Source organism: Mytilus edulis, chromosome 10, assembly GCF_963676685.1.
Source record: "Mytilus edulis chromosome 10, xbMytEdul2.2, whole genome shotgun sequence".
NCBI classification, from domain to species: Eukaryota; Metazoa; Mollusca; class Bivalvia; order Mytilida; family Mytilidae; genus Mytilus; species Mytilus edulis.
This window is the reverse complement of record NC_092353.1, coordinates 59,809,172-59,953,350: the sequence shown is the minus strand read 5'-3', so window position 1 is coordinate 59,953,350 and position 144,179 is coordinate 59,809,172. Positions and strand designations below refer to the sequence as shown.

General features: G+C 32.3%; 6 protein-coding genes and 2 long non-coding RNA genes across 9 annotated transcripts in view; 4 read left to right on the top strand and 4 right to left on the bottom strand.

Moving 5' to 3' along the window:
• Positions 1 to 528, top strand: part of LOC139492875 (uncharacterized) — a 5,481-nt gene extending 4,953 nt beyond the window's left edge. Inside the window, exon 2 of the mRNA XM_071281027.1 lies at positions 1 to 528. This exon is cut by the window's left edge and continues 107 nt beyond it. Within this exon, the coding sequence (XP_071137128.1) occupies positions 1 to 528 (528 nt within the window).
• Positions 529 to 7,414: 6,886 nt separating this feature from the next.
• On the bottom strand, positions 7,415 to 7,954 carry LOC139492874 (uncharacterized). The gene has a single exon (XM_071281026.1). The coding sequence runs from the start codon at positions 7,952 to 7,954 to the stop codon at positions 7,415 to 7,417; it is 540 nt and encodes a 179-aa protein (XP_071137127.1).
• A 30,622-nt stretch (positions 7,955 to 38,576) lies between these two features.
• On the top strand, positions 38,577 to 48,713 carry LOC139492512 (suppressor of Mek1-like). Its single transcript, XM_071280684.1, has 2 exons — positions 38,577 to 38,742; positions 47,367 to 48,713. Exons 1-2 carry the CDS (start codon positions 38,616 to 38,618, stop codon positions 47,999 to 48,001), a joined length of 762 nt encoding a protein of 253 aa, XP_071136785.1. The 5' UTR covers positions 38,577 to 38,615; the 3' UTR covers positions 48,002 to 48,713.
• On the bottom strand, positions 41,259 to 43,406 carry LOC139491590 (uncharacterized). The gene is made up of 2 exons (XR_011656581.1): positions 43,286 to 43,406; positions 41,259 to 41,730 (listed from the first exon to the last, which is right to left on the bottom strand). It is a non-coding gene; the product is annotated as an uncharacterized lncRNA (long non-coding RNA).
• A 12,613-nt stretch (positions 48,714 to 61,326) lies between the features above and the next one.
• Positions 61,327 to 63,491, bottom strand: LOC139491591 (L-rhamnose-binding lectin ELEL-1-like). Its single transcript, XM_071279350.1, has 3 exons — positions 63,383 to 63,491; positions 62,486 to 62,569; positions 61,327 to 61,669 (listed from the first exon to the last, which is right to left on the bottom strand). The coding sequence occupies exons 1-3, from the start codon at positions 63,444 to 63,446 to the stop codon at positions 61,383 to 61,385; spliced, it is 435 nt and encodes a 144-aa protein (XP_071135451.1). The 5' UTR covers positions 63,447 to 63,491; the 3' UTR covers positions 61,327 to 61,382.
• Positions 63,492 to 64,310: 819 nt separating this feature from the next.
• Positions 64,311 to 90,697, top strand: LOC139491588 (centrosomal protein of 85 kDa-like). Of its 2 annotated transcripts, none has more exons than XM_071279349.1 (14): positions 64,311 to 64,461; positions 72,492 to 72,603; positions 76,829 to 76,870; positions 78,056 to 78,756; positions 79,407 to 79,531; positions 80,176 to 80,290; positions 81,014 to 81,108; positions 82,278 to 82,356; positions 82,959 to 83,111; positions 83,929 to 84,213; positions 84,802 to 84,972; positions 85,889 to 86,108; positions 87,101 to 89,359; positions 89,547 to 90,697. In XM_071279349.1, the coding sequence occupies exons 2-13, from the start codon at positions 72,549 to 72,551 to the stop codon at positions 87,274 to 87,276; spliced, it is 2,217 nt and encodes a 738-aa protein (XP_071135450.1). In that variant the 5' UTR covers positions 64,311 to 64,461; positions 72,492 to 72,548; the 3' UTR covers positions 87,277 to 89,359; positions 89,547 to 90,697. The 2 variants fall into 2 exon arrangements, with proteins under 2 accessions (XP_071135450.1, XP_071135449.1); XM_071279348.1 differs by lacking the exon at positions 64,311 to 64,461 and adding an exon at positions 71,282 to 71,446.
• A 4,759-nt stretch (positions 90,698 to 95,456) lies between these two features.
• Positions 95,457 to 103,389, bottom strand: LOC139491587 (uncharacterized). Its single transcript, XR_011656580.1, has 4 exons — positions 103,233 to 103,389; positions 100,475 to 100,631; positions 99,581 to 99,658; positions 95,457 to 98,258 (listed from the first exon to the last, which is right to left on the bottom strand). It is a non-coding gene; the product is annotated as an uncharacterized lncRNA (long non-coding RNA).
• Positions 103,390 to 123,443: 20,054 nt separating this feature from the next.
• Positions 123,444 to 127,247, top strand: LOC139492873 (uncharacterized). Its single transcript, XM_071281024.1, has one exon. It carries the CDS (start codon positions 123,444 to 123,446, stop codon positions 127,245 to 127,247), a length of 3,804 nt encoding a protein of 1,267 aa, XP_071137125.1.
• The last annotated feature ends 16,932 nt before the right edge of the window (positions 127,248 to 144,179 follow it).

The following is a 144,179-nucleotide window of genomic DNA, read 5'->3' as shown; positions in this document are numbered from 1 at the left end:
GAAAAGGTGAAGAGGCTCAACATCCATGAGCTAATGGATGGATTTTACTACCTTGATGAAGACGATCAAATGAAATCTATTTATGAACTACAATCAGGAATTGATGGAATGGTTTACATGGAGAATGAAGATGATGAAGGGTTTGATGTTTCAGATGAGGATGAAAACAAAGATAAAAGTGTAGATGAAGAAAAAGGGTCAATGGAGAAAAAAAACAGAGAAAAATTGAATACAAAGACTAATAAAGATGTTGAGAAGGAGAAAAGAGAAAACATAGAAAGGAAAAAAGTTGAAGATGAAATGAATATTCAAAAAGAAAATGGAATTGGCAATAAAAAGGAAGATGGGATTAGAAGTAAGAAGGAAAATGAAATTGACAGTAAAAAAGATGTAGATCAGATAGAGGATGAGAAGAATTGTCGTGCAAAAGACACAGGAAAAAGAAGAAATTTAAGAAGTAGAAAAGCATCTTCAAATGTTTGCAGTTGCTGTGATATTGCTCATATTAGTAGTAAGATCAGAAAGTAATGGCAAACAATTGAACAGTTTACATGGATAACCACCATGCAGTCAGGGGTACTAATTGTACAAGATTTTTTTACTTATAAATTGAAAAAGTGAATATAGATGTTCTTCAATAAGTTTGTAAAATACTTAAACAATGTCAAGTGTATTTCTTTACTTGTTCAGGTAAACTATTTCAATTACAAAGTTACATGTATGTCCCTTAGACATTAGATTCTTTTGCTTAAATATACAAGTAAAAAGTCATACTTTCATGTTTTCTTGAATTTCTTATGACTTCTTTGCTCTATTGACTATTGAATTGCCTGTCTTTTGCAGAATTCTTTACTAATCATTAAAGTGTACATAGTTTCATATATAGACAATGAAAATCTCATTCTTCCCTTATTATCTTCAAAACAAATCTTATTTACAACTCTCCAAGGGTAAAATTTTAAAGGCATAAGATATTTTTGAAATTAGTTTCTTTGTTTAAATAATGAAATGAAATGCAAAACTTAAATATGAGCATGATGAGCTCATCATCATAGAATTTTTGTTTCAAGGCATGTTTTTACATTACAAAACTTGAGAATTAGAGGGATTGTTAAATAAATCTATAATTACTTATGCTAATAATACAAGTAACTTATTTGTGTAGATAAAGTTCTTCTTACCATATGTGCCAATTATTTCAGTATTATTGTTTTATTGAGTTAAACAAATTTACCTTATATTTGTATATTATTATAGTTTTTTTAACATGTATAGATTATGTAGATCAATTGCAATATCTCACAATCAGGAATAATTTGAATGCAATTTTTATGCCCTATTTATGGGCATGATGTTATTTGGTTTGTGTGGTCATTCATCCGTCCATCGGTTTTTCATTATGTCCCACTTCAGGGTAAAGTTTTTGGTTAAAGATTTTGGTCAAGGTATGTTTTTGATAAAGTTGGAAGTCCAATAAAACTTTTTGGAAATTTAGAGTTTTTACGCCAATTTCACAGTCCTGTGAACATAGAAAATGATAGTGCAAGTGGGGCATCTGTGTATTATGGGACACATTCTTGTTTTTAACAGATAAAGCTTCTGTACATAAAGTATCCATTTTCTCATATGTTGTATACTTGTAATATTCATTGCTGTGTTAGAAGCCAAAATAAGAGCATTGCTTATAAATTTTTAAGCGCTTTATGCATGTTAAATGTTGTTTTGTTTTTTTAGATATCTAGTCAGTTGTGCTAATTATATTCATTCAAAATATTATCCCCTGTTTATAATTGTTTTGTACATTTTGTGTTTTTTTATTGTCACTAATAGAATTCAATATGCCCATATTTAGTGCTTTAATTTTGGTATCACATATGAATATCTTCAAAATCATTTTAGATTTAGGGATTTCAAAATAAAAAATCAAATGTTTTTATATGACCACAAAAAATGGAAATTTTTTGGTCGTAGATTGGTATCACCTTGGCGTCGTCCGTAGTCGTTGTTGTCGTCCGAAGACATTTGGTTTTCGCACTCTAACTTTAGTAAAAGTAAATAGAAATCTATGAAATTTAAACACAAGGTTTATGACCATAAAAGGAAGGTTGGGATTGGTTTTGGGTGTTTTGGTCCCAACAGTTTAGGAATTAGGGGCCAAAAAGGGCCAAAATAAGCATTTTTCTTGGTTCTTGCACAATAACTTTAGTATAAGTAAACAGAAATCTATGAAATTTTAACATAAGGTCTATGATCACATAAGGCAGGTTGGGATTGATTTTGGGAGTTTTGGTCCCAACAAATTAAGGTCAAAAGGGTCTAAAATTAAACTTTGTTTGATTTCATTAAAAATTGAACTAATGGGATTCTTTGATATACCGAATCTAACTGTGTATTTAGATTCTTAATTTTTGGTCCCATTTTCAAATTGGTCTACATTAAGGTCCAAAGGGTTCAAAATCAAACTTAGTCTGATTTTAACAAAAATTGAATTCTTGGGGTTCTTTGATATGCTGAATCTTAACATGTACTTAGTTATTTTATTATGGGCCCAGTTTTCAAGTTGGTCCAAATTGGGGTCCAAAAAAACTTTGTTTGATTTCAACAAAAATTCAATATATGGGGTTCTTCAATATGCTGAATCTAACCATGTATTTAGATTTTTAACCGGATTTTTGTGACAAAAATGTCGGTTATTGATTTGGGGATGTACAGCGGGCGGGCGGCGGGGCGGTCGGGCAGTTGGGCAGTCGGGCGGGCGGCAATCAAATGGTGTCCGTGCATTAACTCATGAACCGTTCAACCAAAGCTTTTAAAATTTTAATAATTTGTTACTGACAACTAAATGAAGGTCAAGTTCAATAATGGCGATTTTGACTTTTACCGTTCAGGAGTTATGGTTCTTGAAAGATTGAAAAATAGAGTTTCCAGTCGTGTCCGTGCATTTACGCATGAACTGTTCTACCAAAGCTTCCCAAATTTTAATATGTTGTTACTGATGACAAAATGGAGGTCAAGTTCAATAATGACGATTTTGAATTTTACCGTTCAGGAGTTATGGTTCTTGAAAGATTGAAAAATGGAGTTTCCAGTTGTGTCCCTGCATTTACGCATGAACTGTTCTACCAAAGCTTCCCAAATTTTAATATGTTGTTACTGATGACAAAATAGAGGTCAAGTTAAATAATGACGATTTTGTTATTACCGTTCAGGAGTTATGGTTCTTGAAAGATTGAAAAATGGTGTTTCCAGTCGTGTTCGTGCATTTTCTTATGAACCATTCAACCAAAGCTTTTGAAATTTTTATATGTTGTTACTGATGACAAATTAGAGGTCAAGTTCAATAATGACGATTTTGACTTTTACCGTTCAGGCGTTATGGTTCTTGAAAGATTGTAAAATGGCGTTTCCATTCACGTTGTTGCATTTACTCATGAACCATTCAATCTAAGCTTTTCAAATTTTAATATGTTGATACTGATGACAAAATGGAGGTCAAATTTGATATTGACGATTTTCACTTTCACCATTCATCAGTAATGGTTCTTGTGATATTGCCAGGACACAAATAAATATTAATAAATCCGGTTTGCTGTCGTTGTGACAGCCTCTTGTTAATATTTAGGACCGGTTATCAAATTTGTCCACATTGAGGTCTAAAGGGTCCAAAATTGAACTTTATTTGATTTCATCAAAAATTGAATTCTTGGGGTTCTTTGATATGATGAATCTAACCATGTATTTAGATATTGGATATTGGAATACCATAAAGGAATGGTAAGAATTGTCTTTGGGAGTTATGGCTCAAACCGTTAAGGAATAAGGTGCAAAAAAGGGGGAAAAGGGTTTCCAGGTTAATGGACAATTACTTTATATGTACAAAACATAATTTAAAAGCAGTGTAAGGTCGGTAATTGAAACTCATTTTAATAGCTCACCTAAACTGCTCTTAAATTATGTATATTGGAAATTTGCCAAAAACTTTGTTATTAATAAATTCCATTGGAAATTTGCATAAAACTTTAGTTTAATGAACTTCATTGGAAATTTGCCAATATAAAATGTTGCATTGGAGTTATCTTTCTTTGTCCAGAATAGTAGTCAAATCAACTTAAATGATGACTGTATGACATTTTAAATTTTATGATGTATTTAAATGAGTAGTTATTGTTGAAAACTCCATTAGAAATTTGAATTGAGATCATTTTTGGACTACGGGAAAGGGGGAGGTGAAAAAAAATTGGTGGGATTCAATTTTTCTTATTTCACATTTCAGAAATGAAAAAGAAAATTTCTTCAAATATCAAAGATTAATATTTAACAGCATAGTGAATTGCTCAAAAGCAAAAAAAAAACAACATTTTAAGTTCGTTAGACCACATCCATTCTGTGTCAGAAACCTATGCCGTGTCAACTATTTAATAACAATCCAAATTCAGAGCTGTATCCAGTTTGAATGTTGTGTCCATACTAGCTCCAACTGTTCAGGTTCGACCTCTGCGGTCAAATAAAGCTGCACCCTGCGGAGCATCTGGTTGATTTAATACTCATTAATGTCTATATAATGATAGTTTACATGGTCATAATGTGATAGTTTTATGCTTTAAATTGTTAAGTTATATATGCTTTATTATGATAGCTTTTATGCTTTATTTTGATTGTTTGTTTTGATACTTATGTGTAATAGTTAATTATATATTATTCTGTATATTTTTTATACTCATTGCATTAAGTCTCAGAAAGTCAAAGGTTGCACTGAAACATCGATCTATCAGACTGACTGAGGTTGTTTTATAATTGTTTTATTATATATGACAAAATCGTTGTTTATTGCCTTAAAGTTCTTCATCCTTTCTAATATACTGTAAATACAGTCATTATTGTGAGGTTTTTAAATGAGACAACTATCAACCCTATACTACTACAATGCAGTATGATCGCAAATGAAACAACTATCCACCCTATACTACTACAATGCAGTATGATCGCAAATGAAACAATTATCCACCCTTTACCACAACAATGCAAATGAAGCAATTATCTACCCTATATTACTACAATGCAGTGTGATCGCAAATGAAACAATTATCCACCCTATACTACTACAATGTATGATCGCAAATGAAACGATTATCCACCCTATACTCATGATACTACTACAATGTAGTATGGTTACAATTGAGAAAAATTATCCACCAGATGCTTCCAAAATGCATCCAAATGAAACAGTAATCCACATGATACTACTACAATGAGGTTTGTTCTAAAAAGAGGACAATTATCCACCAGATACTACTACAATGAGGTATGATCTCAAATGAGACAATTATCCACCCAAACTACTGCAATGTGTGGGTCTCAAATGAGAACTATCCACCAGATAATACTACAATGTGTGGTCTCAAATGAGACAATTATCCACCCTATACTACAATGAGTGGTCCCAAATGAGACAACTATCCACCAGATACTACTACAATGTATGGTCTCAAATGAGACAATTATCCACCAGATACTACTACAATGAAGTATCTAAAATGAGACAATTGTCCACCCTATACTACTACACTGTGTGGTTCAAGTGAGACAATTATCCACCAGATACTACTACAATATGTGGTCTCAAATGAGAATTATCCACCAGATACTACAATGAGGTATAATCTCGAATGAGACAATTATCCACCCTATACTACTACAAGGTGTGGTCTCAAATGAGACAATTATCCACCAGATACTACTACAATATGTGGTCTCAAATGAGAATTATCCACCAGATACTACAATGAGGTATAATCTCGAATGAGACAATTATCCACCCTATACTACTACAAGGTGTGGTCTCAAATGAGACGACTATCCACCAGATACTACTACAATGTGTGGTCTCAAATGAGACTATTATCCACCAGATTCTACAATGAGTTATGATCTCGAATGAGAATTATCCACCAGATACTACTACAATGTAGCATGAATGCAAATAAGACAACTATCCAAAAGATTCTTCTACAATGTAGTATAAACACAAATGAAACAGTTATCCTCATGTTACTTCTGCAATGAAGCGTGGTCTCAAATGAGACGAGCATCTACCTGATATTACTACACAAAACATTAAAACAAAGTTTAACATATCTGAATTCTTATATATTTGAAAAAAAAGACGTAATATCACTAAATTTATAAGATTAAGTGATCTTAACTTATTAATAGAAAAGGGAAACAACTAAAAATCCCTAGGGGAAACCGGTTGTGTCAGTCCTGCAATACAATTGAGGATCACAAACATTTTCTTTTGTATTGCAGGAAAAACGCTTCCATTGGACCAGTTTTATTGAAAAATTAACAAAGACTAAAAGTATAGAAAATTTTAATAGCCTTAATGAAAATGACAAAATGATAAATATTCTTTACCCATCAACACAAAAACAGGTAGAAAGCATAGGGTTCCTTTATATAAAAAAGTCATTGGCACAAAGGATAGTGGACTCTTAATTGAATTTTGAACTATTTTCATTAGTTTGTTTAATAAGACTATATATGTTTTTCTTGTCCATTTTTTGTCACAAATCGTGTAAGTTGGTTTATATGGCAATTAAAGTTTGATCTGATTAACTTTAAGACGGGTTGGTTTGTAGGAATGTAGGGAAAAAAGTCACAGGAAAAAAAGTCACGGAAAAAAGTCACAGGAAAAAAAGTCACAATTTATATTTTGTATGAAAACTGTCATATGATCTGCACTTATATATTGGTAATGACTTTTGTCTGTGTGTGGGTTTTTTTCTGCTGTTCATGTGCAAGTATGGTTTTGTGTTTTTTGTACCCCATATCCTTTTGTTTTATTATAAAATTTAGAATGTAAATAGGGAATGTGCCAAAGAGACAACAACCCGACCATAGAACAGACAACAGCAGACGTTCACCAACAGGTCTTCAATGTCATTCAAAGGATTTGTTTTGTAATGTTACTGATACATGTTTTGTTGTAATTATTTTTGTTTCATGTGTTTTTACATTAGAAGCAAATTAGACAGCTTAGCATATGTTTCTACAAAAGCAAAAGAAAACCGGTACAAGCTCGTGAACTGATACAATGTTTTGTTGTAATAAGTTTTGTTTCATATCTTTCTTGAATGATGCTAGTTATAGACAGCTAAACGTATTTTTCTACAAGTCTTATGCTCTTTTGCTTTGAAAATTACACTTAAAATCGCAAAGCAAAAGAAAACCTGTACAAGCTCGTGTATTGATATATTAAAAAAGAAGATGTGGTACCCAACTGTCCACAAGAGACCAAAATGACCCAGAAATTAACAAATATAGGTCACCTGTACAAGATCGTGTACTGATACATGTTGAAGTTCTTTTTGTTTCATATCTTTTTTTTTTTTATGTATGACCTGTTGCTATTGTGTTAAAGAAATAAATTAAATCTCCAAGTTGCTTGGGTAAGATGATAGAAACATCCCTGGTTGTTGATATGGCGGCCAAATACTGCCGACACTGCACGTAGAACGCCATCTTCGAAGTCTGTTACCACAGTCTGAACATTTAACTGTAGGTGGCTGGCTTGGCATTTGTCGACCAATGACTGAAATAACTCTCTGTATGTATCTTGATTCTTGTTCGGCAAGAAAGCATACACTGTGGTGACTGTAACATCTTTAAAAGGTACTCGGATGGTGTACAGCTGTTTAAAAGGATGTGGAGCTACAGAGAAAGTACCATCCATAAAAAGGGTATGGGCTTCAGCTAGACGTCTTAAACTGTCAGGACTACAAAAGACCAACATTCTGTTCTCAGCATTCTGTCCATTGTCATACAGTAGGAACTGTTGGTTGTTGGTTGTAATGGTGAATTCTGCTGGCAGTGTGACATCTGCAAAGCTCTGGGGAACAGGTGGTGCTGGACGCTGGTAGCGCATGGTGCGTTTACAATTCTCTTCTCTGGGCATCATTGCTTGCACATCATCTTCACATGTTGAAACAACCTAGGCGGAGATCTGGCTTGGTTTGTCTCTGGTGAGAGCAGCCTGTTCTTTCATTGCGTACCTGGACTTAGTGTACTTTATGCTAAGATCACTTGGATCTTGGTTGTGTGGCTGGCCAGGAGTTGGATTTTCATTCTGCAGAGAAGTTGTAATGGACCCTTTACATGCAGTGCTGGATCGCTTCACACATTTCCACCACTGTACTGTCTTTCTGGTAGTATGCTTGGTGTACATGTACCCCTGGTAGCAAAGTTTGGACCCGCCTTTGTTGCTCTTGATGACTTCCATATTTGATTTAATAACACTTGAAATTATTTTTTTCTTATATAGAAAAGTAAATGAAGTCATACATTTTCTTTAATTTGAGTCAAAGTTAGAAAGTCTATGATATGGTTTGACCACATGTTATTGTGATTTTTGTTTTTCTATAGCTGTGTTTTTACCAATATCATGAGAATCCTTCAATTACATGTTAAACAGACAAAGCATCCCCATACCAGGCAGAAGCTAGCGAACAATAGCTAGCGAACAATAAGCCAGCGAACAATAAGGCGATATATCGAGAAACCAAAAAACAGAATAAGACAACAACGGCCGTTAAATAAAAAAATATTTAAAAAGGCAAAAAATCAGTTAAAATATAGCAATTTAAACTCAATTTTGAAATGGTTTTTATCCAATCTATTGATTTAACAAGTCGCATAACTTTTTAGGCTAATATTCAGTACCACAATAACTATGCATCTATCAACGGATTATTTGTAGATGTAGGGCCACTTATGCACCCTCTTCAATTTAGAACGTATGTAAAAGTAGTCCTACCCTGTAAAATATAGCACCTTTTATGTCATTGTTTAATCTAGAGCTCAAAATTTGAAAAAAAATTTCAAAAAATTAGGAGGGTCGGCCTATTCCAGGGCTTCTAGAGAAAAATAATGAGGGGTGTCACGGAGAATGACTATATAGGTCTTGTAGAGGAGAAACAGGCGCTTCTTTTGCGCTAGGTATCGAAGGGCGCTATGTTCAAAAATCTGAAACTAGAGCTCAAAATTTGAAAAAAATGTCAAAAAATTAGGGGGGTCGGCCTATTCTAGGACTTCTAGAGAAAATAATGAGGGGTGTCACGGGGAATGACTATATAGGTCTTGTAGAGGAGAAACAGGCGCTTCTTTTGCGCTAGGTATCGAAGGGCGCTATGTTCAAAAATTTGAAACTAGAGCTCAAAATTTGAAAAAAATGTCAAAAAATTAGGGGGGGGGTCGGCCTATTCTAGGACTTCTAGAGAAAAATAATGAGGGGTGTCACGGGGAATGACTATATAGGTCTTGTAGAGGAGAAACAGGCGCTTCTTTTGCGCTAGGTATCGAAGGGCGCTATGTTCAAAAATCTGAAACTAGAGCTCAAAATTTGAAAAAAATGTCAAAAAATTAGGGGGGTCGGCCTATTCTAGGAGTTCTAGAGAAAAATAATGAGGGGTGTCACGGGGTATGACTATATAGGTCTTGTAGAGGAGAAACATGCGCTTCTTTTGCACTAGGTATCGAAGGGCGCTATGTTCAAAAATCTGAAACTAAAGATCAAAGTTAGAAAAAAATGTCCAAAAAATGGGGGTAGGGTCGGCCTTTTCCAGGAGTTTTAGAGAAAAATAATGAGGGGTGTCACGGGGTATGACTATATAGGTCTTGTAGAAGAGAAACAGGCGTTTCTTTTGCGCTAGGTATCGAATGGCGCTATGTTCAAAAATCTGAAACTAGAGCTCAAAATTTGAAAAAAATGTCAAAAAATTAGGGGGGTCGGCCTATTCCAGGGCTTCTAGAGAAAAATAATGAGGGGTGTCACGGGGAATGACTATATAGGTCTTGTAGAGGAGAAACAGGCGCTTCTTTTGCGCTAGGTATCGAAGGGCGCTATGTTCAAAAATTTGAAACTAGAGCTCAAAATTTGAAAAAAATGTCAAAAAATTAGGGGGGGGTCGGCCTATTCTAGGACTTCTAGAGAAAAATAATGAGGGGTGTCACGGGGAATGACTATATAGGTCTTGTAGAGGAGAAACAGGCGCTTCTTTTGCGCTAGGTATCGAAGGGCGCTATGTTCAAAAATCTGAAACTAGAGCTCAAAATTTGAAAAAAATGTCAAAAAATTAGGGGGGTCGGCCTATTCTAGGAGTTCTAGAGAAAAATAATGAGGGGTGTCACGGGGTATGACTATATAGGTCTTGTAGAGGAGAAACATGCGCTTCTTTTGCACTAGGTATCGAAGGGCGCTATGTTCAAAAATCTGAAACTAAAGATCAAAGTTAGAAAAAAATGTCCAAAAAATGGGGGTAGGGTCGGCCTTTTCCAGGAGTTTTAGAGAAAAATAATGAGGGGTGTCACGGGGTATGACTATATAGGTCTTGTAGAAGAGAAACAGGCGTTTCTTTTGCGCTAGGTATCGAATGGCGCTATGTTCAAAAATCTGAAACTAGAGCTCAAAATTTGAAAAAAATGTCAAAAAATTAGGGGGGTCGGCCTATTCCAGGGCTTCTAGAGAAAAATAATGAGGGGTGTCACGGAGAATGACTATGTAGGTCTTGTAGAAGAGAAACAGGCGCTTCTTTTGCGCTAGGTATCGAAGGGCGCTATGTTCAAAAATCTGAAACTAGAGCTCAAAATTTGAAAAAAATGTCAAAAAATTAGGGGGGTCGGCCTATTCTAGGAGTTCTAGAGAAAAATAATGAGGGGTGTCACGGGGTATGACTATATAGGTCTTGTAGAGGAGAAACATGCACTTCTTTTGCACTAGGTATCGAAGGGCGCTATGTTCAAAAATCTGAAACTAGAGCTCAAAGTTCGAAAAAAATGTCCAAAAAATGGGGGTAGGGTCGGCCTATTCCAGGAGTTCTAGAGAAAAATAATGAGGGGTGTCACGGGGTATGACTATATAGGTCTTGTAGAGAAGAAACAGGCGCTTCTTTTGCGCTAGGTATCGAAGGGCGCTATGTTCAAAAATCTGAAACTAGAGCTCAAAATTTGAAAAATGTCAAAAAATGAGGGGGGTCGGCCTATTCCAGGGCTTCTAGAGAAAAATAATGAGAGGTGTCACGGAGAATGACTATATAGGTCTTGTAGAAGAGAAACAGGCGCTTCTTTTGCGCTAGGTATCGAAGGGCGCTATGTTCAAAAATCTGAAACTTGAGCTCAAAATTTGAAAAAAATGTCAAAAAATTAGGAGGGTCGGCCTATTCCAGGGCTTCTAGAGAAAAATAATGAGGGGTGTCACGGGGAATGACTATATAGGTCTTGTAGAGGAGAAACAGGCGCTTCTTTTGCGCTAGGTATCGAAGGGCGCTATGTTCAAACATCTGAAACTAGAGCTCAAAATTTGAAAAAAATGTCAAAAAATTAGGGGGGTCGGCCTATTCTAGGAGTTCTAGAGAAAAATAATGAGGGGTGTCACGGGGTATGACTATATAGGTCTTGTAGAGGAGAAACATGCACTTCTTTTGCACTAGGTATCGAAGGGCGCTATGTTCAAAAATCTGAAACTAGAGCTCAAAGTTCGAAAAAAATGTCAAAAAAATGGGGGTAGGGTCGGCCTATTCCAGGAGTTCTAGAGAAAAATAATGAGGGGTGTCACGGGGTATGACTATATAGGTCTTGTAGAGGAGAAACAGGCGCTTCTTTTGCGCTAGGTATCGAAGGGCGCTATGTTCAAAAATCTGAAACTAGAGCTCAAAATTTGAAAAAATGTCAAAAAATTAGGGGGGTCGGCCTATTCCAGGGCTTCTAGAGAAAAATAATGAGGGGTGTCACGGAGAATGACTATATAGGTCTTGTAGAAGAGAAACAGGCGCTTCTTTTGCGCTAGGTATCGAAGGGCGCTATGTTCAAAAATCTGAAACTAGAGCTCAAAATTCGAAAAAAATGTCAAAAAATTAGGAGGGTCGGCCTATTCCAGGGCTTCTAGAGAAAAATAATGAGGGGTGTCACGGGGAATGACTATATAGGTCTTGTAGAGGAGAAACAGGCGCTTCTTTTGCGCTAGGTATCGAAGGGCGCTATGTTCAAAAATCTGAAACTAGAGCTCAAAATTTGAAAAAAATGTCAAAAAATTAGGGGGGTCGGCCTATTCTAGGACTTCTAGAGAAAAATAATGAGGGGTGTCACGGGGAATGACTATATAAGTCCTGTAGAGGTGAAACATGCGCTTCTTTTGCACTAGGTATCGAAGGGCGCTATGTTCAAAAATCTGAAACTAGAGCTCAAAGTTCGAAAAAAATGTCCAAAAAATGGGGGTAGGGTCCAGGAGTTCTAGAAAAAAATAATGAGGGGTGTCACGGGGTATGACTATATAGGTCTTGTAGAAGAGAAACAGGCGCTTCTTTTGCGCTAGGTATCGAAGGGCGCTATGTTCAAAAATCTGAAACTAGAGCTCAAAATTTGAAAAAAATGTCAAAAAATTAGGGGGGTCGGCCAATTCTAGGACTTCTAGAGAAAAATAATGAGGGGTGTCAAGGGGTATGACTATATAAGTCTTGTAGAGGAGAAACATGCGCTTCTTTTGCACTAGGTATCGAAGGAAACTATGTTCAAAAATCTGAAACTAGAGCTCAAAGTTCGAAAAAAATGTCTAAAAAATGCGGGTAGGGTCGGCCTATTCCAGGGCTTCTAGAGAAAAATAATGAGGGGTGTCACGGGGAATGACTATATAGGTCTTGTAGAAGAGAAACAGGCGCTTCTTTTGCGCTAGGTATCGAAGGGCGCTATGTTCAAAAATCTGAAACTAGAGCTCAAAGTTCGAAAAAATATCCAAAAAATGGTGGTAGGGTCGGCCTATTCCAGGAGTTCTAGAGAAAAATAATGAGGGGTGTCACGGGGTATGACTATATAGGTCTTGTAGAAGAGAAACAGGCGTTTCCTTTGCGCTAGGTATCGAAGGGCGCTATGTTCAAAAATCTGAAACTAGAGCTCAAAATTCGAAAAAAAATGTCCAAAAAATGGGGGTATGGTCGGCCTATTCCAGGAGTTCTAGAGAAAAATAATGAGGGGTGTCACGGGGTATGACTATATAGGTCTTGTAGAAGAGAAACAGGCGCTTATTTTGCGCTAGGTATCGAAGGGCGCTATGTTCAAAAATCTGAAACTAGAGCTCAAAATTTGAAAAAAATGTCAAAAAATTAGAGGGGGTCGGCCTATTCCAGGGCTTCTAGAGAAAATTAATGAGGGGTGTCACGGGGTATGACTATATAGGTCTTGTAGAGGAAAAACAGGCGCTTCTTTTGCGCTAGGTATCGAAGGGCGCTATGTTCAAAAATCTGAAACTAGAGCTCAAAATTTGAAAAAAAATGTCAAAAAATTAGGGGGGTCGGCCTATTCTAGGACTTCAATAGAAAAATAATGAGGGGTGTCACGGGGAATGACTAAATAGGTCTTGTAGAGGAGAAACAGGCGCTTCTTTTGCACTAGATATCGAAGGGCGCTATGTTCAAAAAATCTGAAACTAGAGCTCAAATTCGAAAAAAAAAAAAAAAAAAATGGGGGTAGTGTCGGCCTACATGTATTCCAGGACTTCTAGAGATAAATAATGAGGGGTGTCACGGGGTGTGACTATATAGGTCTTGTAGAGGAGAAACAGGCGCTTCTTTTGCGCTAGGTATCGAAGGGCACCTGGTTCAAAAATCTGAAACTAAAGCTCAAACTTTAAAAAAAAGGCAAAAAATTAGGGGGGTCATCCAGTAGCGGCATAACACAAAAAAACTCATCATAAATACCAGACGCGCGTTTCATCTACAAAGACTCATTAGTGACGCTCGAATCAAAATAATGATTGAAAGGCCAAAATAAAGGACGAAGTTGAAGAACATTGAGAACATAACATTCCTAGTATTTTGGCAAAATACAGGTAAGGCAGTCTATTCCTGGTGTAGAAAAACCTTAGTTTTTTCAAAAATTCAAAACGGTGTTAATTTAAAAGATTATATCAATGATAAGCCAAGTCAACACAAGTGCTGACTACTGGGCTGGTGATACCCTCGGGGAAATAAATCTCTACCAGCAATGGCGTCGACTCAGTGGTTGCATTTTAAGTTTTAACTCATCATAGATACCAGTATTTAAATTTTATATTTACGCCAGACGCGCATTTCGTCTACAATATATCAGTGAATGTCCTGTGAAGGGAAAACAGGCGCATCGTTTGCGTACGACTTTAAAGGGTGCTATAGAAAAAGGAAGATGTGGTGTGAGTGCCAATGAGACAACTCTCCATCCAAATAACAATTTAAAAAGTAAACCATTATAGGTTAAAGTACGGCCTTCAACACGGAGCCTTGGCTCACACCGAACAACAAGCTATAAAGAGCCCCAACATTACTAGTGTAAAACCATTCAAACGGGAAAACCAACGGTCTAATCTATATAAGCAAAACGAGAAACGAGAAACACGTATATATTACATAAACAAACGACAACTACTGTACATCAGATTCCTGACTTAGGACAGGTGCAAACATTTGCAGCGGGATTAAGCGTTTTAATGGATCCAAACCTTCTCCCTTTTTCTGAAACAATAGCATAACATCACAACATAGAAAAACACACGATAAAATATCAATTGGTAGACTTAACTCAATCAAAAAACGTATGATTACACAATGAACGAATATATTTGATCTGCAATATCTGAATACAAATGCATAGTTAATTAAATATTAGAGACAAAAATTCATGAACAAAAAGCTAACAAACAAATTTAAACAAAGCTATGGCAGGACATCACTGAGAAATATTTAACCCTTCGAAAATATTGATCAATATTCACTTTAGAAAAAAACCGGTTTTAAAAAAAATAATTATAATCTTGAAGTTTATACAAATGTAGTAAGAATAATGCTATGTTCAATTTTGTCATATAAAGTCATAATTTCCCCATCCGAATAACATGATAAAAGAGTTTGTAAAATGTGTTATGTAAATACTGATAAAAAAATGCTGATTACTGGCTGATTTTCTTTTTCAAGGGTATGTCGAAAAGAAAACGACGAAGATAAAAAGAACTTTAGTGCGAATGGCAGCTGGTATATAACCAAATTGGAATTGAAATTAAAAAACACTCTTTATTTTTTTATGATATAATTTGTTAAAATAGAACTAGTTAAACACTATTTAAATATCACCTGAGTTTGATCAATAATTATCGACTCGATAAGTTCTTATCTGCACATGCAGCTCCTGTACCCGTACACAGCAAAACATGTGTTTCATCCTCATTGTTTTCAACACTTTAAATAACCAAGTTTATAAAGTTATGTGATTGACACCTTGAAATAGGTCCTCCACAACTCATAACAGCAGCAAGATGGCAGATTATCAGCATGAGAGAGGCAGGAATGTCGCTGTGACAATTGCACGTATTGTCGTTCATCACTTTTTCACTATAAGTCGTTGAGAGAATAAAAATTAGGCAATACACGATATAAAAGACTATCCGAGATCAAAAAGACCCCCTATGCCACCTGCTAGGGAAAATCAAGCATGATGAAGCTTAGTCAGAAAGAAACCCATTGCATACAATACAATCCTGAAAAGAGAGAGGTGGGCATACAGGAGCCTTTTAACAATAATTGTTCGAGATTGAATCATCTCTACTGGTTATTGTGCGATAATACCATTTCAGGGACGTTTGCTTACGAACAGACACACAGTTATCCGTATCAAATGTAGTGCAGACCTCGCCAAAATTGGAAATTAGCATCGTGGAGGAAGATCCAATGTTCAAATGGAATTCGGTTCATCTTCCTTGGCCAGATCGTAGCCCGGATTTGAACCATATCGAGCATATTTGGGACACTATTGGGCGGAAAGTGCACAACAGGACACACCAGTTCAAACACATCATGAAATAAACAATGCCCTTCATCAGAAATGGTTGCTGCTACCTTAACAACATATTAGCCGATTCATGGCAGGAATCAAAAGACGTTGAGATGCGGTAATTCGTTTGATTGGAGGCTGCGCACAAAGTACTTATTCTTTGGCGTATAACGATCGACCAACCATGATGCGAACAGTCATCTGAAGATTAATTTTGAAATACCTGACATTGTAAAGTTCGACTACAGTAAAAGTTGAAAAATGCATTTTTTGTACAAAAAACACTACATTTTGTTATTAAAATTGTGGTTGCCAATGTTATCATAAACTATGTTTCAATAATATCCTACACATATTTTATTATATTTCATCCAAAAAAAGAGGCTGATTTTTCAAGTTTAAAAAATCAAGGTGCTGCAATACTTTTTTCCATGTGTATATATAATACAGCCGTGCGTAAGATGGGTCCATTAGGGTTGTTAACTAAGCGTCTTTTTGAAATAAGTCACTCGCCTATTGCAAATAAGCAGTCGATGCTCAACATAAGAATACAACGACTCGCAACTATGTGAGTTAAAGAACATAGGTTGTTAACTATGCACTATATAACCGACTTCATCTAGTCAGCCGTTTAACAAACCTCATCTTCACAAAAGTACAAATCGGTCTAGGTGTCTCTATAGAAAAGTTTGTTAAACGGATAAAATATTTCGACGTAAATTCGAGAAACGATGCTTGATAGTTGTTCGTTTGAGTGAAACTTGGATTACAGTTCTGTTTCAACAGAATAAAGAATTCACGTTTATGCTTCGCATCATTTATGTTTTACTTGCCAATATGACTAAGTGCCGCCCAAGACCAAGAAGTTGTGATGATCCAGGTTGCTTTTCATTCCATATTCAAGTCAAGCATTTTCATAAAACTATGGACGGAAAAGATTACCGAATTCAACAACAAAGAGATCAACGTACTATCGATCCCGTAAGATTTGAGGAAACTCGAGTTTTTCTCGATCACTGAGATCATACCATGATGGGGAAGATGAACTAATACTTTAAAGCCAAATATATTCGCACTTGCGTGATTGGTATTTTAGATGATCTCTTAACCAACAAAAACACCACCAAACAGAGACCGACTTAGGACATGTGGCCGCAACTTATAAGAAATATGAAAGATAATAAGGTGAAGTGTAACTTGTATGCAGACATACTAATTATACAGCAGGGTCAGTTCCGCGTGATTACCAATTCTAGAATTTTAACAATGAGGAAAAACAGGGTTCCCGAACTTCTGAATACCGCGTATCGCATCTATAATCGTATAATTGGGGTGATGTAAATGATCTCTTGGAGGAATGGAAAGGTATTCTCAGTCATTTATTTCTTGGTTCAAACAATAAGACATGGAGTCACAACCTCTATTTTCAAACACAAAGGTTCGTGGTTCCATCTCCGTTTCTGGGAGACAATTTCAGGGACCTAATTTTCGGCTCTTCATTCACACCATTTGCGAGTATTATCTTCTGGAACAACGATAGTCTGTCGGAAGGATACGCGACTGATCACGTGTTAAAAGAGAGCCATACCACTTGTACGTAAAAGACAACGTGTTAGCTTCAAATAAAGAGCAGGCTAATGGCGCTACAAGGCAGCACTCGCACAATAAAAGTAGAAAGGGGTATGATTACTAGTAATTTAACTCATAATAACTTGTTTCCGAAATAACTATGATTAAACTAACATCTCTAGAAGGTCTATATTCTTGATGATTCTCCAAGACTGTAAAGGTTATGAGAATGTAAAGGTTACTACTTGTAACCAATGATTCAGCGGTTTTCTCTGATAAATCAGAGTAACTACTATGAATATATGCTGCATTCTATTAAACAAGAGATGTCGAGGTGCATCAATTTAATTTGCGTGCCGGTGCTATTGAGAGGAGTGACTTGCGGGTACACATTGTCTGTAGGTGAAATTATGATATGTATTGGTGTATATACAGTAAAATGGCTATCTTAAAAAAACGATAGTATTGACGGGTAAGTTATAACTAGATGATTGTGAGGATTGAATAAAAAAAATATAATTTGACGGATTTCTTAATCTTTACGAACATTTACGGATTTGTTTGCTAAATCTCTTCCACCACCTTTTTATAAGAGGAATCTTCTGCAATTTTATCATGATGACCTATATAAATGTCATTTTTTGTGATTATGAATCTAAAATTTCTCAATTTTTATATCGAAACTATCCAGTTATGTATCCAAAATTCTTCTAAAGTCTTGTAAGTGCTCGTTCATTTCCGGAACAAATGGCTTTTAGCTTTGTATTACTTTTCCTTTCTTAAAATAGAAATAAAGGACTTCTTAACTATGTGATAGATGTATTAATCATAGAAAGATGTCAAAGTGACGTGACATTACATTGAGTGCGGAACATAGTAAACGCCATGTGTGTGGTGTTTACGAGAGGTATAAGTATGATGCAACGTATTACCCTCAATTTTTAAGGTTTCAATATCTACTCTAGTTTGTCTCAACACATCTCACTCCGTGAATCTATTCAATTTCTCTTTTTTGTTCTTCTTGTTTTGCTTACCAAACATTCATCACCTGGATCTCAGCTGCCGTTTTATTTTCGTGAAGTTAACAAATCAATGGTTCTGCATGTTTGAATTTGTGGTCATACTTGTCCAGCTTGTTCATTATTTTATTTTCACGTTCTTTTATTGCTGCATCATATTTTATTTGCATCCATTTTATATCCGTTTCATACGTGCTTTTGAATGAACCAACATTTCATTACAGAATCCGAAATGGCCCTCAGAGGTTTCAGGATGGTGATATTGTGGTAATTCATGTTCCAGTATCTGAAGAAACTATTCTTGATCGTCCTTTTTATCAATGACCCTTTCTGTTGTTACTTTCCCTGAAAAACATTATTCAAGTTGGATGACCGTTTCCGATGGATTTGGGCTCTTTTTGGTGAGTCGTCCAAGTTCGTCCCAAAGATGTCCCATTGGCGATAATCTGAAGACAATACTGGCCACGGCAACACTCGAATGCGATTATTCTCCAAAATTCATTAAAATGTGTTTACAACGGGCGTTTTCTGTTTAAAATGTAGTTTAACGATGCCTTCCGAGAAACGGGAGAACTAGTGGAGCCAGAATTTCGTTCCTATACCCTTTTGCATTTAGGTTTCCTTCACTAATTGTCAGATCGGGGCGTTCCTGGTAGGTTATCCATCCCATACCATTAATTCGCCACCCTAAAGCCAATTTGTTTCCTGTACGCACGCATCAAAAATCATGCCTTGTACCTGCGGCAGACCATGTCTCTGCCATCGATAAATGTCAAGTTGAATTTCGATTCAGCGGTAAAAAGGATTAGTCTCCATGTTAGTCTATGTCATCGAATCCGTACCCTCTCCATTCAACTCGCGACATCCTTCGATTCTGCGTAAGGATAGATCACTTCAACGAACGACGAGCTCTTAGGCTGCCCAGATGAAGTCGGTTACAAACTGTTTGCGCATATAGCCTATTTTTGTTTCTTCCATGAGTTTTTCCAAATCGATTACGGAGATAAATAATGCGGATTTGCCAATCTTCACATAACTTCGTTTCACGTGAGTTGCAACCTCGGGGACGTTAAAGTGTTGTACCAGTATCTCTAAGACGAGTCTTTAGCGCCTTTCAAAGTCATTCTAGAGACATTGAATAGTGCTCGATACATTTAATGATCAAAAGGACAACTCAGTTCCATCTCTATAAAGGTAAATGGTTGAAAAAATGCGTATTTGTTTGAAATCGGAAAATGGCGTAAAGTTATCTTCGAATTTAAAAGAAAATACTAAATGATCATGAATAGATTATTCAGGTCATTAGTTTTAATCGTGAAAATATTACAAACTAATATATTAAATATATTTTACTTAAAAAGCAAAGTAAAGTTTCTTTTTTTATATATACACATGGAAAAAAATTGCAAAATATCGATTTTTTAAAACTTGAATAATCAGCCTTTATTTTGGATGGAATATGATAAAATATTTGTAAAATAATATTGAAACATAGTTCATGAAAACATTGGCATTTTAACGAACAAAAAATGTTTGAAAAAAAAAATATTTATCTAACCACAATTCTAAAAACAAAATGAGGTGTTTTTTTGTACAAAAAACTGCATTTGACAACTTTTACTGTAGTCAAACTTTACAATGTCAGACATTTCAAAATTAATCTTAAGATGATTGTTCACATCATGGTTAATCGTTATACGCCAAAGAAATAGCACTTTGTGCGCAGTCTCCATTTAAACGGTCAACCGCCACTTAACGTCTTATGATTTCTGCCATAAATCGACTAATTTGTTGCTTAGGTAGCAGCAACCATTTCTGATGAAGGGCATTGTTTATTTCATCACGTGTTTGGACTGGGGTGTCCTTTTGTGCAAATTACGCCCAATAGTGTCCCATACATCCTTGATATGGTTCAAATCCGGGCTATGATTGGACCAAGGAAGATAAACAGAATTCCATTTGAACAATGGATCTTCCTCCACGATGCTTATTTCCAATTTTGGCGAGCTCTGCACTACATTGGATACGGATAACTGTGTGTCTGTTCGTAAGCAAACGTCCCTGAAATGGTCTTATCGCACAATAACCAGAAGGGATGATTCAATCTCGAACAATTATTGTTAAAAGGCTCCTGTATGCCCACCCCTCTCTTTTCAGGATTGTATTGTATGCAATGGGTTTCTTTCTGACTAAGCTTCATCATGCTTGATATTCCCTAGCAGGTGGCATAGGGGTTTTTTTTGGTCACGGATCGTGTATTGCCTGATTTTTATTCTCTAAACGACTAATATTGGAAAAGTGATGACCGACAATACGTACAGTTGTCACAGCGACATTCCTGCCTCTCTCATGCTGATAATCTACCATCTTGCTGCGGTTAAGAGTTGTGGAGGACCTATTTCAAGGTGTCAATCACATAACTTTATAAACTTGGTTATTTAAAGTGTTGAAAACAATGAGGATAAAAACACATATTTTGCTGTGGACGGGTACAGTAGCTGCATGTGCAGATAAGAACTTATCGAGTCGATAAATATTGATCAAACTCAGGTGATATTTAAATAGTGTTTAACTAGTTCTATTTTAACAAATTATATCATAAAAAAATAAAGAGTGTTTTTTTAATTTCAATTCCAATTTGGTTATATACCAGTTGGCAATCGCACTAAAGTTTTTTTATCTTCGTCGTTTTCTTTTCGACATACCCTTAAAGCTTGAAAAAGAAAATCAGCCAGTAATCAGCATTTTTTTATCAGTATTTACATAACACATTTTACACAATACTTTTTTCCATGTGTATACATGTACATCTATTTTTATCAGACAACACCCGCATGTGGACGAGGGTACTTATACCGACTTTAAGGTTGTGGCGCTTGTATTGTCATTGATAAAGTTAACTGGTCTGTATGTAGTTTTACTATCATACTTTTTTAACAATGCAGTATTCTTTGCTGATTTTGGTTATCTGGTACAAAACCTCCGATATGAAAAAAACTTTTGAAAGAATAAAAAGTAGACTGTCTATTAAGTATGTAAGTGTATATAGAACTTTAGGTTATATACCAGCTGGTATTCGCACTAAAGTTCTTTCATCTTCGTCGTTTTCTTTTCGACATACCCTTGAAAAAGAAAATCAGCCAGTAATCAGCATTCTTTTTATCAGTATTTACATAACACATTTTACAAACTCTTTTATCATGTTATTCGGATGGGGAAATTTTGACTTTATATGACAAGATTTTGAAAATTAGTTTTTACTGACTCTGATATGTTGGGTTTTTTTTTAGGTTTTCGCGTTCTTGTCTGACAGTTGAGTTTTTATTTTTTTTAGTTCCTTTCGACAAAATTGAACATAGCACCTTTTGAAGTCTTACGCAAACGATGCGCCTGTTTTCCCTTCACAGGACATTCACTGATATATTGTAGACGAAACGCGCGTCTGGCGTAAATATAAAATTAAAATACTGGTATCTATGATGAGTTAAAACTTAAAATGCAACCTCTGAGTCGATGCCACTGCTGGTAAAGATTTATTTCCCCGAGGGTATCACCATCCCAGTAGTTGGCACTTGTGTGTTGACTTGGCTTATCATTAATATAATCTTATAAATTAACACCGCTTTGAATTTTTGAAAAAAACTAAGGTTTTTCTACACCAGGAATAAACTGTCTTACCTGTATTTGGCAAAACTGCTAGGAATGTTTGGTTCTCAATGATCTTCAACTTCGTCCTTTATTTTGGCCTTTCAACCATTATTTTGATTCGAGCGTCACTAATGAGTCTTTTGTACAGGAAACGCGCGTCTGGTATTTATGATGAGTTTTTTTTTGTTATGCCGCTGCTGGGTGACCACCCTAATTTTTTGACATTTTGTTCAAATTTTGAGGTCCTCTACAAGACCTTTGTAGTCATACCCCGTGACACCCCTCATTATTTTTCTCTAGAAATCCTGGAATAGGCCGACCCTACCCCCATTTTTTGGACATTTTTTTCGAATTTTGAGCTCTATTTTCAGATTTTTTAACATAGCGCCCTTCGATAACTAGTGCAAAAGAAGCGCCTGTTTCTCCTCTACAAGACCTATATAGGCATTCTCCGTGACACCCCTCATTATTTTTCTCTAGAAGCCCTGGAATAGGCCGACCCCCCTAATTTTTTGACATTTTTTTCAAATTTTGAGCTCTAGTTTCTGATTTTTTAACATAGCGCCCTTTGATACCTAGCGCAAAAGAAGCGCCTGTTTATCTTCTACAAGACCTATATAGTCATACCTCGTGACACCCCTCATTATTTTTCTCTAGAAGTCCTAGAATAGGCCGACCCCCCTAATTTTTTGACATTTTTTTCAAATTTTGAGGTCTGGTTTCATATTTTTGAACAAAGCGCCCTTCGATACCTAGCGCAAAAGAAGCGCCTGTTTTCCTCTACAAAACCTATATAGTAATTCCCCGTGACACCCCTCATTATTTTTCTCTAGAAGTCCTAGAATAGGCCGACCCCCCTAATTTTTTGACATTTTTTTCAAATTTTGAGGTCTAGTTGCATATTTTTGAACATAGCGCCCTTCGATACCTAGCGCAAAAGAAGCGCCTGTTTCTCCTCTACAAAACCTATATAGTCATTCCCCGTGACACCCCTCATTATTTTTCTCTAGAAGTCCTAGAATAGGCCGACCCCCCTAATTTTTTGACATTTTTTTCAAATTTTGAGCTCTAGTTTCAGATTTTTGAACATAGCGCCCTTCGATACCTAGCGCAAAAGAAGTGCCTGTTTCTCCTCTACAAGACATATATAGTCGTTCCCCGTGACATCCCTCATTATTTTTTTCTAGAAGCCCTGGAATAGACCGACCCCCCTAATTTTTTGACATTTTTTTCAAATTTTGAGCTCTAGTTTCAGATTTTTGAACACAGCGCCCTTCGATACCTAGTGCAAAAGAAGCGCCTGTTTCTCTTCTACAAGACCTATATAGTCATACCCCGTGACACCCCTCATTATTTTTCTCTAGAAGTCCTAGAATAGGCCGACCCCCCTAATTATTTGACATTTTTTTCAAATTTTGAGCTCTAGTTTCAGATTTTTGAACATAGCGCCCTTCGATACCGAGCACAAAAGAAGCGCCTGTTTCTCCTCTACAAGACCTTTATAGTCATTTCCCGTGACACCCCTCATTATTTTTCTCTAGAAGTCCTAGAATAGGCCGACCCCCTAATTTTTTGACATTTTTTTCAAATTTTGAGCTCTAGTTTCAGATTTTTGAACATAGCGCCCTTCGATACCTAGCGCAAAATAAGCGCCTGTTTCTCTTCTACAAGACCTATATACTAGTAGTCATTCCCCGTGACACCCCTCATTATTTTTCTCTAGAAGCCCTGGAATAGGCCGACCCCCCTAATTTTTTGACATTTTTTTCAAATTTTGAGCTCTAGTTTCAGATTTTTGAACATAGCGCCCTTCGATACCTAGCGCAAAAGAAACGCCTGTTTCTCTTCTACAAGACCTATATAGTCATACCCCGTGACACCCCTCATTATTTTTCTCTAGAACTCCTGGAATAGGCCGACCCTACCCCCATTTTTTGGACATTTTTTTCGAACTTTGAGCTATAGTTTCAGATTTTTGAACATAGCGCCCTTCGATACCTAGCGCAAAAGAAGCGCATGTTTCTCCTCTACAAGACCTATATAGTCATACCCCGTGACACCCCTCATTATTTTTCTCTAGAACTCCTAGAATAGGCCGACCCCCCTAATTTTTGACATTTTTTTCAAATTTTGAGCTCTAGTTTCAGATTTTTTAACATAGCGCCCTTCGATACCTAGCGCAAAAGAAGCGCCTGTTTCTCCTCTACAAGACCTATATAGTTATTCCCCGTGACACCCCTCATTATTTTTCTCTAGAAGTCCTAGAATAGGCCGACCCCCCTTATTTTTTGACATTTTTTTCAAATTTTGAGCTCTAGTTTCAGATTTTTGAACATAGCGCCCTTTGATACCTAGCGCAAAAGAAGCGCCTGTTTATCTTCTACAAGACCTATATAGTCATACCTCGTGACACCCCTCATTATTTTTCTCTAGAACTCCTGGAATAGGCCGACCCTACCCCCATTTTTTGGACATTTTTTTCGAATTTTGAGCTCTAGTTTCAGATTTTTGAACATAGCACCGTTCGATACCTAGTGCAAAAGAAGCGCCTGTTTCTCCTTTACAAGACCTATATAGTCATACCCCGTGACACCCCTCATTATTTTTCTCTAGAAGTCCTAGAATAGGCCGACCCCCCTAATTTTTGGACATTTTTTTCGAATTTTGAGCTCTAGTTTCAGATTTTTGAACATAGCGCCCTTCGATACCTAGTGCAAAAGAAGCGCCTGTTTCTCCTCTACAAGACCTATATAGTCATACCCCGTGACACCCTTCATTATTTTTCTCTAGAAGTCCTAGAATAGGCCGACCCCCCTAATTTTTTGACATTTTTTTCAAATTTTGAGCTCTAGTTTCAGATTTTTGAACATAGCGCCCTTCGATACCTAGCGCAAAAGAAGTGCCTGTTTCCCCTCTACAAGACCTATATAGTCAATCCCCGTGACACCCCTCATTATTTTTCTCTAGAAGTCCTAGAATAGGCCGACCCCCCTATTTTTTTGACATTTTTTTCAAATTTTGAGCTCTAGTTTCAGATTTTTGAACATAGCGCCCTTCGATACCTAGCGCAAAAAAAGCGCCTGTTTCTCCTCTACAAGACCTATATAGTCATTCCCCGCGACACCCCTCATTATTTTTCTCTAGAAGCCCTTGAATAGGCCGACCCCCCTAATTTTTTGACATTTTTTTCAAATTTTGAGCTCTAGTTTCAGATTTTTGAACATAGCGCCCTTCGATACCTAGCGCAAAAGAAGTGCCTGTTTCTCTTCTACAAGACCTATATAGTCATACCCCGTGACACCCCTAATTATTTTTCTCTAGAACTCCTGGAATAGGCCGACCCTACCCCAATTTTTTTGACATTTTTTTCGAATTTTGAGCTCTAGTTTCAGATTTTTGAACATAGCGCCCTTCGATACCTAGTGCAAAAGAAGCGCCTGTTTCTCTTCTACAAGACCTATATAGTCATACCCCGTGACACCCCTCATTATTTTTCTCTAGAAGTCCTAGAATAGGCCGACCCCCCTAATTTTTTGACATTTTTTTCAAATTTTGAGCTCTAGTTTCAGATTTTTGAACATAGCGCCCTTCGATACCTAGCACAAAAGAAGCGCCTGTTTCTCCTCTACAAGACCTATATAGTCATTCCCCGTGACACCCCTCATTATTTTTCTCTAGAAGTCCTAATATAGGCCGACCCCCCTAATTTTTTGACATTTTTTTCAAATTTTGAGCTCTAGTTTCAGATTTTTGAACATAGCGCCCTTCGATACCTAGCGCAAAAGAAGCGCCTGTTTCTCCTCTACAAGACCTATATAGTCATTCCCCGTGACACCCCTCATTATTTTCTCTAGAAGTCCTAGAATAGGCCGACCCCCCTAATTTTTTGACATTTTTTTCAAATTTTGAGCTCTAGTTTCAGATTTTTGAACATAGCGCCCTTCGATACCTAGCGCAAAAGAAGTGCCTGTTTCTCCTCTACAAGACCTATATAGTCAATCCCCGTGACACCCCTCATTATTTTTCTCTAGAAGTCCTAGAATAGGCCGACCCCCCTATTTTTTTGACATTTTTTTCAAATTTTGAGCTCTAGTTTCAGATTTTTGAACATAGCGCCCTTCGATACCTAGCGCAAAAAAAGCGCCTGTTTCTCCTCTACAAGACCTATATAGTCATTCCCCGCGACACCCCTCATTATTTTTCTCTAGAAGCCCTTGAATAGGCCGACCCCCCTAATTTTTTGACATTTTTTTCAAATTTTGAGCTCTAGTTTCAGATTTTTGAACATAGCGCCCTTCGATACCTAGCGCAAAAGAAGTGCCTGTTTCTCTTCTACAAGACCTATATAGTCATACCCCGTGACACCCCTAATTATTTTTCTCTAGAACTCCTGGAATAGGCCGACCCTACCCCAATTTTTTTGACATTTTTTTCGAATTTTGAGCTCTAGTTTCAGATTTTTGAACATAGCGCCCTTCGATACCTAGTGCAAAAGAAGCGCCTGTTTCTCTTCTACAAGACCTATATAGTCATACCCCGTGACACCCCTCATTATTTTTCTCTAGAAGTCCTAGAATAGGCCGACCCCCCTAATTTTTTGACATTTTTTTCAAATTTTGAGCTCTAGTTTCAGATTTTTGAACATAGCGCCCTTCGATACCTAGCACAAAAGAAGCGCCTGTTTCTCCTCTACAAGACCTATATAGTCATTCCCCGTGACACCCCTCATTATTTTTCTCTAGAAGTCCTAATATAGGCCGACCCCCCTAATTTTTTGACATTTTTTTCAAATTTTGAGCTCTAGTTTCAGATTTTTGAACATAGCGCCCTTCGATACCTAGCGCAAAATAAGCGCCTGTTTCTCTTCTACAAGACCTATATAGTCATTCCCCGTGACACCCCTCATTATTTTTCTCTAGAAGCCCTGGAATAGACCGACCCCCCTAATTTTTTGACATTTTTTTCAAATTTTGAGCTCTAGATTAAACGATGACATAAAAGGTGCTATATTTTACAGGGTAGGACTACTTTTACATACGTTCTAAATTGAAGAGGGTGCATAGGTGGCCCTACACCTACAAATAATCCGTTGATAGATGCATAGTTATTGTGGTACTGAATATTAGCCTAAAAAGTTATGCGACTTGTTAAATCAATAGATTGGATAAAAACCATTTCAAAATTGAGTTTAAATTGCTATATTTTAACTGATTTTCTGCCTTTTTAAATATTTTTTTATTTAAGGCCGTTGTTGTCTTATTCTGTTTTTTGGTTTCTCGATATATCGCCTTATTGTTCGCTGGCTTATTGTTCGCTAGCTATTGTTCGCTAGCTTCTGCCTGGTCATCCCCATTAACAATAATTATGTAATTACAACATTTATTGACAGTGACTGTTGAGATTAATTAGTGGCTTCTTGTGGCACCTTTCCCTTTTTTGTAGACCTTTCACTTCCTCTTTTGGAAGGAAGCCCTACCCATGAAAAACAACTAGGGCTTATCATGAATGAAAAGGAAACAAATGGCTTATCCTGTTTGTTTAAGAGTTTGTTTTGAAAAAGAGAACATAAATTATTACACTTTTACTATTATCATTTTTTTAGTGTATTTTTTTTTTTTAAATGATGAAAAGAATATATTTTTTTATTTTATTAACCCATAAATAAAACGAAATCTGTTAATATCGATGTGCGCTTTACCTATATAAATTTTAAAAGCTTTTATTTAAAAATAATTGATCTGATACACTTTTACAAGAAGTATTATTTTTATTTAACAAAACTGCAATTTTTTTAATTATTTATTTCATACAGCTGATATACAAAATCACTTTTGTCATGTGCATTCCAACATACTTCTTTCAAATAATTTTATTAATTGTGACTTTTTTTCCTGTGACTTTTTTTCTTGAGACTTTTTTTCCTAGAGGTTTTGTGACTTTTTTCCTGTGACTTTTTTCCTGTGACTTTTTTTCCGTTGACCGTTTGTAACAGGGTTATAACACATTGATCACTTTTTCTTTCTCCGTTCAGTTGATTTACATTTTGTCACCTTGAGATATCTATACGACAAGGGTTTTGCTCATTGTTAAAGTCTTAAGTTTGCCAATTTTAAAGTTCCAGCATTACTGATAATAATTATGTAGACAGTTTCGCCGTACACATATATTTTACAGTTCAGCCATTCTTTAATTACTCAGTAAATGTACAAAGTACCATTTGTAAAAGTACAAACGAACCTTCTTTTGATGTTTGTTGGTGTTATTCATTCGCCTTGCTGATATACGTAGGGTAGGCATTTTGTCAGATAGTCTGTTGGATGAAGACCTAGGTGGTGGAGTTGGTAATCTTTGTGATGGGGTTGGTGATGGAGCTGGTGATGGGGTTATTAATCTATTGGCTTCTGAAATCTCTCTGTCAAGATTTTTGCCATCATGTCCATCTCGGTCCCACCAGCTAAAAGAACTGTATGCCGTTGCCAAAGAGGGACGAAAGATACCAAAGGGACAGTCAAACTCATAAATCGAAAATAAACTGACAACGCCTGGCTAAAAATGAAAGAAGACAAACAAACAAACAATAGAACACATGACACAACATAGAAAACAAAACAATATGCAATACGAACCCCACCAAAAACTAGGGGTGATCTCAGATGCTACGGACGGGTAAGCAGATCCTGCTCCACATGTGGCACCCGTCGTCGTGTTGCTTATGTGATAACAAATCCGGTAAATAGTCTAGAAACAGTGTCAATTTCTTTAATTCAAATCAATCATTCTCCAATGTTTTTGTTTCAGGGTTAAAATTTAAGTTTTCAAATCCTACTCCATTATATATCGGAATCATAATTTAAAAAAAAAGTGTTTTACAACGAGTTTAAAAATTCAATAAAACGAAAAAGTTATGCCGTGATTTTATTGCTTATCTGTTTAAGTCATAACGCAGACCAGCTGTAGTTCTATGAGAATATAAGTGTTGTTTAAAGGTAGCAATGCCCTTTACATTTTATTAAAAAAAATAGTTTCTCTAAGAGCGCAAATTAAGCGGTCCCTATTACATGTAATACTCAACAATGGACATCCTTTGTGTACAAATAGGGACCACAAAGGGGCTTAGTTTTCTTGTATAAATTGTATTACATTGTCATTTCGGGGCATTTTATAGCAGACTATGCGGTATGGGCTTTGCTCATTGCCAAAGTCCGTACGGTGACTTACATATTTGTTAAATTCTTTGTCATTTTGGTCACTTGTGGAGAGTTGTCTCATTGGTAAGACAACTGTGCATGTAAGTTTGTAATCATTTTATATGATAAGGAACACTTTTCCTTCATTGCAAAATTAAGTTATATCAGAAATCCCATTATGAATGCTATTAAAATTTATTTGGACATATTAAATGTGTTTCGAAGAAGGAGCTGTGTGCAGTGATTTTTTTTCTTGCAAGTTGAGTAACATATTGCTATTCCAAAAATATTCAGGTTAATATATATTTTGTATTTGTATTTTTTTCTCACATGTATATGTACTATATTTTCTGACATATGTATATAGTGCAATGTGTCTACGTCCCATGTTATATTTTGAACAATTCATTTTTTAGACAATAAACAGGTGTCACTTTCTTTTGTATTACTATGTCCTTCGTTTATTGAAGATCTATATTATGCCATACCTTTATGGCTTCATATCCCTTACCTTTCATAACCTATTGTTTTAAATTTCCTGTGAGTTTGTACATGGGTGACACATTAAAAAAAATTATTTGCTTGGCATGACCTATATATAACGCCAATCATTTTATTTGCCTCATTCATAAAGTTGTCACCATGGACAGACTACAAACAGTAAAGTTTTATGTAAATCAATATACATATGTGATGCACTTTTTAGAGAGGAAGATTAGCAGAAATAGCAATAATTATCGGTACAAGAATCAACTCTTGCATCGTTTACAAGCAGTAAAGGTTCTTCTACAACAGTACAAGACTGAGATGGTTGCTGTACAAGAAGAAGAAATTTACAAGCAAATGGACATGATGTACGAGTATCAAGATTAATAAATTGTCTAAGAGACAACGGCCCTTTTAAGGGCCATCAAAATCATTTCAGAAAGATTCTAATGTTGTTGACTGATATGAATTAACTGGTTTTTTTTCCAAATACTAATTCTGACTGCTTTGATATTTAAATGCAACTGGAGCTAGTTCCATCATTCAAAGATATTATTGGGCCAAGTAAAAAAAAAAAAAAAACACATTTATTTAATTTTAATTATAAACTGGGTATACTGAATTATTGACTTTTTGTCGTGTGACTTTCTGTCCTACATTCTTGTCATACAGGGAGCTACGCGAAAGTCACAGGACAAAAAGTCACAGTTCAGTTTTGCGATTATTTTTCTTTGGACAAGGAAACACTTTTTTTTTTTTTTGATATTTTCTTGAAGTTTAAAATATGAAGAAACTTAATTAAAATCTATTCAATAAATGATCAAATAATTGTTATGAAAACAAAATGTCAAAGTGGCTTGGTACTTAAATGGCTTCATTTTGCCAATAAATATATTCTTTAAATGATTAAAATTTAATTTATTTTCATTTATCAAGGTTAATCACCAATTTCCTAAACTTAAAAGGAATATATGTAATAAAAAGAAATTATTTAAAAATATATTTAAACAATTGTCAAAAAAGTATTTGTGACTTTTTGTCCTGTGACTTTTTCTCCTACCTACGCCAACGCACAGTTTCGTGCACATCGATACGGCATGAAACTAAATAAATGGCAAAATAAAACTTTTTTAATTGATGAAATGTCATTAAATAACGGCATTTGGTTTCAAAACCGGACAGAACCTTGCATCCATTACATGATTTGAATGTGTTATTGCACTTGTAATTTCGGAGCACATTTTAATTATAGAGTACGGTATATTTGTCAAAATACCTGAAAGGTAGCAAATATGATTTATAAATTCATTCTTGTTGTCGAATTTCGACTCGAAATAGCCAGTTGTCGACGGCGTCAACAAATATTTAAAATAATGTTTAATTTTTTTAATTTTTTTTTCGTATTTTACTTGTAAATGGACTTAGTTTTCTGCTGGGGAACATTACATTTACTCGGCGTGATTAAAGTTTTTAAAATTTCAAACTGGGACAGAAGCTTGTTCATGATCTTAAGAAGAGGGACGAAAGATACCAAAGGGACAGTCAAACTCATAAATCTAAAATAAACTGACAACGCAATGGCTAAAAATGAAAAAGACAAACAGACACACAATAGTACACATAACACAACATAGAAAACTAAAGAATAAACAACACGAACCCCACCAAAAACTAGGGGTGATCTTATGTGCTCCGGAAGGGTAAGCAGATCCTGCTCCACAGTATGCAGAAGTAAATTTGTTTTAAAACAAAATCGGCATTAACTTTATCTGAACCCTTCGGTATCGTTGGAAATATGCCAAGGCGATGTGGTCGACAGACTGTCAGAGGTAATCACCCTGCAAACTCACAAAAGCAGTATTGGAAAGTCTTATTATATTTTGCGTTCCTAGACAATTGATTGTTAAAGTGTTTGCTTTAATACTTTAGATTATAAAGTTAATACTAGTAAGTTATAAATTTTAAAGAATAAAAAAAGAATATTGGTTTTAAAGAATTTATTAGTACTTTACATACCCTGCCAAAGGCGAAAGCAAGTCTAGTAACCCCTAGACTTTTTTTCTTATTTTTTGAAAGAAAGAACTTTTTTTTACAGCTTTCTAGAATTTTATGAAAGGAATACTTTAATGTGACTGTCATACAAGTGAGAGGTTTAGTTAGTTTTAAAAACAGGTTAATTCCACCATTATCTATGTATAAGAAAATGTCTGTACCAATTCAGGAATGTGACAGGTGCTGTCTATTCATTTGATGTGTTTGAGCTTATAATTTTGCCATTAGGTTAGGACTTCCGTTTTATATTTTCCTCGGAGTTCAGTATGTTTGTGATTTCACTCTTTAATATGATAACATCTGCAGTTTTATAATTTTGAGTTGTAGCAACAAGGTAATTTTTAAAACTTTCATGTATCCACTTCCTGTTTCCGTTATTTTATTGGTTTGCAGCTTGATGATGCTGAGTTGTAGGGACTCGTAATCATTCTTACTCTCCAATGAAGCCACTTCCTGTTTAATGAAATTTTACAACAATCATTGTCCAAGGAAATTATTTCGTCAAAATTTTCGTGGCATCAGTGAAAGGGAATGATCAGTTATGCATCAGACTAGTATACATATAATCTTAATCAATTCAGTGGCGGATCCAATGGGGAGGGGGGGGGGGGGGGTCCCGGGGGTTAGAACCCCCATTTTTTTTTTACGATCAATGCATTTGAATGGGAGCATAAAGCTGGAACCCCCCTTTACTCTGGGTTGGGAACCCCCTTTTTTAAAATGGCTGGATCCGCCTTGCAATTGCATGTAGCAGTTCCACACCACATATTGGTCGTGTTGCAATTTATTGACCACTGGTTCATGTTTTCAAAGTTTAATTCTGTTTTAAATGGGGTAAGGCTACAATTTTGTGCATTCCCTACTTTCAAAATTGCATAGAGAATCAAAAGATACCACTGTTTCATTTAAAGTCATAAGTTGAAATGAACTGACAACGCAATGGTAAACATAGAAAAAGACAACTGAAAAGACAGACATCTGTACACGCAACAGAAAACTAAAGACTGAGAAAAACTCCATCTAGGGTAGATCTCAGGATGCCCGAAAGAGTAAGCAGACCCTGCTCCTAATCTGGCATCGTAGTTCTCCTAAGTACAAAGCCGGTGTTAAGTCTTCGTGGAAGAGTGGACAACATTGCGGTTACGACGACTGGAAAATATCAGTCGTCATCTGATATAACAGTAAAAAAAACCATGATGGCTTCCGAAATTTACTTGGAACTCTTGGTTTAATAGCGACCCTGTGAGCAGCAACCCTCTATCAATATATTCACGATATGCATGCAGGCGCTGATGGAATGTTGCTACATAGAAGTGGATATTTCACAATTGCATAGCAAACTCATCTTTTGTCGTAAAGTTTTGTTTTCATGTTACACATGATGGTATTTTTTGTTAACAATTTCAAAATATTGTTATTATATATAGGTTATTTTATGATCGAATTTAGATGAGGGGTATATTTCAATGTGGCAGCAACAAAACAATTAACACGAAATTGTTCATTTTGCTGAAAAATGAAAAAGCAAGATTGCAAGATTGTTTGGAGGCCAACTGAACCAGATGAGTGTGCGGGATTTCCTCGTGGCAATAAAGACCCATTGGTGAACTCTTGCTGTTGTCTGATCTCTGGTCGTGTTGGTTGTCTCTTTGACGCATTCCCTGTTGCCATTCTCTATTCTATATTCATTGAACTGTTAATTGATATAATATTTTCGCTTGCTTAACTTCAAGATTTAAGTCAATGACAAGTATTATCATAAGTCTATTGATTCAGTCACAGAGCACCTACAAATTTTAAATCACGAGACTTACGTTAAGTAGATCTAGAGTTAGTCTAATACTACATACCCAACTGTATTCTATTTATTTGCTATTTTTTACTCCTGTCCACGGGAAGTATATGTTCAAACAACACGTGAACCCTTAAATGATTTTGAAATTAAAACTTGAATTCTTTTAAGTACTAGTATATGGTTACATCTAATGATATTTTATATAAAAAAGGAAAAAGGAATTAGTTGATATCAATAGGACCTCTGATTGTACCTAAATTTGATATCAAAGAAATTATAAAAAGGTAATTAATAGATTATGGTAATAGTTAGCTGTGTAATGTTCTGTAGACGTAAAATGCACGTCAAATAAACTCATCATGGATACCAGGAATATCTTTTGAATTAACGCCAGACGCGCGTTTCGTCTACAAAAGACTCATCATTGACGCTCGAATCCAAAAATTGCCAAATAAAGTACGAAGTTCAAAGTGATAAATATGAATGCTGCTTTGTCATGTTTGTGCTAGACCGAATCGGGTGGAAGCAATCTAGTTTACAACAGTGAAAAGAAAATGGCATTATCCTATTTTAATGATTTCCTTTTACTATATATTTTATTGAATATGTTGTCAGTTGAACGCATTTTCCCCAATGAACGTGATCATGAAATAAAGGAAACTTTATAAGATAGGGTTCATTTTACCTAATATCTTTGCTTACATATAGAAATCGGCAATGCAGATCGATTGAGAGCAAAACGTTACGACACAAAGATTATTTAAGCTTCCTAAGTGAATTATCTATTTCTTTGTAGCAAAATTCAAGCAGCATCTGCAATGAAGTATTTATATCTCAGATGAACACTAGTCAAGAGCAAACTTTTCCTATCATGATTTCAAATTCAGTAGCAATCATCCTCGAATGTGATAACCGTATTCGACTAACCACCTGGTTTGAATTTCCAAGAGCAATACGACAAAATTAAATCACAGAAATACAGCACGCTGAGGAAAATTTAAAACGGAAAGTCCCTATTCCAATGGCAAAATCAAAAGCTCCAAGACATCAATCGAATGCATAACTACTGTCATATTCCTGTCTTGGTACAGGTATTTTTTTATGTAGAAAATGGTGGATTAAACCTGGTTTCATAGCTAGCTACACCTCTCACGCTATTACAGTCGCATCAAATTCCATTATATTTACAACGATGTGTGCACAAAACAAACTAACATAATAGGTAAAAATGGCAAAAAATGTACAGCAGTCAACATTGTGTAATAATCTTAATCTGACTATAAAAACAAACAAATATGCAACAAAAAAGTCACGTCATATGTAACATGTGCCACATGTGGAGCATAATCTGCTCAACCTTCCGGAGCACCTGAGATCACCCTCGTATTTTGACTGGGTTCGTGTTGTAAAATCTAGTTTTTGTAAAATCAAAACCATTCAACTACTGGATATCAAATCTGTGAAAAATACTGATTACATACAGTGTACTTATATTAAGCACATATATTTGACAAACAGTACGCTTTTGTTTGTAAGAAATCAAGGAAATCTATCTAACATATTTAAAAGTACTAATAAATCTCATTTTGTGGTGTCATTTCCAAAAAAGAGCAATAACATTACCATTACATATCATACGGTGCACTATGAGGAAGTTTTTATAAGCATTTTGGTTCTTCTTTATTGAGTTAGCGCAAGTCTCTCCAAGGCCGTAGGGCAGGTCTGTTTAAAGTGAGGCAATTCGCCGAGCGGAGTGAGGCAATTCGCCGAGCGGAGCGAGGCGAAAAATTTTTGGGCTTTTTTTTAGGGTGGTTCGGGTGTTTGACATGTACGGGAGAAGCTTTTTCCCGGTCCAACGATTTACAGAAAAGAGCGACGATTTACAGAAAAGAACCGAAAAGAACCGAAAAGGACCAAAAAGAACCGAAAAGGACCGAAAAGAACCGAAAAGAACATTCATATATTTATTATATAAAAGCAATATATATATATATATACACGATTTTTTTTATGTTGTTAACAATACCTCGAAACAAAGGAATGCATTCAAATTTAGATTGTATATTTATAGGGACATGTAGACTTACAGAAAGACTTTTGCAATATAACTAGCCTTTTTAGTAATATTGTTTTTAAGTATACTGATATGTTTGATAAATTTTCATTTATTTTTCATCAAGGATTTTAATCTTATCATTTGAAAATTTGTTTATAATAGATATAAGAAGATGTGACAACTCTCCATCCAACTAACACTTTATAAAAGTAAACCATTATAGGTCAAAGTACGGACTTCAACATAGAGCCATGGCTCACATTAAACAGCAAGCTATAAAGTGCCCTAAAATGACTAGTGTAAAATCATTCACCTTAGGACAGGTGCAAACAAATGCAGCAGGTTTACACAGCTTTTAATAAGCATTTTACATTTTTTAATAGTAATATATAATTCATAGATTTTGCGGTAAAAATCATTGAAATGAAAAGCAATGTTCTCGTACTATAAATGTTAATCCTAACATTTTAAAAAATGTTTCGTTTGTTAATAACAGAGATATATAATACATGTATATGTGTATGGTAACATTAAAAGGTCTTTTTTTCGTGTCATTATATATATGTTTGTGTATTAACTGATTAATGGAATGTACATACACATTCCCAAACATTTGTAAGGAACTGTTGTAATGTTCCAACTAAATTAGCGGTCGAGATTGAACAAAATAATGATACTTATAAATATAATTCACGTAGAACGATTGTTTGACAGTACATATAAATATTAATATTTCTTATATTTTTTTGTCTATTCTATATTTTCTTTAATATAAGATAGGCATCCGACCTACCTGTAAATTTCCAAATTTGAGTTAGGTAGTCCTGTCGCAGTATAATATTTCAAAACCCAAGAAACTTTTGTAAACAAATATCTTTTCATTTATAGACTTATTATAATTTGCAATTTGATAATTTCCTTCGATTACAAAAAAAAGGTCGATTTCCTTTTCGGTTCTTTTCGGTCCTTTTCGGTTCTTTTTGGTCCTTTTCGGTCCTTTTCGGTTCTTTTCTGTAAATCGTCGCTCTTTTCTGTAAGTCGTCGAACCCGCTTTTTCCAGCATTACCATCTATAATAAAAAATAAAAAAATATAACAGAAATGCGTTTTTTTTTATTAACTAGCCTAGTAAGTAACAAATCAAGTTTCAATATTAAAGTTAATCTCTGTTGGTCAACTAAAACTTTCCTTTTCTCCTGTGACCTGTACTGCTTCAACACACGTTCTTGACTTATGTATATATATATATACGTGTGGTCTAGCGGGACGGCTGCAGTGCAGGCGATTTGGTGTCACGATATCACAGTAGCATGGGTTCGAATCCCGGCGAGGGAAGAACCAAAAAAATTTGCGAAAGCAAATTTACAGATCTAACATTGTTGGGTTGATGTTTAGACGAGTTATATATATATATATATATATATATATATATATATATGTATGTCCAACATCAAGTTATAAGCTTCTATAAGACGAGCATCAATAAGAATATATTTATTATACATAATCATTAACCATAAGAATAGGTACAGAGAAAAATAGACCAACATTGTTACTTAACCGGATTTTTGATGTTCCAATGTCACAAGTGATCACAAGTTATCTGTAAACATTCCGCTGGAAGACCTATCTGAACACATTATTCTGATGGAAGACCTTTACTTGGACACATTATTCTATCATTTTTTAAGTCATTGGTTTGACCTACCGGGTTCGAACCCACGACCTACCGCACTAGAATCAATGGAACACGCTTGCATACAACCAGACAATGCTGATCATAAACAGAAAAAGAAACACCAAAAAAATTATTTTCAAACAATACCAAAAATATATCATTCCTACTTTTACAAAAGATAAATAAAAATCAAGAATTGCCTTATACATTTTTAAGACTTCCATAGAAAAGGCGCTTCGTGATTTTGTTTAAATTAATTATGAATAATTATTATATTTTTGGCCAATGAATTATTTTACTGTAAAGATTAATAACTATAATCGATTTAAAAACAAACCAAGGAAAGTATTAAGCCAGCATATTTATAGGGGTGTTTTTATACTCATGAGTTACCTTTTTCATATTTTTTCTCTTTAAAATACCCATCTTCAACTAGTTTTGTAACGACATTAAGATTTGTTTCAATTTTTTTTATTTTGATTTGTATTCGGAACACTTATTTTTTTACCGTCATCGATTCGCTATGGTAAAAGCTGCAATCGCTGCTGCAGATTGAACATATTGGATGTAGTAGTGTGCTGGTAGATAATTTGAAACGCGAAACTTGCATATTGATAATGTAAAATCTATAATTAAAAAAAAATGACACTTTAAAAGTTTGGTCGTCGTTTCAAAAGTGAGGCATTTGCCTCATTTGCCTCCATTACGCTACGGCCCTGCTCTCAAACTGCCCACACAGTGGTCGTCGTGTCAACCCGGCATTGCCTCACCTAGATTTCTCGGCGCCTACTGATGTCTACATCATCTTCTTCGTATTCTATATACGGATGCACTCTACAAACTCCATCACAGCTGTTAACCTGTCTCTCAGTCTCTGTCAGAACTCTTACCACCTTGCCCAAAACTTCAACTGCTTTATTTCTATGTAGATATGTTAAATATATGATTTTACTCGGACCTTCTACTGAATATAACCAAATAAACGGAGAATGTGTCAATGGGACACCCATTATGTCCCAGCTAGCATATATAACATGTATAACATTATAAAGGTCATGTTGGTCGTGAAAATATGGACAATCGGGATCATTGAGTTGATCTGATCGGCAGTGAGTGTGAACCTAGCTTAACACGAAGTCGAACTCGCACAAATCGAACATTTAGTTGAATTCAATTCTGACTTGAACTCGAACTTGATAGTAACTTCAACTATTAGGGGAGATAACAACAGTTCCCGCCAAATCACTTGTGAACATCAACAGCATCCAGTATCGGATGATATAATGTCTGATTATTACTCTTATTTGTTCAGGAATATGTTGAATAGACATCCATATTTGTTGAAAATCGAATATGCCCGATCTAGTAGATCACAGTGCAGATCAATATTTTGTTCCAAGATAGATGAAGGTATAAAACACATTTGGGTATCAGGTCCGTTCGCGCCCAATACACTTTCGCACCCTGCACGTTCGCACCTCGCACATTCGCACCCAAAGTCCGTTCGCACCCTACTCTTTCGCACCCAATTTTAAAGCAAATTCTAGTTTTTACCCACGATCGTTGTTTAAATTGCTTTGATGTAAATACTGCATGAATTCAATTTAGCTTGGTATGATTAAAAAAAAAGATTTTAAATGAAAAACACAATAAATTATAGATAATTGTTTTTACTGTGACAGCTTAAAAAAAAACGTTGTCAGAATTTCACTTTATTTTGACTTAAATAAAGTTATAGCAATACACCATTTTGAACACTAACCAAAACATGATCATGATGATCAGAGTTTATATTCAACCAGAGACATATATACACAGAGATTGGCAACTCCGTGAAATCCCGTGAAAGATCGCGGCCCGGGATGAGATTCTCGTCGATAAATATTAGAACATGTAATCAAGTCAGGGATGAAAAACCTCGATAGATAATCAAGAAAAGCAAAGGGAAAATTATTTCAGATCATCTTATAATTTCTTTTTTTTTTTAAATACTTGAAATCGTTATATTCATTTTTATGTATTTATTGAGAAAAATATTTTTTTCTGCATTTCATATAATTTAAAAATTCAAATCTGGTAATGATCAATTGTTATTACAAGAAACTTTTCTTTACCGCATATCTTTGCAATAGTTTGCTCCTTAATTACACAGTGAAATTATGTGTGTCCGATTTTTCGGTAATTAGTCCCTTAGAGTTGTGACTGTTGATTCACAGGTGTGCGATTACGCAATTTATTGCCCTGCGATCACCTGAATTTTGCCGGAGGTGAAGTTCTATATGGATTATTACTTGGTAATTGTTTTTAAAACTTAACAAATTATGACATATTATTTTAACCATGACCAGAACTTTATTTTAACAGAAGCACTGGCCAATACTTTAGTATTCAATCAGGAAAACAAAAAAGTCTTTTAACATGTCAAAAAAAGAAATGAAGCAACTTTTTCATATATAAAAAATATGTAGCCAGTAGAATTTTGTATCGTGAGAAACTGATTTTATATCTGTTTTAATTTAATTTTAATTTTTAATTGTCAATTTGACCTAGAATAAAATTATTTATGGAACCTTTGCATAAATTTGATTTTCCTAAAGGCACATACATTATAGTGTTGTCGAAATCACTATTTTTGCTGCCATGAAATATTGAATATGAATCTGTCATTATTTGTAGTTTTTTTAAGACTTGATATCACAGACTCTGATTAAAAACAATTTGTATCATAAGTACATAAAAATGCCCTGCTGAACTGTAGAATTTTAATGTTTTGTTTCATAGATCACCGGAGTACTACAACATTCTTATCTTTACTCTTTCCTATCGGGTAGTGAAACTTGAGTTTGAAATTAGAAAGATTTAAAATTGTAAACGATCTTTTGTGAGTTTATGTTGTTCAAGGTAATTTTCGGTGCAGTTATTTTCTTTTCATTTGTTATTTTTTTCCTCTGTGTTACACGACCTTGTACTTTTTGTATTACCCCTTGACATCTCCTGCTTCTGTTTAAACCTTTTCCACCAATATATTTTATTTAAAACATATGTCATCTGTTTTAAATAAAATAGTCTCATTCCCGGAATTTGTTATACAGTTATTCATTTTAATATCAGCTTTTTTATAAGCATATAAACTGCTTGGTCTCTTCACACAACTTATGTTTAGGACGGAATGCACAAATAGGTACATACATGTACCAGGTTATGGATATATAAGTACATGTTATGTGCTTTTGACCTTCACACGAATTCTTAAACATTCATAGATGTGCAAAGAATATTGTTGTCGTTGGGTTGTTGTCTCATTGACATATACCTCACATTTCTGTTTAGTCATAGCATCTGTGCCTTTTCAATTTATTGCAGAAAATATTAGCATAAACATTTTTTTCAAAACAGGAGAGGTGAAATAGTGATCACAGAATGAGAACATGTTATATTATAAAGAAGAAAACTGAAACAGATAAATATAAATAAGCACCATTGACAATTTGTTAAAGGACTGAAACAAACATAGATGGTGACCAATGTGAGCGACTAGTGTACAGTAGTAGAGTGGACATTTCTTGCTTCTTTTTCTACACATTTTGTCATTTCATGTAAACAATTAAATATGTTACTTTCCATGGAGAGGAAGGAATTTGTGAAACGAAATATTTTGCTATCTAGTACTGTCAAGATATATCACAGGGGTGTTGTAAGATAAATGAACAGTTTCTCTTTTTTTACATTATGCTACCTTTATGCTACAAGGGTAGCATTTTCCATTCTCATGATGTACAAAGATATTATAGAGTGGCCTTCCAATGATAGTCATACATGTAAATCATTGTCTCATTAGCAATCATACTACATCATCATATTGTTATACATGTACATGTATGTAAAAACTATGTACAAGTAAACTTTGTAAACATAAAGAAGACAAATGAAGTTGAACACAAGATATTTATTTGCTTTTTTATCCATCTGCACAACTGCCACTGTATCACTTCTGCTTCAAATTCAATAGATTGAATGCAGAGTCTTGTATTTGTTTTTAGTTCAATGGTCTCGCCATCAATTGCACAAAAATCGCATACACATGTACATCAAGTTTGGCATATGAACTACAATAGTATGGTGTTTTTACAGTCAGGATAAGCACATGTAATTTTCTCTCTTACAAAACCATTGTTAAGTATCACATTGATAGTAGTAATCAGTCCACTACATGACAGTGCCGTCACATTCGGATAAAGTCATCACTAATAGTTGTTCCTGTTTGCCAGGGATTCTTAATTTCAATCAGAAAGACTTGGGAGTCCTACATTCAGCACATGTATGATATTTTATCTCTTGTATGCTGCACTGTTAGGTAAATTTGATCAACATCTTTGTTCTTTTATAACGTGCAGGATCCTGTTAAAAAAAAAAAGCTGTCAGATACTGAATGTAAATATATATATAAAATTGTAAATGTCATCAAAGTGGTGGAAATAATGAAAAAAACAATTTTTATACCCAAATCCAGTATTAGTATGTCTTGTGAAATTAAATCATGTGATGGTTACAATTTTTCTCTAAAGATGGACAAGTTTATAACCTGTAGCCATGGACAGGGGTCTGTCTTTATATTGAAGAAAATTAACATGACCGACAGCTTGAGCACTGATTTTTAAATGTAAATTGCATCAAAGTGGTTGAAAATCTGAAAAAAACAACCTATATACACAAATCCAGTATGTCATAGGAAAGTAATGCAAGTACTGGGTACAATAATTCTCTGAAGATGGAAAAGTTTATAAAGTGTAAACAGACAGGGGTCTGTCTTGATATTGAAGCAAAACACCATGGCCTACAGCTTTAATACTGATTTTTAACTGTAAATTGCATCAAAGTGGTTGAAAATATGAAAAAAACAACCTCTATATACCAATCCAGTATGTCATAGGAAAGTAATGCATGTGCTGGGTACAATAATTCTCTGAAGACGAAAAAGTTTATAAAGTGTAAACAGACAGGGGTCTGTCTTGATATTGAAGCAAAAAAAAAAAACATGGCCGCTATAATACTGATTTTTAATTGTAAATTGCATCAAAGTGGTTGAAAATATGAAAAAAACAACCTCTATATACCAATCCAGTATGTCATAGGAAAGTAATGCATGTGCTGGGTACAATAATTCTCTGAAGACGGAAAAGTTTATAAAGTGTCAACAGACAGGGGCCTGTCTTGATATTGAAGCAAAAAAAAAAAACATGGCCGCTATAATACTGATTTTTAATTGTAAATTACATCAAAGTGGTTGAAAATATGAAAAAAACAACCTCTATATACCAATCCAGTATGTCATAGGAAAGTAATGCATGTGCTGGGTACAATAATTCTCTGAAGACGGAAAAGTTTATAAAGTGTAAACAGACAGGGGCCTGTCTTGATATTGAAGCAAAAAAAAAACATGGCCGCTATAATACTGATTTTTAATTGTAAATTGCATCAAAGTGGTTGAAAATATGAAAAAAACAACCTCTATATACCAATCCAGTATGTCATAGGAAAGTAATGCATGTGCTGGGTACAATAATTCTCTGAAGACGGAAAAGTTTATAAAGTGTAAACAGACAGGGGCCTGTCTTGATATTGAAGCAAAAAAAACATGGCCGCTATAATACTGATTTTTAATTGTAAATTGCATCAAAGTGGTTGAAAATATGAATAAAACAACCTATATATACCAATCCAGTTTGTCATAGGAAAGTAATGCATTTGCTGGGTACAATATTTCTCTGAAGACGGAAAAGTTTATAAAGTGTTAACAGACAGGGGTTAAAAAATTTTATAACGTGCATGTCGGCCAAGCTTCCTTTATTATATACTGCAATTAAACGTTAATCGTCGCAATATTTTAACTAATAACTACTACAAACTGAATAAAACAAGGTAATTCATATACGAAATTGAAATATGTACTTACATTATGCTGTTTTGAAATGCTTGATGTAAAATAAAAATCGAAGCGAGGTGGTGTACTTGTCGTGATAGAATAAAAATGGCGATCTCGTTAAAGTCTCGCGTGATGCGATGTTTGGATTAGATTTCGCTGACCACTGTTACAGTTGCCAATCTCTGTGTATATATGTCTCTGATTCAACACAACAACAACAACAAAAAGTTGACAGAATCTCACTTTATTTAGAAACTGATTATTTATTTGTTTTAACAATACACAATCCAAAACATGATTAAGATTTATTCAACAAGGTTTATGAACACAAAAGGAAGGTTGGGATTCATTGATTTTGGGAGTTGAGATCCCAACAGTTTAGGAATCAGGGCAAAAAAGGGGCCCAAATAAGCATTATTCTTGGTTTTCGCACCATAACTTTAGTATAAGTAAATAGAAATCTATGAAATTTAAACACAAAGTTTATGACCATAAAACGAATGTTGGGATTGATTTTGGGAGTTTTGGTCCCAACAGTTTAGGAATAAGGGGCTCAAAGGGTCCAAAATTGAATAATTGGGGTTCTTTGATATGCCAAATCTAACTGTGCATGTAGATTCTTAATTTTTGGTCCCGTTTTCAACATAGCCAGAAATTAGTAGTGCTTTTGCTAATTAATATTCATAATATGTAAATGAGAATTGTACCACGTGATTATAGTTTGAAATAGACTGGCTTGATATCGTTAAAATCTTTAAAACACGGATATTATAAGTTGCCCATCACAGAGTCCTTGTTAATAATCATTCTGATATTTCCGTAAAGTTGCCAGGCGGTCAAAATCAAAACAATGAACGTGAATTAAGTGAATTTTTCGTGTTCTCGTGAGTTTATTCCATATTGGTATTTTAACTTTACATGGGAACCTAGAGTTCAACGACTACACATACAAGGTTTGGACTTGCTTATTCTTTGGACGTCCAAGTTTCAAGTTTCACCCAGGCAACTAGTTTTTCTAATGACTTTGTTAGCCAATTTTCAACACGAAGTTTGCAAATTTGACGTTAAAGCCATTTTAGCCTGTATTTTATACTGCAATGTTAAAAGCCTCTCGCTTCGATTTTCAAAATAGCTCAGGAACCTTGATTTTTGCAACGACAGTCATTATAACAGGCTATTATTTGAACTTGGAATTATTTTTAATTATGGAATTTGCTTGATTTCTTGTTATTGAAAATTTTAATGAATTCCATGCTTTTCTGTACTAAAATGTTCTGTGCTGCGCACAACACTTTCTATTACAAAGAAAATAGTATATTTTCAATAGAATGTACTGTGCCGCGCACAACACTATCTAACCAAAATACATTGTATGGAAAGTGTTATTAACCGCTCAAAAGATCATAATACTAAATAAACATGGAATTTATTAAAAAATTTAAACACAAGAAATTATGCAAATTCCATAATTAAAAATAATTCCAAGTTTAAATAATAGCCTGTTTTATGTTTCGTTTAAATGGTGTATATATATATTGTTGTGTATATTTATTTTCTGTCCCGGCAACCTGCCTATCACTTAAATTAAAGTTAAAATAGACATTTTTTCAAAAATCCCTATCATTTCAATATAATTTCCGTGACCCGTATCCGATTTTATTAGTATAATATTCAAATGAGCAAAGTGGCGTTGATTTCTGGATATGAATTGATCTACATTAAAGTCCAAAGGGTCCAAAATTAAACTAGTTTGATTTTACAAAAATTGAATTCTTAGGCTTCTTTGTTATGCTGAATCTAAACATGTACTTAGATTTTTGATTATGGGCCCAGTTTTCAAGTTAGTCCAAATCAGGATCTAAAATTATTATATTAAGTATTGTGCAATAGCAAGAAATTTTCAATTGCACAGTATTCAGCAATAGCAAGAAATCTTCAATTGTGCAATAGCAAGAAATTTTCAATTGCACAGTATTGTGCAATAGCAAGAAATCTTCAATTGCACAGTATTGTGTAATAGCAAGTATTTTCAATTGCACAGTATTGCACAATAGCAAGAAATATCTAATTGCACAATAGCAAGAAATTTTCAATTGGAGTTATCTTTCTTTGTTCAGAATAGTAGTTGAATCAACTAAAATCATTGTTTTATACAATGTATATTCACTTTAAATACCAACTGATAAATTAAAACAATCTTTACCATTCAGTGATAATAAGCACTTTTTTTATATTTTAATATTTTATGATGTATTTAAATGAGTAGTTATTGTTGCAAACTCCTTTATTAATTGGAATTGAGATCAGTTTTGGCATAAGGGAAAGGGGGATGTGAAAAAAAAATTGTGGGGGGGGTTCAATTTTTCTCATTTCAGATTTCATAAATAAAAAGAAAATTTCTTCAAACATTTTTTTGAGAGGATTAATATTCAACAGCATAGTGAATTGCTCAAAGGCAAAAAAAAAATTTTTAAGTTTATTAGACCACATTCATTCTGTGTCAGAAACCTATGCTGTGTCAACTATTTAATCACAATCCAAATTTAGAGCTGAATCCAGCTTGAATGTTGTGTCCATACTTGCCCCAACCGTTCAGGGTTCAACCTCTGCTGTCGTATAAAGCTGCACTCTGCGGAGCATCTGGATTAGCCATGGAGTTGTCAGTTTATTTTTCGATTTATGAGTTTGTCTGTCCCTTTGGTATCTTTCACCCCTCTTTCTTTTGTGACTCTGGTGGAATCTAATTTAGATTTTAATTGTGTTTACTTGTAAATGATAAACAGCATAATGGTGCTAAATATATATATTTATTACATTGGTTGCAATGAATTACATTGATTTCCCAGTTGAATAAAAACCGATAATTTCACATGTGAAATAAAAGTGGTTATTTCACTCTCTGACGTCATACAACAATAGGCGTTGTCAAGACGTCGATAACGTCGGATCAAAACAAATTGTCAATGCGTAGGAAAAAGATATAGTTCCTAACATTTTCTACATTAATTTCATAAAAAAAGGCCATTTGCCAATGTAATAAAAAGAATAACTAATCGCCGTATTTGAATATCAAAAATAAGACAACTTGTGACCGAATGCCGCTATGGATTAAACTCGTGCTGCGCACTTGTTTAATCCATGCGTCGTTCGGCCACGCCTTGTCTTATTTTTGATATTCAAATACGGCGATTAGTTATACTATAAATATTATAATATATACATGGATAATAGTACAAACAATCTAAAAATAAGGAGATGTGTGGTATGATATTGCCAATGAGACAAATATCCACCAAACAAAGTGGATATAAGCAATTACAGGCACCATACCGTATATACTCAGCTATAAAAGGCCCTGACATGAAAAATATGAACATTTCAATTAGAAAATTTAACAGCCTAATTTATGACAAAACAAATTCATAAAAAATATGAAAGACATGAAAGACATGAACTACAACCACTGAACTACAGGCTCATGGCTTAAAACATGCAGGCACATAAAGAATGTTGCTTTTAAAATGTTTGTAAGCTCTTAACCTTTCCCTAATCTGGGACACTGGTAACATTACAACATAAGAACAAACTATAAAAGTCAATTGAAAAAGGCTTAACTCATCAGATCAATACGAAGCAGGAAAACATCGAACAAAAAATACAGACCGGAGGTGGCCATGGTGGCAGGGTATTTATTAGTCCCTCATCCCTAACAAAAAAAAAAAGACACGAAATACAGATCTGTTACGCTTGAAAAGTATGAACAAAGGGATGTACCTCGTAAATTACTGTCAGAATCGCTTAGTCATGCAGGAACTGTTTCAGTTGTCTGAACAAAAATGCAAAAAAAATTGCCGAAATATGGTAGTCACATGACTCACTGTTTCTTTAGAAATGGAATTAAATTGGGGTCAGCTTTCCTACTAAAAATCACACCCAAAATGTTAGGTCCACTTCTTGGGAAAAAATGCATCATTAGAACTGTGAATTCATATGCAGCACAGACACCATATAATGTACTCTTCAATGGACCCTATTTATACACTCTCAAATATTGTTTGTTTTATCATATTCATGATATGCAACTAGTAATCTAGGTTTTTGATTTTTATAGATGATCTAAGAATTGGTGTAGTTAATGATACCTGGCCTTGGACAGAATGGTACCATTTTGATTGTTTTTGGTATGATCAATTTGAAGATTTTTTTGAAGAATTTAGAGAAAAAGTGGAAGATGTTGATATTGAGGATTTAATGGAGGGCTACAGTCTTCTTAGTGAAGAGGATCAAGAAAAAGCAGAATATTCACTTAGAGAGTGGATAGATAATTGTATTAATGGAGGGGATGAGGATGAGGATGAGGATGAGGATGATGACGATCTCAGTTTTCTTACACCTGAAGTCAGATCTCAAAATGAGACATTGGGAAATGACGGGAATGACAAAAAGAAAGAACATTTGCCAAAGGACCAAAATGGGAATAAAAAATCAGGAAATGATGGGAATGGGAATGACAAGAAGAAAGAACATTTGCCAAACGACCAAAATGGGAATACAATATCTGGAAATGATGGGAATGACAAGAAGAAAGAACGTTTGCCAAAGAACCAAAATGGGAATAAAACTTCTGAAAAGGATGAAAAGAAAATGGTGGAGGTCACCAAAAGAGTTGCTGTAACCAAAAAGAAAGGGTTGAAAAGAGAGATTGGGTCTAGGTCAGAAGTGCCGAAAAAGAAGAGTAGAACCTGAATGCTTTTCTTGGACTCCTCTTGATATATACTTGTCAGTTTAACCGGGATGAGAAATGTTATTTTTAAGCTTGTGTACATACTGGTTTTGTTGTCATGATATGACCCGACTGGACATGGCTTCAACAGCTATATAAATAATCTGTTATTATAAGGAAGAAAGAGAAAATAATGAAACTGTTTAATATAAATTGTCAAGACTACCAGATATTACATTGACATTTCTTGTGATTTTATAAAGAAAAGAATTTACTATTGAAAAATATCATATGAAACATAGAAAAACTTTTCTAAACATTGCTATTATAAACTGTTTGCATTAAACGATTTTGAATTTTTATACTTTTGAAATTATTTTTTTAAAGAAGTAAATTTTTGCAGGATAGAAAAGATGAGATAATTTTTTACATTTAGAAATTTATGTTTAGAGGTTAGAAATATATTTAAGTGTTCTTATTTTACCTGACTTATAATCATGATAATGATTGTTATTCAAAGAATGTAATTTTGTGAAGTGATCATAAATTAAAAAAAATACACAACATGTCATTTTCACACTAATGTTATCCAATTGCATCTTGATGTTATCTGCTATGTATTAATTTTAACTCCAGAATAAGTTAATTTGTTTCGGTATAATTATCAATAATTTTGTATTTATAAAAATCTGGTCTAATATATTTTTTTGCTTGAAAAATACTCAAAGAATGCATCTTATTATTATAGTATTAATGAATGGGTGTTTTTATAATGGCCCTGTTATATGTCCAAGGTCTGTTATAATGGTCAAGGAAGTCTGTAATGGCCTGAGGCAACGCGGAGGGCCATTACAGACATCCGAGGCCATTATTACTGACCGAGGACATATAATAGAGCCATTATAAAAACACCCATTTCTTAATACATTTATTAACCAACTGAATGAAAGTGTATGTGTTAATATACCAAATATCCAAGATATTAAGTTGACAGAAGTTATGTGTTGAAAAAACAGGAGGAACAGTGATCCCTATATGGTTCTTTAATGTTGGTTGCTGGTTACTTAATTAAATAAAATACAAAAAAGTATTATACTCTTTACAACTTAATTTTATTAACTTTATTAAAAACCCTAACTGTGCTTTATACAGACAATCCGGGCCATTACAGAAAAACAGGGCCATTACAGAAAAAAACAGGGCCATTACAGAAAAAAACAGGGCCATTACAGAAAAACAGGGCCATTACAGAAAATATGTTATTTTTAATAACCAGTCATTTTTGGCAATAATGTACTTAGTTGGTTAATAAAATGTCCTATTTTCACTTTTTAAAAGAGCAGTATATAAATATTGGTAAATTTAGCATAATACATAATGAATAGTCTCATTTGAAAGAATGTTTTAGACTACAGAATGGATGATGTTTTAGACTGCAGAATGAATGTTGTTTTATACTTCAAACAGAATGTTGTATTATACTGCAGAAAGGTTGTTGTTTTATATTACAAAATGAATGTTGTTTAATACATTTGTACTACAAAATATAAGTTGTTTTATACTACAGAAAGGATGTTGTTTTATACTGCAGAAAGATGATGTTTTATACTACAAAATGAATGTTGTTTTATATTACAGACTGAATTTTGTTTAATACTGCAGAAAGGCTTTGTTTTATATTACAAAATGAATGTTTTTTTATATTACAAAATGAATGTCGTTTTATACTGCAGAAAGGTTGTTGTTTTATATTTCAAAATGAATGTTGTTTAATACTAGTACAAAATATAAGTTGTTTAATACTACAGAAAGGATGTTGTTTTATTACTACATAAAAGATGTTGTTTTATACTGCAGAAAGATGTTGTTTTATACTACAAAATTAATGTTGTTTTATACTAGTTGCAGAATGAATATTGTTTTATGCTACGAACTGAATGTTGTTTTATACTATAGAATAGATTGTTGTTTTATTTTACAGAATAGACTGGGTTTTTTTTACTATAGAATAGATTGTTTCAACTTGTTGTCACTTATATAGAGCCCAACTTGTTGTCACTTATATAGAGCCCAATAAGTGGATGGGGATATCCCATCAGGATGATTCCTGGCCTTGATAAGTTCATATTTTCTGTTATGGTTTATTTATTGGTATCAGTAAATTTATGTTTTGTTATGAAATATAAAATATCAGGAATCTGATTATCTATATTACCGGTAAAATTAAAAAAGGCCTTCATTACCATAATAACTGTAATCTAACCTTTATTTGGGTTATTTTTATCCCTAGGTGTTGGTTTGTTACTTTATATTCCTTAAAATTGATACTTTATAAATTAAGAAAGTACGATATTTATTAAAAGTAAAACTGTTGATTTATTTATTTTTCATATTTAGGATTTCTTGTTTGTGGGTTTGATATTAATGAGCAATAAATGAAATCACGGTCATATAACTTTCGAGCATGATTTTTGTACTCAGACTCGAAAATCAACCAATCAAATTGCTGGATTTCATGTTTCGAGCATGATTTTTGTGCTCCGAGCACTGAGCAAAGTTTTATGCCTTCAAGGCATGAGTGAAATACATTTTTTTTGTATGGTCAGTAAATAAAGACACCTTTGACATAACATTAGATTACTTTGCAGTATTATTTTTTGTAGTTTCTTTTTTTTTGTAATTTGTTTATTTTTGACATAAAGACAGAAAACAATCAAGCAGGATTACACACATGTACAGTTTCAAGTATGGTCTTAAAGATATTTTCATTATATGACAACTCTAAATAGCAAGACATACAACAAAATATAACTATAATTTTCGAACCAGTTATAAAATATTTAAATCACCTAGGACAGATTGTAATGACAACCATTTTTTATAGATATATATTCTTTTTGTGTAGGCAATAAGAAAGGAGAAGGTCCGGATAGACCCCTTTTTGGCCCCAAAATATAACAGTTTTACAAAATTGTTAAAATGTAAACTTTTAGTTATTTATTGGACAGTTGAATGCTTCTGCTACATAAATATGGGCTGTTTTTGACCATACAATGCACATATATTGGGTTGTAGCACCATTAAGTCATGCTAAATTACTGAAATCTTCAAAATCCTAGCACTTTAGGTAAATTTTAGACGGTTTCTGTGTAAAACGAAAGTGGCCGCATTCGTGTTCATCCTTAATATTGAAATGTAAGTTGTATTTTATGATAATACATAACATATATAAAGGTTGTGGATGAACACGGATGCGGCCACTTTCATTTTTGACAAAAACCATCTGTAAAGTGACATTTTTCAGCATATTTGGTAGATTTTTCATATATGAGCTTGAATCGGATCGTTTTTAATGACTAAATCAGTTAAAATCTTTCACATTAACTAATTGAATCAAGTGAAATAGACACTTAAGTGTTTAAAAAGTGGTCAAAATCTTTCGTCAGATAAAACTGAAATTTGAGGCCAAAATGAGTCCTTACCGGACCTACTCCTTTACTGCATATTGTTCTCTTCTTATACATATTTTAAATCTGCAATACTGCCTTTCACCAAAGGTTTTTCTCCTGAATTTTACAGCTATAAATATAAAATTTTAAAATCGACTTTATGTTGTACTACATTATATGGGTCAAAAGTTTCCCCAATACCAAAAATAACATCTTTTGCCTCTATATGTTTAAGGCTAAATCCACATTCTAATAATAAATCTTGAGGTGCTATCCAAATATTTTTGTTGTATATACATTCCCAAAAAATATGCAAGAAGCTTTCTTTGGTTTCAGTGCAAAAAGTGCACATTTCTGTTTCTATTAATTTTTTTGTAGTTTCACAGTTAAACATTTTATTTGTTAAAGTTTTATGTAGAAAATGATAGAAATAAAATCGTTATGAATTATTTGTTATGGTTTCTTTCAATTATCCACCAGATACTAGTACAATGGAGAATGATCTCAAATTACACAATTATCCAACAAAAACAACTACAACATATTGTGATCTCAAATGAGACATTTATCCACCAGATACTACTACATTGAAACAAGATCTCATATGAGATAGTTATCCGCCAGATACTATGAATATACACAATGTAGTGTGATTTCAAATGAAACATTTATCCACAAGATACCGTTAATTTTATTTATACAATACTGCTTCAAAGAAGTAATATCTGAAATGAAACATTTCTTCACCAGATATTACTACACTGTAGTATGAATGCAAATGAGACAATTATCCACCAGATACTACTACAATGTAGTGTAATCTCAAATGATATAAGTATCCACCAGATAATTATACAAATTAGTATGATGTCAAATGAGACAACAATACACACGATACTACTAAAATGTACTATGCTCTCAAATAAGACTATTATTCGTTAGATACTACTACAATGAAGTATGATGTCAAATGAGAAATTTTTTCACCAGATATAACTACTGTAGTCTAAAATTCACAATATATTACTACAAGGAAGAAAGATCTCAAATGAGACATTCAATCACCTGATACTAGATAATACTACAATTTATTATGATCTCAAATGAGACAGTTATCCGCCAGATATTACTTCAATTTAGTATGATCTCAAATAGACAATTATCGACATGATACTACTATAACGTAGTATGATCTCAAAGAGACAATTATCGACATGATACTACTATAACGTAGTATGATCTCAAAGAGACAATTATCGACATGATACTACTATAACGTAGTATGATCTCAAAGAGACAATTATCGACATGATACTACTATAACGTAGTATGATCTCAAAGAGACAATTATCGACATGATACTACTATAACGTAGTATGATCTCAAATGAAATATGTATGATATCCATCAGATACTATTACAATGAAATAAGATCTCTAATGAGACAATTATCCACCAGATACTACTACAATGAAGTATAATGTCAAATGTGACTATTATTCACCAAATATTAGTATTACTACAATGTACTATGATCTCAAATGAGATAATTACGGACCAGTTTATACTACAATGTACGATGATATCAAATAAGACAATTATCCACCAGATAGTACTGCAATGAAGTATGATTCCAAATGAGACAATTATCCACTGGATAATGCTACAATGTTGTATGAATGAAAATCAGACAATTATCCACCAGATATGCTACAATGAAAATTGATCTCAAACGAGATAATTATCCAAGTGTAATCACAAATGAGACAATTATCCACCGGAGTATACTACATTGTAGTGTGCTCGCAAATGAGACAATTATCCACCATATACTAACACACGATTGACATCATATAAGTTAGCTATTGTTTGACAATTTTACATATTTCCATCAAAATTGTATTCAGTGCTTTATTTTGTTGTTTTAACATTTTAATACAAATTTCTTTTTCTGAGTGTTTTTCTCAAATTTCGCTTAAAAATGAGATAAATTAATAGCTGAAATAGTACGTAGCAAACTTCCAAAATATATTAATCTTGATTTTGTTTACATTGTCCTTTATACTGTGGTTTGGGGATTTCTTTAGGCGTTTGTAATTTAGCGGTATGTTTAGAAATAGCCAAACTATTGTGCGAACATTACACAGCTTCGGTTGCAATATTGTAACTGTATTTTTAGGCTCTACCTCTATCGCATATAATATATAGATTGAAGGAAAAATACGACCATGTCAAATTTGTAAAATAGTAATTTAACTTTTTTAAACTGGACATATACGTTATTAATTTTCTTTTATTGAAGGCCGCACGGTTGCCTATATACATTCATTTACTTCATCATAAGTCGAACACTGGTGCGTATTAGTCTCGGTGATTGCAGCATTTATACCACAGCTACTTTTTTTTTTTTTTTTTTTAAATCTTTCAAAATATTTATTAAAGACCGCAATTTTATTTTTATACTCAGGTTCGGTTTTGGAATTATTTTCAGTTGTATGAACTACCTAATTATTTTTGTTTCTACCATATATTAAAATATTTTGCCCCATATCAATTACTTTTCTTTTCAAAGAAGACTTCAATATGTCATAAAAGGGCCATTATCACAATTTTAGCAGATTTTAGATTTTTTTTCTGACGATCTGAAACCCAAATTTTGCAAATTGCCAAATATAAGATAAAAGTTCTATTCACCCTTTTCCCGCCATTTAGAAAAATCGGATATCTCAAAAAGTAGTTCTATAAATATCAATACTTTTAGTGTAAACATATTTTATTAATTATATTCAGGTACATACATACTCATTTACATAATAATACAAGTGAAATAATTAATAGGATCCAGAAACAAGCTCTTAGCTTATATTAATCCGTTTCCTAATACTTTTAGCTTAGTTTGTTCCTAAACTAACGCTCTTCTAACTGTTGACATGAAGTATCAATTTTAGTTTTAAGACTGATCGCATGTCTCGTACCCTTCTGTGAATTCCTCTTCAAATTTTACGGGAAATTATGAAATAAAAAGGAGAGGGGATGGAATCATAATTGTGACGTACACTGCAGCTCAAAACGTTCATATTATAATCGTTCACGGACAAAGCACAATATGGCCAAGAGGAAGTTTACTGATAAACTGTCTAGGATTTGTTTCTGCTCTACAGAACTACGGACAACCTACAAAAGGTATGTTTGAATGATTTTTATTCATGTATGATCATTTATGCGGTCAATGTGATCTTTTATATCTTTTATATCTGATAAGAAACTTCATACTAGTAACTTTTTAATTTTGTTTTCAAGAACTGTATTATTTGTAAATTTTATAAATTAAAATGTTTGGAAAACAAAATAAATATAGGAAAAAAAAGAAAAGAAGAAAAAATAGCCTGACTCCGTTCTAACGTTGGTAAATAACGTCGAATACCGCGGACGTCACAACTATTGTTCTCCCGTATCTATATAGTTACGCCAAAAGATCGTGCATAAAGTCGCTCCAAATTCTCACTGCTAAATTATTCTTCTAAACCTTGAAAATGTTGCAAAAGCTTGCAGATTTCTGGACTTATAAAGATTGGGAAGTTTTACAAGTAAGTATATATCTTGAAATAAGAAAAAAAAGTTTCAATTTTTCCCCAAATCACTTAAATTTGACTTGACAAATTGTAGACCTGGTTGCGTGATGTCCGCCTGATCACCTTTTTATTATAGCTTTAAGCACCTTGCTTATTTTACCTTAATCATAATGGGTTATCCAAATAAAATATGGTTTCCCTATATGAAGAAATCAAAACAGTTTTTAACACGTTTCCTAAAGTAGTGCAGTTTATGAGGAATGGTTGCTGAACGTCCAGTGGCAAATGAAATGCATGCTTTAAAATCCCGTTTTTTAAAGCCGGATTTTCAACATGAAAGCACAAAAAGTAACAGTCCTCTGGAAGACATGTCATCTTGACACACTTCAATCCGAGGTGTCTTTGCCTTTACTTCTAATGTGTCGTGTTTGGTGGACAATTTTAAAGTCTTTAATTGCTGTGATGTTGTTGGCTTTTTTTCAAAACTACCTCTACCCTTTTTTATTGGGAAATTTATAATAAACCATGAATATGACTGGAACTTTAATTTGCAGACCCACTTTCAAGAGGTAAACCCTCATTTGAAATAAGACCCCTTATTGTCAGTGAAGATACAAAAATAAACCCTCAACGCTGAACATAGTATAGTCATTTTAGGCATGTAAAATGTTAAAATGAGTGTTTTTTAGATTGATTTCATGCACAATTACTACTGAGACTGCACTGTTTGGGAAAAAAGTTGTCTTTTTGGGGAATAATTTTAAGTCATTTTTTTTTCAAATTGGGATTTTTCTCCAGGGAAAAAAACCTTTATTCTCCAGTAATTTAAGGCAACCAATATCACTGAATTGACACGGCAGGATTCGAAACCACGACCTGCCGCACTCGAGTCGAACATGCTTTCAAGCTACGATGAAGCTTCATTATTATGTATATCAACAACACTTACTCGATTTGTATATCGCATAATTCTGCCTTTTTGTTTCAGAACAAAGAAAAAAGACCAAGATTTTGTCCGTTACGAAAAGTCCAAGATTCCTCTTCTGACAAACCAACACCGGTAGAATGGCTGAAAGGGACTAATAAACATCAAGATTCAGTTAGATTCGCCGGTGGGTCGGGAGAGCCTGTGAATGGTATCCGCAAAGTTTTGGTAAGGATCTTTATTTTAAAAAGAAATAATCTGTCAGTACATCGCATATGCACGAGATCGTTTTTATGATAAAGATTTCTGCACTAAAGCAAAGAAATGTCTCTTGTATTGCTGTTCTCAATCCTAGGCCAATTAGAGGTTTTCGAACACCACTATGTAAACATTAAAAAACCGGCACTTCATATTTGTTTTGAAAAGAAACACTTAAATATACAAAAATAATAAAATGTGGTATGTGTTGAAAAACCCACGAACTTCACCTACCAGAGACCAAAATACGAAGATTTAAAAGCATCTAAATAATTATGGTCAATAAAAGTTGAAAAGCATCTAAACATGGTCAATAAAAGACTATCAGTAATTGACAAAATGCTATTGCAATAGATTAGAGAATTATAAGCTAAAACCTTATTTTTTCAAAATTAATCATTAAAATATTAAAAACCAAATTGAGTCATTTTATGTAAATTTGTTAACATTTTGATTGAATGACTCATTTTATTTTTGCAGGATGCTGATTTCAAAAAACTTTCCAATAATTCTCATCTCCAACAATCAAATATTAACGAGGTTAGTAAACTTTGGTTAACTTATTACTAGCTATATATGTTTAGTATTGCGAAAAAAAAAATGTAAAGAACTAGTAAACGTTTAATGAGTTGTTCCTCCTTAATTCTGCTATCCTTTTGTCTACAAAAAGGAGACAATTCGTGTTGTAGTAACTCCGGTACTCTTGGCCAAAATTATGTGTTCCTTATTTTGGATGACCAGTTTCCATTTTAAAATGCCAACCTACCGAATTTCATCTTCTTACTGTGGTTAATAGCATTACAGCAAACAATATATTTGTGTTTCAGACAAGTGACAATGTTGCACCAGGCTTCTTTAATATCCAAAACTGGAGAGAAACTTTTGAAAGGAAAATGCAGGTATTTAGACACAAATGTTATTTTCTTTAATTAAAAACGAAATTAAAAGCAGACTGCATAAATATAAAAAAAGAAGATGTGGTATGATTGTCAATAAGACAACTCTTCACAATGGGGTGGACAAATAACACAGAAATTTACAACTGTAGGTCAGCGTACGACCTTCAGCAATGAGCAAAGTCCGACCTAATTTATTATTTTGAGCCTCAAATTATGTTTTTTTTTCTTTGCTGCTTTGGTGATCTGGCATTGGTGTACCTTCATTTTTTTATTCTATAATTTTACATTATTCTCTCAATTTTTGATTTATTTTGCTCATTAGTTTCTATCCTTTGTAATTTAGCACTGTAATATTCTCTTTTTTATTTTTATTTTGCTTATATTCCCCCCTTTTTTCTGCTTATTTGCCCTCAACCTCTATACACATTAACATCAACCAGACCAGGAACGATTTACGATGTTTTGTGAAACGATAGCCAGACCCTCTTTTAGGCAACTTTGGATATTTGAGGGTTCAAAAAATGGCCTCAGTGATTCAAAAATGAAGTACTTCCCATCCAGAACCTCCTAAAGCACCCAGTCTTATTACGGAGCGTATTCGTAATCTTAATCGAAAACTGAAGATAAAATTATGACCAATCTTGTATATATGTGGTTGTACTTTAAAAGTAAATAAGGCAGCAACCATTTGATTTTCGGGGGGGGGGGGGGGCTATGTTTTTTTTGAGAAAAAAAGTTTGTTTCCAGTTTTTGCAGAAAAAAATAATTTGTTTTTGATTCTGAGAAAAAAAAATGTTTGTTTCACCCCCGAAAATCAAATGGTTGCTGCCTAATGAGAAGGAACCATGCATATATACGTGTACTAAAAAGCCCCAAATAACCTGAAAAAAAGTAAAACAACAGTTCAGAAAATAACAATAGACAAAACGAACTCCAATAGAAAAGCGGTTGACGTCAAGTTCTCCGGAATTGTTCCAATAATGATTGACATCTTTGATTTCAGATACCAATGTTTAATGGCTGCTGTACCTCATACACCGACTATTCAGACCATTTTGCTTCTCACTGCAAGGATGTCCCCCTCGAGGACGACCTATCAAATCAAGAGGACCTTTACTGGAATGAAGATTCATATTACCGGTCTGCACAGGAAATCAGAGAACATAACAGGAAGTCCGATATATCGAAGCTGAATCTCGCTTCCGGAATAGATAGCGATATAGCAGATATTGCTGCTCAGCTGATGCAAGGAGATTCTGTTCTTGATGTCGTAGACAGAATGGCTGCCAAAGACGACTGGAAAAGCAAAATAAGTTTCAGTAAAACTGATTTCCAAAGTCAGCCTGCCAAAACAAGAACCTTGAAATTAAACGACTGCTCTGAGGTTGTCGTCAACCTAATCGAGAAGACCCATCCGATGCTTCACAAGAAACCGATTTCCAACACCAAGACGCCATGTCATACGCCATTTTTACCAGTTCATCGACAGAACGCCTTTAACCAGATTCCGATTTCTACCAACTCGCTATTTCAAAGGTCAAATGCCAAACTGAACTTCTTGTCAACAAAACAGAAAGCAGATCCATCCACTCCACTTGTTCGATCTAAATCAGACTGTGAGGTGAATTTCAGCAACATATGGGACAGTATGCATCAGCGTTTTGTCGTTTGCTCTGCCTACGAAAATAGAAGATTAACAAGGGAAGTACCAGTATTTACTTCCACGTCATTGGCATCTGTACCAACAGCGGTAGTAACTGAAAACCGCAAAAGAAAGGCTTCAACAACATGCACTAACCAACCAACTGCAAAACGTCAGAATGGCGGTAATAAAAAATCTCAAGCGGCATATCGACTGAAGCAGGCTGCATCAACACCATGTACTGACCTTTTTGCTACACCACTTTTTATTCCATCCAAGCATACTAGTAACCCGACCGTTTCTTTTCCTCCTTCACAGAAATTATCAGTGGTATACAGACAACGATAAGGTCAATTGTGGCAATTGAAAGCTCAACTGTGATAAATTAATGACAATACGGGTAGTTTTATAAGATTTTATTTGTATTTTTTACTTTTTTATGATATGTATCATGAATAATTCATAAGGCTTTATGGTAGATTCTAGAAATGAATTTAAGATAAAGGTAAGTATATAAAAGTTAAACTTATTGATCATGATGCAAATTCATTCTATAGCCTTTTAATTTATTTTTAATTTGGCTCCAAACTTCATACATTATACTTTATTTGTGTGCATATGCATGCGTGTATGATTGCGCGATTGTATGTTTGCTTGTGCGAGTAAGTATGATTGTGTGGGCGTGTGTGTGAGGTTCTGGGATGTCTATATGTGTGTGCGGTTGTATGGTTGTTGGCTATGAAGTTATATATGTTAGATGCGTGTGTGTGTGTGTGTGTGTGTGTGTGTGTGTGTGTGTGTGTTTGCATGTATATGCACTTGAATAATTCATGAATGATTGTAAATATGAATCTTGTTTGTATGATTGTTTTTATGAATCTTGTTTGTATGATTGTTTTTTACTTTGAGGGTCTGGATGGGGTAGTTATTTCTGTTTTTTTTTCATGCAATTTTTCTGTACTTTTTTACCCTGTCTATTATCTATTCTTATTAATTCAAGTCACTATCTTTATTTTGTTTGTCTATTTTTCTCTTTTCTTTATATTTCTTGGAATTAGTTCTGGACTTATTTGCTAATTTATCTCTATTCTATAAACAACCACCAGACCCTTTTGTAAGTATTGCATTGATTGTATGTTGTATAAATGCGATTGTATAAAAATATTTTTTTGAAATTATCGATGTTGTTGTTATTTTGCCTTTCATGAATAACAATATCATAATAAGTTTTATATAAAAACAAGAAGATGAGATATGATTGTTAATGAGACAACTCTTCACAGGAGACCAAATAACACCCTAATTGACATGTATACTACCGTACTACCTCCAACAATGAGCAAACCCCATATTGCATTGACAACTATAAACGTCCCCGAAATGACAAATGTAAAAGAATTCTAACGATATTCAGAAAACTAACGACCTAATTTATTTGGAAAATGATGAACGAAAAAAAATTTGTAAAACAGCAACAAACGACTACAACTAAATTACTCTCTCCTGCCGCATGGGGACAGTCACATACAGATTCTGGAAACCGAAGTAGCTTTTTTGATATTTGATAATGGAAAGAACCCATTTATTATTCTTTGGACTTTTTGATTTTTACAATTAATGGATCATTATTTGGAAAATAAGGTCAAGGTCATATTCTATCCAGCAGAAATTTGAAAGGAAAATGCACGTTTGCTTGCTCCCTAAATACACAGTCTGTTTGGCTCTTCAATACATTATTTTTTACTGAACTCAGAGCAAACACGTGTATATCGACCCCATTGAAGGTATTCACTCTACAAAACGTGGCATATAAGAGACAGGAAAGAAAAACTAACAATAAAATCGTTCCTTTTATGGTGTGTGTATGAATACGAAAGAAATCTTTTTAAGATCCAGGTTCATATCTTCAAACAGTTCTCTAAGAACTTCGACAAAGTGATTTGATAAATATAGATTCAACCACTGCATCGAGCGTGATACGATATTTTTCCACTAGAGACAGTTAAATTTTCAAATTTAAAACGCGAGGCTTGCCAAGCGTTTTAAATATTGAAAATTTAACTATCGAGAGTGGATAAATATCGTATTACACGAGATTTGGTTGTAGAATCTGTTTCTCTAATGATTTTCAAACAATACGCAGGCAAACGTATTCCTTCTTTGCGACTGATCTGCAAAAAGATGTGTTCTTTCTATATGACGTCATCAGACATGGTCGCCTTTTTTCATGCCGTCACATTAGAGGTCACAATAGGAAATTCAGAGAAAAACAAGAAAATTCGACGTCATAATCGGATTTTAACCAATGATGAACTGAGATCATACGAACCACGGGTTGATTAATTTTTTTTTTATACAATGTGTGCAGAAAGGGATAAATTGACGAAGAATTAGAGAAATATAAATACAACTTGATAAATGTTCTGCGGAAAATTTCAAGCTAGCCTATCAAGACGAAAAAAACTGACGGAAACGAGGGTATGGGCCGCGTAATTCATCAACTTGGAATAGTGAACAGATACGGGAATGCGAAGTAAATAAAGAAAGAGAAATAATGGACACTGATGTCCTTGATATTTAAGGCTATTTTAAAACACAAAAACTTTTTCGGATTGCAAATACAATTTTATTGTTATTCAACATAACACACTTCATTGTTTTAATAACATCTGTATTTCAGTTCAGTATATTTGTATGTGCCACCACACGGATCGCCATAAAGACTATTGGTGGCTCCAACTTTGCATATTCTTTTCCCGTTGCACTGCTTTTTAATCTTTGCATCGGATGATGATGACTTACATGATGTAGTTTTGATGCTGCTGTGTGGACAAATACGTTTATCTTCTGAACGACCGTATATAGCCTTTACAACTTTTATTTTTGTCGGATATTTGCATCTCACGTAAGCAAATTGACCTTCGCAAATTATAACATTGGTTACATCTGAAAACAAAATTAGTATTCATTATTAATTGTAAACCAACTTGAGAATGTCATCTTAATAAATATTTGAAAATGCGTTTCCACTGTAACTTGAATCAAATCAATGCCCTAAAAAATATTCAATTTTTGATCATTTCAGTTAAGAAAATTTGAACATCAAACCGACTTACATGTAACATAACATATAACGAACCTGCTAATAACATATATATATTATATATATATATATTTCACATTTGAACTGACCAAATTAATCCTATACTATATATATATAGTACGCATACACTAATGTCCTGTGCTTCAAGCTATCAAGACGAAAACAACTGCATGACGGAAAATTAGGGGATGGGTAATGTCCGGTGAAGACCTATTGGTGACCTTCTTTTAGAGGTATAGGGGGAGGGTTGAGATCTCACAAACATGTTTAACCCCGCTGCATTTTTGCGCCTGTCCCAAGTCAGGAGCCTCTGGCCTTTTTTAGTCTTGTATTATTTTAATTTTAGTTTCTTGTGTACAATTTGGAAATTAGTATGGCGTTCATTATCACTGGACTAGTATATATTTGTTTAGGGGCCAGCTGAAGGACGCCTCCGGGTGCGGGAATTTCTCGCTACATTGAAGACCTGTTGGTGACCCTCTGCTGTTGTTTTTTATTTGGTCGGGTTGTTGTCTCTTTGACACATTCCCCATTTCCATTCTCAATTTTATTCTGTTGTTGTCTCTTCTGTAGTCGGGTTGTTGTCTCTTCTGTGGTCGGGTTGTTGTCTCTTTGACACATTCCCCATTTCCATTCTCAATTTTTAAATATGAACTAACCTGATGATATTCTTCTGCCACATGATGGTCTTTTCATGTTTAGCAAGGAATGGAGAATATCTTCTTGTATCTTAACTGTTTTGCCTACAAAAATAATTGAAGAAAACAATTCAAAATCCTTCGTAATTAGCTAGCTATAATTAAAGATGCTTCGCAATAAAAATGCAACTTGAAACAAGTGTATCAAAATTTGAAGCGCAAAAAAGCGTAAACGACCTGTGGCCCTTATATGCTAACTGTTGAGCAATTATCTTTTTTTTTTGGGGGGGGGGGGTAAACAAATTTCAAATAACTACAATTGTATTATGAAAATAAACATAGAATAGAGAGCAATTATTATATAAAATATATTGATTACCAATGAGACAACTATGCATCAAAGTTCAAATGATGTTAGCATGAGAAAACCCATACCGTCTAGTCGGTGATAAAGGCAACGCCATTAAAAGTAAGAAACAATCCAATTTAGAAAAAAACGGCCTAATTCATATCAAAATAATAAACGAAATACAATATTACAAACATGCAGCAACGACAACAAATGAACTGAACTACAAGCTTCTAACTTTAGACAGGCGGTGTTACTCATGTTTGTGGGCGCTCAGCTCTCATCCTAAAATATAGCTAGTATAGCGGTGTAACAGCACAACATAAAACACTGATGTATTAAAACTAGTTGAAAGTGTTTAACTCATCAGAAAGATACAAAGTAGAAAATATATTACAAAAAAAAAAATACGGACCGGGCGTGGCAAGGTATTTATACATCCTAACTTGAAGAGATAAAACGTACAGAACTGAGATCGAGAGTATTCGCAGTTACTGACAACTTATTCAAAGCCAATAACAATTTATAAAAAATCATTTATCTAACGGTTATATATATTATATACTTACCACAATAAGCATCACAAGGTAGCATGGGCAGGAAACAAGAGCAAATCAGAAACCAGATAAGCATGTCTGTTTTAGCAGTCGAAACACCAAACTTGCAACAAGATTGACAGATTTTTTTTCTTTTGTCATTTATATTATAAGCATTTGATGTTTTCTTAATTTGATTTTCATGGGAAAAATGAATCAAATAGCTAGAAACGATATGTGAGAACTTGTTATGCAATCTGCTTCTGATATCATTTTCAATTGCGTGCAGGGATTTGTAATCCAGTACTTTATAACGTGTGTCAATTGTTTGCAATAGTTGGCAAAATAAGAAGTTTACATTATATTAAACTACCACTTTTATCGCTTATTTCAGGATTTTAAAGTTAAAATAATGGTACCGTGATACGCAATCTAATTGGGTTTAGTTATTGGAATCAGTTATCAATAATGTACAAATCAGTCAAGTTATGGTATTTTCATCAATTTAAAACATTTTACAAAAACCTGTAATTTTGCTAAAACTATAATATTGCAACTCGATCAAGCAAAGATGACATGAGCGGACAATTCTGTATACTGGTCTGCTTTGTTCCTTTAGGAGGGGGTCATAAACATTTCATTTTGATGTCTTTCAATACTTTGAATCTCAATTGTACACAATGGAGTTTAATCCAGAAACATATCTCAAGGAAATTACTTGAAAACGCTGGACAGCCAGTGCTACTGTGACTGCTTTTTGTGGACCATCAGTCTCTACTTTTTATATGTTGTATATTAATTTATGAATCGTTCATTGTAATAAGTATGTTCAATCTAGATACATTAATGATCCTTGTGGTGCTGTGATTAGCAAAATAAAAAAATCAATATCTGCTACATCTGTGCTAAAGATAGACAAGCTTTTTTGAAAGCTAAGATTGTTTCATTAGTGCGCTCCCTTACCGGAAGTCCCATCTTTCACCGCCATCTCGTAGTTTGTTTTGGCTTGCTTAGCGATGATTCAGAAAATGATGTGACACTGGTCATGTGTATTCAAATCACAGTCACACTTCGCTTTGAATAAGAAGAAAACAAACAGAAGTCTGCGCATTGTGAGTTCAATTTTTCAAGTTTCAGCAGTAGCATCTTTTTAAATGTTCGGGAGTCGAAGCCACAACTTGTCACTCAAAAACTATCTTTGAAAAATTATCCTGATGAACTATCCATAAAATAAGTAGATATTTTACAGTAAAGATAAATGACAAAATGATTATCACCAAATTTGTCATATTTGCCATACCCCTTCATTGAAAAAACTAGGGTGTAAATTTAATTTACTTATTTAGCATTATTTATAATAAAGTCAATATAATTTGTGCGAATATGTTATGAATGGTTCATTTGTATCCTGACCTGTCCAAAACAAGAGTATGTTTGCATGTTTTGGAACCCTCACAGTCACAGTGACTGACTCACATAATTTGCTGAACACTACATAAACTTGAGATGGGTCAACATCCAGCTGCTAGGTACATGTATGTGTGGTAATGCATAACACCAGTAGTCGTAGCTTTTAATAGACATTATCAGTGGATACACTAAGCTGACCTACCTTTAATACAGTAGCACTGACTTTAAACCTATCAGTCGTCACACTGTTTATATCACTCTGCTCAGCTCTTAATAAAATTGCATATCACAGCTTTGTGACGTCAAACACGTTGCCATGACCTTAATATCTTTTACCCGGACATATCAGCGATGTCACAATGTTTGAACCGCCATTGATAAGTTTGACCGGAACTTATCAAGTCATCTTCCGGTTTGCTGGTGAACTAAAGAAAATGCTTCCAAAAGACGCAAATACAGTCTGATAAATCCATTATCAGGTTATCTGTATATTGACATGATTGAGATTATAAAATATCAGCTGCTTGTCACGTTATGAAGGCTTTTTTATCTTGTTTGCTGCGCTCAGTCGACAAAAAGCTTCATATCAAATTTCTTTTTTTGGTAAAAAAAAAACCTAAAACCGTTTAGCACAGACTGCTGTCATGGCTGTACAGTAATGTAGCAAAATACTTAAATTACTACATGCTTGTACTTTGGTTTTCTTTTGAAAAGTGTTTAGTGTTCTTGTTTGTCTTTTTATCTTCTTCCATTCTTCACCATGAGTTTTGTCAGTTTCTCTCCACTTGTGAGTTTTGAATATTTCCCCTGGGTTCATGTACTTTACAATGTAAATTCCTCCATACATTGCCATATATATTTTAAAAAAAACCCAAAGGTTTCTAATTTTGATTGGTTTTATAATTTCAGCCATAAATTAAATATTTCACAATATTTGAATCAAGCTAGTATATATTGTTTGTTTTATGATAATGAAATTGATGTCAAAACTTAGTGTGTAAAAGATTGTCCAACATCTGTCCAAGCAATATGTCCTAGCTGCCATATGTTGTTTAAGCTAATAATTAATGCATAGGGTTTTAATTGGAATGACAATTGTAGATTAATATATACATGTAGTATGAATAACTGGATATTTTGACAATAAAATTTACAGATTTTGTTAACAAAATATCAAACTTGTGTACAAATACATATACATGTACAGGTATGTAATTATATACATTGTAATTTGTATATATATGTCATTTTTTATAAGTTGACATGAATAATCTGGTTAAATGGTGTATTGCCATTATCCAATTATGTATTTCAAATTGAAATGAATTGAATTGATTATGTTATGAAAAGGATTACTCCTAATCTTGATTTTCAATGTCATTAAAAATAGATTTTTAATAAGATTACAGTTAACTTTTAATTATATAATTGATTTTGTTTAATCTGTTCCAAAGACATTACCTAAGATCTTAAGAAATTAACAATTGAAAATAAAATGTTTAAGCTAGATTTAAAGATTAGTTTCAATTAAACCAGTATATTTAATCCAGGGCAAAACAAAATATTCATGATGAAAATTCAGACATTTTTGCATATCTATCATAGAACTATTGGGTGGGTAGGAAGGTAAGTAAATTCATTTTCCTTTTGAAAATATTTCACATACATGTACATTTAGACTAAACATGCTAAATGTTCTGAAGTAATCAGTGCTTAATTGAAATGTCTTGGGCCACACCAATAGGATAGAGGCATTGGGAAGGTAGACATTTTCTTCTTTTTTTTGGCTAAAGGCAAATTAAAGTAGGACTGAAAAAAATGTTTTTCTTTTCTTTATTTTAAATAAAAAAACTGACTTTTTTTGCTAAACTCATTTCAATTAGGAAAAACAAGGTCATTAAGGTGTGTATGATAAAAATTAAGTCATAAGATTTTGGATAAGTCTTGTAAATAAGATTTGAATACATTTGTAAGTCATAAAAAATAAGATACAATGTAGTACAAAATGTACCCTAATACATGTACTTAAAATTTCCTGAGTACAAGAAATATGCAGACATGTAGTTCTGCTATATATATTTATAGGTTTAATGCAAAGTCAAGGGAAATAACTCTGCTGTCCTTAAAGTTTTAAAAATTTGTTGTTTATAGTAGTAAATATGAAAGAAATGTTATATCTATTTTTTAAAAATATATTGAAGTTCAAAAGAAAAAATTCTACAGTACAAAACAAGCTATACTTTGCAACCTTCATAAGTTTCACAGATGGATACTTGACTACTTTTATGGGGAGGTAACTTAAGAAATGTGTAAGAGGATATCAAAAATAAATGCACATCCTAGAATACTAGAGTTACATACTCCGCATGGCAGATCTGTGTAAGCTTTAAGATCAGCCATGGCAGATTTTGGTGGTCAAATTCCTCGGACCACCACTTTTCAAGAACTCTCCCATGGGTCATTATGCTAGGACTTATTCACTGATTAGTTCTTGCTAAATCTACAACACTTGGTAATGATTTTATGCATATTCAGGAGTGAACAAATTGCAATCTGTTATGACTTAATTTATATCATAATTTGAAATAAAAGGGAAATAACTCTGATGACTTTGTCTTGATCCTTTGATTTATATTTGATAATGTTTGTATGTATTTTAATTGATTATTGTACCAGAAATACATGAACATGTAGGAGATAACTTTATGTCTTTAGTTAACCAAAACTAATTGTTATGAAACTTAAACATTTAAGTAGATACATTTTTGTACATGTACTTGGTGCATTTGATTCACTTGAGAAAGGTACATGTATCTTTTTCAACATTTATCACTGTTAAATATAAGCATATACATAATTGAAGGGTTGCCAGTAAAAGAAAATGTTGTGTTTGATTCATGATTGGACTTAAATTTATGGTTGAATTTCACAAATACAAAAAAGCCATTATTTTGCATTCCTTTGTATCATATTTATAAAGTACATTTTGTGCAATAAAATTAATAAGAAAACACCTACATATGTATTTATATACAGTGTATCTTATGTAAAAACAGGTAATTATAAGTCTCAAACATTTTTGTTGTTGAAAAATAATTAATTTTCTTTTTTTGGCTTTATAAACCTTGCATCAAGTTTAGAAATTAAATTTCAGTTCATCAGAATAAAATAATCTCTTAATTACCTTTTTTGAATTTGATGAGAAATTCATCAAAGGTGATAAAATTGAAATATTTTGTTGAAATTTTATTGCTATTTTTATTTGCAACTTGCGGAAACTTGATACTAAAAAATAGTAATGATATTTACATGTAGCGTTGAATGCAATCTATTCCTACATCATAGTATTTTTATTATTAGGCCAACTAAAATTAATTAGTAGATTTTCATCCAAATTTTTGAAAAAAATGGGGCGGGTGGGAGGATTTTATTTTTTAAATTTTATTTCATATGAAACCTTCTTGTCATATGTTATTCATATATGCAAGTGTAATAATAAGCTTATATCATGTAAATACATCCATAAGGTATCGTGTATAAGACAATAACAATCAAAACCCAGGAGTAATAAAAGACTCATGAAACCAAAAGACATTTACATCAAGTTACAAATAATAAGTAGGAAACAACACAAACTCCACTAAAAACCAGGAGTGAAATCAGATGCTCTGGAAGGGTAAGCATTTCCTGCACTGTATACGGCACCTGTCATGTTATTTCTTTGTTCAGTTCGGTAATCATGACGGAAGGTTGTTATGACTGAGGAAGAATATCACTGAGATATGATTTCTGACACACTTTTGTAATGATGGCCAATCAGCTCATGATGGCGACCATAAAATTGCTGAGTGATGACCTTAATTTGATTGATTCGTAGTCCTGTCTTATCAACTTTTGAGAAAGCAGTATTCCTCGTTCAACATAATCAATGTATGTTGAGCTAGCTCTTAAGTAATGTATCAATTGAGACACATATACTCCATATGCTGGTGCCGCTTTTTCAAATTCGTAAATATATATTTCTGATTAGCAACCACTGTTTTACATGTAATTGCCGCTTTGGAAACCTATTTTTATAGTAAACATCAGAAATGTGGAGAAATCCTCTCTTCAGTTGGACTACCTACATCAAGTGTATTTTGCTTTCTAAGCAATATTTTGTTGTCTTTATAAATTGAAGCAAGTGCATTGGTATGCAACACGAGTACAATAAGTACAGAATAAAATGAAAACTCAAACAGTGTTGAAATGATAGGGTTGGTCCTTAATATGCAAGATGCAAATATAATTACAATGTATAACATAGAGTTGTTTAATGACTCTATCGTGGGTATTGGCACAGAGGATGTTTGCTGTTTTTCTACAAAAAGTCGAAAGGCATGGCTAAAGTTAAATCTAAGAGCTTGCTAGAAATTAATAAATTAAAAATGCGTATGTTTGTTGATTTTCTGAACTCAATATACGGTCTGACACCAATCTAAAAAGTTCATGCTTATGTCAATTTCTTTATTCCAGTCAAATGTGTTCCACGATTCTTACGGTTTTGGGTTTCATTCACAGTCCAAATTTCTTGACACAAAGTCATTGTATAAATAAAATAAATCCAAGGTGTTTTACTCACAAACATTTGTGTCATTTCTGACATACGGCGATTTGCGTTCTTGAACACAGCGTATTACTCGTAACCCGAATATTTCACACCCTTCTCGAAAATCAATCTCTATTCTCGGTAAATGATGTTGTAATCATAGATCAGCAGAATATATCGACTTAATCATTCAGTAAGAATACTCTAGAAGAAATACGAAAACCGAAATTGAAACAGGAAGTTTTAATGAAACGAAATTATCGAGGGTTACCGGTAACGGAAATGAACAAAATCCGGAAATCGTAATTTTTTCAAAAATAATAAAAATCGGGGCGGGAAGATTTCAGAGGGGCGGGCGGGGATGAAAATCTATCAATTAATTTTAATTGGCCTTACGTATACATATATATTACTGAAGAACAGATTCTTTTTTAAAGATGATGAGGTCAATTGATGTAACTTACATGTATTCATAAGAAAATCCAACTTGAAATTGATGCACTTCCAACCTTCTAAGCCTGCATGCAATTTTAGATTTATGTACTGACTGATCTTTTTTTTGTCAAAACAAGAAGAGAAAGCCTGTAATAAGTTTCAAAAACTTTATTTCGATTTACTGACTTCTTAATAAAAGTAAAATGATTTGTAGAGTATGAATATCAATTAGACCAGTGGCAGATCCAGAACTTTTTGTAAAGTGATCTAATTAGGGGGGGGGGGGGCTTTTTTCACACAAAAAGGGGGCCTAGGTCACCCAGGATCCACCTATGGAAACAACAACCAATATTCATCATTCGTTTTTTTTTTTACAAAGATTGCATCAGCCCAGTGTTCCTTAAATGTATAAGCTTATATTTATACAAATTTTCTAAGCCTGAGGGAGATTTTACTTGTTTGTTTCTCTCTTTCTCTCTTCTTGCTTAAAAATGAACAAAAAAGGTTTGCCTGAACAAGTATAAGTTATGGATTGCTATACGACACAAGTTACATTTTATTTCAAGTAGACATACATGTCAACAAAATGTGTAAGAATACTTTTGGTTGAACTTTTAATCTTTGAAACTCCACAAAATGATTCCACACAGTCATATTGTAGTTGTGCACTTGCTATTATAGAATTGTTTGATTAATAGTTTTCTTTGTGCACTGAGAATAGAGAATGAAAACAGGGAATATGTCATAGAGACAAAAACCTGACCAAAAAGCCCAAGGCCACAAAAGGAGAGAAAAATCCTTCACTTGGAGGTGGGCTTGTACAGTCCCTAAACAAAAACGTATACTAGTTTTAGCCAAATGAATGCCACACTAAACTCTAAAACATACAAATGAACTAAAAGAAAGAAGTAATCAAACAGTAATCAAACATTTTGTCAACAATTATTAATTCTAAAGATTGCGGTAGCCAATCTTTCGTTCAATTATATTTTGAGATTGGTCCAGTTTGTTATGAAAACTTTGGATAAATTTCTTCAAATAACTTTGAAGGCGTAATAAATAATTTAGATATTTAAACATTGATATTAAGTAGTATAACAATACATTGTAAGTTACTTTGTATCAAAATATCTAAATTGATTGGTCACAGTTCATTGGAGATATCTTAAAGGAATACAATTGGCTATAAACATTTTTTGACTTGATCAATAATTAAACATCAAACCTGCTCTGTTTAATGTATTTAAACATTATGCCGAATGTAAATATTTTTCCGTCTAATTGATCACAGGTTCATATAAAAGATTGTTAAAATTTAATCCTTATTTAAACAATATGTAACAATTTAATTGCCTCCATCGATGTAGACTCTGAATTTAATGTAATGGATATTGTTTGTTCGACCAAATTTATGCATGTTGCCGCATGACCCAAGATAATAATCGGGACAGAAATCCTTACTTATCTATTTAAAGCGTTTCCCCTTTGCTGGACATTACATTTAATACTGGGTATGGATTAATAACAGGTAGCGAGGATTTACCCCTGTGTGAAATTTTAAATTGTTGTTTCTAAATGCATTCAAATGCGTGGTAGTGGCCATTAATACGAGAGGGATTAAGTGAATACCATCTGAGATAATGGCCCTTAATGAAATTGACAAGGTATATAATTTAACACTTATAATTATCTTATGTAAGTAAAGTATGTTGATAAAAGAGAAATAAAATTGTCTTTCATTAGTTCTTATTATTTGTTTAGTCCTTTGTTCCAAGTCAATTTCCATATAATTTTGAATAGGTCATTTTCAACGTGTTTGTACGGAAAGTTATTTGAAAGTGCGAGCTATCTATTGTAGACATGAAATGAAATACCTCTAGCTATTGTTATCTTTTGAAATAGACATTTGAAAACAATATGTTTGATATGGACATAGATTTGTTTTATTCTTTTGTAATGTAATTATTTGAGTTGGACAAATGAATGTCAGAAAGTTTTTCACAGATTTTTGAAGTGGGAAAAATTAGAAATACATGTATTCATAGGATGTTTATGATTTGAAAGTGAATGTTTTTGACATAAAATAGCTTTTTACACATGATGTTTATTTTTGAAAAATGAATGTTAAAAGGGAATGTAAAAAATAGCTATTTACATTGGATGTTTAAATTTGGAAAGTTATTGTTTATTAACATACTAATTAGCTTTATTCAATGAGCTAATTAAATTAGTACAGGAAAATCATATTTAGTGTTGCAAATTTGAGCAGTTATTCATATGTTACACTTAGATAGGAACAAAATGGATTTATAAATATATGGTCTTGATGTTTTAATTCAATATCAAGTTTCTCCTTTGGGATTTTATGTGCTTGTCAACAAAGGAACATCGGAAAATATTGTTTAGCATGCTCTACCGTGGATATTGACTTTTTTACAGCAGAATCTTGTGTTGATTCAATAACACATAACAATATTGTACTCTGTGTGTGATGTGTGTACATGATTTTATCAATAGTTTTGTGGTTTAGATATTAATAATTATATTTCGTAATAATTGAATATCATAAAACAATATGGCACCCTGTGCTTGATGTGTGTACATGGTTTTATCAATAGTTTTGTGGTTTAAATATTAATATTTATATTTCGTAATAATTAAAATTCATAACAAATATTCATAATGGATTATTATTTGAATGATTTCCAGTGGGACTATAGACCCCGGGACAGATACCTAGACCCAGGGAGTGATAGCGATTCTGACATGTCGTGGAAAGGACCTCACTCTCCAGGTTTTACCATTCAAAGCAATGTACCAGGTATGTATATTTGTTATACATGTAGATGTAAGAAAATGTGGTACTGAGTGCCAATGAGACAACACTCCATCCACGTCACTACAGTACTTGTAAAAGTAAACCATTATAATATAGTTTTAAAAGTTAAATTTGATATATGGAAGCATTTAGTTCAAAATTTATTTATTTAGTGTTATGCATTAATTGAATATGTACTAGTCCTTGTAACTTTTGCTTCAGGTTTATAACGTAGTTTAACAATTCATTTAAAGTTTCAATTGGTTTGTTTTTTAAATTTAATATGCATGGCATTCATTGATGAAAAACCTTGAGATTTTTTCTTCATAATATTTGAACATTGATTTTTATGTTTTGAGTATATTTGAACAAAGTCCATATTTATACATGTACTTGAAATTACACATGAGTTTAAAATTCTTAAAATAATAATGCATTTCTGAATGGATTTATCTGTTCCTTGCCACTAAGCACATGAAGCATGCTTAAAGGAAAGTATAATAGATTAAAAGTCTTGTTTATCAAAAGAGCACCCCCTTTGATATTTGCTTCATTGTTTTGTAATTCATAAAAAGTTTTAATGTGTTGGTTTTTTTGTAAATTTGATATGCATGGTATTCATCTCAGGATTAACCTTGAGGTTTTCTTTTTTTACAAATTGGATCATTAATTTTTATAATTTGAGGATATTTGAATTACATCTTTATGAACATAAATTTTAACATGTACATGTACTTCAAAATTACACATCAAATTCTTAAAAAAAATAAGGCATTTCTGAATGGTTTTATTTCTTCCTTGCAGCTCAGCATGCTCAAAGGAAAATATAGAAGATTTAAAAGTTTTATTTTTATGAAGGAGTACCCCCTGGGGCGTTGTTATGAATATCAATAATTTAATTAAAATCATTTATTTAAGGAAATGACAATACTCCCTATTTGACTCTTGAGTACATATCATTAAAAACATGACTGATTCTTATCATATTAATAAAGTTATATTTCTATTGATTTTCTGATCAATTATTTTGATAAAATTCTTATATTTTAAGTATAAATCTAGGGCTTTAAATTGATCTTTGCTTCTTTTTGATATAAACTGTCATTTTTATAAGAAAAGTAATCTTTTTGATGGTACAATTGGATTATTTCAAAGTTTTTAAAGGTTTAGTTGTTTTTTTTGTGATTACAAGTAATAACATATACATTCATGACATTTGACATTTCTATTTCAAAATATCCTTGAAAAAAATGAAACTTACAATAAATGCTGTCACGGTCATAATTTTTAAAAGTCATGTTCAGAATGTGACTAGGTAGAATCAATAACATGTCCTTGCTTTTTTGTTATTTTTCACAACAGAAAGCCCTTTGTGGTAACATTATACCAGGGATGAGTTATTTTAAGGTCATTTTACACAGGGTGCAATTATTTTGGGTCGTCTTTTATACTAGGTGTAAACAGTTTACCAGGATGTCAATTTCGGAATATAAATTACTTACATGGTATATTTTTACACCACAGTAATTCTGTACAGAGATGCATTATATTTTATCACAGGGAAATACCATTAAAGGGTACAAATGAGTTACTCAGTTAGGTAGGTCGCTAGGTGTAAAATTTGTTTAACATGTAAAGAGAAGATAGTCAATTTGTATGTTGTCGTAATTTACAAGTGGATTGTTTTCGAAGATAAATTGAATTGGAATTAAAATGAAACTAGGTTACTATTTGATAATACTAGGTGATATCATGTTTGTAGATACTATACACATACAAGTATCAACATTTGACATACTTTTGAGCTCATGTTGACATATTTGTAATTTTCTTGACTTTTCTCAGTTGATTAATTTTAGCTAATTTGAAAGATGGTCTAACCTCCTATTTGTAATTTTTAATTCTCCTTTGGTTTCTGAACATTTAATACTTTATAGCCAACACCCACACCATTTGGTCTCTGTTGGATATTGTCTTATTGGTAATAATATCATAATTCTTCAAATTAATAATAACCATGATAACTGTGTTTCTGATGTACCCCAGTAGGTTAATTTAGAAAAGTTCTTCAGATGCAGATATTCCAATACATGTTGTAATTTGAATAATAATATTTTTGACTTTGACAATAGATTGAAGTTCATCATTAAACTCAGTTTTACCATAGATTTTGGTCAGGTGCATTAACAAATATGAAATTTTAGACCCCCACATGTTCTTTTTTCTTTCTCATTAGTGTACAGATAGAAAAAAAAACGGATGTTCAGTAAATAAAAGTTTTTAGCTCTACTGGTAATTAGCTCAGTACAAATTTTGTGGGTAGGGTAGTAGACTATCTAATTTCTTTCCTTGGGGAATATAAATAGGCTATTAGAACATAATAAGATTAATATGGACTAAAAAACATTAATAATCTTATTAAAAATATTCTTGAAAACATTGCATAATATATGTTAAAAATATTTTTTTCTTTCATAACTTTGACAGTTTTATTTTCGGATATTTAGAGTAATCTTCTTTTACAGAGTTTAGATATTCAAATTCTTTAAATGATTTATAAACTATTTTGTATTCAATAGATTTAGTGGAATAAGGGTTTTGTTTACACAAATTTTATTTATGTACAGATAAATTTAATCCCTAGTACTACTAAAAGTTGTATAATCATTGTACTAAATTATGTTTCTAATGCTTATAAATTTATTACACCTGAAATAAAATCCTATAAATAAACAGGTCTAAACTTAGAACCTTAATACATGTTTGTCATTTCCAGGGCAAGTGACCACTTTAGCCGAAAAGTCTAAATATGCTGAGTTGATAATTGGACATGATATTCATCGATTATATTAATTTAAATTTTATGGCCCTGTTAGCAATAGTGGGAGGGCAATATGTTTTCTGGTCTTTGAGTCTACCAGCCTGTTATTCTGTAAGCCTGTCTTTCCTACATCTATATCCAGATTTCTCATAAAGTTATGGTCCAAAAGTTTTTCATCAAGGACCACCAGGCTAAATAAAATTTAAATGACTGTCCATATCAGGTTAAATATTTTGGTTACATTGTGGTTTAACCTGAAGTTATCAACTGGTAGCCTTTTACCCTTTTTCATTATGGTGTGAGCTTTTTAGATTTTATGTCAAATTATGGTTTTGACTTTAATTTTGTGGTTCGCAGAACATGACAATCTGAAAGTGGAAGTGTCCCCAATATGGTCACCTAGTCTTGTTTTAAGATGTAATATTTTTTTGGGCAGAAATAATTATTTTTACACCTATCATATTTGATTTAAATGATGATTGAATTTAATTTAATTGTTCAAATGTTTAAATCATGGTTAATTTAAGAATTCTTTCAACTTTTAAAATAGATCAAATCTTGCCAAAAAATATGTTGCCTACATTGTAATATTTGAGATTTTACAATAGTTGCAAAATGATAATACAATTTGGATAGAAGGCATTTTTGTGCACAATCTCAAAGCCCTGTATCAGCATAAAATTACCTTGTACATGTAGTATACAATATACTATAATTCTAGAATAATTTAACTTTTGAAATTTCGGTGGTCATGAAAGATTAATCTTACTCTATATTCCTTATACCCAGTTTACTTAGACTGAAAGTCATTAAACAATGAAGGTTTCAAACGATTAAAATTTGAAAATATATTCCCCCTATTAGTGGTATTAAAGTTAAAAAGATAATCTATAGTTTTAAGTTTGAAATTTTTAATCTTTGAATTTAATGACCATAAATTTTTGAAATTGAAATTCGTGACCTTGTTTAAGACATATTTTTGGAGAAATTTATTTGCAAAAATCACTGTTTTCTGTCTACTATTGATTGGTGCATTAACTGGAACTACAAAATTTTTTAAACAAAGAAATTACACAATCTAATTAGTTACCAATTGAACATCTGTGTAGTTGTGAAAGTCGACAAGTCGATTGTGTTGGAACAATGGACACCAGGCTAAACTGCGATCATTGTCAATTTCATTCTCTAATTCTGAATATTATATAATAAAATATTTATAAGTGATAATTTCTTTTGGTATGGAATTAAGTGGGTCACCATCCAGACCATTGTACAATGTGAATAGAAGAAAAGGTCAGAAATCGTCCTTGTATTGTGAGAAATGTTGTCCGAAGAATTATCATAGTAAATCGTGGATTACGTTGAACGATGACATTAGCTATTATTTATCTTATTTGGTATTTACAGACTACCAGAAGATGTTACAGAGCCAGATTACATCCAGTTCAGGTATGTGGAATTATGGGATATTATTAAAAATGATAATGATTATAATAATAATAAAATGTTAATAATGATAATGGTTATAATAATTATAATGTTAAATACTTTGGATTAGTTATAAATCATGGATTTTGTGGGTACTGTGTAAAAGAAAAAAAATGTTAAACTAAAAACAAATTGTATGTATATAGTCTTGTATGTAGAACAGTTTTATACCAGAAAATCAAGTTCCTTGGTATTCACAAAAGTACATTTCTTCATCATTATACCAAAATTGTTCCTCTGCACTAAAAACAAAGCAACAAATTACATCAGGGAGTTGGACAACTAACTTCTGCTAATTTCCATCTTGATTTGACCAAACCCTGGGTAAATAAACTCATCATAGATACCAGGATTTAAATTTTATATTTACGCCAGATGCGCGTTTCGTCTACAAAAGACTCATCAGTGACGCTCGAATAAAAAAATGTTTAATAGGCCAAATAGAGTACGAAATTGAAGCATTGACGACCAAAAATTCCTAAAAGTTTTGCCAAATACAGCTATGGTAATCTATTCCTGAGGTAGAAAAGCCTTAGTTTTTCAAAATTCAAAGTTTTGTTAGCATTTAATTTATAATTATGAACATATCAATGATAACTCTAGTCAACACAGAAGTGCTGACTACTGGGCTGGTAACACCATCGGGGAAATAAATTTCCACCAGCAGTGGCATCGACCCAGTGGTTGTAAATAAACTCATCATAGATACCAGGTTTTAAATTTTATATTTACGGCAGATGGGCGTTTTGTCTACAAAAGACTCATCAGTGACGCTTGAATCAAAACAATTTTAAAAGGCCAAATAGAGTACGAAGTTGAAGAGCATTCATTGACCACCAAAAATTCCTAAAATAGAAACCTGTAAAAAAAAATTGATAGCAATTTAACATGAAAATACCCCTGGAATTGTGTTACAGTTCAATTATAACTAAATCATAGGTCATGAAGGGATTCCCTTCAAATACAGTTAGGGTTTCACTTCAGTTGAAAAGGCTCTTTTATTTTCCTTGATCAAATTTGATAAATGATTGCTCAGTCATAATAACACATGAAAAAAGTAACAAATACAGTTTTGTTTATAGGGGAAAGAAATAAAAAGGGCATAATCATGAACTTAATATTTTAATAATTTACTCCCATTTTTAGGATGGTCTGACAACAGATTGGATAGGACTTCAGACAGATATGGACTTCATTCTTCACCCCACTTGACCTCAGGGTCAAGGTCAAATGACATTTCGTATACAGACAGAAGGATGTATCAGACTTATCAGCCATCAAAATATGGATTATCTGGTAGTCCCGGTTACGATTCTTATATGAATCGAGACTTTAACGAATTCACGACAGGACCGTTGGAAGAGACTGTTAACCCTGTGATTTTGGAGGACCCATTACGCCCCAGTGGATATACACCATCTTCTTATGACTTGAAAAAATTTGATGATGAATTATTTGGGCGCTCTGGGAAAAGTAACTTTTTGGATGGGTCAGGGGGAAACGATAGTGAACTTAATTTAGACACACCCAATACTGTAAATGATTCATGGATTTCACCGCCAATGCGTCAAACTGCCAAGTCTGAATTGCCGCCAAGTGATTTTAAAACACCTGTGAGACATAATAGAGCTGGAATTTTAAGAGACACATCAAAATATAATGACGAAAAGTCAAATCGAGGGAATATTGCAGTGCCTTCTAGTGAGTCTCAAATAACAAATAGTAACCATAACTCTGGGTGGGCAGACAGAAATAATGTAGATCATGGTAAGCCAGGACCAGCTGGTCTTGGTCAGTGGCAAAAACAACATCAAAATCACATGGCATTCAGGAACACTGATGGCCAGGTTAGTAAGAAATCATACTAAGATTTAACAATTACTTATGTATGCAATAAACTAATATTAGTATATTGGAAATTCAGTTAATCTAAACTGCAGAAGGAAAAGAACAACATACATGTAAGTTGTTTTGTTTACATTTTAAAAATTATTGGTTATATTTTTATTATATAATTATAAATCATGTAAGTGATCTAACCAAATTTTGAAAATGTAATTAAAGTTACAGTAAATTGATGATGTTACCAACATTTTAAATTTAATGATGTTAGCTTTCTTGTTTTTACATTTTGTCAGTCTTGGGGAATCTTCTGGTTTTATCCAAGCAGTGAGTGCCTTTTAGAATTTTGGGTTCTTACCCCTGCTTTTTTTTTATGAAGACATTAAAGACATTTATTTCCACCAAATTTTCAAAGGCTTACAGTATATATATCTCAAAAAAGGATTTTTCAATTTTGTCTGATTCTTTATTTCTGTTATGTAATTCTATCAATATATGACAGTCTTCGAGAAAGCTTGTTATTTTAAAATAAAGAATATCCTAACTTTATGTACATGATGTATTGATAGTCATATATAAAATCACATTGTATTTAAAAATATAAACAAAAAATAATCTTGATAAGAATAAATAACTTTGATTATTTTTTCTTCAGAAATCCCAAGGTCTTGCTACATTATTTAAACATTTATCAGATGACCAGTTAGGAAGTGACAAGTGGGAGTCTGTCAGAAGAGCAGCAGATGCCATCATTAATGAAAAAGACATGATGATTGACAAGTAAGTCTTTTATAGTTGTTGTTTCTTGTAGGATCTGTTACATATGGAACTTTCAGAACATTGTGAGTTTGTGAGTGGCTGTTACCCAAAGTTATAGTAACAAGAGACGTGTTATTCATATTGCAAAATAGTAATTTTTTAACGCATTATATGAATTGTTGAAGACATCAGTTTGCTTTCACAATGAAGATCAGCAAGACCAAGATGAAAAGGGCTGTGTGAAAAATCTGTGGTTAATTTTTCTTTGGCCATTTTGTTGTCAATCATTAGTTAAATGCATGCTTTAGTTGTTTCCCTTGGTATTTTTATGCCCCATTTTTATGGGCATTATGTTTTCTGGTCTGTGCGTCCGTCTGTTCGTTCGTTCGTCCGTTCGTTCGTTCGTCCGTATGTCCCGCTTCAGGTTAAAGTTTTTGGTCGAGGTAGTTTTTGATGAAGTTGAAGTCTAATCAACTTGAAACTTAGTATATATGTTCTGTATGATATGATCTTTCTAATTTTAATTCCAAATTAGAGATTTAACCCCATTTTCATGGTCCACTGAACATAGAAAATGATAGTGCGGATGTGGCATCCGTGTACTGGGGACACATTCTTGTTAATTTTCATTTAATATTCTGTATCAGTTCCACTTTGTATTGCAGACTGAAGTTAAGGATGATGAGTCTAGAAGAAGATAATAACAAATATGAAGCCAGGTTAAAGAGAGCTTTGATCAGTGATGTTAGTGGGGAGGAAGACGCTATTAGAAAAATAACGGTATAACAATGAATTTGATTATATAAAATTGTGTTACACTGTTTATACATGTAGAAGCTTAAGCTTTTGTTTGTAATTGAGGCCAAGTTTGAAAATGGAAGACAGAAAAAAAATCTTCTTTGTCATCTAAGACTTCAAAACAAAACAAATATTGCAGGTGAAAACTGAAAATTATGAGAGGCCATAAAGATGCTTGGAATTTGAGTATCTGAAGTCTGAGGTGTTTATTTTGATATAATTTAATTTTGGATGTAACACGTCTTCTGATTGGCTGACGTTATTTTGTAAGCAGCCCATAGACATAATTTAGTCGTGACCGTGACGTCATCAACGTTTTTTTTATGTTTTTTTACGGTTTAAAATGGAATTTAGAATTAAATTATAAGAAATTACTGTAATATTTTTTCTGTCTATTCGAAATAACATAAAAAATGTGATGCACACTGTTAAATAACCCGCTACGCACGTTATCCAGTGTGCACCAAATTTTATTTCTTCATAGACAGAAAAAATATTACAGTCATTCCTTAAATAGAGTGAAAGCTTTGAAATATATGCAGTCAATTATAATTTAAAATCTGTTTATCATTCAAAAAGATGAAAGGACTTATAATTGTTGGAAAAAAGTATGGTGAACCGAAGGAGTTTGTGTATAATATGGAATGCATTTTATTTTTTTATGAATTGTATATCTATAATACTATATCTTGATATTAAATTTAGGATCTTGATATAGAAAATGCATCATTGAAAGCTGAAATGGCACAAATGAAAGCAAAGAAAAATGCAGAATTGGACGACTTGGAGAGAAAACTCGGGTAATTACCTTAAGATACTAAGATTTTTAGATTATAATCTTACCCATTTTAGTAAAAACATATTGTCTAACATTTCAGACATATTTCAAAATTTAGTAATAGAACTATTATTCTTTTTCTACCTTTGAAATTAAGGATATGCATGATTGCCAATGAGACTATCCTCCTGAGTTTAAATGGAGTGAATGTAAGCAATTATAGGCAACCATATATAGCCTTCAACAATGAGAAAAAACCATGCTGTAATTCAGCTGTAAAAGGACTGACATATGCACATGTGTTACAATTTTTAGAAAAAACTGAAGCAAGAAAACATGTGTGCTTCTTCCCGACTTGAAAATAAAAATTTGAACAATAATGGTAGAATTTCTTTTTGATGGCTTTAATTTGAGCTGTCTTAAGAGAGAAAATTACAGATGCTACAATTATTTTGTTAAATTGTGCTGAAAGTTCCAAGAAGCAGTTGCTAAAATAAACTACTGTAATTACACAGTGAAATCTGAGGACAGCTTTTTAAATGGAGATTGATGAATCAATATTGAGCTTCCTATTTTAGACGTGATATTTAAATGTTGATTCAAAGTCTGACAAAGAAAAATCAATAACAAAGCCTTGCCGTGTATTGGAAATAATTAAAAAACTGAAGAACTTTATCTGGATTTTTTTTAAGAGGTTGATAAATTGAATATGAAAGAACGAAAAGAGATGATATGTTAAAGTCAATGAGACAGCAACTCAACAACAAAAAACTCAATACAAACAACACAGAAACATAACCTTCATCTAATACAAAGATGTTCAAAAGCAGTTTAAAAAATTGTGGGCATGAATTTTAAATTTGGAATCAAGTGTTTTTTTTACAACCTTACAAATTGAAATAATTATTTGAAGAGTAGACTACCATATTTATCTTCTTTTAATTAATTTTAAAGTCTTTCTATCTTGTCACCTTATTGGTATTTATTAAAGAAAAGTCAGTTGAATCTTTATAGCAATATCATACAATATAACATAAAATGCTCTAGATGAATAAAAACACTGTAAAAAAGGTACAATGTAGGATGGATTAATGATAGCGGTTATTTGCTTAAGGTCCTTTGGCAACATTTAATGTACATGTATAACAAATAAATCCGTATTAAAAAATAATTATATTATATTTTATGCAGGGCTGCTGAGCATGAGAATGAACATTTAAAATCTGCTATACGAACAAGAGTTCCTGGAAATGATGCAATAGAAACACAGGTTAATATATATTTATCTAGTGAGATGTTTTATTTTAAAGACAATCTCATACAGCTTTTTTGAAAATCAAAACAAAATTAAATTTACAAATCACACAATGGTGTATTGTAGACCAACATTTTGATACATTGAATACATAAAAAAAAACTTATGTTTCAAGCTCACTAGAAAACACATCACAAAAAGGTTAATGATAAACTTGTCATAATTTTATCCAGATACTGACAACAGGAAAATAAAAGGAACACAATATTGGAGTCAACAATTGAAAGATATGACAATAAGATATATATAAGGTTACCAAAATTCAAATTTTCAAAGATACCAATCATGAGGGGGGATAGGACCTTTATCGGGACTCCGGGATTGGGTGTTTTTAAGCTTGGGATTTCGGGATTGACCCTTTCGGGATCCGGGAATTCATTTTTTCGAATTTCGGGACCTCAGGATTTCGTGTTTTTTTGCCCGGGATTTCGGGATATCGTATTTTTAAGCCCGGGATTTCGGGATCAGGACCCCTCCTAACCCCCCTCAATCATTCTTATCACAGTACTAGTTATATGAATTGTTATTTCACTTATACTTTTATCATTTTTATTCAGATTTCTCAACTAACCAATGAAAGAGAGGAATGGAAAGGTAAATTTCTTGATTTACGAGAAAGTCATCAGCAGATGAAAGGGAGGCTGGACCAGTTACAGGATTATCTAAGAGATATTCCAACCATGGAGGAAACTGCTGCTAATTTACAAGAAATATCCTTTTTATGAATGCAGAAATTATAGATTTGTTATGTAAATCTATAATTTTGTCAACTTTAGAGAATTTTAAATGTTTTATACCAGAATTAGCTCTTTTATCCCCTCTGTCTATTTTAAAAGTATACAAATTTAGGGAAAGGAGCAAAATATTGCAGTCCGTCAATAGAACTTTTTATGAAGTAGAGTTCATTAAAGGTGTTTCATTGGATAGAATTAACCCAAATATTATTTAACTAAATCTTTGACAGTGTTTTTCCCATTCAAAAGTAGAAATTAAAATAATTGACACAATATTTTAATTAAGAATAATCCTTTGGGTTTGATTAAAAACTTGCAAATTAGATGGATAGGAAATTGTGCTTTTCTATTCAGATTAAGGATAAGTTAAACTGTTCCAAAACTGAAATAGATGGCTAGATTACCAAAGGGAGATAACTTTGATTTTAAAACAAAAATCTAACATGAAAATTGCAAAGTTCTTAAACAGTTTTATTAGAACGAACATAGCTTGATTTTATGGTTATGTCTATCAAATTCATCAAAAGATAATTTGGGATTCCATATTCACTGATGATCAGTTACATTTTCTTTACAATTTTATATTGGTATTATTGCTTTTTTGTTAAATGTATATTTAAATAAGAAATAATAGACTTATTCATGAGGAAATAAGCCACTTGAGCTTCATATTTAATCATACCTAGGAAGATATATTAAATGATGGGAATATTAAACTTTGTAACAGAAGAAAAGTTCACACACAAATGTTTTGATATATAAATCTTGTCAATGCTTTCCTTAACCCTTATACTTAAACAATTTGAGAGAAGAAACAAAATTTCAAAAACAACAACTGGAACAGCTTCAAGAAAAACTTTTCAACAATAAGAAATTATTGTCACAGCGAGATTTAAAGATTGAAGAATTACAAAATCAAATGGATCATTTGTCGGGAAAGATGAACGGTATATCATCTGAACTAGATCGAATTAAATCAGATGGGGAAGGTGCTGTTCTCCAAAGGTGCCAGGAAGAAATAGTTCGACTGAAGGAGGATAATCAAAGACTTGCCATAGATTTTGAAAAAGCCAAAAAGGTAGGACTATTTGATCCATTTTGATTAATAATTTGAAAGATTGAGAGAAGCGAATGTGTAATAATTTTTGTGAAATGATAAAAGTTTCTTTAAACGATGATATTAATTGAAACTTATAAAAGCAAATCAATTAAAATTTATTAGAGAAAACATATTTTACTGAAACTCTGGCCTTAATTTCACCAAAAGACATGCAAATATATTGTAAATTCAGAAATTATTCGGAGGTTTTTTTATTAATGAGACTGGGTGAGTATCTAAGAAATAAAAACTTGCATTCTGATAACTGAAAGAAATCTGTATGCAGTTTTTTTTTTAATCACAATAATTAAACTCACATTTTCATCTTATTTTTGAAAAATCACAATAATATATGCACACAATAATATCTGAATTTAAAGTAATTTATTGCAGTCATAAACAATTCAATAAGCCTATGATCAATCTTTAATAGTTTTTTGTGAAACAAAGGCCTGTCTTTTAAATTGATAAAACCACAATAAGGACTAAACGCTTTTTTGAGTAAAAGTTAATCTTATTTGTAAGTAATTTTTGTCAGAAAATTATGTTAATTGTTATAATTTACAGCTGTTGGAAACGAGTCATAGAAAAGTAAGACACATGGAGGTCAAATTACAGAACGAACAGAAACAGTCTAAAGGGAGAGTACAACAGGAGGAGGAAACAGTAATGGCGCTGAGGGAAGAAAGTCGACAGAAAGATGAACAGACGATGAAGATGAGGAGAGCCTTGAAAGAGGTAAATTCAAATGTTATTATTGTAAAAAGTAAAATCACAAAAATACTGAACTTAGAGGAAGATCAATTGGGAAAGTCCATAATCACATGGCAAAATCAAATAACAAAACGCATCAAAAACGAATGGACAAGAACTGTCATATTCCTGACTTGGTACAGGCATTTTCAAATGTAGAAAATGGTGGATTAAACCTGGTTCTATAGCGCTAACCCTCTCACTTTTGTAATGACAGTCTCATCAATTTCCGATATTTTTACATTGATGCGTTAAATAAACAGACACAATAAATATAATAGTCAAAATATGGGTACATCAGTCATCATCGTTTAACAATTTTAAAAGGAACAATTTAACAGAACACAAAAACATCTACTATCTACGAACACATTTATTGAAGGAACTTAATTTTCCCATTTTAATTTATTTAGGGGACTTGAGATCGTAGAAATAAACAGCAAACTAAAATCATTGTGAGATTGCCAGTCTTGGATTTTATAATATTTATTTACACACATCCTCAAAATTAGAAAAAAACAAGACCTTAAATTGCAGTAAGGTATTATTTCTTCAGGCAGTCTGACTTTTTAATTTATTTTCATCAAAACATGTATGTTTTTAAAAAATATGGATATTTTAAGATTTAATTGATCTAAATTAAGTTAAGTCATTAATATGATTTATTTAAGTTAGATAGATTTAGGTATGTTGAATTCTGAAAATCATTTTAATACTTTATATATGAACTTTATAAATTATGTCAATGATAATAAACAGTGACCATATAGTGCCAAAAACAATACTTTATAACTTTCTACCATTGTTATCTCCCTTGCAATGCAATTCATACAATACAATCTTCATTGCGAAATACACTTTCAAAGTGAATATTTGGTTTACATATTTGTATGTTTTTCAGCTTGGCTGTAAAAATCAAGATTTAATGGAACAGAACTTGATAATAAGGGAGCAATTGAAACATTTAGAATATCTGAGCACAGACGAGACACAGAAATTACAGAGACGTTTCACACAAGAAATGGGACTATGTTTTTCTGAGCTGCAATCGTTAGTGAATATTTGTATGCAGAGAGCTGAAGGACAGGATCCCAATATGTCCATGTTGTTAGGTGTCAGACGTAAGTGGTATTGTTATAACTTAGATAGTAACTTTGATATACTGACAAGTAAAAAAAAATTATTTTGTTTGTAATACATTTTCTATTTCTTAATGACAGAATAACAAATAATTAAAAATGAGATTGAGAACATATCTCATTTTTGAGACAAACTATGTTTTGATACTGGCTAAATTAGATTTGTTATTATTTGAAAATAAGTGGACTAATGTTTATGGGTGTTTGTACATGTGCAGACTTTTAAAGAGGCTGTAAAGAATTACTCTAATATTAAGATACCTTTTTGGGAAACGGCCGCTATCTTTGTGACGTCACGTTATTGTGACACTTTAATGTTGATTGAATAGAAACTTGTAATGGCAGACGCAGTTCTATCTTTAACGCCTTAGTTAAGGTGGTACCCAACACCTTGACTAAAATTAATTTGGCTCGTTTATTTTTCATAATATTTAGACAAAATATTTACTTTGACCCTTTGAAAAAAATATAAAAATTTGAGAAAACTTGAACCAATCACTTTCTCTGAAAAAATTGGTTGGATAGATAGCAGTTTGACAAACACTAATTTTGATCATTGAGAAGCTTACTATTTCCTTAACAATACAACATGGTTAAAAAGTTTAGCTGATTTTACAGAGTTATCTCCCTGTAGTGTTAGGTACTACCTTAAGCTTACGATCAAAATACACTGTAACGCAACACAGTAATCTACAGAGGCTTTGAGTTTCATTAAACTAGTACATGTATATGTACACTATATAATTATTTGTTTTTCTCAAGTTAAAAATCTTTTCAGTGCTTGTTGTTTTTTGTCTATTAGATTTCAGACAAGTTTGTCTGTCAGAGTGAGCTACAAAGTTATTGAAAATTAAAATTACTGTAATCATAAATAAACTGAAAACTGAAGATAAAATGTGTATGTGAAGTTTGCCACAAACTAACTTAATTATTTGTCCTTCAATTTCTTTAATTTGCATTTATTTATATTTCAGCACCTACAAATGAACAGGAATTGGATACTCCTGTATCTTCTGATGAAAAACAGACATTAAGACATTGGTTGTCAAAATTAAGAGATCTCCGATCAGAGGTGGAGAAATTACGAGGCATGATCAGTAACAAATATGCTGAGGACATGGGAGACAACTTAAATTGTGCTACACAGTGATCAAGGGAGATAATAAATTTAGAAAATACACAAAAATTTAAGTGCATTTATTCCATCACCAGAAGAAAAAGGAATGCTGTCTCTGAAAGAAATTTCATTGTTTTTACAAATTAGGATTATTTATTTTCGGGTTATATATTAAAGACATTTGAACCCAAATTTTAAAGAGATACAAAAACAATCCTTGAAAAATTGTTCAAATGGAAATTTTTCAATTTTACAGAAAGTTTCATATAGTTACAGCTTACTCAAGAGAATCAAAATATTGTCATTAAATCAATATCTTTGCCATCTTGTCAAACATATATCATATATGAAATAGCTATATTACAATTAGGTGATGGTTCATTCCAGCTTTTATTTGGAGTTTAATATCATGCATTGTATATTATTATATCATGAGGGCTTGTTACAAATGTATAAATGTACAAAGAAAGAGATTATTCAAAAATGATGGCTCTGTAAATATATTGAAATGGTGCTAAATTTTTCATATCAGCTGTCTCCAAGAGATACCTATTTATAGAATCTCAGGGAATGTTATTAATTTCCTGCATGTAAATTTCATTCTATTTTTGTATTCCATACATTCCATTTAACATATAGTTCTACCAGGTAGATTCATACGTTGTGATCATTTTGAACCAAGATGGGTTTTTTTAAATCCTCAAAATTCATTGGTTCTTGAATAGTCTTATGATATATATTTAGTTTTATGGAAGAAGTTTAGATTGAATTTCTTCTGTTAGATATGATTTCTTTTAAATGTATTGTAAATATTCCGTCCTGTAGATTTTTGTACCTGTGATATACTTTTATTTATTTGTGATATTCTTTTGTGAAAAGTGTGAATGAAAACAAGATCAGTTGAAAGAGCAGTCTGACAGTGCAAAATAAGGAGAAAGAAAGGGATGAATGATAGTCATATTGATAGGTTGAGAGAGTAAGAAAGAGGAAGACATTTGCAGACAAAAGATGGAATATTCACCACATCAAATGCTTTTAATTTTTTCTTTACCAGACATTTTTAATTATCTGTCTATGACAAAGGGAGAAAATGTGAGAATTTGCTTCATACTACAATTTTTATATGCTTATGCATAAACTAAAATGGAATTTAAATTGTTTTGCAAGTTGCTTACTACTATTGAGAATAATAAATTCCAAATTTCATTTGAAAGAAAATGTTTGTTAAATTCTTGATGAAATGAATTTGTCATTTTCACATGCAACAAAGTTTTTAAAACCATCACTGAAATCATTTGGAAATATTCCAGTATTTTAAAAGTAAACAACTTACAAAAGTTTTAAAACAATAGATTAACAAGATTTCAAGTTTTATTATTTAAAAGTGCTTTTGAATTTAAGGATATATCTTTTAAGTGATCAATAGTATAAAAATATATTTGTTTCATATTTAAGCTTTTTATGGTAAAATATTTCCTGCATTTTTCCTGTACAAGTACTTAAGATACTTTGGATATGTTCCCACTTCTCTAACAATACAAAGTCTTTTGTTTAGTTCATTAAATAAGAATTGTCTCACTCGATCCAATGTTCAATTGGGTACATTGTTACTTTTAACAATACTAGGACACACCCGCGACTTACCAGGTCATTGACTGAATTTTAGTACATGTGTACCTATGCCTTATTTTTAGCCTGGATTTTTGGTATTCACTATTTGCTGATTATTAGGTGCACAGTTTTCTCTGCCTTAAAAATCTTTCTGTTTGAACCCTTCCTGGTTTTCTTACTACAATGCCTACTACTAGAAACTAACATTTCATGTGACATATACTATAGGTATCTGTATCAGTTTCAACCCAAAACATGTTATATTATAAATATTGGATTGGCATGCTCTGCAATCAACATTCAAATATGAAAACTGTGAAAAATATAATAGAAAAAGGAATAACATGAAATAGATTCAGTGTTAAAGTTATCTTTCAAATTTAGTATTTTCTCATAGATTTGTCACACAGATAGTTTCATAGATAAGGTGCATGCATATGTCAATCAAAATATTTTCTTAATTTTGGATTCATAATAAAAAATGGTAAATATTTAGTTTAGTATGGTGTTCATTATCACTGAACCAGTATATATTTGTTAAGGGGCCAACTGAAGGACGCCTCGAGGTGCGAGAATTTCTCGTTGCATTGAAGACCTGTTGGTGACCTTCTGCTGTTGTCTGCTCTATGGTCGGGTTGTTGTCTCTTTGGCACATTCCCCATTTCCATTCTCAATTTTATTTTCATTAATAGTTCATAGGTTATTCATCAGGTTCATCAGATTTAAGAAGAGGGTTAAATGACATAATGAAAGCCTCAAAACAGGCTTTAAATTAGTGCTTGGAGTTAAGCAATCCAGTTATCTCCTTTTTTTCAAGAGGATATCCAATCTATATTGTTGTTATCAAAATCTTAAGAATATAATGTACTTCCATTTTACATATCCATTATAACCAATTGGTATAAATCCATTTAAACTTACTACAACTATTTAATAATGTACATTATTTCATTTTGTAACTTGCAATTGAAAAAGCAGCTGATTTATTATTTTTTTTCAAATGTATTTGATATTAGTTTTGCAAAGCAAACTATTTTTTGTTGAAAATCAAAGTATATGTTTAATGTATTTTTTTTTATGTCTAGTCAGCAAAAATTGTAAAACTGGAAATGATGCACTGACAGTATTGGTTAAGTCTCATCTTTGAACTGTCATTGCAAAATTTTCCATTTTCATTATTTTCGAGTCACTGTAATTTTTATGTATTAAACCAGCACTGCCATGTTTATAATTTTAATGCATTTAAATAGAATATTATATATCTATAGAAAGTTTGTAAATGTTTGCTCTAGAATGATTGTATATTTTTCAAATTGTATTTTTTTTTCACAAAAGGTCAATATATTTTATCTGCTGATAGATCAAATTAGGGGAGGTAGACTTTTTTTTAAAATTCTATATTAAATCTTTATTCTTTCCAAGGTTTAACCTTTATAAGGTAAATTTTAATGACAATTTTGTAAGAATATAGATATTTCCATTTGTCATGGTAACATCACAATTAGTTTATTATTATTTTCAAACTTCTCAGTTATAATTAATGTTCTTTTTGTTGAAACAAGTGTTTTATTTACACTGATAGCATCATTGCTTATAAGCGTAAAGTTCTTTACTTTTAATCAACTCTGTATAGATTTATTAGAGAAATTTTGTCTATGACCAAAAGTTGTATTAAAATACCAAATTGTTATATTTTTGCCAAAATCAAATATTTTATATAAATATATATTTTTTTTGTTTTTTAACAAAACATTTAATGACGTCTGAATATTTTAAGAACCTTAGTTTTTTGTCAGTTGAGTTTGTTTGATTTTTTGAGAATTAAACAAAAGAAATGAGGATATATTGTGTTTTGTTTTTATATGACTGCAAAAGATTTTGCTTTTGTATATTGGTATTGCATTGTTGTCCGTGTCGTCCCAAGCCATTTGGTTTCCGGACAAAAACTTTAGTATTAGTAAATAGAAATCTATGAAATATAAACACAAGGTTTATAACCACAATTTATTTGTTTGAGTCTTCACTTTAAGAGAAATAGAAAAACAAAGGATATTGAGTATCCATCCATGACACAAAGACAGTTCATGCACAACACATGTCGTGTTCTTCATCACATAGTCAGTGAGTCCTTCAACACGGAGCAAAAAAAAAACCCAAAAAAACTCTTCACCTCACTGCAAGTTTAAGATGGCCCCTTGCATCGGCTTGAGTGGAATTCTTTGCAAAAATAATTTGGAATGACTTTTTAAGATGTAACACCTCCTACTTTGGACCAGTCAGAAAATAATATTCTGGAAAGAAGTACACATTAAAACAAAATAGTTCTTAAGCTTAAAAGTAAATCTTAAACTATATATGTAGCATAAATTTTAGTAATTAAGGTATCAGATGAAAGGTGAAGTACTGTTGTTGCTTGTAGAACACACAATTTACTGATAATTTTGAATAATAAAAAATGTATGAATTAATTCTAAAACTGAGGGCACATATAGCCTTTTTCTCAGATCCTGGTTTGATGTATTCAAAATTCCAGTAACCAGTAAAGTGTGGTCTAATGTATAAATACAGGTTTATCAATCCTGCTTCCTTAAAATGTTTTCAAGTGAAAAATTTAGGAATGAGGATCAAGAGTAGGTGGTGTGGGTCTTAGATTTTAGTATACAAACTTGAGAGAATGAAATGGCACCCATAAGAGAAGTTATCTCGAAGAATAAATACACCATAACTTAAAAAATTACAGAAGAGTATGCATATTTTAATAGCAGGAGAAAACTGTCTATGTCCTCCACACTTTCGCCTTGAGGCAGAGTTCAAAGGTTTAAATCACTTGTTGGTTATTGCTAACATTAGGTATTTTCTGCTTCTCTTGGAAGAAAAAGGCTTTTGGGTTAATCTGTGAGTAATATTTACGTTTTGGAGTAGGCTGCATGTTTATACACAGTAGATCACTACTTATATTAAGTGTTTCAGTTTAATACAAAGCAAGGTAATCATTCATATCTCATTAACAGTATTGTTTCGACTATTCATGTAATATTTGTCACTGGACTTTTAGCAATCAATCAATAAACATATGTTATATCATAAATATTTATGTCCAATTGGTTGAGCTCTTCATTTAATCATGAAAAAAGATTTTACTTCAAAATATCAAGTTAAACCCAAGTTTATCAATAGCAAATAAATGTTCAATTTTTAGTATCAAATATGACCTGACATTATCATCTCAGGGATACTTCCGTAAAGACTATATTTTGACCAAGAAAACACTATGCAGACAATTAATGTTCAGGATATAGAGAATACAAACTGTATGCCACTTGGCATAATACTGAACTCTAGCTGGTTTGCTTCAATCGCCCACCAAAATGCTTCATAGTAGTATTTCTTAATGATTATAGTTCTCAATATAAAAATATGACATATGTTTTAACCTGTTGAAATTGCCAAATAGTTACCTCAACAGGACTATAAGGATATTAGATCCAGAACATTATTTTTGACAGATCTACATATCATTTTAGATTTAATTGATAAAAGCAGTGTCAAATGGAAGCAATTTTCTAGTCTTCATGACTCTTAATCATGATATTCCCTGTTGTCCATTGGATATTGAAACCAGTTTTGCCTAGTTCTTTTGCCCATGATATTACATAGAAATTCATGATATAAAGCAGAAATGAAAACCATTTTGACATTCTCGGTTGTACTCTTAGTGAGATCTGCACAGTTTTGACCATTTTCATTCCAATACATGTCTGCTATTGTATTAGCACTGGATTAATTCTAGTGTTAATGTTGAAAAATGATATGTATTGTGTTCTAAACTGGCTCTTGTGAGTTTCAACGAGTTTCATGCCACCACTATTGTTAAGTTTCTGTAGCAGGAGCGTTGAATATACCTGTTTTGCCATTGATGGTTCACAGTTTTCCTCAGTTCTATATTGGTATTTTGTGCTATTCGAAAATTATTTGGACAAAGCAAAAGAAAAATGATCTATTTAAATTGAGCAACATAATTTAGGACAATTTCTTTCAGATTAGCTGTTTTTTTTTTGTTATTCTTACATTTTTTAACAAAAAATATAAGATGTTAAAAAAGATACTTAAATATTGAAAAGTTTTTGTATAAAAAAGGGATGGTATGCCTGAAAGTAGCAAATCTCATAGATAAGAATTGCAAATCTCCAATGCCTTAATTAAGTAATACTTTAATAGTAAGTTTATCGGTAGACCATAGAAGAAAAGTTGACAGCATTGATAAATCAAACACAGTTTCTTGTATCACTGAATGCATTGTCCTTAATTTAGTGTTAGACATTAGACATCTACGTTAAAGTAAAATAGTCATGGTAGAATAAGGGTAATTAAAACGGAATATATTTACAGTTCATTAATGCTTATGGACGTTTAAAAAATTGGGGTTAGGGGGGAAGGTTAATATCAAAACTCCACCAAATAATAGCTTATTTTAAGATATTATTGAGTTGTGAATCATGTAGGTAACCGATGTACTAATCTACTTGGTTGATCAATCCATGGGGGTCTAACATTGATCTACTAAGCTGGCCACTCACTATATATAAGGGCTAACAGTTCACAAGCAGCGTTATCCAGCTAATGCTAGCGAATAAAGATCATTTTTTACAAATTTTGTATGTCCGAAAGGCAATAAAGGGACATGTAAAGAAAACGTGAAAGATATGATTTTTGGGCACAAGCGTATCTTCAGTAACCTTCAAGTTGGTCTGAGGCTAGAACATTTTGCAACAGAAAATATTTAAACATTTGAAAGGATGAAAGGGATCTAACAGAATTCAACAATAAAAGCAAAACAAAAATCTGACTATTGTCTGAGGATCACACCCAGGGCTGATATGCATAAAACTGCTTATGTTAAGATGTGTTTCAAACAGACGTATTTTTCTACATGTCCTACGATCAATTAGTTCTACGAATGTATCTTAACTTAAGTGGTTTTATGCATATCAGCCATGACGCTTAGAAGAAAGTTCAATTAAAAGCACAAGAAGCTCCATCACTGATTATCCATTCTTCATCGTTTTATATTAAAATAGGCAGATTGTTTTTTAAACTGAACATGGCATATGTCAGATCAGATAACATGCAAATTCTATAACACTACACTTTCAGAATGAAAAATTATTATTATATTTCTAACATCAACTATTTAACAAGGATATGGTATATACTTTCTGACATGAATAATCTAAATTGTTTAAATGATCTCTAGTATCAGTAGTATCACTGCATGAAATGATGCATTTAATATAAAATTAAATGCATATGTTATGCATATTAAATTTCAAATTACAAAAAATATTATGCATTTACTTTGCTGGAAAATTTCTAATTTAATATAGATTTAAACTAAATTTAATATTGCAAATAAATTCCCAAATTTCAACCTAGTTTAAAGGTATTTTTTAAATCTAAATAAATTTCAAATTTAAAGAATTTAAATATACACTAAATTTGAATAAATTTCTAATTTAAAGAAATGTTTATGTAAATTAAATTTGAATAAATTTGAGATTTAAAGAATTTTTAATATAAATTAAATTTGAATAAATTTCAAATTTAAAGAAGTTTTGATATAATTTAAATTTGAATAAATTTGAGATTTAAAGATCTTTTAATATAAATTAAATTTCAATAAATTTCAAATTTAAAGAATTTTAAATATAAATTTAATTTAATTAATTATGTAATTTAATTACATGTAAATTCAAATAAATTTCTTGTTTATGACTTATTTAAATTAGAACTTCCATCAAATTTAATGCAATTTAAAGTCAATATAATCCTGTATAACTACTTACAAAACAATAGTGCAAATGAATAATAAAGAAAAGGCAGAATTTTTCCCTCTGCTTTTTGGAAAAGGGATGTTGGGGATTTGTTTTTACTTTAACCCAAATATCTGGTTTGAAAATATCTAATTAAATAAAAAAACAAAAATTAGGAAAAACAGGAATTTTTAATGGTGATAACTTTGTAGCTACTGTACATATAAAATTGATCCTCCAACTTTTCTGATCCATGTTTACAAAGTTTTAGACTTGAAAGGCATGGATTGCTGCTCTGTGTATTTACAGTAGAATAATATTTGTGGTTTCAAATGGCAATGTGCAAATGTATAATTTGTCAGTAACATTGAAGACTGTATTTTTCAGATGAAATTCAAACAATAATCCAACGAATACATGTCACTCATTTGCAAAGCTCAATACCATTTTGTAAATATGCCTTTACCTATATGTAAAGAATTGCATCTGAATTTATATAAGAACTTGAAGAGTTAGAATCTAAGACATACAAAAAACACAAACACCAGATATAAACTATAGGACAAGGCTATCTATGTGTGATTTGGATTTTGACAATGGCAGCAATATACAATACAGGAGATAACAAAAACTTTTGGACAAAGCATAACCATACACAACAATTTCTAGCATTTTCTTATTGTCATCCTGTCTTGGGCATAGTTATTTTCACTTCTAATCGGGTCAGAATAATAAAAAAAAAACAATTTTGAGTTATCTCCCTTTGTATATACTTCAATAAAAGAAACAAAGTATCTAACAAATTAATTTTATTCAGATACCGACAAATTAGAGTTGTTTTGGTGATAAATTAAAATAAAATGTCAAAAAGTTTGTTATACAATTTTAAAAACATTTAAAACAAATAAAAAAACACTTTTGTTTAAAAAAAAGTCAAGTTCTACATCAAAGAACCTCATCAAATTCAAACTAATTAATAAAATAACGGTTATTGACAAATTAACATGCTTACTTGTATAGATTATTTAAGAATCATAACAATTGGGTTATAACAAAAAGCAAACATAGGCACCTCTAAATTTCAAGTTTGGCATCATAAAAATATTAATGAATAATCTCCCCTGCTAGCATTATTTGTCAATTTTAAAAACTTCAAAAAGCAAAAAACAAAAAACATAACATTATTTACATGATTAACATAATTCGTAAATTCACAAGAGTGCACACACTGAAATGTCTCACCTTCTTTACTTATCATTGATATTATGTTGATAGTCCTAAGTATAAAGCTTTATTAAAAACTGTCACATAAACTTAACATTAACCAAGATAACTAAACAAAGAGCAATGAACCATGAAAATGAGGTCAAGGTCAGATGAACCATGCCAGGCAGACATGTACAGCTAACAATGCTTCCATACAACAAATATAGTTGACCTATTACTTATAGTTTTAAAAAAATAGACCAAAACACAAGAACTTAACACTGAGCAATGAACCGTGAAAATGAGGTCGAGGTCAAATAAAACCTGCGCGACTGACATATAGATCATAAAATATTTCCATACACCAAATATAGTTGACCTATGGCATATAGTATTAGATAAAAAGACCAAAACTCAAAAACTTAACTTTGACCACTCAACCATGAAAATGAGATCCAGGTCAGATGACATCTGCTCGCTAGACATGTACACCTTACAATCATTCCATACAACAAATATAGTAGATCTATTGCATAAAGTATGAGAAAAACAGACCAAAACACAAAAACTTAACTATAACCACTGAACCATGAAAATGAGGTCAAGGTCAGATGACACCTGCCAGTTGGACATGTACACCTTACAGTCCTTCCATACACCAAATATACTAGCCCTATTGCTTATAGTATCTGAGATATGGACTTGACCACCAAAACTTAACCTTGTTCACTGATCCATGAAATGAGGTCAGGTCAAGTGAAAACCGTCTGACGGACACGAGGACCTTGCAAGGTACGCACATACCAAATATAATTATTCTATTACTTATAATAAGAGAGAATTCAACATTACAAAAACTCTGATCTTTTTTTTCAAGTGGTCACTGAACCATGAAAATGAGGTCAAGGACATTTGACATGTGACTGACAGAAACTTCGTAACATGAGGCATCTATATACAAAGTATGAAGCATCCAGGTCTTCCACCTTCTAAAATATTAAGCTTTAAAAAAGTTAGCTAACGCCGCCGCCCGATCACTATCCCTATGTCGAGCTTTCTGCAACAAAAGTTGCAGGCTCGACAAAAAAAAACATCCTGCTGCTCGAACATTGATTAAAATTTCATTCCAAATGCTTTATGCAAGAATAAAAATAATAAGGTGTAATGAAATACTTCAAATATGTACAATTGAATAAAATAGCACACAAATAAACTTTTATCAACAAAATTATGTAATGTCAAGCAAAAAATTATCAATATTGAATATGTACTTGGACAATTGAAGAAAATAATAAGTTTATATGCTTATAAATATATTTGGTGTATTGACTGTCTCCTGATTAGTTAAAATTTTTTAGTTTTATTTTCAATTTTTTTTGTTTACAAATTTTATGAAGTCAACATGTGCATGATGTGTGTACTTTGTTATTATTTATATAAATAAAATAAAAAAATTCTTTGAGCCTTATTTTTGATAGAAATTTATTTATAATGAATGGCAATAACTTATTTTGATTTTATTGAACCATAAAATTAATTTTCAACTATTTACATTTTACATAATCCTCTTCGCAGATTATCTAATGTGAAGATTCAAAAAGTTATCTCCCTTTGACCAAGCGATTATAAATAATGTGAAATCTTACAGGAAAAATCTTGACAGCAAATACAAGACACTGAAATGAGCCACACTCAAATTATTATTCAGCATTTAATTAATTAGAAAAGGCAACAGAAAGTTTAAGTAAAAAGAAATATGTGTAGCTTAACCAAACACATTAACATAATCTGATGTCACCGATATGCTGCACTTGTAAATAATTTTAATAAAAAATGCAAATGTTGAAATAAAAGAGCAGTAATTCATTTTTTTACTTTAAAAAATAATCAAATTTAATAAACCAAACCACTTCATCTTAAGGGTTCCCCCCTTAAACTGAAAACTGTCAACTATAATTCAAAAGTAAACATGAAGGTATTTTTGTTCTTGCAAATTCCAAAAGTGTACCTTTGAATTGGTCCTTATTAAAATTTAAAGAAATTTTTATTGATATCTCTCAATTTTGTGTCATATGCCCTTAAGTAAAAATCCATGCAAGTTCTGTACATTTCTTGTGACAAGGCCTCTCTGATTTACTTGGACCTCAGCTCTTTGCCTTGTGCATTCAGCTGTCTCTGGTATTTACAGTCTAGTAAATGACTTTAGTTTATCCATGTAAGATTTAAAATCTTGTGACAGTCAAATCCCAGTTGTGATCAGGCGAGTTTATCTACAGAATCACTGTCCCAACTTGACATTAAATCAATTTGCATGGCCTTTCTAAGTTTGTCCTTTTCTGACACTGGCAGTTTCTTGGTTTAAAGGGCCTTAGCTCTATTTTGTAGCTTCTGTAATAAAGTAATAAAAAAAAATGTTTAATTTTATTAAATTGACAAGTGATATATATGTGACAAAAGCAATAATTTTCTGCATGCAATTATTCTATCTTAATGCAGTTGTAATCAAAATCATATATTTAAAAGATATTCTAATGAGTGACCCAAAAATATCTCGTGGAATAACTCTATAAAAAGAATAGCTAGAAGTTGTGATAAATTTTCTATTTTCAATGGACCATGAAATTGGGGTCAAACCATTAATTTATCCTTAGAAAGATCATAACATAAGGCACATGTATATTTATTTTTAAGTTGATTGGTCGTTAACATCATTAACAACTATCCTGACCAAAAACTTTTACCAAAACTTGAACCTAAAGCAGAACAGATGAAAGAATAAACAAACAAAAGCATGGATCATTAAACATAAACCCCTTCTACTATTGTAGGCTGGCATAACAATTTATTACAACTATTACACATTGTGATTTATTTATCAACATCAAAAAAATTATTGATTTGTATCAGTTTAGTTTTTCAATTATATTTTAAAACTAACTCCTTCTATCATTGTTTGGTCTTATTCACGGTGTAGAATATATACAACTTTTATAATTTGATGTGTGATCCCCTCAGGGGTTCAGGCTTATATTTTGGCAAGTGTTTGATGTGTCTATGGGCACTATGGAGGTCTAAAATTAGGTAGCACCCCATTTTTTCCCTAAGGAGATTGATATTGGAATAGCTCATTATTGAGTTTGTTGTCTTTATCAATTTCAATATAAATCACAATATCAGGTACAGCAATTTTTTTTTCTTTTGACATATAAGAAGTATTTGTAAATAGTATTAAAATACAATCAGCTGTATACAATATAACCAAAACAAAAATCTGAGACTGGATTACTGCCCTTTTATCTATTTATTATTTGATCTATAAAATAATATTTAATCAATAGAAATGTGAAAATTTCAAACAAGATTTAAGTCAGTTTTTGTTTGATTTGGCTAATTCTACTAAATACACAATTATTTTGATTTTTGTTGTTGGTTTTTTTTTCCTGCAATTATTTTGTAACACTCTAATAAAAATGAGTATGAATTCAATCCTCCATGATTCTATTCATGCTATTTGTTAGATGTCTCTACTCTCATTGGCAACAACACTTCATCTCCTTATAAATTAATTTTTGCAGGCCTCAACTAACAGTATTTTCCATAAAATATATAAAACAATAAAAAGCTAGTACAATCATGACAATGAGTACTATTAATTTATCCCAAGACTTGGTCTGGTCATGTCAAATTAATGTAATCATCAAATAGCTTACTTCAAAATAGAACCAGCTGCTGTTTTACATGTCCAGACTAGATTGTTTATGCCTATAAGCATCACAAACAGCTGCTTACTGCAAAATAAAACATAAAAAGTTCCTAAAATAAATGTGTATTGCCAGGAGATAATTAGTTGAATTTAAACATTCATATTATATTTGTTAAACTTGGTCTAAGGAAAGGGTGTACAGGATTTCCAATACTCAATATATATATATATGTCTAGCGGGACGGCTGCAGTGCAGGCGATTTGGTGTCACGATATCACAGTAGCATGGGTTCGAATACCCGCGAGGGAAGAACCAAAAATTTGTGAAAGCAAATTTACATGTACAGATCTAACATTGTTAGGTTGATATTTAGACGAGTTGTATATATATATATATACATGTATATAGCCCAGGTGGTCGTGTGGTCTAGCGGGACGGCTGCAGTGCAGGCGATTGGGTGTCACGATATCACAGTAGCATGGGTTCGAATCCCGGCGAGGGAAGAACCAAAAATTTGCGAAAGCAAATTTACAGATCTAACATTGTTGGGTTGATGTTTAGACTAGTTGTATATATATATATATATTTTACAATGTTTGGCTATTTGAAACATTATGATCACATGCATATATGTATATATTCTGACAGACATTTCAACATACATGTAATATACACAAGGTATATTTATAGATTTTAACAAGGCTAAGTAAGTATATAAGCTGATAATACTAAAAAGGCATATATGTACATGTAACTCTATCTTTTATCAAAGACAATGGCACGTCTCTATTTGAATTACATGACTTACAATGTACATTTATATCTTTTGAAAGATTTTTAAAATCATAAATTCAGAAAATGTAGACAAAATATATATATACAATATACAATGATATATACCTTTATATGTGAAGGAACATGGATGGCTGTTGTATTCCCTTATCTTTGAGCATCTGTTTCTGCTTGAAATCGATTCCCTGTAACAATTGGTGCAATTCTTCAATTTTTTCACTGTCATCAAGATTTCTGTTTGGGAATCCATCATCTTCTTTATTAGCTAAGTAAAATAAAAACTTTTTGAGAAAATGTAAATATTCAACATGATGTTCATACAAAATGATATTAAGTTTAAATTCTTTTATATAAATGCCTTTTAAACTTGAGTCGCTGAACTGTAGTAACATGTAAATGTTACAGTAAATAGGTGAAATTAGGAATTACATGTAATTACTAAACACTTCAGTAAATACCTGTAATTACTAGCCAATTTAGTAATTACATGTATTTACTAGTTGTTTTTTTTGTCATTTTTACAGCTATTTACTAACTTGATGTTTTTGTTTTAAAATTAAAAACATAATTCAAGATATCAAATAAGAAAGTAAAGGGGTAGGGATTTTAACGTCGCTAACTTAAGGATGTAGGAATATAATGCACATCCAAAGTGCATACTCTTTAGTGTTTGTGAATTGAAACTGGAAAATGGTTGTTTTATAGGTTTTGAAACTCCGTAAATATATGTATGCAAGACAATGATATCTATCCAAAATCAAACTAAAATCTCCATCATGCACTGTGGCTCAAAACTTTAAAAAAAACTTTCTCCAAATATCCTAGATTTCTACCAAACTTCATGAACTTGGACAGAAGCTAAATGTTTATGATCATAAAATAATATCCAAAAGTAAAGTTTGAAAAAAAAAACCTTTTTTTCGTATATTACTTATAAATGGACTAGTTTTGTCCCAGTTCACATTACATACACTCTGTAGTTAAAGTTTTTAAAACATTAGATTTTATAAACCATCCTGGATTTTTACCCAATTTTGACTGAAGCTTCTTACAGTACTAGTCAACAGATAGTATCTAGAGGAAAATTTTAATATTTTTTCCTCATTTTTGTTGAGCCTGCGATTAACAGCAAAAGTAACCGAGACTACATGTATTTGTTCTGCAAAAACCCTTACAATTTTAATAGCTTAATACATCGATAACCCATCTCCAGCTAGGGGTTGATTTGAAGGTCACATGAATACGTATTCAATGAGGTCCAAATATTCACTTACAAGTGCACAACTCATCAACCTTGTTTCTCAGCTAATTTAACAAAATAAAACCAGAATGGCTGCTAACAGTGAATTATAATTTTACAATATCATTTTTATAAATGATTTAACAACAAAAAAAAGATATTTTTTTTATATATCTCGAAGCTAATGCACATAACAGTTCATTCCAGTTCTTAACCTACATAACGTTATCTTATCTTTATAAGGTAATAAGTCTAAATATTCTTCATATTCAAAGAGTTCTTTAAAAAGTTAAGACATAATGCTTTGGGAGAATTTTCCATTTCTGATTTCCATGTCTGCTGAAGTTGGTCAAAAATTATCTGTATTATAATGCTCAACTTAAACCATTTTGGATTAAAACTAAAGTTACTCTGATTTAACCAAATATTTGAAAGTCCATATTTATTCAAGATATTTTTTATACATATCAACCATTCAAAATTTTAAGTGTACTAACTGATCTTCTAGTTAGTATTACACAGCTAAAACAATGTTGTATTATGGTCAGGTGATCAAAAGTTATAATTGTGTTAGCAGTCAGTAAATAGGTGTAAATATTCATTTTAAATTTAGTAATTACTGGTAATAACTGGGCCGTTTAAGGAATTACTTGTATTAACTAAGTGCATGAAGTGCATCGGAAATTACCTGTAATTCCTAAATTTTAGTAATTACATGTAATTCCTAATTTCACCTATTTACTGTAACATATATAAACAGCATGTAAAGGTTTGAAATGTTTCCAAAAAAATACTCAATAATCATAATATAAATGAAGGAAGTATGGTAACCTACATGTATGTATCATTTGTTTGGCTATAGTAATTGGATCAACATCAGTTGGTCTTTAGCGGATAGCATTTATTTTGGAAACATACCACATTGTTTACTTTAATCTAATTAATCTTCATATACAACATGTACAATGTACATATACATGTATCTTAGTTTTCTCGTTTGAATTGTTTTACATTGTCATATCGGGGCCTTTGTGGTATGGGCTATGCTCATTGTTGAAGGCTGTACAGTGACCTATAGTTGTTAATGTCTGTGTCATTTTGGTCTCTTGTGGACAGCTGTCTCATTGGCAATCATACCACATCTTCTTTTAATATATCATTAAGCATTTGAATCACAGGCACTTGTTTCTATCCATTGGAAGACCCACTATCAACGTATATTTTCGAGAAGGTGTAATCACCTCTCCGCTTAAAACCATTATTTCTGGTAAATATATATACGTTTAATAGTGGGTCTTCAAATGGATAGAAACAAGTGCCTGTGATTTGAATTTATACCAATATCAAGGGTACAACTGATATGTCACCTGGGTAAGTAAGGTACATGTACCTATAGAACAAGTCAATTATCCAATAATCTTAAAAACTATAGCACAGTTTGTTATTATTCCGTGACAATAAACAATAATTTGGTTTGCACGACACTTTGACCATGTCCCCTCCTTTTTAAATAAGGTTTTGGGAATAAAATATATTGGGCATGCATATCAGATTAATCATAAAAAGTAAATTGATTGTGTAAGGTTATGTAATATATAATGATCTATATTAAAGTAATGCGGTTACCAAATCGAAAATCATGTTGAATTTGAAGTGTGTTCTTCTTTTGGGATTTGAAAATCCCGCAACATGACGACTTAAACATTGCTATAATAGAAAACACTCGAGACAACCGAAAGGTGCACGGTCGCACTAAATACCAATAATATGTTATTAAGCCAAATAAAATAATGTATTCTAATTAATAGATTGATATGATGCGTATATAATATAATTGTTTAAAAGATGTGAATAACAGAATAAATGACAGACACATGATCTCCAGAAATTAACTAGTAAAGATAATAAAGTATTTTCCTGGTCTACTTTTTGGTCTTAACTTACACTGTTATTATAACAACATTACAAAAAAAAACGCGGGACATGACCAGATAATAAATATAATTTTTCATACGTACAAATCAAGTTGATCGAGTTACCTGGACTCATAATATTCACATATTAGTATAACCCTTAATATATATTTCTCAAATTATTGCTTTAATAGTAAGCATAGGTACTTGGGTACAGGACATTTTTTTTACCCTACCCTTTTTTTCCAAAATCTGTTATATTTTCGTTTTCTCACTTTCGTATTATTTATTTTTTTCGCGTCTGTCTGTACGTGTCATTAGAACATAAATACACTACAAATTACTTGGTTTTGCTATTTACTATCAATTCCAAGTTTACTATCCACAGCGGTCACGGATATATTACTAAAGAGAGTGAATTTTAAAATAGAAAACGAAAAAATAACGGATATTGGAAAAAAGGGGGAGGGTAAAAAAAATGGTGACATCCCATTAGTCTGACAACCATTATTCGGACAGCCCAATACTCCGACAACATGTACTATTCTGACAGCCCATTATTACGACAACCCATTACTCCGACAGCCCATTATTCCGACAATATGCGTTTTTCTTAGTGTATGGATAAATTTTCTCTAAAAAAAACAAAACCAACTCCGCTCTCTGATATTTGTGGTTGTCCGTTTTGATTCCAATTATTTTTTGCATGCGGACATTAATTTTGTCTCAGTATATTGGAGTTGATACACATGATTATAGCAACTGCTCAGTCCTTAACCTCGCCCCTCTTTCGTTTTGCGTGTCTAGTTACTTTATTTATCTTTATATTTCGTTGTTTGTGTGTCTACTATCAGTCTGTGCTGTTCTAGCTCGCTATTTCTTGCATGTGTGTCTTGATCTACCTTCTTTTCACTAGATCTTCGAATCCCCCTTTTCGCGTATCAGGGGAGTGAGGTTCCCCCACTATGAACTACATAAATAAATAATACATCGGAGTTGGAAAACACTACCCGCCCTCTTTGGTCGCAACACTTTCTCTCCTTGTATCACTCATCTGAGTTTTATTTAAATTTATTTTGTTGCAGAAATAATGGGATAAAATAGCGTCAGTCAAAATTAGAAAAACAAACGGAGACAAATACGTACCCAGAACCTAAAAAATAAGAAGACAAATAGGACGAAATATGTGCTCAGAAAAGATGAGCAATTCCAATCATGATCAATCATGAATACGGTATCATGTTCGGGAATGAGAATCCACGAAATACGGAGACAGTACATGTAGCACTTCTAATAGCGATCGTTCAGACATAATCCGAGAGATGACACTCAATATTTTGTTGGGAGACCGATTTTGTATCCTAAGATTATTTTAAATTCTAGAAAGATATGCCTCTTTTTTAATGATTGGTGGAGATGCAGGACTGCATGATGATTTACAACAAAACTTATTACGAAAAACAAATATGACGGACATGAATATTTCGGCAATTTCTATCTAAATATGCATAAGGAAAAGTGATATCGGGTCAGTGACTGTATATGTCATAGAAATATAGTCAACGCATTTTGACTGCTCAAGTAGAACGAGTGCAGCATAAAAGACAATAACAAACTAGTAGAATAAGACAATGTGTGACATTCTTGTCCTTGTGTCTTTGTCAAATTGTTTAATTGTAAAAACTTAGTAATATGTGTTTTGTGGGAAACTTATTTTTCATTTAAAAATTGGTTTCAAGAAGAAACATATTTAGATATCATTGATTTTAAGAAAGGTAATTTATATGTTAATTCAGAATCGGTGCTCTTCCATTACATGAAGAATTGAAAATGCTAAATACTCAAAAAATCGTATTGTACAGCTGATAAAGTTTAGGATGAGCGTCATTTTTCAATCGAATGCTCACTTCATTATAATTTGAGGGAGGAATTCTTTCGCCATATTTCTAGCACATATCAGAACTTTAAAACGTTAGACAATTATGATTAATTTCGAAGCGAACACAAGAAAACTTTACTATTATGGAGAAAAAAATGAGGATCATATCGTTAGTTCTTTTGAATAATGTAGTACATGTCTGGATACTGACTGTTAATTGATATTAATACGTATTTTTTTTTATATTTTGTCTTAGCTCCGATTGTGACTGAGGCTTATAGTGCTATAAATATAATTATATCATATTAGTATTGTAATGTCTTAATGTTGACACAATCATTAGACTGGCCGCCGCTTCGAAAAAGTGGGGGTATACTGTTTTATCTCTGTCTGTCCGTCCGTCCAACCGTCCATCCGTCAGTTCGCCGCCCGTCCCATAACTATTTTCGTTGCATCTTTTTCATGAACTACATTACAAGGATTTCTGAAAGGTTTATTGAAGTCAGTTATATCGTGTGATGCTTTTTCAAACTCATTACTCATTACATGACAGCCAAGTTGAAAACTTTTGTCACATTTTTCTCAGGTACTACAATACCATGATTTCTGATATTTAACTTCAAGGTTTATATAAGTCAGTTATACTGTGTAATGCTTTTTCAGATTCACAACTCAAAAACTTTCTATCTACCGAAATATTTGGGCAGGGTATCATCAGTAGCTCGCGCCATCAATGCTTGTTGTTGATTTACATAGATCCTTTAATTTGGAAAATAAAATATTATTTTCTGTTTTATTCTATATACAGATTTCGAATTGAGAATTAACATTGAAAGTATACGAACTACCTTAGCCTTGTATTATATATACGGAGTTATTTCTTAAAATATGTTATTACAAATATAAACGTAATAATACAGACAGACACATTTTATTTTACCCTGATATCCTGATACTTGACTTGATAAGTGTCGGAATTATAGGTTGTCGGAGTATTGGGCTGTCGGAGCAATGTGTTGTCGGACTATTGGGTTGTCAGACTAATTGGTTGTCGGACCAATAGGCTGTCGGATTAATGGGCTGTCGGAATAATGGCGTGTTACCAAAAAAAACAAAGTTCCGATGATAGTAAGACCCTTATTACTATACACATCCTTGATTCATGACAGTGATATATGCATTATAAACTGTATACAGAAATATACAAGATATTGACTTCTAAATTAACTTAATGTTACCTCAGTTACTGACTCCATGTTGACATTATAGTGTAATGTTGGTGTTAAATGAGATAGGTGTTGAAATTTTTCGTCGAATAACTGAATTTGGTGTGTCGATATCTTCTGATCCTCCACATGCCCCGGGCAAATCCAGAGGCGCTAACCGGGCATTCTTTTGCATCTGACCGAGAAGACTTTCAGAAGGACTGTATAGACGAATCTTTAATTGTTTTAGAACCTTCATCAGACCCGAGTCTTGCATGGAGATGGACACTGATAGACTTAAGTACTGGTACATTGTATTAACGATTTCACTACGAGGAATATCATCATCTTCAGAATGTGAGAGACAAGCAAATCCGCCAGACGACATATCCAGACAGACTTAGTCAATGATGCAAATAATATTCTTGTAGACTTGTAGCCAGACTGGTATATATATATATATAAGCAGACTGGTGGACGTGTAGGACATGAAGGCAAACTGTTAGAAACGTAATCTGGCGGGTAAACATGTATATCGACTTGTAAACACGGAGACAGACTGACGGACACATAGAGACCGCGGTTAAAACGTAGTGACTTGTGGACATAGCCAGACTGTTGAAAATCATATGGACAGACTAGGGGTCTATAAGAAAGACTTGTGAAAGTAAAAACAGACTAGTGGATGATTGAAAAACTGGTGAACATGTAGACAGACTTGTGCAAATGTAAATTGACAGAAAATATTTGTCAGCCTTCTAACTCTATTGGGTTTGATTTTCAGACTTACATGTATATGAATACGAAATCTATATTCTTTGGGGGGGGGGGGGGGGGGGTATTATGTTGTAGGGCAAGCTAGGGTAACAGTTATCAAAGCCCCCCCCTTTTTTTCAAATAAACGAATTTTTTTATTAATCTTCATTTTGTCGGATTAGAAATGTTCTATGATCTCATCTATGATTTAAGTATAAACTAAAGGACACTTTTTTACTTGGTTGTGCTATAATGGATTTAGTATTACCATTTTTTTCAGTTAAGAACAAAAATGAAAATAATGGATTATTTAAGGTTCTCTCATTAAAATATTCAACATAATGATTCTTTATTTGCAAAACAAACAAAAAACAATTTTGATTATGGCAAATACATAGACTAAACAAACATAATGAAAAATTGTAAGGTTAAATTAACTGTAATATTTATTTCCAAAATAAATTCAACATCATGTCAGCTCATCGGGTCAATTTAATTAGCCGGATATCGTTGCCTTTACCAATTATTTCACACCACATTTTTCACTAGTTTAACAAATAATTCATACTTTTTATACTGATTCAGAAGCGTTGTCTATGTGGTTTATTTATTATAAAAGTTGTAGGTCACTGGGTCATTATCAAACACTACAGGAAATTAAACAATGTATAAATTTGTCTTTGGTATACACGTCTATATACTATACTGACTAATATAAGTTCAGCAGCGCATATTTTAATATATTTCAACAAATAAACAATACATATTGTCTGTGTGTGTGTTACAAGTATGCAAGTGATCTAATTATTACAGGAAATAAATGGTTCCATAATGCGTGATTTTCTTTACTTGAAAATGGAAAAACTTGACAGAAATTAAGATAGATTTGACTTGAATGTATCTGTTGTTTTACCTTTTTTGTAAAGCAGTATATTTTGAATTTGTTAATAGTATAGAATTTTTTATTAATCTAATCAAGAACCCATAAAGGGCATCATTTTACAACACAATATGTTAGTATACTAGTATATATAATGCGACGTAGGTAAAGATTTTTCTTTATAAAATATTATCATTTCCAATTTTGATGAAAACACATTATGTGGTCAAGAGGATAGCGTTTAAAAACTAAAAAAATGCTTGCACTTCGCCATTTTTTAAGTTAAATGGTCAGTTTCATTTGGCCTTATTAACATTTTTTAGTCGAGCGTCAATGGTGAATCTTTTGTAGACGAAATACCCGTCTGTCGCAGTGGCGGATCCAGGGGGGGGGGTGTTCCGGGGGTGCGCACCCCCCCTTTATTTTTTGCCGATCAATGCATTTGTATCGGGACATATGTTTTGCACCCCCCCCCCTTTTGCCCTGGGTGCCCTGGGTTAGCACCCCCCCTTTCGAAAATTCCTGCATCCGCCCCTGTGTCGTGAATGTAAAATTTCAATCCTGGTATTTATGATGAGTTTATTTACCATATTTACAAATATCTTTCTATTAAATATACCAACCGAGCTATACACTAGCTGTTGGCGCTTTTAATCTTGGTTGCAGTATTGAAAATAAATTGTAAAAATGAAACAATGTTACTTTTCTTAAAAGAGGATTTACGTATTCAGCTTCTTTTTTTAGAGTGAATGGCAATATATATTTTTTTTTAAACAAATACATGACAGGGTGCTGCCTGAACTAAAGTGAGGGGTATCTCCAGTCAGTTATTCCCTTTATGGTATATAATCAATAAAAAAAATCCCACAAACGGGGGACCCGGACCCGGGCCCGCCCCCCCCCCCCCCCAAAAAAAAAATAATTGAACCGCCTATACCAACCGAGCTATACACTAGCTGTTGGCGATTTTAATCTTGGTGTTATTTAACATTTGCAGCTATTGAGAATAAATTGTAAAAATGAAACAATATTACTTTTCTTAAAAGAGGATTTACGTATAAAGTGGGAGGTCTCTCAAGTCAGTGAATCCTTATATAGTATATAATCAATAAAAAAATCCCACGAAAGGGGGACCCCCCCCCCCCCCCCCCCACTGGATCCGCCTATACCAACCGAGCTAAACACTTGCTGTCGGCGCTTTTAATCTTAAGCTATTGAAAATAAATTGTAAAAATTTAAGTATTTAGCTTCGTTTTTAGAGTGAATGGCAATATATTTTTTTTCTTTTAACAAATACATGACAGTGTGCTGACTGACCTAAGGTGGGTGGGGGTCTTTCACGTCAGTGATTCCCTATATAGTATATAATCACTAAAAAAAATCCCACGAGAGGGGGACACGCTCCCCCTTCCCACTGGATCCGCCTATACCAACCGAACTATACACTAGCTGTTGGTGCTTTTAATCTTGGTGTTATTTAACATTTGCAGCTATTGAGAATAAGTAAAAGAGACAACGACTCGAAAACAAGCAGACGATAGACGAAGGCAATTGGGTCTTCAACGCGGCGAGAATTCCACGCAAAATACGGATATAACAGAAAATGTTCTATAATTGCCGATCCGACACATGTATTGTAACTATCCATGCACCCATCGATTCAATCGAAAAACTCGACGTACGACCTTCGACAATAAACCAACACATGCAAAATGTATATACGTAACAATTTAAAAAATGTCCCGATGTGACAAAATGTGAAACAATAGCCTAGAGTATGTAAAAACAAGAACAAAACAAAAAACAAAATTTGATAGAAAGCAACCATTGCATCCCTGAAAAATAACTTTCAATTCAGAAACTCAAATGTATTACGATCTTAGAAATCTTAGAATTCATGGCTATAAAGCTGAAGAGAAATGTTTAAGCAAACTGAGCACTATGAGGTTTTGATTTTTTATAAGTATCAACTGCAATTTCAAGCTTATTTTATGACCTCACTTTCATCGAAGGGTATATTAATTTATCGCCTACAGGTTCGTTCGTCTACCCGTTCGTCTGTTCGTCAAGCTATAGATTGGTTTGTCTGGCTATCACCTCGTACAGTTTTTGAGTTGCAACTGAAACATTTAAGTCAAATATCCTCAAAATTCAAGGTAGTTGGATACATTTTATTATAAAATGCAGAGAGAGATCATCGTTTGTCCTGCTTCCTCTTCCGACATTTTTTTAACTATAAATTTATAGTTTTAATTAATATTTCAGAGGTTGTCTGAACATACAATTGAGATGTTCATGCATGTATTCCTATATATGCATCTTGATTTTTGTCAAATATTCTTAAATGCCAGGAAGTTGAACCTTAACAATTATGTATATAACCAGCATCTATAGAGCTACTCCTACATTTTTTTAAGCAAAGACCTTGATATCTTGTAGGATGCAGAGGCGTATCAAAGGAATGCGGTAGCAGGTGGGCCTCCCCCTTTTTATGTGTTATTGATTATAAAGAGAAGCACTGAAACATGACTGGCACAGGCCCCCTTTTCGGCAGTACTGAGACCCACTTTTGAAAATTTCTAGTTCCGCAACTGGGGTGTTTATACGCATAATAGTGATGTGCAAGTCCATATTTAGTCTTAGATACATGATTTGTTTTATTAGTTGTTGGTGGCTTTGAACTAGCTGTCAGTTAACTGCGAGTACTTTGAGATATGTTCCTATAGTGTCTTTTTGTTGGGGATGAACAAGTACCCGGCCACGTCCACTTGTAGTTTTGTCATCTGATGAGTTACGCCATTTTCAAACGATTTTAATAGTTCGTTCTTATGTTGTACTGTTATACTATTGTCCCATGTTAAGTGCATGGGGTTGGGATCCCGCTAACAGGTTTAACCCCGCCACATAATATAAGAATGTGCCTGTCCCAAGTCAGGAGCCTGTAATTCAGTGGTTGTCGTTTGTTTATGTGTTACATACTAGTATTTTGTTTTCGTTCAATGTTTTATATAAATAGGGCCGTTAGTTTTCTCTTTTGAATGGTTTTACATTGTCATTTCGTGGCCTTGTATAGCTGACTATGCGGTATTGGCCTATCTTATTGTTGAAGCCCGTAGGGTAACCTATAATTATTAATTTCTGTGTCATTTTGGTCTCTAGTGGAGAGTTGTCTCATTGGCATTCATACCACATCTTCTTTTATATATATATAGGATATTTTTTTCAAATATACATTCATATACATTATAACTAATAATTGGACTAAATCAATTATGGCTGGGGTATTTAAACGTGTCTTATAGACACACATAATTTACGTTTTACTTCTGTATTGCTTTTTGCTAAATGAAATGTATGCAAACCTATGTTGTTTTATGCAGTGGTGTCACAAGGGGGATGGGGAGGGATCTTCTGCATGCATATGTAGTTCCTCAAATTTTATACTATATTCATTTAAATCTGAATTACCCGGCATAGTTTTCTCGTTTGAATTGTTTTACATTGTCTTATCGGGGCCTTTTATAGCCGACTATGCGGTATGGGCTTTGCTCATTGTTGAAGGCCGTACGGTGACCTATAGTTGTTAATATTTGTGTCATTTTGGTCTTTTGTGGATAGTTGTCTCATTGGTAATTATACCACATCACCTTTTTTATGTAGTCTTTCTAAAACATTCGATGAACATCTTTTCATTTTCGCCAATACATTATTTTTTTTCATTCGCCCAAATTTTAGATACATGGCGTAAACACACACTAGTTAATTAAGAAAAAAAAACACACTTCTTTCTGCTATTTGCACCCGCCTTGTTCGCCATGGGACATGAATGTGTGATAATCATATATAGGCGGTATGATATAACTTATAATTTTTTGTGAACGGGATGACGATCGGAATTCATTTTTGTTAACTTCGGAAATTAGTACATACATGTACATGTAAAAAAAAAAGTTCTTATTAATAATCGTGTCAAAAATATCGCTCTAATATATATTTTGACAACCTGGCAGTCAGCACTGTTCTTCTTTATAATTCTTAAATGTATCACCCTACGCGACATGCGTTGCGGTAGAAATAAAACTTTTTCATGGGCGTCCGAACGTGTCCGTGTTTCTGTCCAGCCACCTCTCATGTAAAATTCTTTGTCAATTGTGAATCAAACTTATATCAGAGATGAATCGTCACAAATGGCTCGGACCAGTATTGAATTTCAACATTTTTTAAAATATTCGATCTCTCTTTTGCACCGATTATTATTACTATTATCATCATTATTGAGGGGGGGGGGGGCAAGGGGTTTAACTGTTATGCTGTTATGGGGCATTTTAATTCTTTTTTATCTGTTATTCTGAAAATATATTTACTGTTAGCTGTTATTGTCTTATTCTTTGTTAGCTGTTATATGACTATTATCTATTTTGTTATCTGTTATTTTGAGAATCTATTTGCTGTTAACTGTTATTGAAAATTGGAATGTTAGCATTTTGACAGCCAATCTTCCGTAGAAATTGAAGATTATTGAAAATTGTGATTTGAATGGATAATAGTCTCATTGACACGCTTACCACATCTTCTTACAATGTATATCTGTTGGGGTCTTTCTACTGGTATTATAGGGTGGCCCTGTATTTGCAGAAGAATTTCAGTAACATACATCACATAAACATATAAAATCAATTGGACCCAGGACCATTCCAGTATATATTATTATTATCCTTTGTAATAAATTCCATTGTCTGTGAACATGTAGCATTTTGTACAAATTATAATTCACTTATTACTTGTACAATAACTCATAGTATGGATTTTGTTATAAAAAAAGCATTGGTACACCCTATAGATTTTTTTATTCAATGACCACATAATAATCTTTATGTTGTACTATTACACCACTGTCCCTGATTAGGGGAGGATTAGACACCAACTAGCATGCTAAAGTTGATGCAGTCACATTCTGTATTTGCCTATTTCCACGTCAGGACTGAGCGTCAGGAGCCTGGATTTAGTGGTTGTACATGTAGTTTGTAACTGTGTTACTAAGTTTCTCGTTCACTATTTTGTGGATAAATTAGGCAGTTAGTTTTCTCCTTTGAATTGTTTTACATTACTAAGTGGTGTGGGTTTGAATTATGGCTTTGGGAATTATACAACATCTTTTTCTTTTAGTATTTAAATTATAAGTGCTAATCCCTCTCTTTTCATTAACATGAAAGAGAACCCTGACCACCATATATTTAAAAGCTTTTTAACTGCTTCACATGGCGAAAATTGAAGCTCAGAAACCATTGATGCAAACACAGATGTGTCTTCAGTTTAATTTTTCGGTAAATACCCTTTTTAAATCCCACAGCTTCTCCAATGCTGTACCCAAATTTTTCATATTCTATAATTTCACATAAGATACATGATTGGTGTTTCACTTGGTGTCATCCAAATTTTCACTATGTCCAATTTCTATTATACTATCAGAATTTTCACTTCAGTCAATTTCTATTATCAGAATAATCATAACTGGTATGCGTGTTTCAGTTACATGTCCTGTCTCCACTGATCTGGGTATTTTTGTATTTTATAAGTAAGTTTTATCATAAGGTCATTAAATAAAAAAAATATATTGTGCATCAATGTTTTTTTTTATTACTTGTAAAGTATATATATGACATATATTGCTTTTCAGAAGAAAAAAAATCAAAAAATCAAATTGATAATAAAGTGTCACTGGCTGCACTATTTTTAAAAATTAAATAAAAAAACCTAAATCATTAAAAATTGATCCCTCAAATGCCGTGGATTAAAAATATCCCTATATCAAAAACAGAAACCAGTAATTTCGTTCAGAAAAATTCAACATCCATACTATAACTTATTGTACAAGTTACGGAAAAAATCAACCAAGGCAGAACTGCCTCAACGGCCGGAACGTCTTGTTTACACAAATTACAATTTTCTAGGTCCATACCACAAGTTATATACTAAGATCTACGAGTCATCTACTGGATTGGTCCTGGACAGATCTATTTTCATATTTCATTTACTGTTATCTGTTATTATCCCTTTTCAATTCCTTGTTATCTGTTTTTCACCAAATCAATTCACTGTTTTGCTGTTATGGGGACCCCCCTTGTCCCCCCCTCATTATTATTACAAACCTCTACTGTTCGCTATTTATATACACATGTTATAAATTGTCATAATAATTGTTGTTCCTTGCAAATAGGCTGCTGTCGTTTTCATCTGGCGCAGAAATAACTGGTTTGTGTGTGTGGGGGGGGGGGGGGGGGGGGGGGGTTCCAGTCTGTTGGGCTAGTAGAGAGAAAACTCAAGTGAAATTGGTAAATGGCTATCGCAGTTTTGCGGTGACCATTCCTTCCCCCATGAAATCGAGGATTGCTTCACGTTTGACATTATATCTGACGCTCGAAGCCGTCATCCATGCATTCTAAGATGTTGTACTTGTATATGCTGAACTTCAAGTTAGCCATCTCATTGCTGGTCGGCTGCACGCGTTGAAAACTGTAAGAATAACGGTGCAGTTTTTCATGGATGTAAACAGAGTGCTTTTATCTTAATTTTACTGGTATGTTTTTAAACAGTTATACCATTGGCATTGTCCCACGTTAGGGCGATGGTTGGGATCCCGCTAACATGTTTAACCCCGAAACATTATGTCGGTAATGTGCCTGTCCCAAGTCAGGAGCTTGTTATTCAATGGTTGTCGTTTGTATATGTGTTTCATATTTGTTTTTCGTTCATTTATTGTACAAAAATTAAGCCGTTCGTTTTCTCGTTTGAATTTTTTTACATCGTCAGATAGGGACCTTTTTTAAGCTGATTATGAGGTATCGACTTTGCTCATTGTCGAAGCCAAATGGTGACCCATAGTTGTTAATTTCTGTGTCATTTTTGTCTTCTGTGGGGAGTTGTTTCATTGGCAACCATACCACATCTAAATTCTTTTTTATAATCCTGCTCGGAAGCCTACTTTCACCTCCTCTTGAGTATGTTACAACAGTTATATACATGTTATGATTGACAATTTATGACTTATGTACTGGCTAACGGAAGAGATTTATAATGATCAAAACGACCCTGTAAGTAACATGTACACAAACAACGCAAATGAAACACAAATTCGGCAAAAAAGAAATAAAAAAAAATCAGCGAAAAAGAAATGCAGATCAGACCTGTGCAAATGATGAGTAATCAATGATAGCGTTAAATTAGAATTTGAATGTTATGGTCCCATATCATGGTTTAAAAGAATTAGGGACCAAAAACTGGCCATAATAAGCAAAACAACGTTTTTCTGGTTTCCGGACAATAACTTGTGTAAAAGTGTATTGATATCTATAAAATTATACTACAAATATTTGCACAAGGGAGGGAGGGTTGGGTTTTATTTTGTTGGTTATAGCTCAAACCGTTCAGGAGTAAAGTGCAAACAAGAATGTAAACACAATACACGGATGTCCAACTCGCACTATCATTATCTATTTTCAGTAGATAGTGAAATTGGGGCCAAAACTCTAATTTGGCATTAAAATTAGAAATATCATAGTATAGGGAAAATGTGTACTTAGTTTCGAGTTGATTGGACTTCAACTTTATAAAAACTACCTTGACCAAAAACTTTAACCTAAAGCGGGACAGACGGACGACGAACAGACGAATGGACGCACAAAGCAGAAAACATAATGCCCCTCTGCTAGCGTTGGTGAAGAATACAAATGGGTATTTTTAATGATTTTCGGAATATCAGTATACTAGTAATAATATCTATAATTTAAAGCACAAGATTCATAAGACCCAGAGGCCCCCTCCCCATTTTTGTGGGAACAAAATGGTTGATTGTATAGGGAATCACTGAATCATGAATGGAGCGCCCCCTTTTAGGTCAGTCGACGGGCCCCTCCTTATGAAAAATTATGCATGGATCCGCCACTGAGGTTTCATTCCACAAAAGAAAGGTTGGGTCGATTTAGGGGTTAAGGATATATTGCTTAAAATTGTTATAATAATAGAGGCCAAAACAAGACTTTTTGAATACTTTGTAAAACCTAGATAGTTATTAATCAAAGAAACAAAAACCCTTTACTTCTCCGAAATCATTCCAACTGAAAATGTCAGTTTAGTTGTATACATAGAGATGAACGCGTTACGGACATAATTTTGCATTTACTAATCAATACTTGTTGAGTTGTACAATTCATATTTCACTAACTGTTTTTCAATTTTCACTGAAGTTATATAAATATAATATATATGTTCGTGTTCCTAAATTCATGTCTTTAATGTGTAAAGATGTTTAGTAACTTTTTATCACAGTAGTATTGTCAGTTAAAATATTTTGGTTAATCTTTGGTGATGTATTTTTTTCCCTTAAGTTAAAGGTACATAGAGCAATATGATCTCTTTTTAAAATGCATCAATATACTTTTCTATTGAACCGTCTAAAATATATTATAAGCTTATATAACACATTCACCTTTTAAATAATTTCAATACATCAGTTTTATTTAAAATTAAAGATAATTCTTCTTCTGAACACCCCCCCCCCTTTTTTTTTCTTCTTTTTTTTATATGTTGTATCGAAAAGAAAGGATCTGAATCAGAATTTACATCTATTTTTATCTGTGATCATGTTTCATTGAACGCAGCTGTGTACCTAGTTGCATGGGGTTGATATAAATGACATGTTAATTGGAAGTTATGCAGTTACTGATAAGTTTCCTTGTCAGTTTTACTGGATAATTTAAGAGTGTTAAGGCCAATTCAGACTGGAGCGTTGTCAATGTGCACAACTTGTGTTTTTAAATTATAAAATTTCAATAGCAAGGTCAACATTCCAAAACTGAATGATTACCTTTGGAAGACAAAAGTTTAGTCGGAAGAATAGCCTGCTACAATATTGTACAGATGCTCGAAAAGCATCTTTAACTGTTGTTTTTGGGAGAGGAGTCGTCAAAATTATAAAAGAGGATGTGTCAAATTCAGAGGCGGATTTAGAGGGGACCAGGGAGCCCCCCGGGTTTCTGGGGGAAGTTTGGTTGATTATATAGGGAATCACTGAAGCATGACCAGAGCGGACCACCCCCCCCTAATCTTAGGCAGTCAGTGTGCCCCCCACGTATAACATTTCTGGATCCGTTATTAAATTCCCTATTCTCATACTATATATTTTTCTTATCATGGAACTTAATGCATTAATTCCCAGGGGAAGGCTATAGGGATAGCTTGAATAGGTCTTTCAAGCTTCATTAATATATGAAAAGGGTGGGAAATTTAAAACGGTCAGGGTTATTTCTAATTAAGTGTCTGATGCTAGTAGTATTTATCGTGTTGCGGTTAAAACCACATTAAAATTTTGTAAATGTGTCAGATGTTTCCGGCATTATTTGTAAATTTGCACCCATTTGACATCAAAAATAGACTGTAGGAATTTGCAAGTGTCGATAAGCTTTGTTTTAAAAATGTTTTAAGAGGGAATGGCAATGTAGCGCAAATCAGATCATTATATAGGTGTAGGTCTCCATTTTGGTATATAAATATCTGGAAATATACATAGACATGTATATCATGTTTAAACAAAAATATACATTAGAAAAGGGACAGGTTATAAGCAGATCCGGGTGGGTGGGGTTAGGGGGGGGGGTCGACGGGGTCGCCCCCCCCCCATTTCCTGAAGAAAAGGGTTGATTATATAGGAAATCACTGAAGCATGACTAGAGCGCCCTCCCCTTAAGGTCAGTCATTGCCCCAAACCCCTAATGAAAAGTTCTGGATCGCCACTGCAGGTACATGGAGTCTTAATGGCTGACATCTACCTCCAAATAAATGAACAAATTAAATTCAAGATTAAACGGCCTTTTGGGAATAACTTTTTTGAAATGCCTATTTATTTTGATATTTATAAACATCATACAATAATATTTCAATAAAATCTTACTCGCAATGGGGATTCCTTGAAAATAAAGAGAAATTGTCTTTCAAATGACAGCACGCAGAACATGTATCTATATACATGTATGTTTACTGTACGGCTTCGTTATCGATCCGTAGCATACCACATCGTCTTGGTTACATGTATATGCATAATTGTGTAAATTATGTTTGCATTTTAACCCGTTTGGGTATTATGGTTTGCAAAAAGATTATCAGCTAATTAAACTACTTATTTGGGTTTTTTGGGCCGCTAATTTGGGCTTAAATTTTATTTAAAAATTACCAACTTGACTGCCAAAAAAAATCTAAAAATGTATATATTATAGTCCAGGCATGTTTCATATTAAAGAATTCCCATAATCAAGTTCTTATCAATATTAAAGTCAAACATCGAGTAAGAAAAGAGAAGATAAATGTTTAAGTATCGAGTTAACAAAGTAGGTTCACATTGTCGATCGGACTCAATCAACACTGATCGATGAAGCCACCAGAAGATTGATTTGACTCGTTCAACGAAAATGTTCGGGTGTCTATCTTGCTTGACACTGATTCCAATTTCTATGCGATAACCTTTGAAAGTCAATAAAATTCGAATAGGGATCAAGAAGTAGAATCCATGCACTAGATATTCGTCGGGAAATGTTAGTATATATAGAGAGAGATCAAGAAAGGTCATCATACAAATATTTGAGGTAAACGGACAGAAAGTCACAGGACAAAAGTCACAAGACAGAAAGTGAAAATTTGATAGGACAAACTAAGTCACACTTACAATCAGTCACGCCGTTGCCGAGGAGGCATTAATTTTTAACCTTGTCTGTTCGTACGTATACGTAAAAATGTACTAATCTTATCGGGGCCTTTTATAGCTGACTAGGCGGTATGGGCTTTGCTCATTGTTGAAGGTCGCATGATGACCTAAAGTTGTTAATGTCTGTGTCATTTTAGTCTCTTGTGGACAGTTGTCTCATTGGCAATCATACCACATCCTCTTTTTAATAAATACGTCCGTACGTTCAAAAAATGTATCCGTTCTTTAACTTTAGTTTGCCTTAACCAAATGTAAGAATCTCACACACAATGCTTATCACCACATAACACATATCAAGTTTGAATTTTGGTCTCAATAATTTTCACCGTTCCAGAGTTATGCCTTTTACAAATATGCAAAATTGCTGAATATTTCGTTTCCTGTCTCTAACTCAAATTTGCCTCAACCAAATGTTATGAAGTTTAAAAATGCTTACTGCACAAAACTCACATCAGGAACACACTTTTAATGTTCTTGATTTATGAGCCTTTATAACGTCTTATGCAAGCGGGGGGATTATCTGCATATGGCCCATGCACACATTCCCTATTTAGTTTTTTTATTAAGAAAACTAATCTCAGAACTAAATTGTGACTATTTTGCCAAGTGACTTTTTGTCCGTGACTTTTTGTCTAGTGACTTTCTGTCCTACATATTTTAATGGTCAGTACTTGATAAGCTTGACTTTTACTTGATAAATAAATATATACGACGCTTGGAGCTCAATGCCATTAATCTGCGTTTTATCTGTTTTCTAGATTTATTCGAACAATACTTCTTTATCACTGGCTGACTACTGCCACCATTAATAAATCCAAACCTGACCTATATTCGACTCTACCAAACTCGATCGCCTTTTGATTCCTATACTTAACCATGCACATGCACGAGTACAAATGATCGCTACAAGACTCTATGAAAGATATCCACATAGATAGGAAGATGTGGTATGAGTGCCAATGAGACAACTCTGCATCCAAGTCACAATTTATAAAAGTAAACCATTATAGGTCAAGGTACGGTCTTCAACACGGGGCCTATGCTCACACCCAACAACAAGATATAAAGGTCGATAAAAAATTACTGGTGTAAAACCATTCAAACGGGAAAAAACAACGGTCCAGGTCTGATCTATATATATATAAAAAAAACGATAACCGAGAAACACTCTTTCGATCGAGGTATAATATATATCTGTTATTAGGGGCTGAAGGGTCCTGCCAGTCCATTCCATTATTCAAAATATTCATTTCATTATTTAAAATTGGCTATTTTTCAATGTTCACGCGTAATTCGTTAGTTTTCTCGTTTGAATTGTTTTACAATGTCTTATCGGGGCCTTAAATAGCTGACTATGCGGTATGGGCTTTGCTCATTGTTGAAGGCCGTACGGTGACCTACAGTTGTTAATGTCTGTGTCATTTTTGTCTTTTGTGGATATTTTTCTCATTGGCAATCATACCACATCTTCTTTTTTTTATATTTCCTCATTTTTACGCATGTTACACAATATACCACTCCTTTAGCCCCCCACAAAAAAAAAAAAAATTATCTTCAATTTTTGGCCCCCCATTTTAAAGAAAAAAACCCCTTTTTACATCCAAAATAAAAATTTTACCAACATTTTTGTGTGATTTTTAACTTCAAAATTAAGAAGAAAAAAAAACACACTTTGTATTTATACCCCCCATAAAAAAATAAAAAAATTTTTTTGTAAAGAGCACACCAAAACCTTAATCCTGGGTTTTTTTATAAAACTTATTTTTTCCCCTAAGGGGAGTAGTATAGTACTTGAACGACTCCAGCACCCCCCTCCAAAAAAAAAAAAAATTTGACCCCCAAAAAATTACCCTCATTTCAAGTAAAAGAGCCCTAAATTTTCATATAAAACAAAGCAAAAAAACACCCCAAAAACACCAAATTTTCTTACTCCCAAAAAAAAAAAAAAAAAAAAAAAACCGGGATAACAGGCAGAGAAAGAATTCTGTGGGATTTAAGAGAAAAAATAATTTCCCCAGTGCGCCCCAACCTTTTTAATTAATTTTATCAATATAGTCTAGTAATAAAACGGATCAATACTACTACAACTTAAATTGCTTTTTACATTTGTGAAGTGCTATATACAAAATCAATCATTGGAAATATTTACATGGTTGTTAAGAGTATGTTTACATGTTGCCTAGACAATGTTGTCATCACATGTAAACATATAGCAGACTGGTGCGGTCTTTCGTTTCAAATTAACAGTGGTGAGACATTAATTTTACCTTCAAATCAGTGTGAACGTGAAGCAGATATGGAATCAGAACAACAATGGACTGTTACCCAAAAACAATTGATTAATGATTATAGAATTTACTATCACAATATGGGATTGTTGGTTAACGAAATTGATTCAAATGGACCAACCGGAAAGATGCCGAAGCTTCCTAAAAAACCTAAACAACGGCTTAGTGACGTTTATGGAAAAGTGAATAAGGAAAAAATGACCCCCCTAGAACTGCACAAATATCTAACAGACAACATTGCTGATATTAACCGCACAATTTCTAGAGAAACATTCTGCGACGGTTATTTGCATTTTGACAATGAGAGTGAGACGATCATTGTGGAAAAATTAAATAAAGGGATACGAAATTTAAAACGGCAGGATGCTCAAACACTTTTAATTCATATTAATTTTGGACAGTTTTTAAATCTTACCAAAGCCTGGCTGGAAAATGAAAGGAAAGAAGGAAGAATTCAACAATCTTGGTCTGCATGGTTAAAAGAGAAGACAGGGTATTCCGATGACCACGCGAGGAAGCTACGTGCTCTCGCAAAGGTTCTTCACGGATACCCTAATTTTTTAAATGTGGGATTACCTCTAAATTTCATTTTGAGAAAACTAAAAGAAATTGAAATCATGCTACAAATTCCAGATTTCAATGCATTCTGGAGAGTACCTGTGGTTCTACCAACCACCAATACTCTTCAATCATCGCAAGACGATACACTTACACTGACTGCTTCCGAGTGACTTTTTTAAATGCTATATTTAGAAACTTAGAACTTTCTCAATCTGTAATTGTGTTTTTAATATAGTATATGTGATATTGATTTTCTTATTCCATATAAGGAGTAATTATACATGATCAGTGGCTGGGACAACTTTGTATATATTCCGTATAAGGAATGACTATTTCTCAATGCTATATTTAGAAACGGTTATGCATAACCGGGTAACTTTTAGTGGATGTGACAGTTCTAACTTTGAACAGTGATATTATGTTTATAGTGTTTGATTTGTATGTATTCATTGCACTTTTGTTTTCAAATTAAAATTTTGAAACTGATTATTGTTTTGGTAATAAATTAACCGTAAGTAAAGGAGGAGCGAAAAACCAAAGGGACGTTATATCTCATAAGTAAAAAGTAAATCGACAAAGCCATGGCTAAAAAAGAAACAGACAAACAGACAAACAACAGAACACAAAATACAACACAGAAAAAAACCTAAAGACTGAGAAACACGAACCCCACCAAAAACCGGGGTGATCTCAGGTGCTCTGGAAGGGTAAGCGGACCCTGCTCCACATGTGGCACCTTTCATTTAGAAAGATCTAAAACTTAGTCATCATTAATTCTTGTTTATAGAAAGCACCTGTTATTTCTTCGCCTTTTAAATCAATTATTTTATAAGTAAAAGGAATTGTATTTAAAACTTTTTCAATTACAAATATTTCTTTAGTCCAACGAGTAGTATAACCCTTTTCAAATTTACCCTTCTTTTTTGTTATTCTTACTCTAGTACCTGCTTTAAATTTAGGTTTTTTAATTTTCTCTTCCTTTTCTGGATATAAATTTTTATACACTGTTAATTCATTTTTTAATTTACTTGCTTGAACAGGTGTCATTTTAATTGAAGAATGTACTGTATTATTATAATTTTTAACTAATTTATCTAATATATCATAATATTTTAAAGTTTCATTAGCAGTAAAGTATTTATACATATGTTGTTTCATTGTTCCTATCCATCGTTCCACTACACTGGATTTTTCTTCATTCTCAGTTGAATATAACTTTATGTTATTATCTTTTAACAATTCTTTTACTTGTCGATTATAAAATTCAGATCCTTTATCTGACCAAATATACATTGGTTTTCTTTCTTTAAATAATGTTTTAAATGCTTCACTTACTGCTACTCCTGTTTTATTTTTCAATGGAATCAACCAACCATATTTACTAAAAACATCTATAACTGCTAATAAATATTTATAGTGTTTATTTTGTTTTGAATATGGTTGCATATCTATCAAATCAACTGCCCATGTTTGATCTATTGAATTAACATAAACACGTCTTTTAGGAAAAGATTTTATAACTCTATGATGTAATTCATCTGCTAATTTATTTGTTAGATTTGTTTTAGACATTTTTAAGTAACTAAAATGTTTTCTTAAAAAATGGAGGCAAAAAAGGATAAAATTTTATCCAAGCTAGGAGATTCATATAAACTTGTTTTGACAAAAGAATATAAACATAAAGCAAGTATTTATGTATTTAATTATAAAATTAGTCTAAAGGATGAAAAACAAGAAACATTTACAAATGCTTTTGATCACATGGTAGACTATTCCATAAAAGATTACCCTAATGGAAGAATTAAAATAGTACCTATTCATGAAATCATAAGTACTAAACATAAAGGCTGGCCTATAAGAACATATAATACAGTTAAAAAGTTATTCATGGATCAAATGGAAAGATTATTAAATAGTGCTGAAGAATTAAATTTAGAAGAAGTTATTTTTGAAGTTACTATTATACCCAATAAAAGAGGAAAAGGTAAAGCTTTAAAAATATTAGATGTCATAAATAAAAGAAGTATTATCCAAATAAAAAATGATGATACAATATGTTTATCAAGGGCAATTGTAACTTCTTTAGCTTCAAACAAGTTGTTAGAAAATTTTACAAACTCACAATTAAAACACATTAAAGAGGGTAGACCATTACAAAAAAGAGTTGCTGAAGATTTACATGAACAATCAGGAGTAGAAATAAAAGAAGAAGGTAATAATTTAGATGATTTAAAAGCTTTTGAAAATTATCTTAATATTGGAATAATTGTTTTTACATCAAATAGTACAGAATATATTGTATATAATGGTAATGAAGAATATAATGAACAAATATATTTATATTATCATGATGAACACTTTGACACTATAACAAATATAACAGGATTTTTAGCTAAACGTAGGTTTTGTAAAGTATGTTTAATTGGTTATACTGAACAACATACATGCAAAGATAACACAGTAACAACTATCAGAAAACAACATATTTGTGATAAATGTAACAAAACATATACAGGCCCTATAGGGAAAAATCACAAATGTGGTGAAAAAATATGTTTAATATGTTATGAAAAATACACGGAAAGTAATGAAGAACACTTATGTTATATGAAACCATCAGTACCAAAACAAGTAAAAAATAATAAATATATATATTTTGATTTTGAAGCAAATCAAGAAACAGGAATACATATAATGAATTTTTGTATAGCTTACGATTTAGAAAATATTTATTGTTTTAAAAATAACTATGTAAAAGTATTTAAATGTGATTTCAATATTGATAATTTAAACTTGTTAGAATTAAACATAGATGATTGTTTTAGTGATGTAGAAAAAATTCCCTTTAGGGAATATGAAACCCCTATAGGAAATTCTGTAATAGACAACTTTTGTAAATATTTCATAAGAGACAAATTTAAAGACTACACTTTTATTTCACATTATGGAAAAGGTTATGATATGCAACCGATTTTAGGATGGATAATAAAAAATAAAATTGAACATAGTATTATTTCTTCAGGATTAAAATTAACATTTATATTTATTAAAGGAATAAATTTAAGATTCATAGATTCTATAAATTTTACATTATGTGGATTAGCTGCTTTCCCAAAAACATTTGGATTTGTGGGTAACAAAGGTTATTTTCCACATTATTTTAATACAACAGAGAATCAAAAATATAAGGGAATTTATCCTGATAAAGAATATTTTGGTTATAATACTATGACAATTAAAAATAAAGAATTATTTGATGAATGGTATAATAAAGTTAAAGAAAAAGAATTTAAATTCAATAAAGAAATATTTTATTATTGTCTATTGGATGTTTTAATTCTTGCCAAAGGTTGTACCTTATATAGAAAATTATTTTTAAATATAACCAATAATTGTATCGATCCATTTCAATATATTACAATTGCTCAATGTTGTACAAAAATATTTAAAACATTAATGTTGACAAATGAAACAATTGGAATTCACAAAAAGATGACAATTAAAGAAGTACATTCACAAAAATCAATACAATGGTTAGAGTATATTTCTTTAGAATATAATATAATGATTCAACATGCTAAAAGAGGAGGTGAAAAGAAATTATTCATTAATAATAAATGTTATAAAGTCGATGGTTATTATTATGATAGAGAAAATAAAATGCGTAATGTTTATGAATTTTTTGGATGTTATTGGCATGGATGTACAAAATGTTATAGTCCTGAAGAAATATGTAAAAAAGATAGAAATAAAAAAACTATGAAAGAGTTATATGACCAAACTAAAGAAAGACTTAAAACTATTGAAGATTATCTAAAACCAAATGTAAAAATTCATACAATATGGGAATGTGAGTTTGATCAACAAAAATATCCTGAAGTTGATCCACATTTAAAACCTATTGATAAAAGAGATGCATTTTATGGAGGAAGAACAGAAACTATACAATTATACAATAATCTTTCTGATTTAAAAGGTAGATATGTAGATTTTTGTTCTCTGTATCCATCAGTAAATAAATATTGTAAATATCCTATAGGACATCCTATTACATATACAGATATTTCTGTAGATGATTATATAAAAAATCCCCATAGGAATTATTTTGGAATAATGAAATGTAAAATATTGCCACCTAAAGGATTGTATCACCCTGTTTTACCTTATAAACAATCAACTAGTGATAATACACATAAATTACTTTTTGGATTATGTAGAACATGTATGAATAAAATATCTTTTAAATGTAAACACATAGATGCGTCAAGCGATCCTACTTTAAATAAACATGATAAAATACATGAAATAAAAAGATGTAAAGAATGTAAAAATATTAAAAATGAAAAATGTATACATTCTGATGAGGAAAGAGTTATAGTAGGTACATGGTCTACAATAGAAATAGATAAAGCAATAGAAAAAGGTTATAAATTACAAAAAATATATGAACTAGAACATTTTGAAAAAACATCTACAGATATATTTAAACTTTATGTAGATACGTTTATGAAATATAAACAAGAAGCTTCAGGATGTAAATGTGATCCTAAATATTGTAAAAATGATTGTAAAAACGATAAAGAATGTAAAACAAAAATACAATACATTATAGATAATACTGCTTATGATTTAGATATTGACAAAGTTAAGTACAATTCAGGATTAAGATTTATAGCTAAAATATGTTTAAATAATTTATGGGGACATTTTGGTATGAGAGATAATTTTACACAAAAAGAATATTGTTTTACTTTAGAACATATAACTAAAATAGTATTTAATGAAAAATATAAAGATATAAGTACTATGATATTAGATGAAGATATTGTTTTAACAGAATATAAAAATAAAGAAGAATACTCTAAACCTAATCCAAGTGTAAATGTTTATATAGCTTTGTTTACAACAGCACATGCTAGATTAAAATTATACGAACTATTGGATATTCTACAAGAAAGAGTTTTATACATGGATACAGATTCTTGTATTTATAATGATGATGGTTCTGAAGCTTGTAAAAAGATAGAAAGTATGATGGGAAATAAATTAGGAGATTTAACAGATGAAATTGTTTCAAAACATAACGCTAATCATATAAAACAATTTATATCTGCTGGTCCAAAAGATTATTCTATGAAACTAGATACAGAAAAACTAGTTAGCTGTTGTAAAGGTTTTAGATTAAATGCTGAAGTTGAAGAAAAGATTACATTAGATAAAAAAATAAAAATAGTTACTGATGAAAATGAAAAATATGAAACTGTAAAATATAATAATATAAAAATAGGAAAAGATCATCAACTTAAAACAGTTAAACAAGTTAAAGCTTATGATTATATGTTTGATAAAAGAATGGTATATTGTGAAAATGAAAATCTAATTAGAAGTTTTCCTTATGGATATTAAAAATTATATAATTTAAATTTTCATTTTAAAAAATAAAAGACTAAAAAATGATTGAAGCTTATACTGAGAAAGATGATCCTGACGCTAAAGTTATATTAGGAAGAATAATGTTATCAGATTATCAGATATGTTGTTTAAGAGATGATGGAGAATGCCCTTTAACTTCAAAACAAATGGAAATAATGGAAAAGTTTGAGGGTAAAAAGTTATCTAAGTTTCCTCCTGGTTGGGATGCTTTTATTAGACCAGATAAAGTTTATGAATATGTTTTTGAAAAACCATGTCCTGAAATTTCTTTTTAAGAATTTTTTATTTTATTTTATTATTTCTCTATACCCCCTAAAAACAGAAAAAGTACAGGAATAGTACATACTTTTTTCTGCAATTTTGCTGTTTTACCAGGAAAAGTAAAGAAATTAGGGATTCTAATTTTTATCAATTTTTTATTTTAATTTCCAAACAATAAAACCAGTTAATGCCATACCACCAACAACAAATGCAATCTCTCTATTTTTCTGGTCTTCTGATGGAGTATAAAAATCACTTAATGTAGGTTTAGGTGATAATGAAGTTAATTTTTTATTCGTGACACGATAGTATAGTTTCATTGCCTGGTCAACATCATCAAAAGTCTGAACCGCATGATGTTCCTTTTGTAATTGTTCATTTATAAAATCTAATCTTTGTATTCTTTTTTTATTCCATTCTGCTTGTGCTTTTTCTAATTTTTCTATAGCTTTATCATGTCTTATTTTCTCTTCATTTGCATTACTACCCATATGTGAAAATAAATAATTACTCCCTGAAAATGCAAAAGCATTTGTTATTGCCCCACCAAGCATCATTGTTAAAGCACTTGCCATTTTATAAAAACAAAAATTACTTCATAATATCAGCAGGTATAATACCTTGCTTAATCAACATATCTTTTGTTGCCATTGCAAGTAATATATCAATGGATAACATTACAACATCATTCATATTAAAATCCACTTTTGGTGCTGGCCTCCTTAATACCTTTTTACCTATTTCTGCATATCCAACTGTTAACAATGTTTCCACTCCAGCATGATATAACATATTTGCTATTTGTTTTCCGTCTTTTTGAGTTGTCATTTTAATGTACTAAATTTAATTAAATTCAAAAGGATCAATTTCTTTCTTTTGTTTTTCTGGTTTTGTTATTTCTTTAATCATTCTTTCTGGTGTCTTACTTTGGTTGTAAAAAAACAATCCCAATCCAACAATACTTATAGAAAAAAGTACAAATTTATAATCAACTAGGGAACTGGAGTGTTTCTCAACCGAAGGAATATGTTCGTTTGATTCATAATCTGTTTCTGTATCAGAATCTTTTGTTATTTGTTTGATTTTTGAATTTTCTTTTTTTAATTTTTCCACTTCTTTTTTTCTCAATTCTGCATTTCTTATTCTTACTTCTGCACCTTTCTTACCAGCAGCTACTCTTTTTGGGTCTTTTGGTTTGGGTTTTTTAAATACTTCTTTTTGTTCAGGATTTTCATTCATCATTTTTTATGTCATTTTTTTCATCTTTTTTTTGGAAATCGAGCGAAGCGAGTGGTTCGATATGTCTTGCTGTTGTTAATATTGCAGTAAAAGGAGCAAGATACATTCCATATCTATAGTACAGTTCACAACATGTATTAGTTAAAGCATTATTGATAAAAGGATCTTCCTTTAAGTCTTGTATCAAAATTGGTGGATTAACAACTTTGAAAAACTTTGATACACCCATAACATATAAATTTATAAAAGAGTTTCCTAATGTCTTGGTCATACTAGCTCCCAATCTTGCTTCATATTTGCAGTATAGTTTGTTTATTTGTTCTGTTGTCATTTTATCAATATCTGACAGTTGTAATTCTTTACCCAGATATTGTTTACTACTCCCACCAGCAACAACAGCTGATAATCTTTCGCGTTTTTTTTCTTGAAGGGAACCGTTCACTTCGTTCGCTTCATCATCAATATTTATGTGTTCCACAATTTGCTCACTTAATAATTCTTCAGCATTCATTTTATACGTTTCAAAAAACGGATATAATTTATTTTTAACTTTAAAAAAATTAAATACAACATATCCAACCAATGATAAGACTGCAGTGTTTGTTGCAATTGTTAGTATTTCCAACAGCATTGCTTTTTTTATTGCTTATTTTTGGTTAAATTACTTAAGAATTACTTATTTTGGTTAAATTACTTAAGAATTACTTAAGCATTACTTAAGAATTATTTTGCTTATTTTGGTTAAATTACTTAAGAATTACTTATTTTGGTTAAATTACTTAAGAATTACTTAAGCATTACTTAAGCATTACTTAAGCATTACTTGAGAATTGCTAAAAAAAATCAATTAAGTAACCAATAATCAGTAGGTTGATCTGTCTTTAATATTAATTTACGATGTTTCTTTTTTTTAAGTTCTTCCTTTATTCTTTGTCTTTCTTCCAAAGTAGGAATAACATCATTTTCTCTTAGACAATTATCAAAACTATCTCTATCTTTTGTGTAGAACATGCATAACCATTTTGTTTGTTCTCTTAAATCTTTTAAAACAGAGTTGTATCTCTGTGAAATGACCCACACTGATTGTTCCGCATGTCTTCCTGAAAATGCAAGCTCGGACAGCATATCTTTTTTCTTTGTTAGTTCTTTTGTTGCACTGCAGTCATCAATGATATATAATGTTGGATGACCAGCATATTTTTTAAAGAACATTCTTAGTAGTTCTTGTAGCTTCTCTTCTTTATAAAGGGAACCGTTCGCTTCTCTCACTTCAACAATAGGATTAACAATTATTAAATTTTTTGTTTTTGGTTTTCTAACATCACCAATCCATTCACGATTTTTGTATGCTTTGTTCCATTGGATGGTTGGACAAAGTATGACTATATATTTGAAAACTCCACTATATTCTTTTTCTAATAAATCAAGAACAAACTCTGTTTTTCCACATCCTGTTTGTCCACATATAATAGCACAATGGGGATATTTTGGTAATTCATAAAGGGAATCGGAGTGTATCTCTTCCATTTTTAAAGGGGAACCGTTCGCTTACTAGTAATTAACTTCTTTAAATCTTCCATCTTCAAAATTAATTTGTGCATCTTGTATAACAAACAGATAAACATTTATTAATTTATTTGCTCCTGCTGTTTTTGTTATTTGGATAGTAATACCTTCAGAAGCATTTTCAATTCTTCTACCTGAACCGTGTAACGAATTGTCATCTGTTGAACGTAAATCTAACCATAATGCATAATTAGTTGTAAGATATTTTTCTAATGTTGTATAGGATAAATTTAAATCCTTTAAAACTTCTTCTGTTGTTTTATTTCTTTTTGAATTTAAAGCAAAGAATTTATTTATTTCATCCCATTGTTGATATGCTTTCATTCCTTGACTGTATAGTTGATTTGGAACACCTTCTATTGTCATTTCTACTTTTGTTATGTTAGGATTATAATAAGTTTCGGTACTTGTTCTTTCAGGATCTTCGAACAACATTAGAATTCCTTTCATACTTCTAGCTGGAACATTTAAATTTATATTCCACAATGTATCAGATTTGTTTTTGGTTATTTTTCTATGTCTTAGTATTCTATCGTACAAAATAACCATCTTACCATTAACTTGTTGTCTTATCTGTCTTGCTAATTCTGCATCAGTAACCATATCAAATTCTAAACAAATGTTTTTGATTGTATAACTTGCAGATGTATCTGTTGATTTAATAACATTGCTATAATTATTAAATGTAAGTTCATATTCAAGTCTATCACCAAGACCTGCTTGATAAAAAGGCATATGAGTTTCTAATAGTTCAAAATCAAGTGGGATACAAAATCTTGCACCATATGCAGTTGCAATTGCTTCATCGCCTGTGTCTGATGCTTTATCATCCGCACCAACTCTGTGTTTTAACATGTTTGTTTCACCAATACCTTGGTATGCCATATTTAAACGTTCAGATGTAGATTTCCATAAATCAACATAACAATGATAAATATCACTATCATCAATTGACATAATTTCATTTCCACTTATACGAATTGTTGTTTTTTTAACTATTGTTCTTCCTATGTTTTGATATATAGTTGCATTGTCGTCTGTAGATGTGAGTTCTATTTCAAATGCCAATCTGGTTGTTCCAGGAACAATAACATCATTATTGCTTAGATTGGGGAATCTCACTAATAGCTGTTGATTTTGATCAATAGTTGAAGGATTATTTGTTATTGATACACTTTGACGAATACCTTTCACACCACGGGGTTCTCTTATTTTTCTGTAAGGATTTAATTTGTTTCCGTATGCCGACATTTTTAAGGATTAAATTTGTTATAAAAATAATTCAATTACCACTGATACTAGAGTATTGATACATGTATAATTATTAGTCATACTAATAAAACTTATTAAATCTCCAGCCTTAACTTCAAAAGGTGTATAAAAGTTATTAAAACCGTGTGTGACACCATTATCCAAACTCATTTTGTAACTAGTTGACTTATCATTAACAATCATCTTAATGGCTATAATATCTGTGCTTGTTCTTAAACTTACTAAACTAATACCCAATATTTGTCCTGGAAAGTTCATTACATAATAACCACCACCATCACCAAAATTAAACTTTTTATTTCCATGTATTGGACCATCAATTCCAGCATATATACTTATTATTTTTCTGTCTGGTTTATTTTTAATATTACTAACTATATTTTCAACATTTAAAACTCTGATGCTTAGGGCAGCGACACTCCGATGTAAATTTTTATCCTTAGTATCCATTGTTTGAAGCTCACTCTTCATATTTAATATTTCTTTTTCTACGTTTTTTTTTTTGACACCAAGTATGCTCATTTTATTAAATAAATTATATAACTTCTAAAACACAATTAATTGGTAAATGATTAATTATCTTGTTATTATTTTCATCTCTTATTTCTAATTTCAATTCTGTTATAACATCATTTACTAAACACTTATATTCCGGATGCTCAAATCTCGCTGTTATAACTTCACCAAACTCTTTATTCTCGACTGGAATAACAGCCAATAATGTACTTGGCTTACCATCAAGATAATTATGAGAAGTGCTAACTTGTTCCAAATGGATATATAATGATTTATGGATAGCAAAATCCACAAATTTGTTTCCATAATGTAATTCATTAGGTTCGAATTTACGTTTATTATTAAATCCTAACATATTTCCCAAACCCTTACTTATCTTTAACTCAGTAGTAGTGTTTAATGAAGCGATACCATTTGCTTCATTTACGGATAATACAATATTTTCTTTTTGAAATTCATCCACTATTTGTTGAAAACTATAATAACCATTCATAATCCTTTGTTGTTCCTCTCCGGTTTTTGTTATAAACCCATGATAAACATTATACCAACCTATACTGTATCTTATAAATTTCAAACCAATACGTTTATTTCCATTTCTGTTATTTATGTATTGTTCTAAGTTTATTGTATTATCAATATTTGAAATAGTATGAAACATTTTTAATATAAAAAAATGATAACAAAAGAATTTAAATATAATCCTAATGTTTCATATAATCCAGGTATTAAATATTCTGAAAAAGATCATCAATTAAAAACAAATCTTGTAAATCAAACAATATTTGTAAATCAAAAAGAGAACTTTAAAACATCTTTTCCTGATTTATTTCAAAACTATCAAAATCCACCAATACATACTAATGAACCATGGAATACATGGATTCATTCTTCTTTTGATTGGTGGCAATGCCAGTTAAATTTTGCAGTTTGGTGTGCAAGTACAGGGTGTGGTGTTTCTTATAATGATCATATACAAAATACTTCAAATCTTACAAAGTCTTTTTATATGTTTCATTTATATTATTGCATTGCAAGAATGTTAAAAGAACTTAAATCACCTTTACCAACAGATTCTTCTTTCTGTTATTACAAGAACCCATATGACAAAGCTGCATACCAGAAATTATGTGATGAATTTAATATTTCTCCAAATACAGATTGGAGACAAAAACTAGAATCATCATGTCAAGGATTAGGAAGTTTTGAGCAATATTATAAACCAAGTGGTGAATATAGACAAAATCATAAAAAGGATGGTCCATTCTTTAATATTCGTGATACAATTTATCATGAAAAAGATATAAGTATGGCTTGGACAACATTTATTTTAGATAAATCAGAAGGTTTTACACGAGCAGGTATTGAACGTATTAATGAAAGTATTAAAATTTACGTATGGGCTTTGTTGGGTGCTCAATCTCAAACAAAAACAGAAATTTTAAAAGTAGGAACAGGATTTGATGCACAAAAACAATTCTTAGCAAATGTACAAGATGTTATTAATAGTCCTATTGATTTACCCACTCAGATATCAAATTATCAAAATGTTTTAAAATACGCAAGAAGTAAAGTTGATTATGCTTATGGACTTGGTTTATATATGTCTCCCAGTGATATGGTTTTACAAATTGGAACTATTGTTGGTTATAATAATAAAATTATAATTGCAACAGAAAATCAAACACTTGGGTTTAATGATGATTTAAATAATAAAAATTTTGATCATGTTGATTTTAAACCAAAAGAACCTGTAAAACCACAAGAACCTATAAAACCTGAAAAGCCTAAAGAACCAAAAATAGATCCAATAAAAAAAATTGAACATGAAGATCATGAAGATAATAAACAAGCAATAATATTTGTAAGTATTGTAATAGGATTTACAGCACTTTATTTTTTAAAATAATCTCTAGCAGCAGTAAACAATAAACTAACAACTAAAATAAGCAATGCCCATAAGTTGTTTGCAAACCAATTTACTACGTCTTTTGTTGCAGACAATAACCAAGAAACAATAGAACCTATAATACCTGGTAATGCAGCTGCTAATTTTCCTGCAAGAAAAGATAATAATTTTCCAAGATTTTTTAATTGTTTTTTTATCCAGTCTTGTACACCACCACCTTTTGATGGAGAAGAAGGAGCAGGAGAAGGAGAACCAGTAAATGCCTCAACAATAACACCAATAATCATTCCAAAAGCAGTTAAAACACTAACTATTGTTATTCCTTGTTCTCTGAATAATGTTCTTATTCTTTCACCTAATGTTTTGTCTTCGTTTAACATTTTATGTATTGTTTGTTTAAATCTGTTCACTTGACTACGTAGTTTCTCTTTATTAATATTAATTACTTCTAGTCTTGCACTTCTCTCAGATTCTAACTCTCTTATTCGACTACTTATTCTATCTATTTGAAATTCATCATTGTCTTCTTTAGCTTGTTCTAATTTGGTATTTTCTTTTGCTAAGTCTTTATTTGTTTCATTCAGTTTTGTTAATTCATTTGCAATCTCTTCTTTTACTGATGTCATTGCACTGATTATACCATCCATCTCTCTTTTTGTCATATATGTTTGTGTTTCTTCATTTATGTAAGATGTTCCTTGTTCAATAAATGAAGTTTCTATTTCTTTCACATGTGTTTCTTCATTACTTGCTATTTCTAATAATTCTTGTCCTTCTTGTTGTGTAGATATTTCTTGTAATGGAATTTCTATATAATCGAGTTCACGAATTGGTACTTTTATCGTTCTTTGAAAATCTTGAAAATCTGCTCTAGCTTCTCTTAAATTATCAGATATTTTAAAATCATCTACACCTAAAACATCCCTGACAAAATTAACACCGTATTCTTTTTGAAGAGTGCTAAATTTATAAAACTTTAATACTCCTTTTTTAAAATATGTTAATGCAATATTATTACCTTTTTCATCTTTTACATATAATATTTGGTTTCCTTTATAATCTTCTCTAACTAAAAAACCTATTTCACTACGTGTTGTTTCACCATTATTTTTATAAAATTGTTTAATCATTTTTTTTATAGTTTCTTTTTTACGAATTTTAGATTCATCTTCTGATAAATATCTTGTTTTTTCAAATTCATTATTTATATAATTTTGAAACTCTTCATCATCATTATCCATTAATGGTGTTTTTTCTTCATCATCATAATCATCATCATCATAATCATCTATTTTAAACTCATAACCCCCTTCTGCCATTTTTAATTAAATAAAATAAAAATGCCATTTTTAATTAACCAAATATTTCTGTTATTAAAAAATAAAAACTACCTGTTAATATTAATTTTTGTAAAAAAAATAGTATATTGATATATTTAAATTCATTATCAACCATTATTTGTAGACTTTCTATAATTTTATCTTTTTGTTTTTTTGTAAGACCTTTTATTTTCGCTTGACGCTCTTCTTCTTTATCTGAAGAATCTTCTTGTTCTAAAATATATTGAATTGTTTTTTTAGCGCATTTCGATTTTTCAGTTTCCATTTATTTAATAAAAAAATCACCCTGTGTCTAAAAAATCGATTCATAGTTTGGTGGATTTTCCCTAAGGGGAAAAGAAGAAATTATAACTTTATTTATAAAAATTATAGATTTTCCATTTTTTTTTTTATTTCGTTTCTTACTCTATTTTCTGTTTCTTCTATAAGTTTTTTTCTTTCATCTTCTCCTAAAGTAGTTAAACTTTTTCCTTTTAGGAAATTTTCCATTTTTCCTTTTTGGGAATTTTTTTTCATTTCATTAAATTTTTCTTGCTCTTCTAAAATAAGTTTAAATTCTTCTTCACTTATTTTGTTGTCAGTTAAAGACCTAGAAATTAAATCTTTAATACTATTTAATTTACATTCTGCTAAAGTTTTAATTTCGTAATGTTTTTTAGCTTTTAAAGTAAGCTTTCTTCTTATTAATTTTATTACACCACCAATACTTCCGCATGCGACTGCTGTTATTTGTAAAGGTAATAAAATAGGAATAGCAACACCTATACCTGCAGAAATAACTGATGCTGAAATTAAAGTTGTATCTATTCCATCTGTAAAGTTTACTCCTCTTTTATATTTTTTATATAAAGAATTTCTTTTGTCTCTTTCATTTTTTAAAGAATTTTCTATTTCTGAAATTTTTTGTAATCTATAGTTTTGTCCATCTTCTATAGGTAATTCTGGATATAAATCAGGAGCTGTAGGTTGTTTCATTTTTTAAAGTAAAAATTGATTTTTTTTTTTTTCTCTTAAATCCCACAGAATTCTTTCTCTGCCTGTTATCCCGGTTTTTTTTGGGAGTAAGAAAATTTGGTGTTTTTTGGGTGTTTTTTTGCTTTGTTTTATATGAAAATTTAGGGCTCTTTTACTTGAAATGAGGGTAATTTTTTGGGGGTCAAATTTTTTTTTTTTTGGAGGGGGGTGCTGGAGTCGTTCAAGTACTATACTACTCCCCTTAGGGGAAAAAATGAGTTTTATAAAAAAAACCAGGATTAAGGTTTTGGTGTGCTCTTTACAAAAAATTTTTTTTATTTTTTTTATGGGGGGTATAAATACAAAGTGTGTTTTTTTTCTTCTTAATTTTGAAGTTAAAAATCACACAAAAATGTTGGTAAATTTTTTATTTTGGATGTAAAAAGGTTTTTTTTCTTAAAAATGGGGGGTCAAAAATTGAAGATAATTTTTTTTTTTTTTGTGGGGGGCTAAAGGAGTGGTATATTGTGTCATGTTGTTGCATTTAGGTCCTCCGTAAACCCTCTTATAGTCATTGTGAATCAAAATATAGCTATAGTGTCACAGTCAATTTTTTTTTTTTATTTATTTCACTATTCACCGCTTCGATTTGAATAATGAAACATAAACCATTTTATTATTCATCATTCATTTTTTAATATTGAATAGTGAATAGTGAACTATGAATAATGGACGTACTTCAGCGCGGTTCATATATGATATATGGGTAGGCCCAAATTGAATACTAACTTTTTTGCAATCTTTATAATGTTCATGTCGTGTTTTTGATACTTTTCGTATTTCATCGAGCACCCATAATATTTCATAATTGAAGGATGGCTAAAATATAGAAATAAGAAATATATTGTTTATTTTCAAATACCACAAATATCTGCCAAAGACCAAACGACGGTAAATTAAACAAACACGTTGATAGACGGCCTTCAACAATGAGCAAAAGCCATAAAATGTAATAAATTGTTAGACAATTCAAACGAAGATCACCAACAGCCTTCGGTATGTTATGATAAAACATGATAAGACAGAAAGCAAAAAATCAGGTCCCTGAAAATTTGATTTTACCCTGAACACAGACTTTAATTTTACATGTGACAGAATCACGTTGTTTTATACTTCGTGCTTAAGAAAATAGACACATGCATGGCCCAGAGGCGGATTTAGAGGTTTTTTTTTTAAGTTGGCAGCCCCCCCCCCCCCCCTCCCAATTTTTGGTAAAACAAAAATGGTTGGTCAAACAGGGAATTGCCGAGGCATGATTGCAGCGTACCCCTCTTCGGCAGTCAGTGATCCTCCCCCTTATGAACATTTCTAAATCCGCCACTGCATGCATGGCAAATCAGAAAATAAAAGTCAGGAATAAAAGACCAGTTTAAAAATCTTTGTTTTCTACTAACACTGTCTATATTTTAAAAAGAATATTTAAGATAATATCTTATTTGAAAACTATTTACTAGTAGGTTTGTTTGAAATTGGTGAGAGAAAACAATGTTGCAGGGAGAATAAAGATTTTCATTGAACTTTATATTTCACTCTAAGTCATAAGCCCTGATTTTACACATAATTTACAGTTTTATCTCAGCATGTTATCAGTAATCTGTTACATATATAAACTTTGTGGTCACACTTTCTCTATGGTTCACTAATTGTAACCAGATGTATGTTGACTAAGTAAACCTCAATGTTAAACTGTTTTTATCAGAAATTGTTTTGTATAATTGGTATGGCCCTGTCCTTCCACAGGTTTCATTGTATTTTCTGCTCTCTCTGGTCAAAAATATGATGATTTTGAAAAAAAATCTGGGACTATTAGACCCCGTTTACACTGACAAATAAGATCGATCTTATCGAACGCAGCCCTTGTCTTTTTAAGATCGATTCAAATAAAGATCGATTCAGTTTCGTTGCCAGTGTAAACAGGGTCTTATACTATTAGTATAATAGTCCAGATAACATTTATAATAAGAAAAAAATACAAGATTGATAATGAAAAAACGAATATTTATTTTCTATTCCTTGTATTTCTTAATCTAATTTAATTTAATAAAACGTATGGAAAAAAAAATCTAGATAAATTTCTCATTAACTTAATGACTTCCTATTTTTTAAAACTATTGTTGAAGTGAATTCAGGAAAAAACAAAGATGTACCATAAACAATTATTCCAGCATCGACAAAGGATCTGATATATATATATATATTTTCGTGCGTAAAAATTAACTCTTAAGTAGGCACGAGGTATGCATTGCCCTGCCTGTCTAGTTTGTTTAAATGATCAAACAAACTTTCAATTCCAAGTGTAATACGTAGCTGTAATTAATAGAAAACAAAAACTAACAGATCTTGGAAAAAGGGGGAGGGCTTAACAAAAATATTGTCCTTGATCTATGGATTCATTTTTTATTTATTTTAAATTTTAGATATTGATTGAACTTAAACATACTTTGGAGTAAAGTAGTTTTGAGATTTTAGCTACCATTTATTTTACTTAAACTGCGGAGTCCTTGGGACTTTTCTGCGTGACAAATTCTTTTTGGCTTACGGTAAAATTCTTCTTGAATATTTTGTTTTCTTGGGAAAAAAAGTTCTCCCTTGATGTCTTTAGCAAAGGTTTTAGGTCCAAAGTTGCATTCAATTTCTCCTGATTATAATTTTGATAGACACCCTTGACCCTAAACAAGAAAATCTGGAATAGGTGCAAAATGAAGACTTGCTGACAAGAAACCTGTATTTGAAAGACAATCTACTGTAACATTTTTTGCAAGTGTCTGAACGGTTTATTCAATTTCATTTCATTTTGAATATTTTATAAGTTAGTATAAACTATACGAAGATTTCAATTGAACAATTTGTTTAACTTTAAAAATCATCAGAATTAATTAATCTATAAGTAAATTTGATAATTTCCAAGCTGGAAACGTTACAAGGTTTAAAGAAAATCCATAAAATAGGGTAACAAGAATTCTGATGATTTGTGACCATAACGAATCACCTTCACAATGTTATTCTATGAAACCCTACTATAGAAAATTCTAAAAGGTTCTATACGGAACTAGATACTAGCTTTTGATCATAAACAAGGTTCTATCCAAGTTTGGCAGAAATCAATGACAGTTTGAGAAGGTTATTATCATTTTTAAACCTTTTACCACAGAATGAATATTTGTGGAGGCCGCAACCAACTACGACGGAATGTAGGATGGCTATGTATCGCTTTTGCGACTAAAGTTGCAGGCTCGACAAAAAGGGAGAAATATTAAAAACAAGAAAAATATCTGAAAAAACTGAAGAAAATAAAACATAGTAAATTAACTAACATATCAAGTAATATGGGAGAATATTACAGCACACACAACTATATAAATCGAGATATAAATGTTGAAAAATAAACTTTGAAGTCCAAAGAGAATTTGAGCAAACTGGATTTTATGACAATATGCACATGACTTTGTTTCATTTTAAGATAACAAATCCATATTTATTTAAGTACAAATGCAGTAACAGCAACACATGATTTTCAAAAACTTGAAAAACATGAACTTGTTTCAGCTACCTGTATTTACCTATCTGGTTAATTAGTATGATTGTTTTGATAAGCATTCCTTTTTGTTGTAATAACTACTTGCATTTTTTTTTTTTGGCATTTCTAAAGATATCTTACATATGTCTTCCTATGTAAGTCAATAAAGGCATATTGCCAAATTCCATTTCTACAAAAACTGAGGTAAATATGTCATTTGATATATAACATGGTGTAGCTTTTGGTGTCATTTCAACGTCGCACACGCCCTTGTCAAAATCAATTTTATCAAAAGATAAACGAAAAATATTAATTACACCCCAAATGACTATCCCCCTTTCTCCCCCATAACAGTACAATGTATTTATCAATTTCTTCTTTTCCAGCCTTGCCCATTAATGCTTGACAATATCTGAACCTATGTCATTCTCTTTTTAAAAGTGTGTAATATCAACTTCTGATATCAAACTTTCACATAGAATCGATTCTAAATTGGCTAGATTTGATTTAGTCAGTTCTATACATAGAACAGTATTAAGAACTCTTTATCTTAAATGTAAATAAGTCTTATTAATAATAATATATACATATTGTGAAGCCAAGGTGGTCGAGTGGTATATATAAATATATAAATATATACAACTCGTCTAAACATCAACCTAACAATATTAGATCTGTAACTTTGCGTTCGCAAATTTTTTGTTCTTCCCTCGCCGGGATTCGATTAAAACTGACGAGGAAAGGTAACACACGGCCGCTGAAAGCTTTATTATTGTGGAGCCCAGGTGGTCTTGTGGTCTAGCGGGACGGCTACAGTGCAGGCGATTTGGTGCCACGATATGTCAGTAGCATGGGTTCGAATCCCGGCGAACCCATGCTACTGAGATATCGTGGCACCAAATCGCCTGCACTGTAACCGGCGCGCTAGATCACACGAACACATGGGCTTCATAAAAATGAAGCTTTCGCTGGCCGGGTGTTACCTTTCTTCGCCAGTTTTAATCTAGCATCGTACTACAGTACATGCTATAAAAGGCATGAAGATGTTATTTTTACAGATCAGCTAAATTATCTATATATATAGTGAAGGATCCTACAAATTAATGTAAGATACAGTCACAGAAATAATTATATTTACAAGTACGTCTGAACCAGTGACAATTTTACAACAGATGTATCTATCGGATCACCAGCAGTGATGGTGATACATGACTGTGTACATTCTGTATATACAACTCGTCTAAACATCAACCCAATAATGTAAGATCTGTAAATTTGCTTTCGCAATTGTTTTGTTCTTGTTATATATCTTTTTTTGAGAGCCCAGGTGGTCGTGTGGTCTAGCGGGACGGCTGCAGTGCAGGCGATTTGGTGTCACGATATCACAGTAGCATGGGTTCGAATCCCGGCGAGGGAAGAACCAAAAATTTGCGAAAGCAAATTTACAGATCTAACATTGTTGGGTTGATGTTTAGACGAGTTGTATATACATTATGTACACAGCCATGTATCACCATCATTGATGGCGATCCGATGGATACATCTGTTGTAGAGTTGTCACTGACTCAGACGTACTTATGAATATAATTATTTTCTGTGACTGTATATTACATTAATTTGTAGGATCCTTTACTATAGATAATTTAGCTGATCTGTAACAATAACATCTTCATGCCTTATATATCATGTACTGTAGTACGCCGCTAGATTAAAACTGACGTGGAAAGGTAACACATGCCCACCGAAAGCTCTTTTTTTGAGAGCCCAGGTGGTCGTGTGGTCTAGCGGGACGGCTGCAGTGCAGGCGATTTGGTGTCACGATATCACAGTAGCATGGGTTCGAATCCCGGCGAGGGAAGAACCAAAAATTTGCGAAAGCAAATTTACAGATCTAACATTGTTGGGTTGATGTTTAGACGAGTTGTATATACATTATGTACACAGCCATGTATCACCATCATTGATGGCGATCCGATGGATACATCTGTTGTAGAGTTGTCACTGACTCAGACGTACTTATGAATATAATTATTTTCTGTGACTGTATATTACATTAATTTGTAGGATCCTTTACTATAGATAATTTAGCTGATCTGTAACAATAACATCTTCATGCCTTATATATCATGTACTGTAGTACGCCGCTAGATTAAAACTGACGTGGAAAGGTAACACATGCCCACCGAAAGCTCTTTTTTTGAGAGCCCAGGTGGTCGTGTGGTCTAGCGGGACGGCTGCAGTGCAGGCGATTTGGTGTCACGATATCACAGTAGCATGGGTTCGAATCCCGGCGAGGGAAGAACCAAAAATTTGCGAAAGCAAATTTACAGATCTAACATTGTTGGGTTGATGTTTAGACGAGTTGTATATACATTATGTACACAGCCATGTATCACCATCATTGATGGCGATCCGATGGATACATCTGTTGTAGAGTTGTCACTGACTCAGACGTACTTATGAATATAATTATTTTCTGTGACTGTATATTACATTAATTTGTAGGATCCTTTACTATAGATAATTTAGCTGATCTGTAACAATAACATCTTCATGCCTTATATATCATGTACTGTAGTACGCCGCTAGATTAAAACTGACGTGGAAAGGTAACACATGCCCACCGAAAGCTCTTTTTTTGAGAGCCCAGGTGGTCGTGTGGTCTAGCGGGACGGCTGCAGTGCAGGCGATTTGGTGTCACGATATCACAGTAGCATGGGTTCGAATCCCGGCGAGGGAAGAACCAAAAATTTGCGAAAGCAAATTTACAGATCTAACATTGTTGGGTTGATGTTTAGACGAGTTGTATATACATTATGTACACAGCCATGTATCACCATCATTGATGGCGATCCGATGGATACATCTGTTGTAGAGTTGTCACTGACTCAGACGTACTTATGAATATAATTATTTTCTGTGACTGTATATTACATTAATTTGTAGGATCCTTTACTATAGATAATTTAGCTGATCTGTAACAATAACATCTTCATGCCTTATATATCATGTACTGTAGTACGCCGCTAGATTAAAACTGACGTGGAAAGGTAACACATGCCCACCGAAAGCTCTTTTTTTGAGAGCCCAGGTGGTCGTGTGGTCTAGCGGGACGGCTGCAGTGCAGGCGATTTGGTGTCACGATATCACAGTAGCATGGGTTCGAATCCCGGCGAGGGAAGAACCAAAAATTTGCGAAAGCAAATTTACAGATCTAACATTGTTGGGTTGATGTTTAGACGAGTTGTATATACATTATGTACACAGCCATGTATCACCATCATTGATGGCGATCCGATGGATACATCTGTTGTAGAGTTGTCACTGACTCAGACGTACTTATGAATATAATTATTTTCTGTGACTGTATATTACATTAATTTGTAGGATCCTTTACTATAGATAATTTAGCTGATCTGTAACAATAACATCTTCATGCCTTATATATCATGTACTGTAGTACGCCGCTAGATTAAAACTGACGTGGAAAGGTAACACATGCCCACCGAAAGCTCTTTTTTTGAGAGCCCAGGTGGTCGTGTGGTCTAGCGGGACGGCTGCAGTGCAGGCGATTTGGTGTCACGATATCACAGTAGCATGGGTTCGAATCCCGGCGAGGGAAGAACCAAAAATTTGCGAAAGCAAATTTACAGATCTAACATTGTTGGGTTGATGTTTAGACGAGTTGTATATACATTATGTACACAGCCATGTATCACCATCATTGATGGCGATCCGATGGATACATCTGTTGTAGAGTTGTCACTGACTCAGACGTACTTATGAATATAATTATTTTCTGTGACTGTATATTACATTAATTTGTAGGATCCTTTACTATAGATAATTTAGCTGATCTGTAACAATAACATCTTCATGCCTTATATATCATGTACTGTAGTACGCCGCTAGATTAAAACTGACGTGGAAAGGTAACACATGCCCACCGAAAGCTCTTTTTTTGAGAGCCCAGGTGGTCGTGTGGTCTAGCGGGACGGCTGCAGTGCAGGCGATTTGGTGTCACGATATCACAGTAGCATGGGTTCGAATCCCGGCGAGGGAAGAACCAAAAATTTGCGAAAGCAAATTTACAGATCTAACATTGTTGGGTTGATGTTTAGACGAGTTGTATATACATTATGTACACAGCCATGTATCACCATCATTGATGGCGATCCGATGGATACATCTGTTGTAGAGTTGTCACTGACTCAGACGTACTTATGAATATAATTATTTTCTGTGACTGTATATTACATTAATTTGTAGGA

Excerpts from the sequence above, each read along its gene's own strand:
- LOC139492874 (XM_071281026.1), bottom strand. The coding sequence starts at position 7,954 with ATGCCCAGAGAAGAGAATTGTAAACGCACCATGCGCTACCAGCGTCCA.
- LOC139492512 (XM_071280684.1), top strand. The coding sequence starts at position 38,616 with ATGTCTGATTATTACTCTTATTTGTTCAGGAATATGTTGAATAGACAT. Across the intron at positions 38,743-47,366 it reads TTGTTCCAAGATAGATGAAG|ATGATCTAAGAATTGGTGTA; the intron begins GTATAAAACACA and ends TGATTTTTATAG.
- LOC139491591 (XM_071279350.1), bottom strand. The coding sequence starts at position 63,446 with ATGCTTATCTGGTTTCTGATTTGCTCTTGTTTCCTGCCCATGCTACCT. Across the intron at positions 62,570-63,382 it reads ACCTTGTGATGCTTATTGTG|GCAAAACAGTTAAGATACAA; the intron begins GTAAGTATATAA and ends TTATTTTTGTAG. Across the intron at positions 61,670-62,485 it reads TGGCAGAAGAATATCATCAG|ATGTAACCAATGTTATAATT; the intron begins GTTAGTTCATAT and ends TTTTGTTTTCAG.
- LOC139491588 (XM_071279348.1), top strand. The coding sequence starts at position 71,423 with ATGGCCCTTAATGAAATTGACAAG. Across the intron at positions 78,757-79,406 it reads TCAGGAACACTGATGGCCAG|AAATCCCAAGGTCTTGCTAC; the intron begins GTTAGTAAGAAA and ends TTTTTTCTTCAG. Across the intron at positions 79,532-80,175 it reads AAAGACATGATGATTGACAA|ACTGAAGTTAAGGATGATGA; the intron begins GTAAGTCTTTTA and ends TTTGTATTGCAG.
- LOC139492873 (XM_071281024.1), top strand. The coding sequence starts at position 123,444 with ATGGAGGCAAAAAAGGATAAAATTTTATCCAAGCTAGGAGATTCATAT.